Source organism: Scomber japonicus, chromosome 15, assembly GCF_027409825.1.
Source record: "Scomber japonicus isolate fScoJap1 chromosome 15, fScoJap1.pri, whole genome shotgun sequence".
NCBI classification, from domain to species: Eukaryota; Metazoa; Chordata; class Actinopteri; order Scombriformes; family Scombridae; genus Scomber; species Scomber japonicus.
Window position 1 is genome coordinate 13,593,349 of NC_070592.1, and position 109,849 is coordinate 13,703,197.

The window sequence follows — 109,849 nt, forward strand, 5'->3', positions numbered from 1 at the left end:
AGCAAATCTGTGGCTCACTGTCCAAGCAAAGACAACTTTCAAGCAACAGATCAAAAAGAAGCTGCCTGGTTTGAGGACTTTGCATTCCCCAAGTGATATGTAAAGTAGTTATTATATTCAGCCAAGGCCTGCTGGCAGAATTTATTTCAACACAATAATTAACATAAAGTCCATGAGGGTCTGTTCTGCTCCAAAGTCTAGACAATAGAAACTAAATGATCAATTTTTTAAAACTGTATTAACTGGGTTTTTTTGCCCACTTGGGGGCAGTAAAAACAACACTGACATATCAACAGTTGCTTATTTACATACGCAGCAGCTGATAGTTTCTGTCCACATATTCAGTGTCCTTTAGCTCTGCTTTTGTTCTCTATCAACTCCAGAGGGAAATATCTGGCTCTTTAGCTGCCAAATGCTCTACTGTGTTCACCAGCTACTCGGAAACTGTGTCTGTTTGGAGGTGAGCAGGTAGTGTACAGTGTATTTTTAGAGCTTAAGGTAGAAAATGACTGAATGTGAACCAAAACAGTAAAGTTGCAGCTAAACTATGACCTGAAACTCCCTGAGGGGAGCTGCAGAGTCTGTGATAATTCTCTGTTGGTTCATCTTTACGATTTTGATATTATATATTTTCATTGACATTGTTATCATAAAAATATAGATTATGGCTGCTGTAAGCTGTTAAATAACTTCAGAAAATAATTAGCTGCAGAAAAACACAGTACACAATAATTGACCATTTTTGAAGGAATAGGAGTTTGGCACTATATATATATATATTCTTCTTGGAGACAACACAAAATTCACTTCATACTGGGCTTCAACTTTTTACTTGCAATTGAGGTCATTAAGCAATAGCAAGTAGCATTTATGCATACACCCTCAGTGGTATATTGTGTGTATCTGAAATTCACAAGTCCGATAATCCGAATGAATCGCCATCTTGTTTTACATTTTTCTAGCACAAGCTGGTACATCATCTGAGATTCAACATCACACTCGGACTAAAAAGGTTTCCATGCCCCAACATCAAACATTGATTGATTGATGATTTATTAATGTCAAGGCTAAAACTTGGTGCCAGAAGACACTACTGTGCATATACTTTTTTCAGCTGATGTTTGAGTATTAATACAGATGTTACAGATGTTACATTTTACCACAGACTAGTCATGAGATACTGTGCATCTACTTTTTTCAGCTGATGTTTGAGTATTAATACAGATGTTACAGATGTTACATTTTACCACACAGACTAGTCATGATGAGCAGCTCTGATTATTACAGCAGAATCATAACCAGGACTCTGAGTTTCACTCGCTCTACTGGCTAATATTAGACCAGAGAGTTGGCAGCAGACCATCAACTCCAAGAGAGGAGTCTTTAAAAATCTCTCTCTCTCTATCTCTCTCTTTTTCTTTTTACCTGCCCATTAATGGGGTCCACCTAAGCCCTGAGGTGTATCACAAAGAATGAACAGAAGAAGCAAAGTGTGCACTCAAGACAAAAAGCTGGCTTCCTGTGTCTCCTGCAGGGCACGGGAACATTTCACATCTTAAATCCAGCAGCATCCACCCTGTAATCTCTGAATAATAGCTTTTAAATGAAAAAAAGATGCCAGAAAAAACTTTTCCATGGTTCTGGATATCATACGAACTGCAAGTCTCACACCTGGGCATTTCACATTTATGGGGGCTGATAGGGAGAAGGGGGAAGTGGTACAAACCCTTAAAGGACATATCAACCAACTATGCACTGTTAAAACACAGTGGATGCTTTAATGTTGTGCAAGAAACAAAAACAAAAACAAAAGAAAAAACACACAATAAGAAAGTTATAATTAACTAACTGCGTCAATTGCACCAAATGACGTTTTCTGAGGAGAAAATAACTACTGGCCACAATTTCAGGACCTCCACCGGGGACAGCAACTATTTTAAAGACGCTCCTTTCTTGGATCACAACATAATTTTAAATTTTATATCTAAAACAACTTTGAAGCGACCAAGAGCATATATGTTACAGACACGACTGTCTCAAAACCTACCGGATTCTTCTCAGCAGCATTTTAGCTGATGAAGGATGTACTGACTTCTTGGCTGTAAAAAGTATTCTCCGTCAGCTTGCTGCACTGCGACTGTCCGGATGGGTTGGAAAGCGGCTCTGGATGCTCTGCGCAGGTATGGGGAGCTGAAACTGGTGTCCGTCCGACCGACTGCGAGGCTCGGGAAGAAAGGAGGGAGTTGAAAGAAAGTGAAGCCAAATATGAAATCCTGAACTGCCCACTTTTTCACCCAACAATCGGGATGGAGATGGCGCATGTCTGTCAGGGGGGATAGGGAGGGATGACATCTAAAATAACCGATGCCATAGGCTATGATGGGAAGTCTGCATTCAGGAGATGCACTATATATGTTTTTTTTCCTGCAGGGGAACGACAAATGCATTGAGCGTCATTTGGATAAACCGGGCACAGTTGCGCAGCAGCAATAGCAGTTGCTGATGCTGCTGCAGGTAGATACTGATATTGCAGCACAGTCACCTACACTAGAGAAGAAGGATGAGGGAGCTGCCTTTGACAAGAGTAACTCTTATTGTGCTGTGCTGTCTCAATTTAGTGAATCTTTTTTAAGTTAAATTAGAGAGACTTTGCATGCACCATGATTGGCAGTTTGCAGCATCCTGCAGAGGAACAGTCCCTGTGTGACAGACCACAGCAGTGTCCTTCTAATTCAACTTAGAAATCAATCTGCAAACTGTGTTTGACACCAGAACTGGATTTGAGGCTAATGCATGTTATAAAGCAAGGGGCAATAATTACTGCTAATCCAGGAAGAAACACACAAAAGGAAAGATGTTTAAAGTAATATTATTCAAGGACCTTCAGCACTTCAGCACAAAATATACTTTTAAAATATAAGAAAGGTTTTCCAAGACACAAAATACTACATTTATTATCTTTTAGGGTAATCAATTGCTTTTTAAATTGCTGTAAAGAGCAATAGAACATATATTTGTGGTCCTGTCTATGACTGGATTAACCCTTTGGTGGCACTGGGGAAAAGTGAACTGTAACCCCCTATTGACCCTCACCTCTCACCTTGTTTTTCGCTGTGCATTATATATCCTGTCACCATAAAAAACAAAAAACAAACAATCAAATGATTTTAGCTATATGTAAAGGTAGATTTGACACAGGGATCCTCAACAAGCTACAGCCCCTTAAAGGTCTCCTGTGGAATTTTTGACATTTAGTAGCACTGTGGAGCAGTTTTTCATGAGTGGGTACACATGCATAACGTGATACACAGTCCTACCAATCATTGCACAGTATTCCCTTAATTACAGGTGGCTGTAATGCACCAAGAAACCCAGCAGTGCACCAACAAAGGCAGAGCACACCAGTAAACAATGCAGGATTTCAAATAGTTTTAAAAAGCAGTTTTGCAAATGTTTATGAGGAAGGAAATTGATTCAACACATCTATAGATCACAATGGTGCACACAATCAGTTTATGTGGGTAACAGAGAATGTAGACCTAACTTTTGTGTGTTTTAAAGAAAACTCGTCAGTGAACATTCGAGGCTGGGATTTGCTTGAAATCAATAGGTCTGATGTGTTGTCATACCTCGTCTATGTGTTTGTAGCTGTTTCAAATGGCCGCACTCAGCAGCAGGGCTAAAAGCCTGTCATCACAGAGGAAGGTGAGATGTCATGAAATGTAAAAATGGAGGTAACTGCAAACTTTCAGTGTTCCTCCTCAGAGGTATTCATGGTGTTGCACTCATTTGCACACATGAAAAGTGACCGTAGTTGTGCAAAGACTGAAAAAAGAAAAAGCTTGAGAGAAATGTTCAAACACAGCTTACTTTCTCACCTCTGCACACCTGAAGTGGACTTAACTGTCAGATTTCAGGTTTCAGAAAGTTGCAGAAACTGTCGGACTGACGTAGCCCAACTGAGGCGTTGCTCAATAAAATGCAGCAAATACTTCATTTGAAGCGTGCTGACACCTTTATCATTTGTCAAGTTGATCTTGACATTTAATTATGCATATTCACAAACAAATTCCCAATGATTCAAACGAGTAGAAACCAACAGACACACAATGAACCTGGAGCTTTCTGGAAGTCTGGGGCTAAATTGCTCACTTTGCCCGGGCAGTAATCCAGCTTTGGTCCTCTGATCAGTGGGAAACAGCGCGGCAATGACTTGAATCACATCTCAGTCAGTAGTGTGTTACTAGTTGCAAACTGTATATTTCCAAGAATCCTCTTGGCTCACTCCTGAGTTTTACCATCTGTTTAAAGTGTGTTTAACAGACTCAGAGAAGTTGAATAAGATCATGTTAATTGTGTAGCTGTGCCCTCTACAGACAGAGTGAATGGTGCTCTGTGGTGGTCGTCCGGCGGCTCGGCAGCAGCAGTTGATGTTGCACACCTGAGGAATCTGACACCCAGATACGAGTAAGACTGTCTGAGAAGGAAATGTTGAAGCTCAGACAGAAGACAAAGATCAGATTTATGTGTCAGTCCAACTATTTCTGACTGTAAGATGTCATCCTCTCTGCCGTCATTTGTCTTTAACAGCAGTTTCAGTGGTTTATGAGGAGGAAGACCATCGCTCAAACAGAAACCGCATTGACAGCAAGGGGAAGCTTTCTTCATCATGACATCCTAACAGGGATGCTGTTTCATAGTTGAGCCTGACGTGTGACCTCTGACCTGATTGTAGTGTTCAGAAGAAGAAAATATCTTGCTAATGAAGATCATGTCGTATGACAAAAAGCTCCAGAACAGCTATAAACTGTGGGGAGATGTTCATCCTGTTGTTTTTTCAAGAATGATTGAATCTACAGCTTTTAAAGTGGAGAAGTTCAGTAAAGAAGATAAAGTGAGTTAATTTACTGAACATAAAACCCACAAATCATAAATCAAGTCTGGATGAAGGAATTAATGTCCTAAAGGAAAACTAAGACCCTGTGCTTCCTTTTTAGCTCATAATCTTAACATATTGAGGTCACATACAGGAATCCACCAGGAGCCGGCTAAATTAGACCAAACGTAGTTAAACATGCATGCAAACCGTGCCTTAGACCTGCGTACAACGCTAACGTTAGATTTTCCAGCAGCCTTCAAACAAGCAGCCTATAATTAGACACTATCATTATATTGTAGCTGAGCTTAGATCACCGAGTGACTCAAGAGCAACACTCAAATTTAGTTTTAAAGTGTCTTCAGATGTTCTGTAGATGCTTGAGTGATCATGAATCTGTCTTTTTTTGTGAGATCTTAATGCTGCTCATCACTTTCTGAAATGTGTCTTCATGAACTTAATCTGCACAATTTGGAGCCAGTCCATCATGGGAAGAAAGAGACTATACTATACCAAGAGACAGTTAAAATACTTTTAAGGTAGGTAGATTGTGTAATCTTAGTTGTAAATTAGATAAATGATATGTGATATGAAGCATTTTGTCAGAGAACTCGACTTGGACACGTGTAACCGGTTCCACCAGGTGGGATTCATTAGTTATCGTGGCTGAGAAGCAAATATGACTCAGCTAAAACACACAGCCCAGGCTGCAGTTTATTTTTATGTATTCTTAATTCTGCTTGACTCATGTTTAGTGGTTTCATTTAACTGGGTTACCAGAATTGCTGTCAACCTACCACAAATTACAAGATGGGCATTCTCGAAACTCATTCTCCCCTGCACAAGTTAAGACCACCGTAAATCTTAGCTTTGTGTGTGTAAATGGAAAAATAAAGACAAATGAAGCAGGACTGGATGCAAAGGTTCCACTCCACCAACATTACACTTCACCTTTCTGTAATCCCAGACTGAAATCCATACAACACTCATGCAACGACCAAAAAGACAACCAGCCTTTGAATCATTTTTCCCTCCCATAAAAGAAAAACCACAAAACCCTGTTTCCGCTGACTGGCCGCTTTTATTCCCTCATGGATTCAAAGTGGCAGAGGCAAACTGGGCTGGAGGGACGAGTCTGGGAAGACTGCTGCACTCATCCGCTCATTGGCCAAACCAACAGCTTGCCATGCTTTCTGCATGATGTTATTGCCCTGACCAGAAATTAGGGTATGGAGAGCCACTGTGAAATTTTGACGCAATTATATTATCTGTGACACATCGTTTTTTTTGTGTTGCTCCCTGACAACGAGGTTAGTTGCTTCTACAGCTGGAGATCTGGCAACAAATAGACTCTGTCCTTTGGTAAATCAATCCTTATGGTTAACCAGCAAGGAAAAAGAGACTTCATACACTTCATAGTCCACCTCCCACATATATCACAGATGTACGTCGATCTAAGGATGACCATATCCCATTGACAGATATAGATAATAAGAGTTATTTAAATATGGCTGTGGCCAGCATTTTAGAAATACTGAGTCCAAATCCCTGTGAGATTTTCTTCAAGCTTTTAACCATTGAGTTATATTTTCTGTAAATTGTACCTCACTACATGAAGGTCTAAATGCTGTTTCAAACCCTTCTTCATACTCCTGTTATATTTTTGATGGAGAAACATTGTCTTTATATTTCATTTCAATATACAGTAGCAGCCAAAAGTTTGGACACACCTTCATTCCTTTCCATTCCCTTCAGTGAGAAAGTGTAAATGGCTGGTGCTGTATATCAATGCTTTTTGCCTAAAAACAGCCCAGTTTAAACATATTTATCTGTATAATTAATTATGTACACATGAAGCCCAACAATTTTATAGCTGTTATTGACACCACACACAGTAATGAACTAAAGCTCACACTAAACATATTTTAGCCAGTGACTGCATGTACATATGTATATTTATGCAGTCAATAATTTTAACTTTGATCTCCTAATGGTCTTTGGAGTTCACATCAGGTATTGGAGGGTCATCTTGGTTCGTGTTAAAGTTTTTTAGGATCCACAACTTCCCTGAATATATTTTTAGAACTTCTTAGTTGTTGGAGCACCACTTTGGAAAACTTTTCTGGATGCCAGCTCGACTCTGTCTGTCGACCTGCTGGAGAGGATGGAATAGGCTAAGAGAATAAGTAACGCTCTATTCTTTAACAGCTACCATAAAATATGCCCTTTACTACTGTAATTAACTGCTCAGTGGGATTGGGAAAACTTAGTGTCTGAAAATGCAGATCAACACATCCTAAAGCAGCTGTGTCCAAACTTTTTGGCTTCCCTTAAAATGCACAAATGGGTACTTGTGACTCGACACACTTTTATATTAACTGATGAGCTTAATGGAAGAAAATGACCAAATAAAATTGTGATTAATGAGTGAGTTATCCTGTAAGTAAACTCAAATCAAGAAATCTTCTAGAAATATCTTGCTATTAGTTCATCTTCCTCATAAAGATCAAGTTACTCGATCGCTGTCGTGTATTTAAGTGGGTCACCAATTCATAGGTGAAGCCATATTTGAAACCAGATGCACGAAACTGTCACAAATCCAAGGAATAACATGCAGTGCCATTGTATAAAGTCAAATGAGGTGAGTGAGGACTTTGTTGAAACTATCCAGTCTGTGTAGTCTCCTCCCAAACCATTTCCCTCTGCAGACTGTTTCCCAGACGCGCTGGAAAGAGAGACTCATTTGTCTAAAGGTTTTAAGTTTTGGAGAGCAGCTTGTCTGGGGCTTTTGTATAATAATATGACCATCATCAATCTTATGACTTATCCAAACAAGCTGCAACCATTTTCTGCAACCGTATTAATGCTGCCAATACCAACAATAATGTACTTCACCAATCTGGCAGACTCTAAGTACTCTACAATTAATGGCAACTAAATGCTTTTCTCTTAGACTTTACATTTCTATCTTAGCCAAAACGGCTTTCAAAGGATTCAGATACTTATAACATTTTTTCCCAAATTGTTGCGCATTGATGCTGATAAATGACTGGTGAGTGAATTGGCGTACAGCTGCCCATTTACACATGCATTACACACCAAGTAACATTTGCATTTGACTTGGAGTCATGTTTGGAAGCAGACCAGTATTCACTCTTATTTTATATTTTGGGGGCAGCTGTGGCTCAGGAGGTAGAGCGGTCGTCCTCCAATTGGATGATTGGCGATTCGATTCCTGGCTCCTCCAGTCCACATATCGATATGTCCTTGGGCAAGACACTTAAGCCCAAATTGCTCCCATTGCTGCGCCAACGGTGTATGAATGAGAATGAATGAAATTAACTTCCTCCTGATGTGTAGGTTGGAACCCTGTGTGGTAGCCCCTGCCATCAGTGTATGAATGTGTGTGAATGGGTGAATGAGATGTAATGTAAAGTGTTTTGAGTGGTCGCAAAGAGTAGGAAGGCGCTATATAAGCTATTTACCATAGCTGTGTCTCAGTCTCCATCAACTCCAGAAGGAAACATTTGGCTCTTTAGCTGCTAAATGCTTCACCAGGTTCGACAGCTAGTTGCTAGTTTGTCTGTCTGGTTTGGCGCTGAGCATGTAGGACAGAGGGTTTATAAGAGCTGAGCTATATAAAGTGTTATAAATAACACTTGTGAGAACAGTGAGAGTGAACCAAAACAGTGAAGTTTAAAGCCATAACATGGAGCTGAAAGATGCTCAAAAGACACTCTTTAATAAACTAATTTAATCTGAAGAACCAAGTGGTTTGTTAGACAGAACCACCTGATAAGTCGTCCTTGGAAACTGTTAAAGGATGCACACTTTCAAAAAATACTTGGCAGGTGACTGAATGAACTATCTGTCTATCACCATCTTACCTTGCGAGGCAGTTGGATTCAAAAGACCACAAGATCGCACGAGAATCCAGATGGGATGCCAATTGGTCGGAACCTCCGGTGGTTTGAACATAAGCGTATAACTTGAAGCCTGACATGATGGACAGTTGCGTGATCTTGCAAATCCAGGTAAATACTGATAAATACAAACACCTGTAAGACTCAGTTTATGAAGCGTTAGACCTATGAGACTGCAGTAAAAAAAAAGGTTTGAGGTCATACCTTGTGATGTACATTAGTAGTTTGTTGTTCTACTATTAAAATATTAACCAGCAGTCTAGAGCAAAGTTCAAACCATTAAAAAAATTGTTTTAAATATTTAATCACAACAATACAAGAAACAAACATGATGAACTGACAGCGCTGTAGAGAATGATTGGCCATCAGGAAACGGTCAAGTTACAGATGTGTTGTGAGCTTTGTTTTCACGTCTGTTTCACAATCTTATTATTATTTTTTTTTTACAAAGCTATCGTGTGTGTGTGTGTGTTGCTCCAGTATTTTAAAGTCCAAAAGCCTTACTCATGTCATCCTACCATAGTCTCTTTTTCGCAAGGTTCAGCTTGACTCACACCAAATCAGAGTGTGAAAACCTGACATTACAACAGGACCAGAGTGTCTCTCATTTATCTGGTTAGTACCAGTACGACCTCCGTGGCTTCCTGTTCTCCACGATGCCCATTTTCTCCATAACCTCCTCCTCCAGGGTCTTCAGAGTAGGTACATAGGTCTTTTCTAGAGTGTCTTCTGGGCTGGTATCTTTGGGACCATCTGTGAAGGGAAAAATAAAAGTCATACGCAAAAATAAACAGTAGTTGGAAGGAAAAAATGTTTCTGCTCCTCATGTTCTAGCTGAGTTTCTTCCACTGCAAAACAATTAAACTGCGACACTCAGAAATCTATTTTTAGAATTTCAAGTCTACAAAGAATGGAAAAATGGACAACAGCCTGTGTTATGAAATGACTGTGAGCTACACATGCTATAAACTGAACCAACTGAACCGATTCAGAAGAGGTCCCCTCCAACCAAAACACATGCAAACGATCTCACCTTTCCACTGCTGTGGCACGATGCCATCTCGTCGCTCCAAAACAGGCTTTGGGAGGATTCGTCCCGTCCTGAGAGACACTCTGACTTTCTCGCCCTCCTCAGTGAATCTCCACTCCACGTCAGTGGGCTTCCTAGAGGATCAAGATCAGTATATAATAGCCAGTCTGTTTTTAAAACCAGTGATCATTTATCTAAATAACACTTGACTATTTTTAACATTCAGAAAGCAGTTTGAAGCTTTATTATAGGGCATTTATCTTAATGTTAGAGTATAGGAAAAATAAGCATCAACTTCAGCACAGAAACATCGCATATGCAAAGTTCTGCCATGCAAAACCCTCAAATGTGTGTAAACTGAATATTTTATTTGTTAACTTGGTCAAAAAGGTTTAAAGAGTTCAGAAAGAGACTCTTCCAGGCAACATTTATAATAATTTGAGTAGAAGCTAATGAGCTCATGCATTTCGTGTACTTGTCTCTGGAGCCACAGTCTGATTCCTGCATTAGTGAGGCTTACTGTACCTGTCTGTGGGGTCAATGAGGGAAACATCGCGAAGCAGGATGGGAGCTTCACTGGCTATGTAGGTCCCACGGTAATCATATGTTTTTCCAATATACCTGTGATGCTGAGACAGAAAACAATAAATCACAGTTCTCCATCCTGAAAGGCAAAAACACGTCAACACAGCTGGTGGCCAAATGGCTTTTTGTGGAACGCTTAGTCAGCAGTTACATCTTGATGTCTGCTTTCTTCACTGTACACCATCTGGCTCCATCTGGTGGAGCTCAACAAGTACAGAGTGTAGGAGATGGATACAACAGTAACACTCAAGAAAAGTCTTTAACGTCACACTACATCTCTGTGCGTCATATTTATTTAAATAAACAACAACAGACGATTTTTTATCCTCTTTACGGCACCACCGATTACGTTTTAATACACTAACTATTGTTCTCTAATAAGAGTGTAGCTTGCTGGCAGCCATGTCTTAAACCAACAGAAAATTGTTTCCTCTGGCAAAAGCATGATTTCCTTACTGTGTTCAGTCCCTCCAACATAACCCAGTTTCTGTGTCTGAAGACTTGGATCACTTTTCCCTGCTTTCCTCTGTCCTTCCCCGCCAGGATCTCGACCTGAAAAACAAATCGGACAGACGGTCAACTTTATGTTGTATAAATGCTGTATATGAATTATTATGATATTAGTATAGTTTACCCAGAATGACTGTAGTTACAATATGATTGACTTCATCTTCAATGACAGGGGTGGAAAGCTCTTCAAATCATATTCTTTTGTAAAGATTGTAATTTTTGCCATTTCATACTGAGGTAATTATCCATTAAATATCTCCACTTACATAAGACCAAAAGGAACAATGGGGCAAATCAATGACCAGGACTGCTTTATGGCTATATTGGATTTTTGCATCAGTGTGATTGAGTACTTTAATGTGTCAGTTATTAAAATAAAAACTGGCAGACTTTGCCTACTTTATCCATAGACATTTGTAATTTGATGTTACATAGAAATTTACTCTGCATGATGGATATCCGTGTAATGATGTATCCATATGGCCCACTCTTGCATGACAATGTAGAAATATTCCATCAGAAATGCTGCATTTAAAATTGACAGGTATTGAAAATTAACTTCTTGTGCTTATTTATCTAAAGTGGATGTGGCTCAGGAGGTAGAGCGGGTCATCCACTAATTGAATGATCGGTGGTTCGATTCCTGGCTCCTCTAGTCCACATATTGAAGTGTCCTTGGGCAAGACACTGAACCACAATAGCTCCTGAAGGCTGCGTCAGCATCCTGCGTGGTAGCCTGCCACCATCGGTGTGTGAATGGGTGAATGTGGCTTGTAGCTTAAAAGAACTTCAAGTGGTTAGAAGATTTGAAAGGCGCTATATAAGTACAGTCCATTTACCATTTAAATGCGTGTGTGTGTGTGTGTGTAAAATGTGCCTGCTATGACATGACAAAATGTTTGCTGTAAAAAGTCTTTACATCTGATCCAGCAAGGTTCAGGTTAGCAAGATTTATCTAGAAAGCAAAACTACAAGTAGAAGCTGAAATGTGTTGACAGATAACAAAAAGGAAAGTGGTGATGCTCATCTTGCAAACTAACAAGTGAAATCCAAAATATGAGATCAATATCAATTTTACTGTTAAGTGTACTACCAAAATAGCATAAGAAACATGTTTTGTTTAGTGTCAAAACCGGCAGCTGAACTTGCATTTTTCATTTGCACAAAAATATACCATGGAGAAACCTGCAGTTCATGTTCTTGATAATGTCACTTCAATCAACTTTGACCCTGTTGTCACCAGTTTTATTATTATACAATATTGTTAGTTTTCCAGTTAATAACAATGTAATTATATTTTATCTGACAGGAATGGTTTGGGGAATGTTAATCTAAAGAACAGTTCTTTCCAGAGTTGAGGAAACTGTATTAATGTTGTGGCAAATGTCTCACAAAATATCATTTTTAATTGAAAAACAAGTTCACAATTTTCACAAGAAAGGTTAACAAAGAAAGTCTGTCCTAAAACAGCAGTCAGGTGTCTATATGAGCACTGAAAGAGGTTTTTCCTCACTGTATTCATTCCTCCTGTTCATCTTTTTAGCATCAAAGTCCAGTAACAAAAAGAGTGACTATGGCACTAAAAAGACTGCTATGTTGTAAGATATCAACCTGATTTGACTAATTTGAGAGACCGAAGCTTCATATTTGCTTCAGATGAGCTTTTAAATAAATGTTTAGGACAGAAGGAGGCTTGTGCATTATGGTGGGATCTTCAAATGGTCATTATTAACAGAAGGAGTAATTACAGGCATAAAACCGGTTTCAAAGTTCATTTGGACAGACTTTTTTTTTAAAAACTGTGAACCTGTCCTTTAAGTGCTGGTGTCTATCACAAACTGACACTGAAATGCAGTGCTTGAGAAACTCTACTTTTGACTGTAGCGCTTGTGTGTGATGTTTTGACCTCCTCAGCTCCTCAGGATTACTCACAGTGTCTCCTTTGAACACGGACCAGTCCTCTGGAGCTATCGGCTCCACAAACACCTTCCTCCTCTTCTTCCCTGGAGGATTTTGCCTCTTAGCGGCCACTGTCCACGGTCTGTTGGTGCTGAAGCGGTAATCTCTGGGTACAACAACCCGGGCTGCCATCGACAGGAGAGCCGTGAGCCTCATCGTGCTGCAGGGACAAAATTAGTCCAGCTAGTTAGCCTCAAAAGCTGCACACAGTCTCCCACTCTCCTCACACATTCACCTAATGGCACTCCTACGTATCTTTGCACCCTTTTATGAAATAGATAATTATAATTAAACTGACTCAGACAAGCAGAAACTAATAATAACTTATAATACATCCATGTATCTTACCCTCTGTTTTAGTCAATGTCACATGTAGCCGCAGTCACAACAGCAGCAGCAGTTCCCAGCAGCAGCGCCGCCTACCGGACAGGAGGGCTGGGATCCGCCTCGACGCATGCGCAGTGGCCAATCGATGCATCTTCACAGTCGGTGGACAAACAGGAATGAGAGATTGATTAGTGGGGCAGCAGCAGGATGCAGTGCAGGCCGCTGACCGCCAAATAACCTTCACTATACTCCAGCTGTGTACTTCAGTGTGTTTCACTAACAGTTTTCTAAGAGGTCTACGTATCACTGACCACTGATTCAAAATGCATTAATAGAATAGGCTAAGCATGTTTGGAAATGAAATGCACAGAGCAGAGTATTTAAAAGCTGCTTTGTGCAAAACTCTCACTGAAAAGAGCCAAACTGACTTGTTTTAATCTGATCCTCTAAACCAAGGGTGTCGAACTCCTTTTAATTCAAGGGCCACATACAACCCAATTTGATCTCAAGTGGGCTGGACCAGCAAAACCACTGCATAATAACCTACAAATAATATGCAATGTGTATTATAACTTTACTATAATAAACTATCTATATTACTATATAATAAACTAATCTATTTACTTAAGAAGAGTACAACCATATTGTCTGTTTTTTTGTCATGTTATTTTGCACAGCTGCTGATTGATACAATTTTGCACATGATTGATTTAAGTAAATGGTCACAATATGAATTAATATACATATTTTAATAATATATGTATTGTTTTTTCAGAGGATTGTATTCATAGTCAAGGTGGAGAAAAAAAACGTCTGAAGCAGCAGAAAAATTGGAATAACTTTTCTTCAATTTTCATACTTTGCAAAGTTATCCAGTGGGCCAGATTGGACCCCTTGGTGGGCAGGTTTTGGCCCTTGGGCTGTATGTTTGACACCCCTGCTCTAAACACACACTGCTGCCTTTAGACACAAAGTGCTAAACACCAACCCCATAAGTCAAGTTTCGGTGTTTATTATACATATTAAGTGTATTTAGATTCAGATTCAGATGATTTTATTTATCCCAGAGGGCACTTCAGTTTTAAAATCTACCAGACCTTATTTAACACACAAACACACACACACACACCCTCACTCAAATGAACTGACAGGTGAAGTGGGCTGTGCCAGAGACGACAGATAAGTGGAAAGATGTGCAATGCCTACACTTTGTGAGCCCCGTGTATACAAGGGTCAGGCAAATAAATTCACATTCATAGCATAAATAAGGTAAATGAATAAAAAACATTATAGAATATAAGGCACAATGTTACTTTCAATGAATGACCATACCAGCCATGTAAAGAAGTAAAAACACAATATAGACCAACTATTTTAGTTTCTCTCACAAGGTGACCCAGATGAGAGGTGTTGTAACATTATTTTACTAGCAAAGAAAATTACTTAAATGTTATTGATTTCCTTTTGATTTCTGCCAAAATGTTTCAAAGTAGTGAATGTCTGTTACAGCAGTAAAATGTGGTTTATGTACTCCAGCATTACAGCACTACTCTGGCTTACTGTATTTTAGTTGATTAAACTTACCAGTCATTGAAATATCTCAGGTGTGTTGTCTTGAATAAAAACAAACTTTGCGGACAATGCAGAGCAGAGAAAGTAAACAGGTGCAGTGATGTAAAATCGCTGATGCAAGATTTAAAGTAAAGTAAGTAAATACTAAAATATTATTATTATTATTACTATCATTTTTTTCATTTTAAAGGGAGCACTTTACTTACAACATACTATAAGTATACTAATGTTAAATATTTACCCTCAAGACTTTATATTTCTAGTTTTAAAATGATGTAATACAGCATCTACACATTTTTTTTAAATCACATTTTTGAAAACATTGATCATTTTTTCTACAATTATCATTTTTAACAATTATTGTTAAAATATCAAAATAAAATGTAAATATATTTTGATACATGTTGACGATTAAAATATACTGAGAGGTTCATTTCATGCTCATTTGCAGTTTTGGCCAAACCTTGAGTCACTCTCCAGTATGTGTATTTACTAAACTCAACACGTCAGTTCATCTGTAACACTGTGACTGGTTGACTGTTGAAACAGGCCCTTATTTCAGGTTGGGAGAACCCATGGAGGCAGATACTGAGTAGAGAAAGTGGTTATTACAAGATATGCTTTAATGCTACTGTGAGCAGGCTAGAAGATATTTATAGCAGCAGCATCCATACACACCACACAAGACAAGAGGCTAGCATTTCTGAAAACCTGCAATCAAACATGTGAGGATGCTGAAGTGGTCATTAATCTGGTAGAGCAGATGTAAAAATCTAATGTTTCAGCACTAAATAAGGGAGTTCAACTACAGCAAAACAAGATTGTCTAAATGAAAGTGAAATTATTATATTTTTTTAAAAATGTAATCAAGGGAACAAGATGTCGGTCAACTATTTGATTCAAACAGCAGCGTTCATATGTTGTGGGAAGAGGGAGAAATGAGCACAAATTTAAAACAACGTCCTCACCCAAACAATGTAACTCAAAGAACTCATACTCAACCAAACCTCATGACAAAATCAAAGCTGTCAGGACATCTTACGTAACACTGAAAAACTAGTTCAGCTATCACAGCCCAAAGCCCCAAACTGTGCCATGAGGCTCTCTTGGGAGCAAATTATTTGTGACAAGTGCACACTAACACACACACACAGAGAGAAAGGTGCCATCGCTACTTTCATTCATTTATAATGGAGTGAAAAATGAGATCTGATCTGAAAACAATTCATTTATGTTTGGTCGGTTTGAAAAGTAGTAGCGGGTTTGAAACTTTAATTGTGTGCCATCGATGATGCTACAGTTTAGATTACAAAGACTCAGATGATCTAAAAAAAAAAAAGAAAAGAAGAGAAAAACTAACTGCGGACAGCCTTGTTGGCCAAACAAAGAACAATTAGTAAGATTTAATTGGTTTCAAGAAGGGAAACTGCCATAAACAAGCACAGCTTATTGAACACAAACATGACCAGAAGAAGTTTTTTTTGTAATCAACATGTTTATTAAATGGACTGGCAACTACAATAGTAAACTAAGCAGCAGATTAAGATGAATGGCAGCTTCCGAAAGTAACAGAGAAAGCTAAACCAAGAAATTACACTTCAATACCAAATTATTCCTGTGCAATGAACTTCAGATCTGAGTGGGGCGCTGTGACCATTTAATCTTTTGGAAATCGGTGGTGCGGTGACAGGAGGGTGGGTGTTAAAAGTCGTGTGTAAACCATCTTTATCACTTTTTAAACAGCTGAGTTTTCCCTTAAGTTTGTAGTTTGGTTAAACTGTGAATTCATGTTGCCAAATACAAGAAAGAACAATAAAGCGATTAACATCAACATGATGAGCAGGCCAAGCATTTAACAAAAAAAAAAAAGAAGACTTGAACCATGGGATGAGTTTGCACCAAAAAACTACCAATAATGGAAAATAACATCATCACATATTGAACATGTCAGAACAAATTGAATAAAACACTTCTTTAAAACATCACAACTGTGCTTCACAGCCGAAATAATAAGACCACTGAAGTAAAACACACTCGTATTCCAGTTAAGAGGGTCGGAAACTAAAAAAAAAAAATCAAAGAAGTCAGAAATCAAAGTGTTACAAATGGTGCGCTCAGTAGATTCTTCTCATTTCAATTTCTTTCAGAATGTAGGCATTAACAATGTCAGTGATACATGTGAGCTGAAAAGAGAAAAACATATTTGGTACAAACAATTACTGAACGCAATGCAATCAAATGTTCTTCACAAGTACATCACCAGCATCAAGCAACGGCAGCATTAATGAGCTAAATATGAAACCATAACAGGAAATTTGAGAGTTGATGGATTTGAGTTTGCCGATAATTTCTCCAGAAAAAAAAAAAAAAAAAAAAAATGTGATGAATAACCTCTCCTCCCCTTCCCCCACACACGCTAATGCCTCAGCTCCACCTCGACTTAAAAACGAGGCCGAGCTTGAACACACAACATTCAGGAATGTCTTTCTGCTTTCAATAATGCACGTCGTAGTCTTATAGAGAGATTCTCTGGAACATACAGAGAGGGCTTTACCAAATAAAGTTTCTTTTTCAATCCTAAAATAGTTCCTCTCTAAACGGGGTTTATTCAAAAGCCAAAGTAGGCCACATTTTGGGATCCGGTAAAATTAATTACGTCATTTTTGTCACCTGCATTGAAGCACACGCACACGCACACACACACACACACACACACACACCACACTGAAGCAACAAAACCTGTGTTGCGTTAAAATGTCATACAGTGAACTAGACAATGATTAACGGGGCAGGAAAAACTCTGAAAGTGCAACTCATCATGTATCCGATGACTGAATATATGATTTAAGATGAGGCTGAGAAGCTAGGCGAAACTAATCAAAGTAAAATAGTTCATATACTGTAAGAATTAAAGCTGAGAGCATGAGTGAAAATGTATTTTTTTCCTGTACAATATCTACTTTTTAAAACCATCAAATGGGAGTATTTGTCAAATATTATTATTTTTTAAATGTTCTCCTTTTATTGATCATATATTCAGTGTTTATTCCCTCTAAACTGAAAAAAAAATGTTTTGACACCTAGCATTCAGTCTTTGTAATTATGTAATTGCACTTAGAAATAAAAAATATATACACACCAAAATCCCATTTATAAACGAGCCTCAAAGTGCTCAGTTCAATTGTTTGAAATCAGATTAGCAAACTTTTTTTTCTTTCTGGGATATATGATATCCCAAAATGGCAAATAAGGATTTGTTTGTCTCTCAATACAAACACTTAGGTTTTTCTTTTAAAATTCTCCTATTAATTAAACAGCTGAAATCTGGCATCCTGCATGTAATGTTGACGCTTCAATTCCACAGAAGCATCGAAAGGTTCTTGGTTTTCTTCTGAGTTGACGTTAAGCGCTGTCTGTCACCGGCTGTAAGAAGAGGAGAGCAATGAGAGGAATTATTATTATTCATTTTGTATTGTCCTTAAATATCTATATATTCCACATTACTGCAGAGTTTTACAAACCTTAATCAAACCATATTAAGGCATCCACTGTTTTTAGAGGTAAGAAAATGTAATAGCAACAGTTTAGAAACAAGCTTCAGATAAGTACTCCATCATTGGAATTAAACTGCAGCGTTTTTCAGGAGTTTCAATGGTGGTGCATTCAATTGCGTGTGGGAAATTCAAACGTCTAAGGGTGGAACAAGAAAATGTCAAGATTGAATTATTTTTCTGACAGCATCTGTGTTTGTAGGGAACCAACTTCACCTCTGAATTAGATTTCTCAGCAACAAGCAGATGAAAGTATATTCTTTCTGAATGAAGACTATGCCATAGTGAGATTCTTTATCATTATTTAAGTGTAAAAAAACAGGTTTTGGAAAATACTTATATTTGGACCACCACAATGATGCTTCTCTGCACCCAGTACTCAAATGTCATAGCTTCACACAAGCACGTGAATGCAACTAAAGCAAACATTTACTCTCATTGATCACTGATCTATAACGAATTTCAGGTCTCTGCAATTTGGCTTTTCATACTTTACCAGCATGAACTGAAGACAGTGACTGCTTACAAGTAAATGGTAAGCAATGTTTAGAAGTCTATGCAATCTGTAATGCACATGACACCTTATAATCTGATGTTTCCTGGGTAAAAACAACATTAATAAGTTGGGTCCTTACCTTATCTGCTGTTAGCTGCCCCCCTGCTGCAGCATTTTCCTGGGCCTCCGGTTTCGACTCGCCCTGTGTGGAGGGAGCAGTCGCCTTGGGTCCAGCCACATCATTGAGCTTTTCCTCCGCGTTAGACTTGACGCTGTCTACTTTAGAATCGCCCTCTGCCTCCGTATCCTTCGGCCGTTTGGGAGATGCCTGACAAAAGGTTTGAGGAAGTGTCAAAACCCGTCTGAAGCTCGCTAGTTGGGACTGTGTGTGAGTGACAGGCTGGAGGAGTAAAGCTCACCTCTGTGGACTCCTCCGCTTTACGTTTAGTTCCTCCCCTCTCGTTCTTCTCGTCGATGACCAGGGCTCCCTCATCCTCATCGCTGCTGCCCTCGGCATCTGCTTTCTCCGAACTAGCTGTATCTGCAGCTCCTTCTGATGCGTTGTCCTTCTTTGATGACTAAAGGCAGAGACTTAAATATTAGTAAAACACAAGGAAATAAAACCTCAGAGTCACATCTGAATCCCAAATGTTGCAGATTAACCCGCTGAGCCATATATAGCACACAGCAGTAAGTCTGAATGTTCTGTTAGGCAAAACAATGCATTTAATTACACTGCTGCAGCATTCATCATCCTCAATTCACCCACTGTAGGAGTTGTACATATTTATAAGTGGCTGGTATCAGTTTCTCAGACATGAAGATCATTGTTGGTGTAAACACTCAAAAGAGGGTACAATGAGTTTGATATCTGTTACAGAAACTAACTTTATCAAATGCAAACAGACATTTCCTTTTAGACTGTTTCCTTTTTTGACCTATGACAATTTTACGCCCTGAAAGGCATCACACCCTCAAGTTTCATCAACATCTAATAGACAAACTGAAACTAAACTGAACTGCTTTACAATTTAAAAAAACACAACTCACAGTACAGTTAAACAAACTTGGCAAAAACTATCTTACAAATACACACCTCGTAGCCTTCATGCGTGACAGTTGGGTTGTTCTCAATCTCCCAGAGTCCCTCGGCGAAGCCTTTCCTCTTGTTCGCTTTTCCAAACTTCTCCTTGCATTCGTCGTACGGGAACAAATCCTTGGCCCCTAGGAATGCCCTGTGGGGGTCAAACATCAAAGATGTCAACTTAAGTCAATGACTTTCCTAAGTGTAACTAATGTGTAGAGAGATCTGCTCAAATATGTTAATAGACCACGTAAGTTGTGTTACGCCATACTGGTGATTGAATGTGTCCATGTGGAAACAACAACAATACTATATATTTTCATTCAATTTATTACTTGATCAACAGGAATTAAATCAATTACAATGTTGACGTTTGATGTTTTTCCAAGTCAATAAAGATGAATTATTTATGGAGTAAGTTCATTTAACATGTTGAGCTCTGCTGATGGTCGTTCAGCCACGCTCAGACTAAAGATTCACAACAAAAAAGGTTCAAACTTGGAACTACCTGCAATGCTCCGTTCTATAAAACCTGCCCATCTAAACCAACGTGGCCAGATGAGACGGTGTATCATCTCCATAGCAACAACTCTCTACTTCCGTTTTCAGGCTTTTTTTTTGTAGCTGGACATAATGTTTTGCATAAAATATGAATGAGGCGATTAATAGCGAGTTACTTGCTACAGTTGCATCTCCAGTACTGATGAAACAGTGAGAACATGAAAAAAAGAAAGAAGGGAAGGTCAAGGCTATATTTTCCTCCGTCTTAAACTCTGTCATTTTAATGTGCTGACACTTAGCTGACTTGGCGGCTGAAACAGATGACGACGTGCTTACGTTCTTCAGATGGACCAGTTCACACCGCTGCAACTTTTCCCTGTGACTTTCTAAAACCGTTTCAGCTTGTTGTGAATTTTTGGTCTGAAGTGTATTCTATATCTTATGAACCAGAAGTATTTAAAAGGGACAAGCATCATGCTGCCGATTATGCTAGTGTTAGATTATTACCAGCAGTGGGGCTGGTATGTACAGCATGTAAACTTTGCGTTGGACTCTGCCATATTCTCAGTTTGTGAACAAGAAATATCAAAGGGTCACCCAAAACATTAAAATGTATAACTAGAGGGCTATGTATACTCAATGTGAGGGTTTAGGGAGAATTTAGACCCAACAGTGCTCAGGAAAGGTCACTTAAATCATTAGAGAATTGTCCTCTGGTGAACGTAAATATCAATAACAAATGTCATGACCATTTGGCCAACAGTTACTCTGAACTATAAATACCATAAATTATCATTACTAATGAATATTTCCCAACTAAGCAGAAATGAGCTCATGCATGATGTTTGTTTTCATTTTCTGAAGTGCTCAAAAACGTTCTGCCATCATCTCGGCTCCACTTGGAATAAGACTGACAGTATTAACACACATTACTTACGTCTCATGCGTCCCAAAGAAGAACACTTGGTACTTGTTAGAGGGGGACTTCACAGCTCCTTCGGGTAACTCGTCAATCTGTGAATTGAGCACACAGCTTCTTAGAAAAGGATGCTGATAAAAACTGATGTAGACCCTTAAAATATTAAAAGTGATGATGAAAAACAAAAAAATAGGTGACCGATTCTCGTGTGAAGTGAGAAACACAGAGGTCACTTGTCTTCAGCATGACTTCACTTCACTCATCCATTCCTATAAATTATTAATGTGAATGTTTTCTAAAAGTAGCAGCTCTTTGAGTCACCAAAGTCCAGGCGGTGATTCAATCTTTTCATTTCATTATTATCGATACATCTATTGAACATTGTTTGATTCATTGATTTAGTTTAAAGGGCCCATCACATGTTGTGAGAGCGCAGGTAACATAGGTAAGTGTAACAGTGAAATTGGTCAGACTCACAAAACAAAAAAATACCAAAGATATTTGATTTACAATGATAAAATAGGTGAAAAATAACAATAAAACTGCAATGATCAGTCGATTAATGGATTAATTGCAAACTATTAAATTAATCAGAAAATATTTTGATAATCAATTAAATAGGTTGAGTCATTTTTAAGAAAAAAAGTAAAACATTCATGTGCATACTTTCTGGTTTATTAATGTTTATGAACTGAATATCTTTGGACTGTGGGCATAGGAAAACATTTGAAGACATCAGCTAATAAATGAATTGAGAAAAATAAACAGATTAATCATTAATGAAAATAATCATAAGTTGCAAAACTAAATAAGTAAAAAGAAAAAGTAAAATTGATTTATATAGTGCTTTTCACAGACTTAACATAAGTCACAAAGTGCTTTACATAGGCAAGATAAAGCATAAATAGGTAATGCAACAATCCACACAATACACACACAAGAAATAGGTGTGAATAAATAAAACAAACAATCTAAGTAAAAGGAAAAAATAAAAATGAAATACTGATAACACATTTAATTTATGCCACTTTTTATTCATAGTGCTACAAACAGTGCAGTAAATCCACATTTAGGAGACTTGAACAAGCACATTTTTGGTATTTTGACTTGACTGTCAATCAAATTACATGTCCTAATAAAACTTTTTGACAGTCAGACTCTGGATACCAAATCATGCTCACGTGACTCTAAAATCAAGTTCTCGCTATTGCTAATTACTCAGCTTGGTGAGGTATTACCAGCTAATGTAAAATTCCCTCATAATTTAAACAGTTCAAACAGAGAACAGATAGGTAGCGTTTAGCTTCAATTCTCATGTTTAATATATCTGTAGTGCACCATACTGACGCTTTAACTCTGCCAATATTTATTTATGAGTTAAAAAGTGCTTAGAAAGACACTGTAAAGCACTACTGTACTGCCTACTAGCTGTACTATGTCAGTTCACCGCCAACCGACCCTCCTGACCTCCTGCCTTTTGGCGTTCCCAGATAGGGCCACAGACTGTCAAGAAAGGTGGGGCCCAGCCTGCAGCCTGCTGTCATGAGGTATGACTGATAAGACTCAGAAAAGGCGGGAAGAGGTACAGATCAATACGGGCACAAACTAGTCTACTCAGGGTGACTGATTCATAGGATCTTTATTTAGAGGCACATTCAGTTGTATGGATCATTGCCAGTGCAGTAAAATTAGGGGTCAGTGATATATTTATAATCGTGATATGAGGCCAGATATCGTCTTATATTATGGGTATCATAATATCGTGAAATGACATAAGCCACCAGTCAAATGTTGGTAAAATATGCAGGTGGCTGGTAGATTTGCTCCACTCAAAGCCAAAAAACAATAATAACACTGGTAATCAACTGAGTGGCTGGTAAGATCTGAACTTTCACTAGCCATTTGGCTGTTAAGTTAAGTTTGGCCATGGGTGCTGTCTTTTTGTGGTTTTAAAAGACGGCACCACAGTAAAGACATTTTTATAAACTTACTAAACTACTCTACGTCTTCTATTATTTGCCTTTTCCCACTTACTCATTATATCCACATTACTGATGATTATTTATCAAAAATCTCATTGTGTAAATATTTTGCAAAAGCACTATTAGTCAACCCTACAATATTGTCCATGTAGTCTAGCCCTAAGTTAAAGTACTCAACTAATTTGCTTGTTTTCCTCCTTTTTTGCACATGCATAACTAGGGCTGGGCAATATATTGATATTATGATATGAGACTAGATATCGTCTTAGATATTGTAATATCACCATAATGCATGTGTTTTAAAAGGCTGCTTTACAAATAATCTTATTTTAAACTTACTACACTGTTCTAGCTATCATACATAATAATATATCCACATTACTGATAGTTTATCAAATATCTCATTATATAAATGTGTTGTTAAAAAAACAAAGCACCAATAATCGACCCTACAACATTATTATAATATCGATATTGAGGTATTTTGGTTAAATATATTGTGATATTTGATTGTATCCATGTTGCCCAGCCCTAAGTACAGTACAAAACTAATTTGCTTGCTTTCCTCATTTCATTTTGCATATGCATATATATTCATAAAGCACTGAAGAGGAACCCTAGTTTGAATGAAGACGTTTCTCTCATGGACGGTGGATGATTAGGAAACACTTCAACGTTTAAATGTGTATTAACAGTGTAGACGTGACGTTATGTGGTCTTACACCATTTCTTTTTTTATTAGCTGTGACTATATTTAAACGTAAAAAAAATTACAAGCAAGAGAGGGCACAACTTTTCCAACAAGTGGTGCGCAGGTAGGCTTGTTTACAACTCATAGCTACACTAAGCAGCAGCAGCAGCAGACACATGTTGCCACTGTTAAAAACAAAAATGCTAATCATGGACTTGAAACTTATTTCACAGGTTAATAAAGTTAGGGCGCTGCTTTGTAGGTTGTTGCCCTCATTTAGCTCGGGTTAAGACAACATTAACGAGCTAAAAAAAAAACCCCGCTTCAAGTTAACATTAGCCTCACTGGGCCCCTGGGACCCTGAAAGCTGGGTGTTTGAGACGGAAAGCGAGGTTAGCTACTGTCCGAGGTTAGCTACTGTCCGAGAGCAGCTGGCGACAAGCTCCATATTTACTTATCTGTGAGGGTAATTAAGTGTCTGCCTACTCGATGAATCACCAGAAAGAAATGTGCGACTTGTGTGTGTCTGTGTGAGTGTGTGTGTGGATGCTGGGCTAACAGCATAGCTAGGCTAACTCATGGCAGCTAACCAGTGTTAGGCCCTGCAGGTAAACAAGCCCTGGACCATACACAAGCTGACATGAAAACACCAACATAAAAAAAAACCCTGCAGGAAAATGAGATGTTTTTAGTGTTTCACGACGGTGTTGCTTACCCTCGCTGGCCAGTGTGGATACCCCTTCATTTTAGCAAACACAAGGTCTCCGGGTTTGTATTCCCTTTGCCTGTTGGATCTGGGCATGTTTCTCTCTTGCAGAAGTGGCTAACTTATGGTGCTGTATCCGGGTTGATCAACACATGCAACAAATAAACCAAGGCATCCAATTTAACCCGGCGCCGAAAATGAAAATACTAGATTCTTGTGAAGCTTGTAGCGAAGTCAGCACACACACATACACACAGAGAGAGAGAGAGACAGAGCTACCTCCTCTCTATGGGTTAGTGTCTGATTGGGGTTGCAGTCTGCAGCTGTGTAGTTGTGTAGTTGTATCGTTTATCCCACAATCCGCTGCTGGTGTCTGTCGGTCTGTTTGGGTTTGAAATGGAAACCCGCTTCCCTCTGAGCAGCAGACGCGCCCCCAGCAGCACCTGATGCAGAGGCACAGTCAGCGCCCCCCCACGACCGACACACCACACTGACACTACATTTAATGCTTTAAAAAGGAGGAGAAAAAAAGGATATATTGGTGTTGCGAAGTTACACTAATTTTCTAGGAAGTTGAGCAACAAGTTATTTAGTTGTAACGGTTTTTTTTTTTGCAAGTGCATGTACTACGACAGACACGATTTTATGTTTTCTCATGCTATCTGAATTCTCATGTTATCTTTTTTTCTTTCTCGCATTTTCATTATCATTTTTTGGTGGGTAGCTTAAATGAATGTGGGATTTTATGTAGGATAGGCATATATAAGCATTATTATGCCTATACCTTTTCACTTATTAACATCATACATTCATTACTTTATGCTGTTATTTAGAATCTATATACTTATTGTATAGCCTACTGTTAGTACTCTGTTGTGTTGTGTTGTGACCACTGACTGTTTTGTGTGGTTGTGTGTCTACTAATATATGTTTTCTACCCTTCCTGATGTAAAATGTGCTTGTGTCTATCTACCCACCCTGCCCTACCTGTTGTACCTTATGTCTGTCTGCCCTTTCTGCCCTTTTGTAGTTCTTGGTCGAGGGCTCGAGGCAGATGGCCGCCCACTTCTGAGTCTGGTTCTGACGTTTCTTCCTGTTAAAAGGGAGTTTTTTCTCGCCACTGTTGCTCATGTGGGAATGTTGGGTCTCTTTAAAGTTAAAACCTGAAGAGTTCGGTTTAGAACCTGCTCTATGTGTAAAGTGCCTTGTGATGACTTTGTTGTGATTTGGCGCTATACAAATAAAGATTGATTGATTGATAGATGACTATCACAGGGACTGCAGATGGAAATTAGTCAATGGCTATACTCTGGTGCAATGTATCTTTTCTCTTTGAGATTAATGTCAATTGTACATGGTCCAATATTGACAGAGCCATATCTGTATCATTGTATGTATTGTCTGATGTGCGCTGATACCTTTTTAAAAAGTTATTAGGTAGCATTTTATGTATATTTGATCTTTTTTCTTAATTCAAGCTTCAAACGTAGCTTAAATATGTTTTTTGTTGTGTGTTTTTTTTTATTTATAGTTGATTATACTTGTTATTATATGTAATTGTAACACAAAAACAAATTACTTCTACAGCAATTTCAGGATCTCCCATTTATTTCTTGCCTGTCCTCTTTGTGCTACCTTTCACAATGATCTTTTCCTACAGTGATGTTTGCCTGAGACACAATCCAGAGCTATAACATTTTTTTTTTGTGTTTTATTTATTCTTATCACCTAAATTTACACTTCATTTTTAAAGATCCACTTCAGGCATGTTTTAAGATTCATATAAAATAAACCACTTAGAATGATCATTTGTGTCTGATATGGTTTTTCCAAAAAATAAGTTTAATCACATTGTTAAAATCATTAAGCCTTCACCTTAAAATTACATTTTCACTGCGCACAGAGAAGCTTTCAGAAGATGATGTAAAACCAATTTTTTTGTGTCTGCACATACATCATTCTGCACAGTCAAACATTCAAATATAAGAACGAGAAGAAAAACGTTTTCTGGTTGTTGTTTTTTTTGGTTGAGGGAGACTTTAAATTTACTTTTTATTTCTTATTTTTTTAAACCTGTATTCCTTGGGGGCAAAAAGGAGATGCTGGACCCCTTTCAGGGCCCCCTTTTCTCCTCTATGTGCCCCTTGACCCACAAAAACACAATAATTTAGGAAATAATGTAGTTCTTACATATTAGAATAAACCATTTAATGCACAGTATGTCTGTAACTTTTGAGACCTGTAGGGAAAGCTGCCACTTTAGCCAGTTAGTATTCAAGCTTTTCTTTAATGTAAAGTAATAGTTTTTAATCAAATCTGGCTTGCAACATTAATTTAAATATTGGAATGAAAGGGCCATGTGTAGTTTTGAGTCTGAGATTAATTCAAAATCTTTTAAGGGTCCTTTGGAGAAAAGTAAGAATCTGTACAATCTGGCTTGCAGGAAACACCAGCTTGCAGTCAACTTGGGGCTGACATTTCTGTAATTTTGGTCCTAATCTTCAATCATTCCAGTGACTAAAGTATACAGTCTCCCAATTAGACCTCTATGTTTAGACCTAGTTCCAAAACCATGGAAATTAACATCCTGCTATAACAGCCTTTCCATGAGACTTTGGATAGATGGGAATTCAGTTACAAGAGCATTGGTGATTTCGGGCGATTAGTATTGCAGTAAACTTGGAAAATCCTTTATGGATCCTTTTATGCACTGAGGCAGTGTCATGTTGAAACTGGAAAGGATCTTTTCCAAACTGTTGCCTTGTTTCATGTACACTATCATCAAAAACATCATCTTAATGCTTGTATAATTGGGATTTTGCTTAATAGCCAAACTTGCCTTAATAGACAAATATGTTGATTTAATGTTTTGTTTTTTTTCCATTTTAGTTTTTATTAATCAGTTAAAGAATGTACAACAAACTACTCGCTACACCGTAAACCTGAGGCTTTTGGGGCACCCAAGGGATCTGTGGCCCTACCCATTTACTTTAGACGAACCATGAAAAACTGATCAAGACCAAAAGAACATAAAAGCATCACTACAGATACTATCGTGATGTTTGTACCATACATGGATGGACAATGACAACAGTACAGAGACCTGTAATTTTAATCCTTGATACTTGAAACTGCTATTCCAGTTTCAAAGGATGAGGTGGACCACCAACATGCATCCCTCTGCAATTCCACAGCTAATGCTCTGTGGTTTCTTTTTTACCACTCACATTGGGGGTAAATGTCTGATATTTTTATTGTGTTTATCAAGCTAATTTATCAATGTAATGATTTTGTTCCACATGTAGCTCCCTGTTGTTTTTATGTTTCTTTTCTTTTCTTCTACCATATATTACTTATTTGTTTGTTTGTATGTTATTGCGTTTTGTATACAACAAGCTGATCCAAAGAAATTGACTCTATTGGATTGATAAAATTGTTTGTATTGTATTGTATTTATTATGTAGTTGTTATTTATTTGGCTTAGGAGTACCTGAATTTAAACATATTGAGTCTGAATGTGCAGGAATCAGTTCATAAAATACCAGATTAAGTGTTTTTTATGTTAGTAAAATGTAAACTCCACCCAGGACGCTAACACACAAAAACAAATAAATAATTAAATAACAAAATAAAACATGACACAAACTGACATGATCTCTGTGTCCTCTTGAACAGCTTCTTTCCCAAAGCCATCCAGACTCTCAATAAACACACACATGACTCTGCAACCCACTTTAAAAAATCCATTTATATATCTGTGCAATATGTACTAATGCAATATTTCACAGAGTCTTGCACTCACAGCACTTTTTTTTCTACTTACCTGCCTTGTCTTAATTTTACCGGCCTTTGTTTTGTTCTATTGTATAGTTTTATGATGGGTCGTGATTGATTGTGTGTATGTATGTATGTATGTATGTATGTATGTATGGATAGATGGATGAATGGATGTATGTATGGATGAATGTATGCATGCAGCAGTATGTCAAAATACCACTGTGATAGACACTAGCAATTTCATTGTATTTTAAGTATAGTGACAATAAAGGCTTATTATTTTTATCTTATCTTATCTCAATAAAACCTATGGCCCTGATAACTTAATAATAATAATAATAATAATAATAATAATAATAATTGATTGATAAAAAATAATAATTGGATGTTTCATACTCTCTATCTCCGTTAGGGGGCGGTGGTGTTCTAAACGTGTTTACTGTCGGCTAACTGATAATCCACAGAAGAAGAAGGAAAAGCTGCGCGGAAAGCTGCGCATTAGTCCTTTTTTTCAATCAACGATGGACGCGAATGTTTTGATGCAGTCGATGGACTAAACTAGCTCCTTTTATTGATGGGAGACTGCACAAAAATACCAGTTTATATGGTGTTAAAACAGCTGCTGTGCGAAGCGATGCAACATTGTGTGAAATAACCTGAGGTGGATTTAATTTGACAAAGCAGGAGGAGGGTAATAAGCTAACATCGCTTTCTGCGGCGGCCTAGCTAACGATAGCTGAAGTTGGGACAGTCCTCTCATTGAAAGAGCTCACTGCGAGGCCCTCAGAGAGACACTGTAGTTCCTGCTGGGAGGATTTTATTGTCTATGTTGCTATATTGATGATAGATTATCATAACGTTACCTTTAAAAAATATTGAAGTCAGGTCAGGTCGGAAAACCAGCGTGAGTAGGGGGCTTCTCACAACCCAACCAAGGAGGGAAGTGGTTATCCATGTCCACGAGTTACTGCAGAGGAATAATCTTTAATAGTAACATCAGCAATCATGTCTTTAGTCGCCTATGGCAGCAGTGATGAGAGTGACTCCGAAGATACCTCCTCTGCAGCACCGGCGAGCAAATCGAGCTCAGGAGGACTCTTCTCACTCCTGCCTGCACCCAAAAAGCCAAGCTCGGTAGGAGGAGACGATGCATCAAGGAAGGAGACTAAAGCAAACCGTTCAGCGAGGGACAGCATGTCAAACGATGACCCAGTTCCTCAGCTGTCCAAGGGAGGCTTATTCTCCAGCCTGCCTAAGCCGAAGAAGCGAACAGAGCCTGTTAGGATCACTGTGCCACAGATCCAGAGGCAGGACGTGAGTTAGTTCAGCTGTTTTCTTAAATATATTCTCAGTGCTGTGATGTCTGGATGTGATGTATGAATCTGTTTTGTTTAAATCCTCAGTCAGACTCGGATGATGATGAACCAGCAAGGAAGAAACTACAACCTCAGGTAAGAATATCTCCTCATTGTAGTGATTACAGTGAGTGGTTCAAAAATGCTCAGTAGGCAGAATAAACTGTTGTGTCATCTCTCTATCCTTGATCCTACAGAAATAGCTCAGCTGTCACGTCTGTCCTTCTCATAATCACATTACGGGATTGTGTGCACGTGATATAATGTTTTAATGTGACCAAAACACACAGGGGTTTAACTATAATCCTGAATGTTTGGTATGCAAACACTTGAGTTGCAGAGTCCTTGGTACCAATGCAGGCAAATTCAGCTCTGCCACATCCCTCATATTATTTTTATATTCCTACAGTAAAGCTAAAAAAAATACATGATGGGTAAGAAATACACTGCCACAAAGTATACTGTAGAATCTGATTAAAGGAATGTAACTAAACTTCCATTGCCCCTTTCCACCCTTACATCCGGTCCTTTCCAGGGTGCAGGTTCAGGTCTGTCCTCCCTTTTACCACAACCTAAAAACATGACAGTGAAGGAGACCGACAGAATCCTGATTCCTCACACACTCACAAAGCGTCAAGAGCCCAGAGTACCCAAACCTGGAGTGCCCACCCAGGGGCTCGGCTCTAGCGCGTCTCCCTCCGCTATCAAAGCTGCAGCCAAGTCAGCCGCCCTGCAGCTGGCTCGACAAATAGCCACAGACGACCAAGACAACGAGGAGGACATATCCCCGCAGAATTACTTCTCCCTAGGCGAGAGCTCCCAGCCTCTCCCCGCAGTCATCCCGAGCTTAGACCCTGAGCCAAGAGCCCCCGTCGAGCCTCTTTCTTTGGCAGCTGATGATGAGCCCGGCCAGTCAGATGCTCCTCTCGACTTTGGGGGGAGCCACGAGGGAGCTGGTGCCTGGGGAGGTCAATATCCTCAGTATCAGCAGCAAGTGACTGGCCCAGAGGCTTTCCCTCAGGTAATCATAATTTACACATTGGTTTTAGCATCAAGTAATCCCAATAATCAGAGTGTTTTGAACATGTTTCCCAGTCTGAATCATAGAAAAAAACTAATTAGTAAAGTATAACTTGAAAAAGGCCAGTCCAGTTCAAAATGACGTTTAACAGATAAATCAGTGAGAATGGAAAATTAATTTAAATGACAACCCGAACATTTTCTCCTTGGACAGGGATACTACAACGAGCCATACTACCAAGATCCTAATGCTGGATCGGCAGAGGCTGAAGAGCCTGGTCACTCTGCCATGATTGATGATGAAGCGGTAAGAAATATGTGCTGCTTCTTTGTGTAGTCCCGCTGTGCTGTTGACATATAATGTAGTTATTTTTTAAGCATGTTAATTCTTGCTATTTTTGCAGCTGTGTCATTACGTTTTTGTTTTTCTGTTCTATTTCATTGAGGGGTTGAAAAAGCTTTTTAACTCATGAGCGTTTTCTTTCCGTGCTGCAGTTTATGCGGCTGCAGGGGAAAAGGAACAGGGGCAAAGAGGAGGTGAAGTTCCTGGAGATCAAAGGGGACGATCAGCTGAGTGGAAACCAACAGTGGATGACCAAGAACATGACAGAGGAGAAGCAAGTCCGTCAGTCGTTCAGCAAGGTGACCTGCTAGATCTGTTGTTTCTTTACTTTATTCCTCTTTGAAACTGCAAACTGGTGTATGACGTCAGAGTGTTGGCTGTAAGGCAGTGCTGAGGTTTATTTGCAGGTTTTTGCTCAGCTTTTGGAAAGGTTGAGAATACTATGTGCTTTTTCTCACTATTGATTTACCGCTGGTTCAGACTGGAAACACTAAAACCCCTCCAGCCATAAAATACTTAATGTGGTTGAATCTAAAAATATTTCATTGCCTGAGTCAGGAGACGAGTCATTTTTTCTCCTAACATGAATATTCAAGAATGAGGAAATGACTCCTGAGGTTTCCACCAAATTAAAAATGCAGATGGTCTTGGACATTTACAGGCCTGTTACAAAAATGATTTCCTGCACGTCAGAAAGCATAAATGGTCAGAACAAGTTGTCCACAAGCCTTTTGCAAAGAAGCAACAACTCCTGCATTCTAACATGTGTAACTCATACTTTTTCCCCTATGCTTTCATTTCTTTAGAAAAAAGGAGAACAACCTACAGGACAACAGCGACGCAAGCACCAGATCACATATCTCATTCACCAGGTGAATACTTAAAGCTCACATTACACTTTCTGTGACTATATGTGCTCACGTGTTTGGGGGTCTATGGGGACATTTTTATGTGTATTACGACCTTTAAAGGACTACATCTGATATTAGTGTCCACCTGTTTTGAACATATTCTATCACCCAAACAATGTCTTACTTGTGTGTTATCCTGAGGTCAAAAATAAGTTGATCCACAAAAAAGCTAAAATGTCATTCACAGTCTGCATTTTCAAAAAAAAAAGAAAAAAAAAAGACTGTTATAATTTGAATGATGGAAGCGGACACAGATGATATAAATTCAGAAAAGAAAGAGAGAGTAAAGAGTTCCAGGATTCATCTCTGCACACATCCAGCTGAATGGCCACCATGTTTGTCTGTACACAGCTGAACTCAACCCTATATGCCTCTGAGCTGTACAGGAAGCTGTGAGGAAGCAAATTCAAGCAACAAATAAGCCAAATCTTAACTAGTAGTTAATTATTTAACTTTAATTGTTTTTGGCAAGTCACGTAATTATGTTGGGTGTTGTTCTATCACACAACGGGTTTTATTTTTACACACCACAGACAGTATTCAAAGTTGGGATGAGAGCACAGGGCGGGGATTTATTTGCATTGTTGAGCCGGATGGTATTCAAAGCATGTATTTGTCTGTTTACTCAGGCTTTTGTCTCGTCTAAACTAAAGTTTTCCCCTGATATCTCTGGTGGTCTAACTCTGCTTGCAGATATTTCTTTATTAGAAAATAATTGGTCTTCATACTAGTGTTTATTCATGTGACATTTCATCCTAAAAAAGAAGCTCACCAGGAATTTGATTTTATTCTCTTCTTTCCCAGGCAAAGGAACGTGAGCTGGAGCTGAAGAACAGCTGGGCAGATAACAAGCTAACCCGCCGGCAGACCCAAGCCAAATATGGTTTCTAAATGTCATATTGTGTGGACTCTTGGTGGCATGTGGAAACCCTGCGTCTGAAATTAGAGTAGAGCTTCCCAGAATTCCCTACACTCACACACAGAGAATATTGCGTTTGGGGAAGAAACCAAACTTACTCTACCTTTAATACAGATTTTTCCCTCCTGCCCTCCATCCTATATTTGTGTTGAATTGTTAATATTCAGTAGTTCTTTTGTTTGATAAGGTGTTGCTCCTCTACTGAAAATCCACAACTGTTAAACTCTCCTTAAATAGTATTTTACAGTAAATAAACTGTCATTTCACTTGTTTTCTATAGAGGCTCTATACCTTTTTTTTAAGGTACCTCTGTCCATTCAGTGGCAGAGATGATGTAATGTGACCCTGAGATGCTCGCCATGATCTTTTTCCTTTAAACATGTATGCTTCCTGATCATATGGCTAACACCAATGTGTGACTCCTCTTTGTGGTGAAGATAGAAACGAGACTGCCCTGAAACTACTCACCAAAAAAAACAGGTTTGGTTCTCCAATTATCACAAATATCAGTAAAATGTTGGCATTGCAAATGCGAATTGGGTCATTAGACAGCTGTGACACATTACATATTTATATGTTGAATCAACAATTTTGTAATAAAAAAAGTAAAGATGTTGGAACATAAACTTGTTGCAGTTTCAAAATGACTCATGAAGCTTTAAAGGGGGAAAGTTGTTCATGTGGTAATCTTTTTAAAGGTTTGCTTTTTTATGTTCATGTTAAACTCAACAGCTGTGAAAGCACATCTGCCCTCTGTCATAAATCATTTAATTAAATAACCAAACATGCATTTCAGTTTCAGCTGGTTCTTAAACTACACTGAGGGAGGAGAACCATCTGATTTTAACATGAAACTGGAAGCACATTTAACCCTTTGAAAACTCACCAAATTAACAAATCAGGTTTTTAAAGATGCAGTGTTTAAGATGTAGTAGCATCTAGCAGAACACACATGACAAATTGAATATAATATTCATAATGTATGTTTTAATTAGTTTGATGACTTGAAAAATAGAATTGTTGTTTCATGTTATCTTACAATGAGGCCTTTATATCTACATAGGGAGAGGGTCCTCCACAGAGCCTCCATGTTGCACGGACATGATTCTACTGCAGTCTTGCATTTTTTATGAGCTTTGCAGTCACCCTAGGTTCTCCTACATGCATGAACAGGAAGGAGATGGGGAGGCAATCTGCAATCTCATCACTAGATGCCACTAAATTCTACACACTGCACCTTTTAAGTGGCTAAACGTCAGCTTAACTATTTCTTCCTGATCCACTTTTTTGGGAAATTCTGTCATAATATAGTTTGTATGTGGGATATCAACAGTTCAACATAACACATCCTTGGATGTTTTGATGTAAAACCACTACGAGGTCCAACTTGCTGCCTCACACAGCTTACATTAACAGGAGGTCAACCCACTGAGCAACATAACCTTTTATTTTCCACAGTACTAAAACACTGCACATTTACAGTATTGGATTCAACCTCAGTTTTAATGTTTTCTTGTGGCTAGCTACATTATTGTATGGGCCATGTCCACTAGAAAGACACTGATCACAAAGTGACTGGACAGAGATTGTGTTCGATTGACAAAACATAATTAAAAAAACAAAGCGTTGAAATGTGTATTGTAGGTAAATACAATCTGCTGTTCTTCTTCAGACATCTTCATTTTCAGTCCTTAATCTCTCTTTGGGCTGTCACTTGGTGGTGCTGTTGCCTCTGGACTCGTCTTTGTCGTTGCTGCTGCTGCCGCTTGCTCGGCATCAGCAGCTCCTGTTGGGGCTGAAGCTTCACTAACTTGACTCACAGAGTCTTTATCAGCCTCAGCTTCTGCTGCCACCTCAGAAACTGCCTTCACAACAGCTTCGTCCTCATTAGCAGCTTCTGAAACATCTGCGGCTGCCTGCTGCCGACTTTGTGCCTTCAACAGCCGCTGATGACTTGCGGAGGGGTCTTCATATGGCACCAGTGACATGGGGACGCGAACCGTGTCCACTCCATTAACCTATAAGATAACATGGAAATTAGCCAACAACAGACAAACTTTTGACATTAATGTAAAACAGTTAAAATGAACAGGAAAAAACAAGAAGGACAATAGATTAACTTAAGTCAAATGTGACATGTAAAGGTTCTCTAGAGTTCTTTATGATTATCATCATCATGAGTTTAGTTTTCAACATACAGCAGTCATATGTAATAAGACCTAGTTGTGCTAATGGGTCAGAATCAATTTTCTTCAAACAACAACGGAAGCATCTGTGTTGTACTTGAGAGTAAAATTATATGTGATACTCTGAAAAAAAAATTATGAGTTCAAGTTATCTTACCGTAATTTCACACCAGTAGTCACCCAGGTCTGTGATAGGCTCAAATGGAAGTTTCAATGCATGAAGTGGCACAACAAGACCCCACTAAGGGAAAAAAAAAAAAAAAAATCACATTGAAGCCAATTAAACAATTACCTTAATGTTGACAATTTTCAGTGTTTTGATTTAATGATTTAATCTAATTTAGCAAATATAAGGAAGATAATAAACATAACACTGAACCAAAAGCGACCGTACCTTCTTGAGAAGCTGTCTGCAGACAACTTCTTTAGTGAGCTTGAATTCATCAGATGGCATTTTGTTGATCTTCAACTCAGAACGTTTAATGAATGCGACTGTCTGTAAAACACCAGGAAACCTTTGTTAAAAACCGCTGACAGCCGTTTTTAAGACTTAAAAAAGGTAATGCTTTCCAATATCGTCAGTGGATGAACGTGACATTCGTGTGGTGTCGGAATAATTGAAAAATTAGTTCCTGATTGGGAAAATTCACATGAACGCCCCCTCAAGTCGGAAAAACAACTCAAAGTCAGTGAAAATTGGAAAAAGTTGATAACAAACATGTAACTTTTAATGTGGTATAATGTTGTAACTATTAGTTGCTGTCCAAGTTACCTAGACTAGTTAGAAAATGTTTTAATTAGCGTCAGCCTTGATAACACGTCAATTAAAGCAATATAGTGGTTTTGGTGACTGGTGTACTGGTGCAGCAACAAGTCTGGTACAAAATACGACACTGCTTTGTAGCATCCATGTTGTTTCAACATTACGACTTAAAATCTCAAGAACAAACCAAAGTCGAAAGAATAACCCCAACTCAGGGAACGGGATGAGCAGAGGAGCACTTGAATGCAGCAGAAGACTTACCAGTTGTCCAGTGCGGGTTTGGATTCTGTCCTCTGGCCTCCCCTCACGCAAAAGCTGTGAGTAAAAAGATGACAATGATCAGTGGATCAATAACTGAGACACTACTACTGAATATGTTAAGGGAAATAAATGAAAGTGTTCAAGTGTAATACACACTCTTAACTCCTCAGCAAACATCTGTTTGTTTTCTGGTGATGGATACACAGCGAGGCCTTGAGCCAGCAGCTTATTTCTGCCAACAGCCTTTGTGACAAACACTGTATCTCCTCGCCCTCCGAGCTCTGTCAGAACAGACAAACAATCTTTTTTATAAATGTAAAGAGATTCATTGGTGTAAAGGAGAGCTTTAGATATTTTTTAACACTGTGTGACACCTCAAAAATCATGAATCTGAGGTCTAATTGATCTATCATGAGAGCTGGACACACTCACTTGGGACAGTCTGGGTTAGGATGAGCTCCATCTTCTCCTTGGAAGCATGGCTGGTGTTTTCAACCAGCTTGTAGATTCTGTGTCTGCGAGGGTGAAGCCTCGGCGGGCTGCCTACTTTAGACAAGGGGACCTGCCACCAGCGCTCCACAATAACTGTGTTCTGTGGAAACATGAGGATGTAATGAGGTAGATCAGTATGTTTGCTTAGACTGACCTCTATATATTTTCCCCCCATAGTGACCACTTACTGTTCATTTACTGATATCTTACAGCAAAGACAGGTGCAAAATAAAGTAGATTTTTAGATGCTAAGAAAGTTTTTCTCAAAGATTATTAAGAGTTGTGTTTTATTCAAAAGTTTCAGCTTGTGTGTGTGTGTATATATTAGTCTTTTATGTTTTTAATTTAGTTTTTATGACTTTTCTTTGCTTCTGCCTCACTTATTGTATTTTTTCATTGCTTTTGTTTTGTAATGTTTGTTTTTAGCATGGTGTTTTTGTATTCTGTGAAGTACTTTACAAGTTTTATTTCTGTGAAAGGTGCTATACGAAATGAATATATTATTATTATTATCTGAATGCAAATTAATCAAACATAATGAAAAAAAGGAAAGTTACAAACTAGTGCAAGTAAAAATTGCATTAACTAAATCATCTTTTTTCCAAAGTCATTTTTCTAGAGACAGAAACAGTCTGTTGATGTTGTGACAGGTGTTTAAAACGTTTAGTAGATGCTCATCCTGAACTGCAGCTATATGAAGTATTTAGCGTCAGGATACGTTTATGTTATTATTATTATTAATATGAAGTGAAAAGGCTCACTGACCTGAGCAGGAGTGACAGAGAAGCTCCTGACAGCAGGCTGGCTGAGTAGCTCCTGAAGGACACGACGGGCTGAGCTCCACATGTTGACTCCGCTCAGCGCCTCAAAACGTCCGCTTCACAAGAAAAGTCACCAGAAAGAGCTTCAAATGGCCTCTGAAACCCTCAATTTATCCCCAAAAATCACCCTGACTGCAGCATCTAAAGTCAAAGCTTACATGCTCCAGTCACGGCGGGGTCCGACGACGGCTGTGTGACGTCACTGTCTGAAATAGTAGTCCCGGACTAAAGCCTGAATGAAAATGTATAGAATTTTATATTCTATAATATAATTTATTTATAATATCATATAGCATCTATCTATCTATCTATCTATCTATCTATCTATCTATCTATCTATCTATCTATCTATCTATTTAATATTGTCTAATAAACTGTCCCTTTGATAAGTACTTCGCATCATTGTAGAGGTAATTCATCAAAGTTTATTAAGGTCGTTGTTACAATAAAAGACAACTTCATTATCTTCTGCTTCTGTTTTGCTTTTGGTCAATTCATTTTATTTTTTGTTAATTATAAGAATACGCGTGAGCTAATGCTGCAGCAGTCCTTCGGGGTTCAAGATTAAAACTGACAAAAATATAAAATATAGCCTATGTAAATGTTGCTGCATACACTAGACTAAACATAATAAGAAATGTATTATTTATCATCTCAACATTAAACACTTAACAAGATGGTGCTACAGCAGGTGTAACAAATGTGTGTCCTATACGAATGTTAAATGAATCATACAATGAGCATTTATTCAAGTCCTTATATCAAGCCAAAATCATGTTTATCTCATTGTCAGTCAGCACTGGCAACACAACAATTAATTGAAAACATTAAACTAACAGAATATATAGTTTCCCTATACATAATCAAATTATGCAAGCAATTATCAACATTTATGTTCAAGCAACAATGCACAATTCATTTTTTAGTGCAACATCTTAAATAAAGCAAACATTCAACATTATTCCTCGACAATACAACAGCAGACACACACAACAGAGTAGAATATATCAGCAGGGGGTGGCAGGGAGAGATCCCTGCCATTGCTCCACCACCAGGAGATGTACTGGGGTTAAAGGAGCGAAACATCCATGACTGGTGGTCCCCAGCTGATGACCCACTTAGGCCCTCAAAGGTGTTGAGCTGCATAAAAGGCACCGGAGGAGGTGCGTCAGGCAGCAATGCCCAGCAGGTAGACCATCAACCTGTATCATCATTACGAGTGTAAACTGTAGCAATTTACAATGTATCCTACATCTCAGTTCTGAGTCAATATTGATTGCATCTAAATTATCTTCAACACCTTATCTTCATTTGGCTTGACTGTTAACTGATTGGTTTTGGTGTCAACATTCAGGAAGTGTGAGATGTGCAGTCCTATTGAGTAAAAGTGTTGTAAATTGTACTACACTGGTCTACCCTCAGTTACAATTGGTAAACTAAGCCAAGAGGTGCTACCACAAGATGTCACTTCAAGTGTTGTAACAAAAAAGAAACTTGTAAAAAAAAGTGAAGCTCTCCTCAAGCATTTGCATTGAGATTGTAGAGAAAGAACTGCTGTTTAGATCCTTTTCCTGCAACTGCTTTAAGCTTTTACACCTAGGCTACTTTAAAACAAAAAAAAAAAACAAACCCAAAAACTAATCTTCAGCAGGAGGAGCAGATTAGAATCAGTATAATCCCTTTTAAAACATTTCACTCTTGTCAAAACCTTTCACACATCACCAGCAGCACCTCCTTGAGCCCCATCTGTCGCACCATACAAAGTATTGTGGTTGGGTGACAACCTGTGTCTTGCACTCAAAGTGCCGCAGCAGCAGGCAAATACAATGTAGCACCCACCACAGCAGAATGACAGAGCCATAATGACCCACACTAGCGTGGTGAGAACAAACGCAAACTGAAAGGTCGTCTTCTGGCAGTACCGAGTTCCAGGTGTGTAGTTGGGAGGATATACAGTGTAAACCCAGTAAGAGCCTAAAGAGGACAGACAGAGACAAAGCAGTAAATTAGAGCTGGAACTTCACAATGAAATAAATGTAAAGATCCTGTGAACATGTTTTTTTATCAACAAGCTTTTTACTATAAATCCTGCATGAACAAACAATTGGAGCAGTTTCTGTAATGTATCATGAGACATTTCTGCATTCATGTTTTTCTCACGTGGTTTGAAGTGTTAAAATGCATGATGATATCACATGCTTCTCCGCACCAATCATGATTTCGCAACATTTTAATCTGATGACAGTAGGTGGTTGTTAGGTTACTATCAATATAATCTGACCATAACACCCCCACAAAGTCGAAGACACTATACACTAAAAATGTATCTAAGTATAAATAGCTAGACTAAGTATTATTAACAAAATTTACTTGAAGTCTCAAAAGAAATAGCACTCACATTTGCCCCCTGTGAGTGTTATATCATTTTCATGTTATTTATCACTGATGCATCAATGTCTAAGTAGCATTTTAGTGTTGTAATTGGTTGAGGAGAACTAATTTTGACTACTTAACATACTTTTGGTGAGTTTAGCTCTTATATATAACATCTTAATCTGTAAAATAGGTTGTAGATAAAACTGCCAATGCAATATTATTGTCTAAATTGTATTAGAGTAGAGGTACAAAGTAGCATGAGACGTAAATAACGTACAAGGATCTGAAATTGGCCTTAATGTAGAGTCTAAATGGATTTATCTTGGCCCTTCTCCCACCTGCAATAATCCAGCAGAAGGTGAAGATGTGCAGGAAGCTCATGCAGGTTGAGATCAGGATGTAGATGATGCCGCTCTCACTCATTCTCTGGGAGTAGGTCAGAGTCAGAGAGATGATGCTGGCCGCTCCAAGCACTGACAGGTAGATGGGGACGAAGGGCTGCACAGGACAGGCATTGATATGTGCGGCCCCTACAATGCAAAACAACACCATGAATGTAATGCACCTTCATGATAAAAAATTATGAAATCTACAAAATATTACATGATTGATGTTATCTGTAGTACTTAAACAAAAAAGTTAACCTACCCACACCAATGGCTGCAATCATAACCATCCACCATATAATATTCACCACAACTACAAGAAAGGAAGAGGCAGAAAGTTGAGGTTTAGTATAAAAGTAAGATACATAAAATGCAGAAAGGCAGAAATTAGGCATGAATGTGTTGGAGAAAGGACATCTAACCAAGTGATGAAGTTGCTGTGGCACCTTGAACCCTGCCCTCCATCTTTGGAGATGTGTTATCTACAGCAAAGAAAGAAAGAGTTAACATAATAAAGCATGAGTAAGAAGAGGAGCTACAGTGGGAGTGTTATACTGTACCTGTCCGGCTCTGAATGGAGACACCTTACTGCCTTATTTGTCTTCTAGGATCCACTGGTCAATGTTGAACCTTGTTGTGACTCTGCCTTAATCAGGCGTCAGTTTTTATTAACATCCTGGTTTTGACAGGATGTTGTGTTATTTCCGGTTGAAGCATTTCAACAACTGTGTCACAATCAAGGCTATCTATAAGCAAGAGGAAGGAATGATATAATGACATTAATGAGTGTCTTTAAATGTTTTCTGTTGAAGTCAGAGAAGCAGTTACGTGAAATGTGAAGAAAATGCAGTCTGGCTCCACATGCACCAGATGCCCTCTGACATTTCCCCTGTTTGTTGAACTGGGCTGAGTGGCAGCAGGCCCTTTGGAGTTGATACTGAAGTTTGCTTTTACACTAGTTAGTTTGATGCACCAAGTTATACATCAGGCAGCTCATTCAATACATCGTTTGTATTTGCATTCAGGTGTTTCAATGGCTGGACTATCTATTACTCATCTTCAACACATTATGAGGAACAGTTTGTTCAGCATTTGTTTCTGTAGATTTGAGTGATTTGTGTTTGCAGCCCCTATGCACCATCAATATCAGATTGTAGATAAGAGTTTGCAAGTTGTGGCGTGTCAGTGTGTTTAAGCTGTACTACTTGTATTCTTGGCCTGTTTTATGTATATGAATTTATTATGATGAGAATTGTGTTGTCTGCTGCTCTGGGTTTTCCTCCTGTGTGTCTGTTCTGCATTTCCTTTCATCACCTGCACTGCATTATCCTCGTTATCCCTACTCTGCTCCCTGTGTCTTCACCAGCCAATCAGCTTCCTGCCTGCTCTTGAATCTTGCCACCTGTTCCTTGTTGTTGCATTAGTTCAGTTTTTTATTTAAGTCCTGGTTTTCAGTTCATCCTTATTGGATTCTTTGTTCTGCTCTGCTCAGTCTAGTTCTGTTTTGCTGCACTTGAATTTTTATTAAAGAGACATTTTTCAGTTTGTAGTGATGTTGAAGAATCATTGATTTATATTTGAAGTTTAGTAGATAAAAATGATTTTTGAACTGATATGGTAACCCTGATGGCCCATTCACTGCTTGCTTCAAAGAGTTTCAGTTTGAAGCAGTGTTTATGAAAACTGTCTGATGGCATAATACTGCAACAAAGTGGTGACCTCTTTTAGCAATTCAGTATTACACTTCCATAAAGTTTGGGGCCTTGCAAAAGAAATAATAAAGGAGCAGTCAAAATCAATGCAACAAACCCATATTTAGTGAGTTTCAGTCCCTAGTGTGTGTCAAGCTCCTATAACACTGGGAACTTCACTTCCAAAATTGCAGCTTGATAGCATCTTAACAGAGCCTTCCTGCATTGCAAACATCCACTTCTTTCAAACTCCTCCATCCAAGTTAGTAACACACATTTTCTGTTAAGTGTTGAGCCCAAGCTGAGAAAACCCAGATGATGTAACCAGGATCCCCCCCCCCCCCCCCCCCCCCAGACACAATCACAGAATATACATGATGAGTAAACTGATCTTAATGTGCCTCTTTAAAAATCATACAAGTGATGAAAAAGTGAGCTAAAATAAATTAAAATATTTTTAAAAGCAACAGGAAACCATGCAAAGTAGAAAAAAAGATCTTAATGTGGCTGTTTTCTGCTAATCTCAGTGAAACAGTAGCGTGATAGTTGTAGTAGTATTATGATGCAAAGGTTTACACACTCACACATGCCATCACCTCACACCCCAAAAGGCCACTGTAGGATTTTAATGCCAACACAACCTCATGCCCTGCGGTACTGCCACCACGTAACAATGAATCGTGACTGTTCACATGTAACTCCTTATGGACACGCAAAGAGATACAGAACCACAAAACGTGTCTGGAGCTCTCTGACAGGTGTTGGACTGATGTTCATTTTCCTGGGTGGAAAGTTAATTGTTGTTATTTATTTGGCGGCTTATCCTGTCTTTATTTTCACAGGACAGGTGATGTCCAGTATATATGTAAAATGTGTAAAAAAAAAATAAAATAAATAAAAATCACAAAACTCCAAATTTTGCCATACTGAATTTTTGTGACATTTATTTGGTTCCCAGTGTTTTTTATTGAATTACACATTGAGAAATTTTATATGAGGTGTAATTTAAATTATGTTTGTTGACTATTGAACCTAAGCAGAAGCTGTATTTAGTGTTCACAGCGATGTCTCATTGATTGTACTGTCATTGATCAATCTACTCTTCACTCACATCAAGAACACATGCTTGATTTTGGCTCAGGCATTAACAGTAAGATTTTTCATCATCTTCCTTCTCAGTAAAGAAATCGTATGTTTCAAAGTTGCCTTGCGAGGAACCCGTTCTCTCTTTGTCTCGTCTTTTAGCTGGAAGTCAATAATCATTTGAATGATAGGGGCAGAGGGGAAGTCCATGCATATGATTCCAAAACGCTGGTTCAGGTCTGTTTTGGCCTTCAGGTAGTTGTACAGTTGTGTGTTGATGCGCTGAGCCACGGCTCTGGGGTACGCGAACACACCGGCTCCACTGCTGTAGGTGAGAAAGATCTGGTCCTTGTTTCCGGTTGGTGCGGCCTCCAGGTGGTCATACACACTCTGCCATTTCTGCTCCAGGTGCAGAAGCGTGGGAACCTACAGGGAGTGGCAAAAAACATTTCAGGTCAAGTTATCCTACAGATTACATCAGAAAAGACAATGGCAGACTGATATAAGACTACATGCAGATGATAATAAACAGTATGAGCATTAATTATAGGAAAGCCTCATTGTTCTTAACCGTACTTGCTTGACTGAATTTAAAATATCATACAGGGTGCGTTATCATTTTGTAGTTCAGATATTGGAAATTGCTCTGGAAATGAAAATTTTGATATATAAAAGATGAAGTCACCACCTTGAATGGATATGATTTGGAGTTATTGCTCCTTCAGATATAGCCTAATAATGGCAGTGGCAAGTATATGGCAAAAAATAACTGTAATGAAAGAAAGACTGTCCTCAAATTTACGAAGGTGTTAAGAATAGGCTACCACTTTTGATAAAATCAACTCATATCCTACAATATCAACAGATTTATCAATATGTGCAAATCAGTGATGGATGTAGTGGATCTTCCTTTGGCTTTATTAACTTGATTGTCATGATGTGACTGTGGCAGTGTTTTTCTTGTGTTTTTGTCAATGTTATTAAAATGAAAAATGTGTGGTTCTGTATGTATTTCAGAGTAGATGGATTGATATTGTTTTTGAGAGATTAGAGATTAGAGTTTAGAGATTAGAGTCATAACTTCTTGTCATACCCTCCAGTCGTCAGCTATGTCCAGGGAGCCATAGCGCATCCCCAAGTCTGGCCCAGAAAACTCTTGCATGATGATGAGTTTCCCTCGGGCCTCTCCCATAGTGGGCACCAGTCGACTGTGCCACAGCAGGTCCCAATTGGCGTAGCGGTGGATGTAGTCTACCACGGCACCGTAGATGTCATAGGTCTCACTGAACTCCTCCCTGAGACGCATCAGCACAGTCTCCGTTGGATACTCGCGCAGGAAGTTCACCACCCCCTCCAGGACTTGGCCAAAGTGAGCCCTCTGGTAGGACACCCCATGGTGGATGGTGAGGTTCCCCTTGACGTGACGCACACGGATGTCCAGGAAGCGGACACCGGAACGGAGCTGGGACGACAGGCTCCAGGACTGGCACTCAGCATAGATGCCACCGTACAGGGCCATGGTGTTGTGGGTCCCGGGCATGGTGACCTCAGACAGCGGCTGATCATCAGGGATTTTAGCCATCCAGGAGGGGTTGAGGAACTCCGGTGTAGATGTGTCATCATAGTCAGGTCTCTGAGTGGCACCATAACTTAAACCAGTGGCTCTAAAACATAAGACAGATCTGTCAGTCAGGAATGTTATACATCTATCATGTCAGTGTTTAAACAACAGCTGCCTACCAGGTACCAGTATTTTATAGTTCATAATACTGGATGCCTTAAAGCCCCATAACACTGTAACTTTAAAAAATGATGATAAAAACCTGGTATGGAACTATATTTTGTATTTGCCAAAGTTAAAATTAAACTAAAGTCATATTTAGTCATCTCTCTTTGCAGTCAAAAATATCAATAATAAAAAGTAATTTTTAAGTCAAGCACTCACATTTTAAATTAACTGTTGAGTTAATTATATCTCTAATACAATATAAAAAAATATGATGATATAAATATGTGATTTTCAAACTATACTCAGCCTATAATTGATGATGTGTTATCAGTCATGTTTTTAATACTCACCCCACAAGCACCATTAACTGCATTAACATGCTCTTCATTTTCACTGGCCCTTGTCCGATGTCTCTTATTATATCTGAAGTAAAGATGAGAAAAATACAAACTGAGGTCAACAGTTATTTACATGTAATCAAAGTGGATAACAAACAGGTCAGGATGATGATCATGCGATTAGCCAGAGCAACAACGAATCAATAGATCTATTAATACATTTTCAATAAAGTTACTCAACAGAGCAGAGCGAGCAATCCATCCTCACTTGTTAATGATGAAAAAGCAAATTGAGGATAAAAACTCATTTATTTAGAATTGCATACACCATTTAACTTGAACCTCACTTTACTCTGTTTTGTCTGTTCTACACTCTCTTTTATCTGTTTTGTTTCTTATTGTTTTGTTACTTATTTACTGTTTTGTTTATTAATTGTACAGTGTCCTCTAGTGCCCACAGAGGCGCCTTCAAGTAAAATGTATTACTATTATTATTATTATTCATGTATTTTAATCAGGATATAAATGGTAAATCTCACTTACTTGTTGCTGGTAGAGATAATAAAAATGGAACTTTTCTAAATTTTAGTCACTCTAGGGATACATGCAGTAAATATTGTTCAGTCATCTTAGTTCAACTCTACTTTATTTCATCAGCAAGCTAACATGCACTTAAAAAATTAAACAAAAAACAGACCCCCCTCCTAAATTCACGTCAGCAAATGAAGCAAAAACAACCAGTGGAAACAATTTGATCCTGGTCCAGGCCAAGGTCAACCCCAGCTCACCCCTCCAGGCCATTTCAATGGCAGGCTTAACCTTTATAATCCTAAAACTGAACCAAACCATCCAGTGCTGCACTGTGAAACCTGCTGATGTGTTGATGTGCTGCTCTCACTCCCAGCTCCAGTTCATACCTGAAACCAGCAGGTGTTCGTCCTCTGTCCGGTCTGGTTGCCTGGGGACGACTGACAGAAAGAGGGACAGAAAGAGCGGAGTGGATGGTCAGAGTCGAAATGACAGAGTCAGTGTGTGGACCCGGGATTTTATTGTGGGAAACAGCAAAGAGCAGCAGCTGAGCTCTACGCTGGAGCACTGGGGTGGGACTGGAGGTGTGTGTGTGTGTGTGTGTGTGTGTGTGTGTGTGTGTGTGTGTGTGTGTGCGTGCGTGTGCGTGTGTGTGTTAGGGTATGTGAATTGTATTCATCTGATCACATTCATCACTAAGTGTGGTTCAGAAACACATGGAAAAATCAAGTCAAGACATTTAAAATGCAGAGATCTGGTCAGTAGATTGACTATTGACTATTTGAAATACTTTCTTGTTGTAAAAATAGCTTTGGGGAGTTTTTCTATGTGCAACAGCAGCTGAGTGTTTTCCCAAAGTGTTTCTTATCAGTGGAAAAAAAGCCAAAGATAGCACAGCAGTAACAGAGTAAACTTACTTCTTTTTTTTAAAGAAACAATAACAATTTGGTGTTTGTGACATAAGAAGTCAATATAATACCTATACCTATATGATATAGTCTGTTGTATGCAAAATATTTCTGTTTTAATCAAATCACAGTAGATATAAAAAATAACAGAAACACCCAGGACAGAGGACATCAAGTATCCAAAAGGTGGGTTTGATTTTTTACTTCTCTGTAATGATGTAAGTAAGTCCTAAAGTGTCCAGAAAGGTCAAATCATGTTTATATCTGGTGCCTGAATAGGCCAGATATATGTTTATATGTGGTGCCCCCCCAGGCACTCACTCCCAAATATCATTTGACCCATTTTATCCAGTTTCTTGTAGTGACAAAGGTACTGTGGAGTTTTTCCATGTAGTACATAAACCGCAGCTGAGTGTTTCCCCACAATGTATCTTATCAGTGAGTAAAAGCCAAAGATAGCACAGTGTTAATAGGTTAAATATAAAGAAAACAAACAATAAAGAGAACTTGCACAGTAGTGACATAAGAAGTCAATATAATATGGTTTTTAAGAATATTTCTAACAGACTATTTTGAGAAAAAATTACTTTCAAGTATAATAAAAGGCAGAAAATGTGACTTGAGAAGGCCCACAGTTCTAATTAAATTACTGCTGGTGGACAAAATAACAATAACACCCAGCAATGAAAATATCAAGTAAGCCTATCCAACAGGAAGGTTTGACTATATGGAAACATGCACCCTATTACCTATTTAACACATTTTTCCCATCCTAACACCTCAAACATGGGGATGTTAGGATGGGTTCTTCATGTTTCGATGGGCACTTGGAAGAACAATACGTTTAAAGGAAGACAGAATATATAAGTTTAAGAACTGCACACCAAATTAAAGTGGTCTAGTTAAGAGGAGCTGTAAATTGTTTTGGGCTTTGCTGGTGCTGGAAGAGAAGGACAACTTTTTGTCTGTAAAAGTATAAAACTAGAAGAGAGTACTCAGCCAACTGCAGATCTCCATCAAGTGTGTACAGTCCAGATGGTGGTGAAGATAACAGAAACAGGGATTTATTCATCTTGTATCATGCCTAACTTTAGTAGATCATAACATTTGAGGATATGGAATTAATCAGCAGATGAGACCAAAACTTTCTATGGATATCAGTTTTTGAGCCACAGCAAAGCCCAGAAAGTGTTCTGCAACAGACTAGGCAAGTTTTGTTGTTAGCAAAGCTGATTGCATATGCCTTTTCCTTTGTCATAAAGCTTATGTTGCTGGAAGAGAAGGCCAACTTTGGAGGGGAAGGGAGTGCAGGGTTGGGACATAGGAGGGAGGAGGGAGGAGGGGTTGTTGCTGTTCAAGTTTTTTCAAAGTGCTGTGTGAAATGCAAGAAAAGTAAGAGTAAAAGTAAAAAGAAAACCTATTTTTTTTTTTTAAATATATATTTTTTAGGTAGGATTTACTTTTCATTTCTGACAAAAGGTCAGAATTCTGACTTTAATCTCAGAATTCTGAGAAAAACGTCAATGAAAAAAAAAAATCCTTTTTTTTTTTAGATTTTGGAAATTCCTTTTTTTCAGTGGCCCTAATACTTTTCCGTATCAATTAGACGTGTAACTGTAAAAAAACAAAAAAACAAAATGTTTTTAAATCGCTTTATTGTGTGACGCGTTGTTATTTGACCCTCGCGAGCCACCGTTGGCAGCAGCACACACGTGATCCAGTCATTTGACAAGACAAAACACGGCAGTCTATCAAACATCAGGCGACATGGACCATCACCGGATCGACAGGGTGGGCCTCCTGTCCCCCCTGGAGGAGTCCAGCGCTGAGATCAGCAGAGACAGCGGCATCGTGTCGCAGAGTGCCAGCAGTCTGTCCATGGTCAGCGACATCCTGAGCAGTGGCTCCGTGTCGCAGAGCCCCAGCTTTGGCGCAGCGGCTAATGTCATCCCACAAAGCCCCAGCCAAAGCCCTAGCCTCCACCAAGCAGCAGAACCCGGGACAGCAGAGCAGCACGACCCGGAGCAGGATGATGAGGTGCTGAGACACACCGCCCTCAGCTACTCCGCCTACATCAGGGCGACAGCTGGAGAAGAGGTTTGTGTTGTTGTGAGATTTATCAACGAGGTAGCTCACATTTATATTACTGCGATAAGCTCAGAGTGCGATACAGATCAGATGTAGTATTATTATTATTATTGTTATTAGCTAACAAGAGTTTCAGTAAAAAAAACTGCGGTTCTTGACATTGACTGCACATTATTTAAGTTTACTGTTTAAATGTCAGTAAAGTCAAGTTTAAAAGTCCAAAATAAGATGTAGCCAAAATCACCCCCCCCCCCCCCCCCCAGTGCCTCCCACTCCACTCACTAATGATAATAATAATAACAATTTTAATGCACCTTTCAAAAGCAAAATTACAAAGTGCTTTACAATAAAAATTTGAAACGCAAGTAAAAGATCCAAAGTAAAAATATAGACAATATACATCGAGTAAATAACACAATAAATACCAACAGTTAAGAAAAGCCATACCATACAAATGATACCGTTCAGGGTCAAAGTTTACCCATTTTTAACATTTGAGAGCTGGTAAAAACACCATATACACATTTCTTCTAGGTGAACTTTTTCATAACGTGACCCCGATTATACAAAAATGTAAATAAAGAGCATAATTGTTTTTGTACACATTTTTTATATGCAAATGTCCAAATTTGACCTGTATTCATAATTAGATTTTAAAATGAGCATTCAAACATGTTGTATTATTCATATTCTATAAAATGTTCTCCTGGACCATAAAATAATGATTATTTAATGATTATTTTATAAATAAATACATTTATGAATGTGAATTGGTGTAGCGAATATTTGTCAGTCAGAGTATGAACAGTATGTAAGGGTTAAGAAGAAATTTAAAAGATGACACTGGGTTTGCCTGCCGTAGATCTCCAGGCACAGCTAGTAACATGTTGAGATGTAGGAACCATCAGTGGGGCCCCGCAGCGCTGGAAGATCTCAATCAGCGGTCAGGCTCATAAAGAATTAGCAAATCACAAACATAGGAAGGAGACTGACCATTAAATGCTTTGAAAACTCTGCAGTAAAATCTTAAAATCAATTCTAAAACCAACAGGTAACCAGTGAAGGGCAGCAAGGATATGTGTGATGTGGTCACTTCTCTTAATACCTGAGAAATGACCGCATTACTAGGATTAGGATTAAGACTCAAACCATACAACACTCACTGTATGCATGAGTGTATCATCTTACTATGTAAACCCCAGGAACATTGCACATGTATATATCTCAGATTGTTTTAATCTGCATTTTGTATATAATCTCAGGAATTTCTGCATATTGCACATTTATATATTGCAGATTTATTTCCACAATTCTACTTGTAGTACACTTTCACCCTTACGCTGCTACTTATTTCCACTGTACTGCTGTGACAATTTGAATTCCTCCCAAGGGGATCAATAAAGATGTATCTTATCTTATGTTATCATGGGTCATTTCAAATCTCGATAACGATACATATCACAATATAGCACATTTTCTATAAATTCAATTAATTCATAGGTTCTGGTCTGTGTCCTGTCCCCATATTGATATTGTGCTGTGCTTTCACTCATTTACACAATGAGATTTTTGATAAATAATCATCAGTAATGTGCATATAATAACTAAATGGGTGAAGGCTAATAATAAAACAGCAAGAACAGTTTGGTAAGTTCAGATCCGTTCAATCCACTGTAATTCAGCCGTTAAAACCAGGAAAAGACAACGCGTATGCCATATTATGATATCCACAATCTAAGACGATATCTAGTCATAAGCAGTGCTTTTATTCAGTCTTCTGTTGCCCTGTCGTCAGACTTATCTCCGCTTGAACTTGTGGCTCTCAAACAGACAGCACTAGCCCCCATTATAAATCTGAGGTGCTGAATAAAACCCATTAGATGCAATATCATAAACATAAATGGTCTGAGCCCACAGAGACCCTCAAAACAGCTCTGGTGTGTGTTTGTAGGTATTGATTTTCACTTGTGATAGACTGACTGACTGACATTAACTGGATGTGCGTGATACCAGGCGATTTATGAAGAAGCTGAGTGAGCTAGTTGACTCTCTAGGAGGACAAAGGCCCCTCTGTTTGGGTCCTGTGGTTCTTACTGACACAATTTAAAGGCATATGATTCAATTTCATCTGGAGCTGGTGTGTGGGACTAACTCTGAAGTGCATGGTGGAAGTTTTAGGTTGGCTCATTTGATTTGTTGAAGCCCTTTGAGGCAAATCTGTAATATTGTGCTATTAAAAATGGCTTGACTGGTCAGTAGCTTTACTTTGTGTGTGTGTGTTTCTGTTTCTGTGTATAACATTTTGCGACCTTTTCTTCTAGATCCTGTGCTTAGAAAAAAGCTTGGAAGAAATGCTGACGAGAGTAGACGAGTTTGTTGGGATGCTGGATATGGTAAGTTAGGTCACGCTATGAAACCGTAACAAATTATGAATGTATGGTATGAGAGCTGCAACAATTAGTCGATTAGTCAAGTAGTTGCAACTATAGCAAATTATTTTGATAGTCGATGAATCATTTTGAGTCATTTTTAAAAAGAAAATTATGAGATTCTTTGATTTCACCTTTTCAAATGTGAATATTTACTGGTTTCTTTAGTTCTCTGTTATAGTAAACTGAATATCTTTAGATTGTGAACTGTTGGTCAGGACACAAAACGACATTTTAAGTTGCATCTTGGGCTTTGGGATTTTCTAACATTGTATGGACCAAACAGCTAATCAATTAATCGAGAAAATAATCGACTGATAAATTGATAATGAAAATAATCAGTAGTTGCAGCTCTGTACAGATTCTCATGTTTATTGAATTACATGCATATTTCTCTCTTACATCCCTTTGTGTTTCGTCTCCAGATTCGTAATGATACCTCCCAGATAGTGAATGAAAACCTACCTCAAATCCAACAGAAGTCGGATGAAATGAGACAAATATACAGAAGAATTGATAAGTTAGAGGTAAGTGATGGATGAAGGGATTTTGATTTGGTTTTATATCAAATATTTATGTCATCAGTCAGTTTGAATGCACATGCATGCCAGTGAGTAACATCCTGTGATCAAAGCAGATCGAAAAATACATTGAGGATTCTGAAATCATTATATAACATAGATAGATAGATAGATAGATAGATAGATAGAGCACTGACAGACTATTTCCTTTTTTCTGTGTGTGTTAAAGGAAATAAACATTGTTTTTAGGGTGTAGCATGTTCCTGTTTTCAGATCCTAATAATATTTCACACACTGATGAACTGATGGTTGGTGAAAACTGTTACTTTCACATAGAGTTGTTTTTTTTCATTTTCATTCTTCATCTAAGAGGGCATGTGTTGTTTACATTGACAAATATTTGCCACCAAAATTTTCCAGTGATGTAATTTTTCTCTATTTACTCTTTTGTTACAGAAGACTAAGAGAAACTGACCTTGTTATAATAAATGTAGTCGATCGGTACATGCCTTCTCACTTTTTCTTTTCTACCATTAAAAACTCAAACTAGAAGAGTGTACTCAGTCAACTGCAGATGTATGCCAGGTGTGAACAGTCAACATGGTTGTGACGATAACAGAAACAGGGATTTATTCATCTTGTATCGTGCCAAACTTTAGTGGATCATAACATTATCAGGTATGGAATTAATCGGAAGAAGGTCCAGTTCAAGATCAGACCAAACCTTTCTATGGATATCAGTTTTTGAGTCACAGCAGGGACCAAAAACAACAGATTAAGTAAACCTTGTTGTAACTGAGCTGATTGCCATGAATGCTTTTTGCTTTGTCATAAATCATATCATAAAATGGCGACGACTACTGAAAAGATGAAAGTCTAAGCTTTATGATAGTAAGTTGCGATAGTCGTGTTGCAAAATAGGCTTTTTAGAAATTGTGAATCACCATAACTACGGGAGGTTGTTAAGCCCATAGTTATGAGTCCAGTACTATCTGAGATTAGCTGCAGACACACCCACACAACCAAACACATGTTCCCCTCTTACGCCTGGTGGAAATAATAAAACCTTCAGAGATTGCATTAGGCACAGTCTTGGCAATGAATAAATGCCTGGTTGGTCTTATTAAATCTTTTAGTTTTATATTTGTGTGAAGTTTTATTGGTTGATCTGTGGATTGAAGGTGTCATATTCTGCACAGGTTGAAGAGGAAAATGTGTTGCTTCATGCTTTATAAATTTAACTTGACTGGACTTGTGCTTGCAGGATTTTGTAAAGATGGTGGGAGCCAATGTCAGTGCCATGGAGGAGCAGGTCACGCAGGCAGAGGGAGAACTAGGAACACTACCGGGTGCTTTCAAGAAGATGCTCCGCACAATGAGTGTCCCAGGCTTCTTAAATGTGAGAGCTCCTTCATATGCGTGTCATTTTTTTTGGTGCATTAATTTCATGTGTTCTCATTTTAACAACCATGGCCAGTGAATTAAGGGTTTAATTGTTTTTTCACTTCTGTCCTTAACCCTCGTATCGTCCTCCCGGGTCAAATTGACCCTTCCTTCCTTCTGTCCTTCCTTCCCTTTCACTCCTTCTTTCCTTCCCTCCCTCCTTCCTTCCTCCCTCCTTTCCTTCCTTCCTTCTTTCCTTCATTCCTCCATTCCCTCCTCCTTTCCTTCCTTCCTTCTTCCTCCCTTCCTTCCTTCCCCCTTTCTTTCCTTCCTTCCTTCTTCCTCCTTTGCTTCCTCCTTTCCTTCCTTCTTCCTTCCTTCCCCCATTCTTGCCTTCCTTTCCTTCCTTCTTCCTTCCTCCCTCCTTTCCTTCCTTCTTCCTCCCTTCCTTCCTTGACTCTAGGACAACAGGAGGGTTAAACCCCTTCACTATAATTAATCCTTACTCTGATAATATATCAATCTCTACTATTTTTTCACACCCAGTAAATATATAGGAATTACATTAATACATTAAATGCCTCAACAGGCACTTGAGGTAAGTATTATTTTGTTTTCAGGTAATCGGAAAATTAAAGTTGCAGTTCAAGACATTCAGCCATTAGATTTCCCACTATAGCACCAACATCTCAGGGGTGTGTAGTTTATTCAGTCTCTTTACAAAGGAAATAATTGTTTGCTGACATCCAGTGAAGCTGAATGTCATTTTTTTTTTTTTTAAATTTATGTTTTTTCACTCATAGAAACCAGCCAGCCCAAGAAGACCAACACCACATCAGCGTCAAGAGATCCCCAGCGTATTCCGGACAGATGATTATTTCACATCGCAGCCCGAGCAGTGACAAACATACGACAACATGTAACAGATAACTTGGTTCTAACCTCAGAGGCCTGTTGGGTGAAACTGTGGAGACAACTTTTACTGCCATCCATTACAAAGAGGATCTATCGGTGCAGTGGCCTCAACAAAGCAATAGTAGCCTTTCTGAACAAGTCACTGGAAGTCAAGTGCGTGAAGACGTTTTTTGAGTGTCGTACTTCTGGCAGCAACAAGCACTGAACTGTAGCAAAATGATATTTCATTTTTTTTAAAGTGCCTAAATGGTTATTTCTGTCCATCTTGTTTTCACTAATTGTGAAGAAAACATTGTAAAGATGTTAGATTTGTAACGAGTCAGAAGGACAAAATCATCCCACCTGCCAATAGGACACTGAGAAGAAGGTACAACAGGAGGAGTAGTAAAGATCTTCAGATGTATTACATGACGATCAACCCAGCTTTTTTTTTTTTTTTTTTTTTATAAATTACATTCCTGTTACTGGTGTTTGTAAAAAACCTGCACGCTGTTATGGATTAATCTGTATTTCTAATGTCTAATCAGTCACCCCAAGCAATATTGGTCTTATCCAATTAAGCATTTCAAGTCTTCCATTTCCAAATATTCAATTTCTAGCCTGATGTTACTGGCTACATATTTGAAGGCACCTTCTTTTAAAAACAAAACAAAAAAAGCACAGTTTAGAGGAGTTGTGTTAGTTTCACAAGTCAGACTGTTCGAAGTTTGGTGAAGCTGTGATTTGAGTTTTTAACAATGCTCGGAGGAACCTGGGAGAGAACTGGACCTTAGATATGTAATGTAGCCTTTGTCCTTCAGACCAACTTAAATCAGTAATGGTCACAGCTATGATTCATTATTCGATTCATTATTTGCCAAAAAAATAGTTAGAAAGAAATATGTTTCAGCTACAGGTTAATTTTGGTCACGTTTTTAAAATAATAAAGATTTATGATTTAAGTGTTTTGTTGAATGTCCAATTATTAGTGCCCCCCCCCCCCCACACACACACACACTTTCTTTACAGTTTTTTTCTGATTGCTTAGACACTATCTTTGAAACTATAAACTATTTTGCAAAACTCTACACACTAACCACCAAACCTTACACCAAACCTTTTTCTTTTTCTGTGTGCAGGGCAGCAGTTTGTCCATACATGTAGTAAACACACATACACACAGCTTTCCTTATGTGTAAAGTATGGATATGTATTCTGAACATTAAAAAAACTATCAGTACAAATAAGCGCTTTTAACAGGACTCAAAGACGCTTTACAGAATCAAAGACAACTCAAAACAATAAAGCCATACAGAATAAATGAAAACACAATCCATAAAAGCAATGCAGAGAAAAAAAAAGAAAACATCAAAGCAACCAAACATTAAAAGCGGATTTAAAAAGGTGAGTCTTTGATTAGGTCAGTACAGTGACGGAGAGATTTGAGGAGTGAGTCCCAGAGAGTTGGGGCGGGAACAGCAGTTTATATTGGATGTGGTGAGGGTTGGGGAGCCAGTGCCCAAGCTCTGATTTGTAAGTGAATTGGTTTTCAAAGTGTGTTCACAGGTGTCAAAAGTAGAAATGCAATTGGCAAAACAGTGCATTGGCCACAAGTGTTAATCGTTCCAAAGATAGAGCTGCAAGAATCACTGTTAGTGTTTAACCCTCACATACTGTTCATATTCTGACTCATGATTAGTCTTTATGCTAATTCACATTCATAATCAGCCATTAATAAATGTTTGATTAATATTATAGAGAAAAAATACATTCACAATCACTATTTTATGGTCCAGGAGAACATTTTATGAATATGATGATTACAACAACATGTTTGAATGCGGAAACCAGATCATATATGTATATATATGTGTATATATATATGTGATATATATGTGTATGTATGTATATATATATATATATATATATGTGTGTGTGTGTGTGTGTATGTATATGTATATTATAATTGCATTTTAGGGTCGTTTTATTTAGTTTTTATTTTTATTGTTGTATACATTTGTTTTTTTTCTATATCACTATTTTTTGAGCTTCTGTAGCAATGAATTTTCCCCACTGTGGGATCAGTAAATGTATCCTTATCCTTATAAAATTGTGTATCAGCTGCACACAAATGAAAAAAAGAAAGATTTGTTTTATTTCCATGTTTGTGTACTGTGGGTCACATTAACTAACCTCCCTTCCACCTCTCTCATGACCAAGCACTGGACCTTGGAGGGGGGGGGGCAACTCACTTCCCAAATCCCTCCGTGACTGCACTGACCTGATCAAATCCCTTCTAAAGACTCAACTTTTTAATCTGCTATTAATGTTTGATTGTTTTCTTTTTATTTGTTTTGTTTTGTTTTTCTTCCCTTACATTGCTTTTATGGATTGTGTTTTCATGTATTCTGTATGGGTTTTATTGTTTTTAATTTGTCTTTGATTCTGTAAAGTGTCTTTCGGTTTTGTTAAAAGCGCTCTATAAAATAAATGTGTTAATTTATTATCATTAGGAAAAATCTGGTTAAAAGAAATGTGTATAGTATGTTTTTACAGCTCTTAAATGTAAAAATAGGTCAAATAAATGTTATTAGAGTTTTATACCTGAGTTCAGTCTTTCAGGTAGCCTTCTAGCCTGCTTACAAATCCCGCCGGAAGAGCTCCTGACAGCCTGAACTCAGGGTACAAATTAAAACAATCTCTAAGCCTTCATTGGTCAGCTTCCAGGTTACGTCACGCTGTCGTCATAGCTCGGAGGAAGCGGGAACGCTCATCAGCTTCGAGGATTTGACTCCACGTTGACTATAAAAGTAAGCTAAAACTCACACGGTAAAATACTCTTTTTGCGCTGACTGTCCCCTCAAAGATAACGACTTGGGCAGCTGTATAAACGCGGCTTGTTTTGGGCATTATATAACAAAGATAAATTAGCAGACAAAGCGTCGTTAAACGGTTCCGGTAAATCAGCGTGCTAATGGTAACTTAGCCATAAGTTTCTGGATGACTTGTGGCTCCCGGTGCTGTCCAGAGGAAAGAGTCTAGGGCTTGGTTTCAGGCTTTCTGTTGCAGCCTCTTTTTTTGATCTCTAAATGCAGCTCACACCTACACAAACCTTCTCAAGCTATGATGGTATTAAATCAGAGTTAATTACAACCCCTAGCCTCCGGGTCACGTTAAAAACCCATGATGTGAAAGCACTCTTAAGGTTGCACATGGAGCGAATTAAATTAGTACAAATTCAGCGATACAACGTTGAACCTTTCTTCATGTAACAGGTTAAATGTTATGTTTTCGCAACCCATGGAGAACTTAAAAATGAACATGTAGTAAATGGAGGTTTTGTCCTAACTATACTGTACGTATGCAAAAAAGAGTGCTACTTTGTAAAATGAAATGTCATTGTGGCCTGATATGCATACATAGATGGATACTTTGTTGGTCCTTCACAGGAAATTGCGAATACAGACACACCTAACATCACATAGAAACACATCTCTAACTATAAAAGCTAAAAATACCCCAAAGTTGTACTAATAAAACAAATGTATGTAATAATAATAAAATACGTGTGGAAAAAGTAGCAGTAATCTTCACTGTAGACCTTTGATCTAATAACATGTCTTAATGTATCCCATACTTAAACTTATTAGTGTCGACCAGGTTTTTGTATTTTTCACTCAATATATTCAAGTATTCAGTGACAGAGAGGCTTTCCAAAATTATATAAATTATATGGCACTTACTGCATATTATAATTTCAAAATCAACACGTCAGCCTCTCCCTTGTGTATTCATTAACTTTGATAGAGGGCTAAACATGGGGTCAAAACAGACAACATGAGGACTGGTGAATGCTCATCAACCAAACATGCAGATGAATAGACTTTTGAGTGGCTTGAAATTAATTCATTTTGTGGCTTCATTTGATGATGATGATGATGATGATGATGATAATTTGTGACAATTTTTGTAGCATTCCCAACTGATGTCCCTGGTTAGGAAGACAACAAATTAATGGCCTCAGCATCTACAGGCACTTAACTGTAATAATAATAATAATGATAACCTTATTTGCATAGTACTTTTATACAAAAGCTGCAGCTCACAGTGCTTTACAATAACAAAAATGTACTTCACGTAAGAGTGCTTCACGTAAAAAAATATAAAATTGACATAAAATCATGTAAATGTGCATGTGATGGAAAATAAAATGCTATAATATTAATAAACATAACATAAAATAAAGTGAAAGTACTATACTTACAATGGGTACTTTAGTGATGGTAATTTGAGCTTAATAAGTCAATAAAGGAGGGGGGGGGGGGTATTTTGCCATTTGTACACAAGCTATAAATGGGCTCCTGAATCCATAAGCATAACAGATCCCCTTTTCCAACAGACAGACTCACCAACACAAATGAATGTATTTTTTATCTGTGATATCAGAATGAATCATGAAAATGGTGTAACTCGTTCCTTTTTTAGTAGATAATAAAACATGCTGCCCTCCTAGATGAAAGTGGTCTCCTTCCATTCATCCACATACAGTTCTTCTTATTATACGTGATCAGTCATGGGCTGCTTTATTCAGACTGACGTAACATCTGTGACCAGCCCGCATTCTGCTCTGACTTTGACTGCCATGTAATGAGACTTTTTTCTCTCCTCTTTTTACAGATCCACAGCTGCACACATGGCTTGTGAAAAAGAAATATGGCAAAAGATCGGAGAAGGCTTTGTACAGGAGTATTACAACCAGTTTGACAATACCAACAGGGTGGCACTGGGTAACCTATATGTAAGTCTGTTTAGTGACCATTCAGTTATCATCCAATTTAAATATAACATGATATCAACACTTACATTTGCTGTAAACCAAATCTCATCTCACTTGACCTGAAGTTACTTTTGTAAATGCAAAATAAATCAAGTAAATGCATGATAGAATAACTTGTGTGAATGTATGTGATGAAAATATATATGTAAATCTATATTCCTATATTTTTTTTCTTAGTCTGCTGATGCCTGTTTGACGTGGGAAGGATCACCCTTTCAAGGGAGGGAAGCCATTTCTGGCAAACTAGCAGTAAGTATTGATCTGAATGGAGCTATTTACTGGCAGCTTCCAGTCCGTGCCATTTTTGTATTCTTTGTACCTTATATACTCAGCATATTTAAGTTTCTCACTCTGCTGAATTGAACCACTTGTCTTTTATATGAGAATATACTGAATATGCAGACAAAACAAGAAACTTTGGGCTCTAATAAATTTATAGCAGCATTTTCTTACATTTTATAGACAAAACTATGAATCCACAATATAATCTGCATAGTAGTCAATCATGAAAATCATTGTTTGTTGCACCGTAACAGGATATTAATAGTGATTCATTGGTAGTTTTGCTGTACGTTCCAATGATAATATTGTTTCCAATCTACAGAACTTGCCTTTCAAGCGCATTAAGCACATTATCACAGAACAAGACTTCCAGCCTACAATAGACAGCTGTATTCTCATCATGGTGTTTGGACAGTTACAGGTAAGCTGGTACTTCTTTTTATTAATAACCTGAAAATTATAAATAACATTTTTTTCCTTCTGCTCAACGGCATGTTTGTCAGTTGGCCTGCACACCCGCACTGCCTGACTCCACAGTTGCATTTTCTCATAGCATTTTTGTTGCATGAATGTTAAATTTGCACAAGATTTCTTGTGTCCCTAAACAGTCTGACTCTTTGTTTTATCATGAGTGTCGCATAGGGCTGTATGACAGAGTATTAGGGCCAGGCAAAAAAAAAAGAAAAAAGTCTGGCACAAGAAAAAAAAAAAAAAAGAGAATGAATAGGCTTTATTTTATTGATATGATACATTTATCAGTTACGAATACAGTTGCAACACTTCAGAAAATCACCTTCACAAAAGACGTTCACACTCCAGCTGCTGGCAAAGTCAGTCGCTCTGCTAACTTGGCTTGATCCTGCGGTACTGTGGTCAAGCCTCTGCAGTAAGTTGATTTCATTCTCTTTTTTTTTTTTTTACCTGTCGTAGGCTGGGTATCGGTACCTGATACCATTTTAAGGTATCGACCGAAATGAATTGATACCAAGTAGTATCGAAACATCTCCCATCAAATGATACCTCCAGTCAATCCTTTTTGCACCCACAGCTAGAAAATATGACCATCTGTATAGACCAATCAACACAAGCTTTCTTTGATTTAATATGACGTGATTGGCTCACTTTGAAGACTTTAAAAAATAATTCAGATGTGGAGGAGTGGTGGCATGAATTGGGGTGAACCAGCTTCTATTCACACGATGGGTATCGAATGAAGTACTCAATTGGTACTGGTTTCACATTAAGCATGCTTGGATTGGTACTGGTATTGTACTTTTTTAACGATACCCAGCCGTAGTGTAGGGTGCAAAAATAAAACCCTATGCAATGTATGCATGGTAAATGTTTTGCTCTAGTTAACCTTGCCATTTGTGTTTCATCATCAATTCCCTTACAAATATTTCCCCATGTATTTATTTATTTTTTTTGCAATAGGTTGATGATGATCCACCAATGGCCTTTCATCAAGTGTTCATGCTTAAGAACCAAAACTGCGCCTGGGCTTGCACAAACGACGTGTTTCGGTTGGGAATACACAACATACCGGTGTAGTCTGGGTCTGGATTTCTTGGTTCACACATATTGATATCCAACTCTGCATGAGTGCAACAGTAACGGTGTGTTTTGCAGACAACACAAGGAATCGTGTGCGATGTTCCTGTGTGTTTACAGTACACGTATCCTCTGCTGTTTACATGGCAGATGTTATGTGTTACATTACATTCCTGTTTAAATAAAAGAATTTATCAGAAAGCTGTACTTGAGTACTTTTTCAGCTCTGTAGAGACTTCAAACAATAACGGAGTCGCTGAGGGACTGAGGTTGGGCCTGATTGTCTGACGCACCTGACAAAATAATACATTAAAACCTTGAAGATATGTTTAACTTTTTATGAACAAAAAAGATGATCGACTCATAACATGCACAAACTCATAATCGCACTTATCACAGTAATCAAAGAAAATAGCGGACAACAAAAAATGTGGCAACCTAGTAATGTAATTACTATTATTTATGAAAATGTTGATTACAAAGGGGGTTACAATCTAAAGTCAGACCTTTAAGATTTTGCTCAGGAGGGTTTTCCCCATTTTTAATATTTAACATTTTACTGAATACATATATTGCTGTTTTAATTATTTGAGATCATTTTTTTTTTTCATATTTTGTAAATAAATCATGACCTTATCTGGAGCACACACAAGCTTAAATGGTGTCACAGTACCAATTAAGCCCATGCCTGACTCTTTACTTTTTAAAATAAAATATTTATGAAGTAATGGATTCATTTTCAAATGAGAGATACATCTTGCTTTTTAAGAAATTACCTTCCTTACATACATCCATACATCATGTCAGCATCCATGAAAAACAGCTGAACTTAGATTTTGGTGCTTAATGGGTAAGTTACATTACTTATGACATATGTAACCTATTACATAGTGGTATTAAAAGTAACCTTCCCAAACCTGCTTATGACCACATAATAAATAATATAACCAAAACAACACTTAAAATACCAACCATTTCACACTTTCACCTTATTACAACTGGAAGAATATACTTATGTTAATTCACTAATGACACCTACAGGCTCATTGTTTCCCCACACATAACTATAGTGTGATGTGTAATATTATAAGTGAGTAGGTTGTAGTGGAAAGAGTGAAATGTGAGTCATTTTCAGCATGTGTGTAGTTTTATAATGATGTAACTTTGTGAATGGCCACTAGAGGAGTAGAGCCTTTAACAGTGTGTGAGTTTAAAGGGTTTAACCATCAGAGCCGTAGCTCCTCAAGAGGTTACTGACTCTATATAAGAGCCAAATGCTGCTCTGACTGACACCGACTTCTGGAAAAACTGTCTCTGGAAATGGATGTGATGAATGTAAATCACCAGTCTGACATTCACAGAGAGTCGGTGAGTATTTTCTTCTCAGCTGTAGTGTGGACATCTTACATCGGGGGGGATGTTACGTAAAAAATAACCATTACGTTCATTATTGTAAGTGTTAACATCACTCCACAGACATTTGGATACATGGGTTTTTTGTATAAGTCGTGTCTTAGCAATATGACTGAGGGTTATTACATATTTTCTAACTAAAACTGACCTGTCCTCGTCTGTTCATGTGAGCTAATTGTTAGCAGCGATGCGGGAGTTTCATCGGATAAAACGTGACACGAGCTCCGATAAAAATTGAGATAAATGTGCAAAACTGTGTATATAGACTGATATTATTTTAGCAATGATTACAACTTATTTAAATAACTAAAAAACCCAATATTGTACATGTTTGTGCGAAATGCCCTTTGTTTTGGATGATGCGGGTTAACGCGCAAGCGCCGTGACCTCGTTTTGTAATTAAAGGAATAGTCCGTAAAATAATCAATATTTAAAAAATTAAAAAATAGAAATGTATATCTGTGCGTAAACACGTAACAAGAGGAAACTGTGGTGGGGACACTACTGATAATTCAAATTAAAAATGTATTGTGCCCCAGCTTTACAGTAGGATGACGTTTAATTTCTCTCATAACACCTACACACAGACATTTGTATTGAGAATAAACACCACACATCAATATAACAAGTTATGACAACAGAAAAAAAACGCATCAAATAGGATAAGAGCTGTCAATTATGGATAATAATGCAGCAATTAGAAATAAGATAAGATATTCCATTACTAGTCCCACAGTGGAGAAAGCAAAAATAGATGAGCATCAATAAATAATAAGTAACTACATAAGCGAAAAAAATACAATAGTAGTAAAAAATATATTTAGTTACATTATGTACAAGATTGATGGTGGTGAATGCAAATATACCTGAGTTATATATTGTTATTGTATGGATTTTAAAGGGTGAAAATAGAAATATAATAATATAGAAATATACATATGTATTGCACGGTTGAACTGAGTAATGTTGTACCAAAAATACTCATATTGTGGGGTTTATTGGGAGCAGTGCTGATTGTATTTTTATTTTTATTTTTTTAAAGAATGGCTGTAAAGATAAAGATTCAGACTGCAGGAATGGTTCAGAGACAGAAGATGAACCTTTGCTCCGAGAAAACCCCAGACGGTTTGTCATCTTTCCCATCCAGTACCCTGACATCTGGAAGATGTACAAGCAGGCACAGGCCTCTTTCTGGACGGTAGAGGAGGTGAGTGTGAACATTTTTAGAATTGCATTGACTAATTAAGAAAATTCCTGCACATACTTAATCACATCTTCATTGAATTATTAAAAAGTGTCAACTTTCTCAAGATACCGGTCCTTGTAACTGAAATGTTTAGGTGCAGACGTGATAAGAGTGTGCAGGAATTGACTTGTTTTCTTTGGAATTGGATCTTCGGGGGAATTGACCCACTGCACCACAGGTGAGACTAAGCCAGTGGTGTGCGCATTGCCATCTACTCTGGTTACAGGGAAGACCCAGAATCATCTAAAGATGTGTATCAAGTTATTTTGCAGAGAATACAAACTTTTCAGTCTCCGTCGAGTAAAGGTGGCTGAAGTACTCCATAAGAAATTAAATATGTTTTTCACCCTTCTACAAATACATTTTCAAGACTATTTAGGGAAGCACAGCTTGTGATGACTGGAAAAGTGATCTTCATTTGGCTTGTTGTTGTGTCTTTCAGGTTGATCTATCTAAAGACTTGGTACACTGGGACCGTTTGAAACCTGAGGAGAAACACTTCATCTCCCATGTCTTAGCCTTCTTTGCTGCCAGTGATGGTATCGTGAACGAGAACCTGGTGAGACGGGGTTAGATGCATGTCATTCAGTCACAACAGGTGTTATGAACCTTGTGTGCCTCTGCAGAGAGCATGAGATGTGTAACCTGCCAGTACCCTACCACAGTAGCAAACAGATTTAGTGCAACTTATCTTAATGTGTTTGAAGCCAAATTACACAGAACTCTGTGAGCACAGGTGGCTCATTCACAAGCGCTTGTAAAATTGGCAAAGTTTCTAGCCACTGCCAGAATGGATTGCCTTGCAAATAACTGTTTTAGCATTCCACAACCTCACTGAAACTTTAGTTTTGACAACATGATTGCTGAAGATTGTATTTTTAAATAAAATATTCACCAGTGCTAAGTTGTTTTTTTAATTTGTTTTTGCCCCATCTAACAGGTGCAGAGGTTCTGCCAGGAGGTACAGATCCCTGAAGCTCGCTCCTTCTACAGCTTCCAGATCCTTATAGAGACTGTTCACTCAGAGATGTACAGCATGCTCATCAACACCTACGTTCAGGATCTGAAGGAAAGGTCAGTTACCCCTTGGTCTGCTTAAACCTCTCCTCCCCTGGCTCAGTGACTCTAACTTTTAAAAATTAGCAGATTTCTGTGGAGATTTTTTAAAAATTCATTGCAATTTTTTGGCCTAATGTACAACAGCAGATAATTAAATGTGTACTCAAAACAGTTCCAACAAAAACACAACACAATAGTTGCTCTCTACAAAGTCAGTATTCATGATTGCAACATATTGTAATTGCTGGATGGTAAATGTGTCTGAGCTTCAGTGGCTTCAGTGGCTTCAGAGCAAGTACATAATGATACAAAGTCTAATTCTTCCATTATAACACAACTTCTCAAACTGTAAAACCTGCACCTGTTCATAACAGGATAAGTCTTCACCACTTTGTGGCAATTTCTGTTGCATTCCCAGCTGTAGCAGCTTTTGATATCCTCGGTTAGGAAGACAACAATTTCATGGTCTCAGCATCTACAAACAACAACAGACAACCGGTCTCGATTAACCAAATAAAACCTCAGAACGTCCTCCCACGTGTTCAACGTCACTGTGGGACAGGTGCAACCTTAAACGGCCCCCAAAAAAACACAGTTTGTGGTCCTGTGGGTGTTAAAAACATACACCACAATCTTTTTGCTACCAACCACTGACCTCAGCAACCATGTAACATGAGATGGGGATAATAATACTAATAATAAAATATAATGAAAGCATGTATAAAACCCTCTGACATAAAATAGAGTACATGTTGAATAGTAGTAATAGTAAAATAAACGTAGTTAAGGCATAGATTAAATAGAGTGCATAAAATTAGTAAAATAGTAAAAATAAGTACAATTCAACGTATTACAGAAGTGCATAGTGTGAAGCAGACTTAGACAAAAGCTGTACATTGCTTATAAAAGTATTTGGACTTATATTTTATTGTTTTACTCTACTAGTTTAATCATTGACTTTAACAAGCCTTACCTCACCTGTCAATCAATTATTTTATTTAGATATAACCCTCATTACATCCAATGCAACTTTTGTAAATCACTATAACATGAAAAAGTGTGAGACAGCAAAAACCTTGTATAAGTTAATTCATTTTGAGGTTCTATATTTAATCAGTACACATAGTTATATGTGCCAGAAGTTACTAACTTATCCTGTACTGTGTGTGTATTTCAGGGACTACTTATTCAATGCCACACAGACCATGCCTTGTGTGAGACGAAAAGCTGACTGGGCCCTCCAGTGGATAGATGACAAGCAATCCACATTTGGTAAGGAAGACATGACTTTCAAAACATCAAGAGGAACTTCCTTTTCATCTGGAGTCAGTAGAAGTTTTGACACAGACTTTTTGCCCTTCAGGGGAGCGACTTGTGGCTTTTGCAGCAGTGGAGGGCATCTTCTTCTCAGGGTCATTCGCTGCCATCTATTGGCTAAAAAAGAGAGGCCTAATGCCTGGCCTCACTTACTCCAACGAGCTGATTAGCCGGGATGAGGTGAGATACATGCACAGACTGACAGACATGTTGTCTAATTTGTTGAAGAGAGTGCAGCCGGCACAAAATATAATGTACACAAAAGAGGAAGATGACTTATGATTGATCAAAGCCTAAATATAAAGTTATCATACACTAACTAATACAGTATTACTCCATATGCAGGTAAGATGTTAAAGTCAATTATGCTTTATGTGCATCAAGGTTTGGCTGAGCAAGTTTTTCCTGTAGTTATAAATCACTCAGCCAACTCTTAGATCACAGTGTTGTATAACTATCTAAATACCACTGATGTAATGTGTTTGCCATTTTGTTCAGCACTTCCAGCCACACTTTGCAGTTTAAAAACCATCAGAGAAACTGTAATCTGAGTGCTGTTCAGTCAGTTTGGGAAGGATATATGTTCACAGTGTGCATATGGACACAATTAATGGCTGATCAAACTTATCTATTCTTTTTATATCAATATTTTTCTGACATGTTTAGTAATGTGTCTCCTAGGGTCTGCACTGTAACTTTGCCTGCCTGCTGTACAGCTACCTGGTGAAGAAACCATCAGAGGACCGGGTGAAGGACATCATCACCAAAGCTGTCAGCATTGAGCAGGTCAGCTATAGTTTTGATTTGTCTCCAATAGCAGCTTGACTGTCTATTCTTTTGTTTCACTCATTCATATTTTTAAAAAGATTACAATCTCAATAGGCAAGACCTATTCTGTAAATAAATAAACATTTCCTGTTTTGTGTTGCAGGAGTTTTTGACAGAGGCCTTGCCAGTGGATCTCATCGGAATCAACTCTGGTCTGATGAAGCAGTACATCGAGTTTGTGGCCGACCGGCTTCTCGCTGACCTCAGACTCGCCAAGGTGATACTTTTTAAATTAACGCAAAGAAAAGAGAGCCAATCAAGACCAAATATTAATTTCTCATTAAATCCTGAGCTGTCATGTTTAAGCAGTGGACTCTAAGATTGAGAAAAGCCACAGACCTTTCAAACATAACCATAAAGACATATGCTTTTCATATTATTTGATAAAAAATGAGTAAATTACATTAAAATATGTCAGTAGATGCTGTTAAATAACCTATTTTCCTTTGTTATTCAAGGTTTACAATGCTGAGAATCCATTCGATTTCATGGAGTCCATTTCACTAGAGGGGAAAACCAACTTCTTTGAGAAACGAGTAGCTGAGTACCAGAGATTAGGAGTCATGTCAAGCATGATGGACTGCCAGTTCACTCTTGACGCGGACTTCTGAAATCAAGATGAAACTGTTACATATTTGTTACATTTAGACATATATTTATTTATATTGTGAATGGGGTTTGTTACCAAAAACCAAAAAACACAGCAGTCTTTATTATAATGTTGGTACACTATTGTCAGTGCTGAATATAAATGATGGTTCACAGGTTACGACTTTATTGTTTCAGTTACTTTTTGGATTGAAAGTTGCAAGTTTAGTTTCTGTTATAAGCTACAGTCTATGGTTATAAGCAGTAAACATGGGAGAAGAAAGAGACAATTGAAGCCTAGATCACTAGATTATGGCTATTTACGACCTCATGACCTCAGTTTTTTCTTAAACATTAATAATGTTATAGGGCAACTATTTTGTACCTATAATATAACCCTGTAGATTTGATTGAGTCTGCAGTTCTGGCTGCTGACATCTGTGGGGCATTGTTTTTTTTAAAAAGTGTCATTTTTAATGCAAAATAAAAAATGCTTTTGTAAAAATAAAAATGGTCTCTATGGTAATTGAATAGCATTAGTGATGAAGTGTATTGTTTACAGCACAAAGCCAGCCACATTAATTTCAAATGTGTGTGATATAATTTAGAATATAACATGATTTAACTGTATGATTATAGTCAATATAGATCATTTTCTGACCTCTACACAGGGGCCATTCTCAGATCAGACCTTTAGGGGGGCTCAGCTTCTAATGAGAATTGGACATACAATGCCCCCCTACACAATTACTCATTTCACTGGATGACATGATATTAATATATAGTAGAGTGGTCTACTATAGAGTGTTTAATAATAATGGTCCAGAATAAACAATCACAGATTTCTACAGAGAGGACCCTCAGATAGTTAATGAACTCTGAGGAAAAGACAATATTAATGACAGAACTATCCAAAGAAACATTCAACCTGTTAAAATACAATAATTTGAACCTGTAGCATAAGTGTGTGTCCCATTTTTACTAAACAGGCTCACAAAATAATTAAAGTTGTATAATATATATTTATATATTAAAACAATAATTATTTATTTATTTTTAGGGGTGCTGAGATCAAATTTAGGGTATAAAAAAGGGTCTAAAGTCGCCCCTGCCTCTACAGCTGTGGCCTTTTCTTAAAAACTGCGGGTTATAGTGTTACTCAGATTAAATTAGCCACTCCTCCGTGTTAGCTTTGAGAGCTAACAGCTAGCTAGTTTGTTTCCTAGCTGTTTGCAAACATGGCTGGAGACCTGCGAGGCTTTGCGCTGGAGAAAGCCGAGCTGCTTTCCAGTCGTCTGAAAGAGCTCCTGTCCTCTGGAGAAGAGTATGTCCGGGCTCAGTTTGGGGTGGATTTGGGTCTGAAGCCGGAGCTGTACCCGACCTGGGTCATCCTGCTGAGCACGGCCGTGGTGGGGCTGCTGCTGGCGGCCATCTGCGGAGCTCTGCTGGCCGGGAAGAAGCGCGGAGGCTCCGGCAGCAGAGGAGGCAGTGAGCACGAAAAGGCCCATGCAACCAAAACTGCCAAACCAGAAGAACAAAAGAAGAGGAGCAGAAAGAAAACCCAGGAAAAGGTAAGTCATTGTTCATGGTTACACTTCATGCTAAACGAAACTGTTCCTGTGCTAGCTTCCTTGCACATAAAAACTGTGTTATTATATCTATCATTATCATTATTCCTACAGCCCACAATGTTTATACAACATACATTAAGATATCTAGGGACTTATTTCTATGACCCACTTACAAAATTACAAAATAAACCTGTTCGCTAAAAGATAAAACATAAAACCTGGTCATTACTTTTAAAGATAACATTTAAAAGCATTGGCTGATAAAAGGGTTGAAGATTTGAGTGTATCTAATTGTGATTTGTTTCTGTCAGATATTGGGATTTGATTTGTGATAAAGTAAAGCTTCAGTACAATATTTAATGTGTGACAGATTTAAAACGTGCTGAAATAACATACAAATATCATCTGCTCTTTAATTTAATGCATGGATGAAAATTTATAGATATGAATTACTGGATTTTTTTGGAGCTGATCGCGATATTCAAGTATAAAAATCAGATATATTGGCTTATAATCTTACATAATACATAAACACACACATTTTGCAATGATCCCTCAAATGTGGTTATCAGACACTTGTGACAAAGATATGTAATAGAGAGATATTTTACAGTATACTTTACCAATATTTTTACAGTATACTTTACCAATAACTTTAAATTAAATGAACATGAACAAAAAACATACATATATCACACTTGAATTAAGATAAAGGATCAAATATACACAAATTGCTGCCTGTATAATCTTAAAAAATAAGAAATATCAATCAGCCTGTATTTATATAGTGCCAAATGACAACTAAAATCATCTAAAGGCACTTTTTACATTGAGCAGCATTCCTACATGAGCAAGCACTTGGTGACAGTGGTGAGGAAAAACTCCCCTTTAACGGGAAGAAACCTGAGGCAGAACCGGGCTCTAGGTGGGCGGCTATCTGCCTCGACCTGTTGGGGCTGATTGAGAGTGAGAATAAAACAACATTTAAAAAAATAGGAGTGGAGATAGGAATATATATATATATATACATATACATATACATATACATATACATATATGCTGATACCGGTATATCTGGAATAGGGTCAGAGTCAGCCGATAATATCAGCTGACCGATATGTCCATCTGGCTTTAAAATGAATTGCTTCCAACAGGTGTTTATCACAACTGCCACAGAGCACAGTACAACACACCTGTGACTGTGTTAAGTTAAATAAATTATTATTTTTAAAACACACAAACAACAAAAGGAAATAATAATAGGACCTTTCAGTAAATGGTCCCTGGTGTTGAAATCAGTTGATCATTCACTGATGTGGCTCAGGAGCAGAGTGTAAATATTGCACAATCTGTGCAATCACAACAGGACATTATTCACTGATGTGGAGCACTTATCTTGTAAATGGACAAATCACAGAATAATGATCACTAAATATAATAACAGAAATGGGAATATAAATGTTACACAATATATCTAAATATTGCACATTCAAATAAAACATCTATTTGCTGATAATCTGCTATTTTTCTAAACGTTTCTTTTTTCACAAATGGTGCCGCTATAAAACCTTAAAATTACTAACAATAACAGAAACCTTATATGATACATAATACATGCTTCCCTGACATCTCAACACTCAGTGTGGCCTTCACAGTTGTTGTTTTTTTAAGGAGATCAGCATGCCAGCCGTTGTTGGTTTCATACATGAACTCTTTCATACATGACCGGTCACCCAGCACCAAACACTCTAATGCTTGTGGCTCGTATGTAGAGGAATTTCCGAGACTTTTTTGTCAGCTTTGGGAAATCAACACTGTGTACTTTCCAGGAGGCCAGGTGGTCTACATCGATGGTGGAAGTCATCAGGAAGCTGTTCAGCTCAGCTTCCATGAAGTCCTCCAGCTGCACAGTAGATGAAACACGGGGCCACAGCTCTTAAAGACTCTGCCCAATGACTTCTCTTCCTTCATCATAGTGGATGGCTCTGCCTCCGCTGCACAGCGTCTGTGGTGCTGACATGAGCCCCCTTCACCTGCAACACAGAGACAAGACCTGTTAAATTGTGCAGTGTGATGTAATTTTGAGCAATTGGGCTTGTTATGTAAAACAATTGCCAGTCAACGTAATCATCGCTATATATCTTGCATGTAGCCACAGGCTCTTGACTTTATGCCTTAGAAAGGTTTGTGTCCTTGTCATTTCCAGCCAGAGTTGATGCTCTCAGGAGAATCAGGACTGGCTTCAGGTAGGGCACGCTTACGTACGCTTCACCAGAGAGGGAAACTCCTGGAGAGGACATAGGTTGTTGTTGAGTGACTCGAGGACCTCAGTGTCCTGCTAAGTGGACCTGAGACAAGTTCTTGCCCTGCTCCACCACACTCCCGATCATCTTCTGCCTTGAGCCTCATCTTGTGGGACACTCTGTAATCACCAAGTGCTGAAAGGTTTAACTCTTACTGTGCTTCACTCAGCACTTACTTCTTTTTACTGTGGAGGACGGAAGAGTTTACAGAATCCTGTTGCCTGATTTAGTCTTGGGTCATCAGTCGCCTTGGGCCACTTCTGATTAGTGAGCATGACTAATGTCACACAAGGAGAGACCATTGACACAGAGAAACCCTCGGTCAGACGCGCTGCATAACGTATATCCAAAATCACAGCCTTTGCGATTTTTGCTAATCACATTATTTCAATCTGCGTTTTCATTTTGAAATCGATTATTCATTCAGCCGTAATAGTTAGCTGCTAAATGTGTTCCTAACGTGAAAATGGCGTTATTTTTTCAGACGTGTTAACCTGGGTAGCTGTCATGAAGCTTGTTATTCACACAGCATTGTTAATATTTCAGAAAGGAGTCCAGGACCAGTCGATACAGCCAAAACCACATATGATCACATGTTACCAGTAATGTAAAGAATCCCAAACACCAAATGAAGTTTGGATATAATAGATTATAGTTTTTATAAATGAAAAAGTATGTACCCTTTATAAACAAAAAATATCTGTTAACTATATATATTAAAGATTCATGTTGAATTTTAAGGTTAAAAGGTGAATGGAGTTTATTAATTTGTTGTTTTCTCTTTTCCTGGATTTCTGACGTCTGCCAGAAGACTCAATCCAATGGACAACCAGTGACCGTGGCTCAAGAGGAAGTTAAAGTCACTGAGGTGGTTTCCAAATTGTCCCCCCAGATCAAAACTGAGAAGGTAAGTTTGAGAAGCTCCTGTCAAAATGAAGTGCACAAAAATGAAGTGGGGGGAAGAGCGATGGGGAGCTTAAACTATACTACCATACCTCAGAGTAATTTATTTGTGTTTGTCCACAGGTGCGCGAGGTACAGTCACCGGTGCAGGTGAAAAAGAACAAGAAGAAAACCAAGACAGATTTGAAACCGGCCCAGAGTGTGTCTACCAACAATGGGAAGGAACCTGATGATGGTAAGCAACAACTGTTCAGTTGCTGCAGGGAAAATTTCACAATTACTTCTCGTTTTCAAAATAACCGCTACTAGCCCCAGGTGGTTTCAGTGTAACCAACTTGAACTCCTCCATTTGTGGTTGGCTTTACACATATTATTTAGCATTTCCTGTTGTAGGGAGCCTAGTGGTTAAATAATCACACAAACTGTATCCATCATCAACCATCCAAAATTCTTCTTTTTCATTGCTCTGCACGCTTTGAGTCACCTAATCATTTGATGTTGTTTTTTTGTGTTCCCCAGGTGCATGGGAGACTAAAGTCAGTAACCGGGAGAGGAAGCAGCAGCGCAGGAAGGACAAGGGCCCTGAGGACTCCGGTAGCCCAGGAAGTGTGGAGACCCCCAAGACCCGTGGGGAGTCACCTGCAGCCACAGTGCCCACCAATACTAAGAAGAACAGAGGAAGCCATGGTATAATTTGTTAACCAAAAATCTGAAAAGTCTTGTGACATCTCGCTCTCGCAGTCAAATATTTTGCACATACAGTACATCACAGAGGTATCTAAATCTATCAAAAAGAGATTGCCTCCGGAGCAAGTAGTCACTGGACTTAATGCATCTTGTTATCCGGGTGCTGACAGTGTATAGAAAAGCTACAGACTGGATGCTTTATAACAAGTCTGTGTACGAGTCACAGGGGGGAGCAACTATTAAAAAACAAAAATGAATGAATACAAATAAAAGCTATTAAATACAACATCATTATCACAACCTTGATGTTATCTAGTACTGTTTCTCCACTCTTTGTTTCAGAGTCCCTGCATTCAAGATCAGCTGGTAAAGTGGACTCCCAGCCCCCCAGCAGGAGAGAGGAGCCTTCAGTCAACGGTGGACGGTGGACCGACATTTCCTTGAAGATACCCGGTCAGATGGGGACTATGGAGGGGACTAAGTGGAGTGCCATCCACACAAATACACATTACAGGACCCAACCTGAACCCCAGTCCTGGGGACAGGAGACTCAAGGTAAAACCTAGACGTGGGTAGACCTTTTTACACAACAAAAATATAGATAGAGGCACGTAACACAGAAGAATATTAAGGTCGTGAGGCTTTCATGTTTGTGCTCTACTCCACACATTGGATTTGATATGGAACAATAACGATGAGGTTAAAGTGCTGACTTTCAGCTCTAAAGATGTTCATGTTCATATCAGGGGTAAAGTCAAGGCAGGCTATGGTAACAACACCAAAACATGAAAACACTGTCATTTTAAAAGCTAAAAAGAAAGAATAAAAAGAAAAATTCAATTAGATTATTCCTTGAGGTTAATTTGACTGTGGTCATATTCATTTTAAAGACTAAGTTTAACTGTGCTCTATATTTGGCAGAAGTGAAAGTAAAATAAAATTGAGCGGGAGGTTTATTGATGCATTGTGAAAACTAGGGGTGTGACGATACACTCAGCTCACCATACAAGACGAGACACGATATTGGGTTCACAAGATCGAGACGAGACAAGATTTTAACTCTATTTTTAAGAAAACTTCAATGAGGAAATAAATGACTGTTCTTTTATTTGAAATTCACAAAATTATAACATATTGCTAATAAATAAACACAAATAAAAGTAAATTGCACAAATCCTGTATCACATAAATACACAAGTAGAACAAAACATAAATTGTGTTATAATTTGTTAGTGTGACTCATTTTACTTTTGGCATCATTAGGCTTCCATAGCTGCGCTAGATTCCCTGCTCCTCCTACTTCAGGCTCTCAGTGTAGAGACCTGAAGTTAACCTGCTCCTCTCCTCATATAAAAAGAAGACAAGGCGTGCGAATGAGCGATAGAAAACGATCATCTTTTTTTTTTCTTTTTTTTTTTGGTGCGCCCCTTAATTATAGCTTCGCGAGACAAAATTCACTACGACAAGAAATATCGTTGCGTTTCTGTCTCATCACACCCCTAGTGAAAACTGAACATATCTGTAAAGTGGTTCTGTCCAAGTCCAAATTTAAACTAACTCTGGCCACAGCAAAGACATCCTCAATAAAATCAAAAGAGGGGTTATTTTCCTTGTCTTTGCTGATATGATTGACTGTAAAACACAATGCAGCTCTGACATCTGGCACAATGAAATAAGTACTGAAAAAGCAAATTAAAGCTTTGTGATTGCTTTTCTCTTTTCTTTTCTTTTTTTTTGAAAACCTCTCTGTTGATGTCAAATCTGAGCTACTCCATTTGTTTGCCAGAGCAGCATTCCAACACAATAATCTTTCTCTTTCTCTCTCTATCATCACTTCAGCAGCATGGAGTGGCATCAATGGCAGAAGTAAGACTGAAATCAACCCTGCGTCGTTCTCCATGCTGGGACTAAACACCACAGGTTGGAGCTGTGATTAACTGTCAGCTTTATCACCCAGTCATACACCAGACTTACTTCTCATATCTCTAATCCAAATAATATATTTCTTATCTAGTTTTTCACTTCAATTTAACAGCTACCATTATTTTTATAGTTATAAATTGATCACCGATTTCACTTTCCTCCTTCTCTTATTCACCTTCTGTTTCTCTTAGATTCAGTATCAAATTCAGTTGGGCTTCAGTGGACGAGACACCCAGAAGTTGATGATGAATGGTCTGGATTCAGTGAGTGTTTCAGCAAACTCCTTCCACATACCAATAAAGTGCTTCTCCTTCTCCCTCTTCTCTTTCTCATTCTTCTTCTTCTGCTCCTTCTTCTTCCTCTTCCTCTTCTTCCCTCTCTGCAACTACTTCTTCTTCTTAAAGCTAAATACATACTTTATTATATCAAAAAAGTACCCACTCAGAGAGATACGTATCAACTTTTTTTTTTTTGTATTTAATTAAAATCCTTTTGATGTTAATTGTTAAGATGGGGTTTCAGCAGTGGACCCCAGCTCCGACTGGAATGCCCCATCGGAGCACTGGGGAAACTATGAAGAGCCTCCCATGTTGGCGACACCAGCCCCTGCCCTGAAGGAGCAGCCCGCCCCCAGCAAGGTCTGACTGACGCTCACAGGGCCAAGTTACTTTATCTTCAAAGTCCCCACATGGCTGTTTAAATCTGCTTTCTGAAAATTATCCTTATTGTTAGGCAAGGCCTGAAAATCTTGCTAAATGATAAAAATCTGCAACAGAATGCTTTTAACCCTCCTGCCATGAAATTCACTGTTACCAGAATTTAGTCTTCCTAATTCTCAACCAGTCTGAACCTCTGTTTTTGTTATCGCAGGTATCAGAGGATGAGAAGGACACAGAGGATCCTGCCGGGGGGGCAGCCAAATCCAAGAAGAGGAGAAGAAAGAAAAAGAAAACAGAAGAAGAGGCTGCATCTGAGGCTCTGGTAAGAAAAAAAAACATCAAGCTGTCACATTTGTATTTATTTGTACATTGTCACATCAAAAGAAAGTATCTGCTTTCTTTCTTCTGGTAATGTTATTGCATTTGTTTGATTTTTAGACGGCGAGCACCGTGCCCCAAGAGCTTCCTGCACCAGCCTCCAAAAAGCAGAATCCCAGCATATCCTCCTCTCAGAGTAGGTTAAACTGTCCTGACTCTGGATCTGTGTTCACTCATGGCGAAGCAAAAATGTCTTAAATGTCTTATTAACTAGCTACTAATAACTGTTTAATCTCTCTCCTTATGCATGCATTCCTTTAAAGCACATACTGTAATTTATGTCTATCTTATTTTCTATTATTCTTCTTTCATCAACTTTCAGAGAAGTCTGAGCAGGTTGTGGAGCCTCCGAAGCCGTCCCAAAAGAAAAAGGTCCGAAGGGAAACATGAAGTCACATCACAGGTCTACACAAAACTTATGCAAATGATTGTTAAAAGTGTCACATGCAATAATTACCAGGTACAGTTTAGTTCTGAGATACGTTAACAGTTTATCAGTTACCGGAAGAAAAAAGAAAAAGAAAACAAGCAGCGGATATCAACCTGCTTGACTAAATAAAACAATGAAATGTGGTCCTATGGACTTAAATCTTACCTAATTTGCACTATTTGCTACACTGCAAACAAGAGTGGAGTTTCAGGAGAGCAGTGGAGGTACATGTTTATGTTCATATTTTAAATGGCATCAAAAGGGTTTTTTTCCCTCCAAGAGTTGTTTTTTTCATCAATTTTAACCCAAAAAAAGAAAACGGGTTTTATTCATTTTTATTTTTTGCTATAAGAAAATTTTAATTTCCAAGAAAAATGCATATTTTTGCTGCCCCAGAATGTTGCACTTTGTTTTGTTTACAATGCTGCCGGCCGTCCTGATATGAATTACTGAAATGTGTAAGAGCACGCTGCATATGAGTGCTGGTCTCAGATCAGTTCACACAACACTCACATACCATATGTACACTCAAGGCTGTGAAATGATGGTCATAGAGCAACTGTAATGTAAAAAATGAGGGGAAAAATCTAAAATCCTGGTTTTGTGCAAAAATGTACTCTGAAGTCTTTTTTCTTCCCTCTTTGTGTTTCCCCGCTGAGCTGTGGCGGAAGAATACATCCCAATAGTCACATGTAGATTTGTTGCTGGGACAAAACATCTGCGATAACCTACATGTGACTGTCAAGACAAATATGTCAGACTTCCGAGGCCTCGTTTCAGTTTCAGTTGAACTTCAAAATCCGTTTTTGCTTGACACAGTGACTTTATATCTTTTTATATTTGTGCCACATTTCTTCCGGTGTAGTCGCTCTGTGAAGATATCATCGCACAGCCTCGATGGACAAACTGTTCTTATGACATATGAGTGTAAAATAGACTCAAACTTAACAGTACAAACACTCAACATCAAACATTTACTTCCTGTTGGCCCCTTTATGAGGAATGACAGCTGTGGTTAGACTGAAGTACGTGTCAATAACAGTGATGACAAGGTTCCACCACAGAGAACAAGGTGTCCTCCTTACAACCTTTACTGCTGTGAAATCCACCTTCCTGCTTTCTATCTATACGATCACATGCTCCAAACATTCATAGTTTTGCCAACATATTGATCCTCTTGAGTTTCAGAGCTTATTTAGCCATATTTTGTTGAAACTGTGACAATAGAAACTTTGGGTTTACAGATGAACAGCAGAAAAGTTTATTTTGGATGAGATGAATTTTTTTTCACAGCTACATTTGGATTTTAGACATAAAAAATCCTGATCCTGGACTCACACTGGGGGCTGTTGATATGTTACGTAGGGAGCGCAGTAACAGAGTTGGACCACCAGGAGGTGCTGTAATGTGAAGTTAAGCAGCAGTGGGAATGCAGTAGCACATTTTAAGTATTGCCCCCTTGACTTTTATCTGTCTGAGTATGTTTCTTCTTGTCAGACTAGACTGTGCATTGATTTTTCTAGAGACATTTATGGTTCCTTCTGCACTCTACATGATTTAAAAAAAAAACCTTTTCTCTCTTTTTTTCTTGTGCTAGAAAAAGCCATGCCATTATGTACAGATTGTAAGGGCTTTTTTCCAGTTCTGTGATTGCACTGTGCAAAAGGCTGTATTGAGTTCCTTTTTTTTGATGTAGATGAATTGTTTTTTCTACCTTTTTGCTGAATGTTAAACGTGTACCTTTTGGTTTGTGACTGACTTCCAGGATTTATGATGGAGGAAAAAAAAGTTGTTTTGGACATAAATTGAGATTGAAGACATACATAGAGACAGATATTTGAGCAGCTTTAAATTCCACGTCCGTTGGTTTTTGAACAACACATACACACACACACACACACACATAGTATAATACAACAGGAATTTAATTGACTCAAAGTTTTTACAATTAATTCCATTGCCTTAACCTGTAGTTGTATAGACAGTGCATTTGCGAACCTTTTTTATAGTTTTCATCTAATTGCAAGTTTTGATGTCAGAATTAATTTCATCTTGCATGACTTTGATAATAGTACTTTGTGTACATGAAATTAAAACGAGCGATCTCTTGCTTTAACTGTTAGTACTTGGTCCTGGAGTACCACTCAATGTATATATACTGTGATCGGAGACATATTGCAGTTTTTCTGTGGGGCAGCCGATTGAGTGGAGACAAATAGGACTGTTGTTGGTCGGCTAATGAGCCTTATTAATGCATCACGGTGTTGATCAGCTGGTGATGGTACATAGTTGTTGGTAGACCTGATAGATCATAAAGAACAAAAATGAAATGTTGCTGTTGCAGCAGACGCCTTTTTTTTCCTCATTTGATTTTTACTGATGATTTAAGATGATTTCAATCAATGTATTTATATACTGTGTCACTAGGAAATGGTTTTGTGAATGATTTTCTTTATTGGGGAGATTCAAATGATATTTCTATGTTGAAAATGAAAAATAAATAAGAAATGCTTGATATCACTTTGTACTATTCTGTTTTTGTCTCTCTGGGGAAACTGAAACTATTGATTTTTTTTCTTCTTAGAGATGAAAGCCTATTCTTTAATTTTGACTTTAAACTGGGGTTTTCAAAGTGGGAGGCAAGTCTTCCCAGGGGGTCTCCAAACAGTTTCAGGGGAGATTTAATGAATGAGAATGGAAAATATTGCGTAAGTTATCCAAAGGAGACCACATAGAAAAGCCTAGATGTGGGTGATTTTGTTAAAGAGGAAGTTCAGAGATGAGTAGCTTTGGGGAATGTTAGTTTTTCCCACTTTTCCAGAGTCAGAAACAAATAAATACCATCAGACATATCTTTTTATGTATGTGGTGTAGTCTTAAGTTATGTTGAACAGTAATTTCAGGCTATTTTGGTTCAATTGTTGAGTGTCTATGGGATCAAATAACCTAATAACAATCCCACAGGCATCCAGGAATTGAGCGAAACAAAGCAAGTAAACAAAAGGGGGGTGGCTGGGCGCCTTTTTCTAAGCTTTGTATGAGGGGAGGCCCACAGTCTCAGACTTTGAAAACCCCTGCTTTGAAAGACAACTGTAGAGCCATTCCACCAATGGCTTTAGAAAATTGTTAAAAAGATGTGACAGCACACAGAGTGATGGTGCAATAAGGTGTTGGGTGGTGATACATGTTTTTAAACTAAACAAGTGGAATAGTTTAAGAGGGTGAAAAAACTGACTACCATCTTGAGCTCCTCAAGTAAGTCATAGATACTACATAAGGTTGTTATTATGAAGAAATACTGATAATTTAACCACTTCAAATCATTTCTTATTTAATTATTTTTCATATCAAAATAACCATAAAATATGAGTAGGAGGAGTTTCCATTCAGCTGATTTTACACACAAGCAATAACACTGATACTAAATGATAAAAAATGTGGCTTTTGCTGTGTCCACTGCTATGTTGTGTTGGTTTTCACAGTAAAAAAAATAATCCCAAATCTGTGACTAATACAATGTGGATTCACTATATGGTTTACGGTGAAAAACTGTGTCAGCAACAAGGGCTGTGATAGGCCCCCCGGTCGCAGTGACCCTCCTGAGGCCAAACCGCTGCCCCAGTCAATGTGGTGAGTCGGTCGCGTGGCACGTTTACAGAGCCTGACCTCCTTCGCCTCATCTCTCTACATCCCTTATCTCTCAGTTCATTTAGGATTTACCCGTTTTTAATCTCTCGCAATCTCTAGCTCGCAGTCCATTCACCTTCCCTTCAGAGAAATATCATGAGGTTTATTCTTTTTTAATATTATTCTCTGCCAGAGGATTGTTTGTTTGTGTGTATGAAAGGCAGATATATTAATAGTGAAGGTCACTCTCTAATGGTTGGTACTACAGTTGCTCAAAGCCCTGCTCTGAATCCCGCAGGCGATTGTATGTGTGCTACATTGAGATATAAAATAGTAGAGTGTCCAAACGTTATAAAGCCACTAATAAATCTGTTCTCACAATCACTGACACTGGGATTTATTGCAGGTCTGAGGAAAAAAGGATTAGGCTTTGTATTTCCGGTCATTATGTCAGTGACCTCTCCGCACTTACGCAGATATATCAGTTTAATTATACAAATATCATCACTGTGACTGTTATACGGAATAATTGGAAGGCTACGCAACACTAGCTGAAAAAGAAATAAACGTTCATATTGATGTTTTTCCTCTTTTATATTGCACTCCAGCATCTAAAGAAGTGGCAGTCTGGTCAGTGTTAAGTCATGGCAGGAGTGGAAAATCCCCTAATGTTTTCCACCCACCAGAGCTTAGAGATGTGGTCACTGGCCCATCTGTCAGGCTTGGTTTAGGTTTGTCCAGAGAAAAACAGAGAGAGAGAGAGAAAATGAAGGTTTCTTGTTGCAAAATCGCGTCAATTTAAGTGGTTTAATTTAGTTTTGAGACTTTGGCTTTTTTCAATTTAAGAGAAAGATGTACAATCGTGGTGACGTCATCTCCTTCTAAATGTGGAGCATCTGCTGGTGTCAAGAATAAGACAAGCTGTATAATCTTGATAGCATTAAGATAAACTGCCTCATTTTAGGAGGTTTTTACTTTTTGTATGAAAGTGTTGGTATGAAAGCTGCATTGAGGCACAGCCAGACTGACCTGCTACGTGCTATAAGGGCCCAAAATTACCTAATTAACACCCCGTTTCTCTTCTCCACTATACTGCAATGGCCCCAGAGTTCCTCTGTGGGAATAAGCATCATGTAAGCACAATATAAACTCAATTTATGAAGGTCATTAAGATTTTGATGTAGGGCCCCTCTTCAAGACAGGGGCCTCAGGATCAAATTAAAGCAGCACTGACTTAAAGGCATAAGACTTATTCTCATGTTCCAAAACAAAATTACAATTAAGGAAGTTACCCCAAAGCAGTTTCCCATTTTCCAATTTGGTAATCCATTTCACCTGGAGACAGGTGAAATGATTGACAAAGTTTTAAGTTCAGATTAAGATCCATAATGCTGTCAGGTCACGTTCAAGACTGCATTACATTTTTCAGGTGTGTCTGAAAACAACAGTCAGGTGCCCATATGAAAGAGGTTCTCATTTCTCCTGTTCACACTCAGTATTTAAATATCCCCTTCAAATATGTTTTCAATGTAAGTGATGTGGGCCAAAATGTGTCATTTAGTGCAACAATCTATTTAAAATGTTATGACATAAACTTATATGAGGCCTCAGCAGTCTGACTTAGTCATATGAAGTGGATATCTGTCACATTTGCAGTCTTTTTAGCATCAAAGTTCCTTTTTCTGTTTCTCTGCTGAGCTGTGGTGGAGGTATAGTAGCAAAAAGAGGGACTTTGGCATTTGTAGCATTGCAAGATATCTGATTGATTTGACCCATTTGGATAGCTTTAGATAAACTGTAAACACATTGTTGCACAGAAGGGGGATTGTGTATTTTGGCGCCCATCACTTACATAGTAACATAATGGAGGCCTCTTCACATCAGTATTTGAACAGGAGGAATTATTATGGCAAGAAAAAACTATTTGGGCTCCTGACTATTGTTTTAAGACAAACTTTTTAATCTCTTTTTGTACAAACAGGTTATTTTAAATCAAGTTTATTTTAGTTTATTTTAGTCTAAATAGAGTGGAAAATGAGATGTGAAAATGATTCTTTTTATTTACTTTGATGTTACTAGTTATCTCATTTGCACCTAAGTACACATATCATATCATTTTAAAAATATTTTGTATATTTTAGATTTCATGAGTTGTATCTCCACCAGGATATGTTGGCCCTATTAAGATATAAAACATGTATATCTCATGGTGCACGTTGCCTATTTAAGGGTTAATGGGTTAACTGGGTTGTTTGTCAAACTAGTGAAACATTCCAGTTTCTCCTAATAAAAAACAGTCAGTAAAAGGGAAGGAAAAAATAAATGTTTTTTTTTTATATTGCACTGTTTAAAAGCACCAGATTGAGTTTACTGGAATATTCTGCGTGATTATGAAGCATTGGTCAAAATCCTCCTGCGGGTCATGTGACTCCTGGATGAGCCAGATTAACTCTCTCTCTCTCTCTCTCTCTCTCTCTCTCTCTCTCTCTCTCTCTCTCTCTCTCTCTCTCGTCCTTTCTTTCTCTGTGATTCAACCACCACCGACTCACAGAGAGAAACAGGCGAGCACAGAGAGAGCAAACATACGCTGGATGTAGATATAGATGTGGTGGTTCTCCTAAAAAAAAAAAAGCACCTAGGAGACTCTAACATCTCCTCTTCTCTCCTTTTTTTGGTGTGTTTTTTTGTTCATTTGTGAATCTTGACTTAAACATTATTTCCGGCAGCATTCATGAAATAGCTCGACATCTACACAGCAGGATAAACAATGATTTCACCGTGGGACCGGTGGTACTCGACGAGCTGCTGCCTCTGCTGCCATGTACGGACGGGCACCATCATCCTGGGAATATGGTACATGGTAAGTCTTCATGGTCTTAACCCGAATATGTACAAATAAACATGGCTTAATGTGTCTAATGTGCGATGAAGTGTGAGTTTTTGGAGCTTTGGCTTGCTACGTTGTAGCTTCTCACTGCTGTTTGTCATTTGTTTTCTCTCCCATTTCTTTCTTAAAGGATGCCATCGGTTTATAGATGAATTTAACGCATTTAAAACAACATTATGTGCTCATTTATCACCAGCGTTTCAATTTGGGGCTTTCTATTTAGGCTATTTTGATGTAATTGCTTGTATAAAATAACGCTTTATCAGGATTAGATTCAGATTTGTTCGCCAAGTAGCAAATGCAATGAATTCAGTTTTGTCCAGATGGCAACAAAGAAGCAATAAACATGAACACTAACATAGTTCAGTGTTAGAGAGAATCAGCGGTTAACATTTCTGTGTATTGGCGTGGACTATGTACATACATGTAGACATGATTTTTTTTTTCTTAAATCTGAATTTAGATTAGAAGTATTAAGACTACATGCATGCACATTGGTATGATAAAAAAACAACAACAATGTGAGTGCAAAAAAACAAAATATCTGGAAGTATGATGGCTTTGTGCATACATACTGACATGATAACTGAAAAGGCTGGATGTAGATAGAAGTATGAAGACTATATGTATCCATACTGACATGATAAAAACAATGTTTGTGCAAAAGAACTGGAAGAAATATAGAAGTATAAAGCCTATGTGCATGCATGTTGACACAATTAAAAACCTGTGTGAAAAAGCTGAATGTATATAGAAGTATTAGGACTATGTGCATGTAGACTGGCATGATAAAAAAGCATTGTGTGTGCCAAGAAGTGTAATGGCAATGGAGACTATTTAACAGAAATATGAATACCATTGTAGATATAAATCTAAATTTGAGAGTAAGTTAGCTAAGTGTGTGTATTAACTGGATATATATCTACAGGGCAGACAAAGATGCATTATACACTATGAATTACAATGAGATATGGAGGTGAAGTGTTGTTGGTTGAAGTGTTGTTGCAGACTATAATCATATAAGATATGGATTTCTGCATAGTTCACCTTTACACTTTTTGAAGTGCTGAATTGATAATCTCACTAACCTTTTCCATTTGATTTGTCCTACATTTGTACCAGAGTCCAAAGTTAAATATAGGAGTCGCTTCTGTTTTTACTGTAGCTATGGGATAACCTTAAGTTTTAAACATAGTGCAGTAAGCCCGGTAAATCCCTGACCTTTACTAAGTGTTTGTCCCAGTCTGTGTTTGAGCCTACTACTCATCAAGTGTCTCTGTCATCAAATCAAGACAAGCAGACCAGAAATAAAGCAACAAATAGCTCACATAGATGAAAACAGTCCAGCAGTTTTTCATATATCACATATATGAACATTAGAGTTAAAACAATTAGTCCATTAATGGATTGTAATCAACAGAAGATGTGTTTAAAAACAGTTTTGATACATTTTGAAGTAATTTGTTGAGGAAATATTGCAAATATTTGCTGTTTTCGATCATCTCAAGTGTAATTATTTTCAGTTTTTTAAATATATTTTAACAAAACAAACTATTTTACGACGTAACCTTGGACTCTGTGAATTTGTGAATGGTATTTTTCACTATTGAATTAGTTTTATAGACTAAAAGATGAATCAGCAATATAATCCATAGACTAAATCCATAATATGTAAATTTATAGTTAAATATTTTTTTCTATTTGCATTACTGTCATATCACACCTAAAAATAGTCTACTTTTTGGTTGTGTGAACATCTTTATACCACTGCTAAAAGGGAAAGGATGATCCAACACTCAATTAATGAGCGACTTTGACATTTAATATTATTTTTTTTATTCTCCTACAGCTCATCAATGCGGTGGTCTTACTCATCTTGTTGTCGGCTCTCAATGACCCAATTCAGTACCGCTACCACCTTACCAGCTCCGAGCTGGGGACCGACATCGACGTCATGGACGATGCAAGTGAGTGCGACTAATCCCCTCATTGTTACACGTCATGACTCGTTATCAACTGTACAATAGATAATGTGAAACGTCCTTAATGAAGCAGCGTGTTCTCTAATGAGCAGTTCCAGATGTCCACGGTCATTCAACACACACATTTAAGATGTATCTGTATTAAGTGGCAGTCTAAGTTCATTTTGGTTGTGGACAGACAATTTTTCTAATGACAAATTTCCCTCTTAGACATAAATGACTCACAGGCAATAATACATTTAGAATAATTCTTATGTTAGTGCATTCATCTCTTCCCAGAAAGGATTACACTCACACATCAAAGGGCACAATATTTTTGTCTCAGTGCCTCCAGTGTTAGTGTTTCATGTGTGATCAAAGGTCATTTCACTCATATTTAATTTAATGTGGATTTTAAGTTAAACTGGCAGCAAGTTTCGTGCCTCAGTGACAGTATTATTTAGATGTATCTCCCTGCTCTGCCAGAGAGTGCTCTCTCAAACCATCAGTCCATATTGCCCCATGTGTTTCTGCAGCTGAAAACCCTCCTCTCCTTTTTGCCCATCACCACTTTTCCCAAAGTGCTGCTCTCAGCACAGACATAGCTGAGTCGGCCAAGCTACATAGAGAATAAATCAGAGTGCATGTGTATTTTCAGTGCTTCCCCTCCAGCGGCTATCATCGTCACCGTCGCCTCTGGACCGCCACAGACGCTGTCACTGGCCGCTCTGATTAAAAATGACTGCTCTAATTCTTCGTCGGATTAAAACGGCCATCTTGACTGACTCCCCCCCCGCTCAGTCTTTGCTTGTAGAGCATCAGTCAAAGGTCGAAAGTGGGAAAAGAAAGGATGATGTGATTTTGTGATAGTCAGGTGTTAATTGTACAAAGACTCACATGCTTGGAAATAATGAAATTAAAACTCAGATCATATGTATGGATGAAATTTGAAGGATGAGGGTTAGGGTTAGTGGCCACTTCATTAGGTACATCTGTGCAATCTGATACAGTCTAATACACCAGCTCTGCTATAAATTCAACATTTAAAAAGTTTATACATTTTCAGTTTGTGTTGACATGATCAGAAAGGTGATAATTCTACTTTATGTTTATTATTGAGCTCATAGTGGGTGATAGTGGTGTACTGGACTGCATTATATTGAAAAATGTCCCTAATATTTTGCCCCCCTGATGTTTGTTAATGGAGTGGACAAAATATTAACGACACCATTCAATATAATGCACTCCAGTACACCACCACCACCCAAAAGGTAACAGCACAGAGCAGAATTATCACCTTTCTGACAATATCAACAAAAACTGAAATTGTATAAGCTTCATAAATGTAGATTTAAAGCAGAGCTGTTATATTGAGTTGTATTACATTGTACAGATGTTCCTAATGAATTGGCCAGGGACTTTATATTGTGTTCAAGCTGCAGTGTAACACTTTTGTCTTCCCCCTCTGGCAGTGACAGTAATTATACAAACACTGTCGTCACATTCTTATGTCAGAGGCTTTGTCGTAGCCTACTCCGTCACTGCGGATAATACAGTGGATAAATTGTTTCAAGTGTCACACAATCCCTACAAAGTGACTGATTTCATTATCAGAATTTGATTCACTTGATCCAATAACATTTGAAAAGTATAGAAGCCACACGATTAAATTATTTTGTCCCCGTTCAAGTTAGCAGAGAGCTAACCGCAAGATAGACTGAGCTGCTGGCAGAAGTCTCTCATGCTCAGTATCCATTCATCTGACCAGCGAACAGGAACATCAAACACGACACCTGATTAAAATCTCCATATGTTGAGGGAATTATTTGGCAGTGATAGGCCTAATCAGTATCGTGTGAACTTGTTTTGCAAGTGCTCAAATGTAACGGGACATTCATTTATATGTGAGTTCCACCCTGCAGGTTTAACATGTGTGTGTGTGTGCGCCAAGGGATTAAAAGATGGAAGGGTATCATCATTTCCTGGGTCTTAACACAGTATCAGTGCCGTCATAATCACTGCTGCTGAGTGTAAGGGCACACCAGCAGCAGTCGTAATGATGAATTTTCACTCAGTTTGTTCTGAGCTTTTATTTTATAAAATCAAAAAAGAGTAAAAAAAAAACCTCCTGAACCACAAACACTGCTGGTAAAAATCTAACAGGGAGGGATTCATTGATTCATTTGTTTCACAGCCAGCACTGAGTCCAAATACCAAGCTCAGTAACTGTCAATACCACATAGTGATCTTTTACCAGCACATGTCCGGTCTGAGCCAGACGTCAGACGATCCCTGTGAGTGGAGTCATCACAGTGACACTGACGAGTGTCTCATCAGTCAGTTTTTATAGCTGTAATGTGAATGTGAGGGAGGGGTGCGTTACATTTTGTTAAATTTAGCACCTCTTGCATAACAATCACCCACGTGCTGATCATGTTTTGTGCGATACAGACTGCGTGCTAAAAATAGCAAGGCTACTCAAGGTACTTTGTTTTGTAAAATCCTCGTCCCTGTAAAGACTTTTGGATTACGTCAGTGGATTGTAGGGTTGCTCGGAAATGACATGTTTGTTGTTGTTCTTTACCGGTAAACTAGATTAACTATTCTCACGTTGTTCTGTTTTTCCCCTTTTTCAGATATCTGCATAGCTACTGCAATATCCCTGCTCATGATTCTTATATGTGGCATGGCAACATACGGTGCTTACAAGGTAAATAAACCAAAAATGAGAAAGATTTATGTTTTAAAAAATCATCCATTCAGAGATCTGAACTTTGTGTTTCTTTATCTCTTTTCAATCTCTCCTGAATAGCAACACGCTGCTTGGATCATTCCATTCTTCTGCTACCAAATCTTCGACTTTGCCCTTAACACACTGGTAGCCATTAGTGTGGTGGTTTACCCCAACACGGTGCAGGACTACCTCCAGCAGCTGGTGAGGACTGTTTCCTTACATCTGAATCACCTCTTCTCACCCCAAACAAGCTTTTTTTGTTCTTAACGGAAAAACTAAATGTTGCACTTTGAATACAAACCATTTCAGATCAAGGAGTAGCTCATGAAGCTTGTAATAATTGCTCACATATAAGACTTATTTGGGGGGTTAGTTCTTCTCCGGAGCATCTATTGAGTAACACTTCTAAACAAGAGGCATTCAGTGACAAAAAAAAACAAAAAAAACAGGCCACTCAGGCATGAACACTGGTCTTAGTTATGTAGATTAGGTGTCCATTTTGGACTCCTTGGATGTTAAGAGCTCAAAGGTCAAGCTTTGTAAGAGTCTTATTTTAAAGAAGAGGCTACTAACTTTCTATTTCACATTTCTCTCCACTGCATTTATTTATTTTCAAGTGCCTCTTTCTCTTTCTCTTTTTCCCTCTCTTTCCAGCCGGGGACATTCCCTTACAAAGAGGACATCATGTCCACCAACAATATGTGCCTAGTTTTTGCAGTTCTTCTCTTCATTGGCTGCATCCTCTCCTTCAAGGTAACCAACAGTCTCTCTCAGCAGCTTTTTTTAGATTGTTAGCTATGATATTTAAACTTAAAACTTAAATCTACCAAATGATTTAAGTTACTATGAAACTAAAATATAACAGCGTACACTGTACATGCAACACATTGTCTCAGATTCTACACAGTGGATGAGCATTGCTCACTCACAATTGTGCAGAAGTTGTTCATCATACTGCCATGTGATTAAGCCAATTAAGTCTCACACTGTGCTCATCTCTTAGCATTATAAACCATATGGCATGTGTAATGAATCTGCCAGTGTGAACATTTCCATTATCGATGCCCTACATGAGATTATCACACAGTCAGAGAGCAGCGGGTCGGAGGGACAACAGGAAACCAACTACTGTCAAGCTAATTCCCCCTTAATGCATGGATGATTCTCCAGGCGCAGCTTTGCTCTGGGGCTCTGGGACAAGATGGGACATGAAGTTGCAGTCATCTGTACAATCAAATCAAGTTGTTTCTCCGCTAAGCTCAGATTGGAAATGTTCTCGGCAGATATCCAGAGACAGAGCTGGGGTTTTATGATCAGGGGCAGCCACTGGAAGACACACAGCGGGACTCAGACAGAAGTTATAAATGTCATCTCTCAGACAGAGAGTTAGGCCAAATATTTTGGTAGTTAAACTGCTAATAGCTTTAAAAGTCCACACTTAAGATCTGTTTGCTTTAAAACATTAATCTGAAATATGACTTTAGCAAAATGAGCCGCAGATCCTCTTTTTCAGTGATGGGTTGCACTTAAAGTGTATTGCCCACTGTTCTGATTTAGCGGTGATATAGTTGATTCAGTCCTCTGGACTGGGCCAGACCGGAAATCTGATGGATGCATGGAGCTCTCAGCACAGCTGCAGCTGCAACACCTGCTGAAGTTCCTGCTCAGGCCAACATCCTCCTGTCGAGTGCACTTGGCATAAATGACAGAGACAGATGGGAAAAGGGGGAGCTGGAGAGAGGAGGGGAAGGGATGCAGTGGATACGGAGATGTAGATGAATACATGGTTGGATGAAATAAACTTTATTTCTATAGGCACCTTTCCAATCTGAAGTGCTTCACATAATACAATATATACCAATTAAGTAAAATAAAACACAATATCATACACAAAAACACAATAAAAAAAAGCAATAATCAAGCATATAGATGACACATTTTTTTAAAAAAGTTGGTCAATCTCAGAATCTGTAGCAAAACGTAATGCCAGCCCAGTATATTCTGATTAAAAAACAGTTTAACCCAAAATAAAAAGATTATTTAGAAGTCAGAATAAATATTTGGCTTTTCTCAAAGTATATTAATAGAATTAATGTGTTATCAACATCTCTAATATGTTGTTATACAAGTGCAAATGTGTGCAGTATGGTGCATACTGGTTGACCTCAGATTAGAGTTTGTATCACAGTGAGACTCAGCAGATGGTATAGTGATCGGTTAGCAGGCCGACTGGCTTGCAGGTCGGTGGGTTGCTCTTACTGCTGCCTGCTGGCAAAGGTATCGACTCAGCACGCTACTCACAGACACTCACAATGAACCTCCTGTTCCCCTGCCAAGTCAGACAAACCTAAACCTCAAAGCTTTGCTGAGGCAAGAGATGCCTGAGAAGTTGCCTCGGCTAAAATGCCGGATGAAGAACCAGAAGGGCAACACTGCATTCAAATGTTATTTTTTACAGTCAGATTTATCAAGTTGTGATATGATGAATCTCTGCTGTCAGCACATCTAACCTTGATGAATGGATGACATCATAGCCAGCACCATCAGTAATAATGAAAAGTGGCGACAGCGCTAAAGGTCACCGTGTGTTCTTTGTTTTCACCTCCCGGGGGACAGGCCTACCTGATTGGCTGTGTGTGGAACTGCTACAGATACGTGAGCGGGAGGGGCACCACAGAGGTCCTGGTTTATGTCACCACCAACGACACCACGGTGAGTGAGTCCACCACATCCAGCGTCCAGCTCCTCACCTCAAGGACACACTGACAACCCCTCCACTCTGTGATAATAATATAATTGCTTTTGCACAACATTGATTTTTTTTTTTTTTTTGGCTTGCAAGCTCTCTATTCATTTTTTCAGCTAAAGTAATTCCGATAAAGGCTTTGAAAACTCGTTTTCATCCACCTGCTTGGTACATGAAAACAGATGCTTAACTCAACAAAAGTGAAGTTTTATTCAGCAATACTAAATCATAGACTATATGTACTTTTGCATGTTATTGCAGTTCAGTGAGTCGGTACCGCTATATATACAAGGTAAGGATTTAGGCATTACTCGTACATCCATTTGTGTTTAGAGCAGCACTTTAGAGTCAACAGAAAGTTAAGTTTTAAAATTAGTACATGATAAATAGTGAAAAACCTCATTAACCTCAACCTCAGACCTGAGAAGTTAAATGAATCCACATCACACAGGAGGACAAGAATCATTTGAAATTCAGTGAGATTAATCATTTCCACAATAAAAAAAAATTAAGTAAAATTCATAGTTTAAAAGAAAAAAAACACATACCAATAAGACAAAAGTATTTCTCATTTTTATTGACTATTTTAAGAAGAAAATTTATGAGCAGACATATATCTTGGAAGTAGTCAGGTTATTTCAGAATCATATTTTATGAAGCTTTAGAAGCTTTTTCATCATGTGTGTTGTGGTCATTTCAAATAACTATCAGATAACTTTTCAGAAAGGGGTTCAGGTTAGTGTGGTTCTGCTTTAAAGTCACTATAACAGGAATAATCTACCATGTCACAGTTCCTACTTTCATGTATGGGTAAGTGTAGGATGTTAAACATTCATGAATTATTGCCAGATTAATTAGATTGTATTAAGGTAAACCAGCAATTGTGAAGTGATAGCACCCCTTAAATCTTCACCTGAATAGTTGGTATTGTAGATATTAAGTAGAATAGCCTGCTCAGTTCAGTGAACATGCTCCGGGATCAAAATTCGGTATTTGAGCAGTTTAAATGGCCGTGTTGTTTGTCTCAGTTTTCTGACGGTCAGTGAAGTGACATCGGTGCTGTGGGTAGCAGTACAGAAGGTGCTGTAGGTCATTCTGAGGTGTGATCGGCCGGCTGGGCGTCCTCGATCCCTGCTTGTCCCCTTCAAGCGTTGACTCATGGGGTTTCTGAGAGGCTTTAGCGTAGTCACTGTTTCCATTTGTCTGCTTGCTGTAATCCTCCACACTCATACATAAGACATTAATCTGCCTCACACCCGCTGCCGTCTCAATACATCGCTCTTCATCTGTCCGTCATTTTGTCCTTGTAGTGACGCGGTCCTCCCTGCTTCACACTGCTGATACTTTTCACCTTATGAAACAGATCCTACAGACAGGAACAGATTTAGCAGTGTATCATCATATCGTTCAGCAAAAATGAGATATGTGACAGTCAGATTTGTCCACTGCAGACATGGTGGAGGCATTTCTTGCTCTTTTGTCCTCAATCAAATGTCAAAGAAACACTTGAAAACATTTGGTTTAGAAATACCTGGTTTATACACAGTACATTTTTTTTCACATATTACATTCTCTATTTTAATTACTTATAGAAGTTTGCACAAATTAACTTATTGAGATAAAGCAGAAAACAGAAAGAAAGTCAATGAATTACAGTCATGTTATTCCTTAACATAACATAACAGTTTCATTTCATAGGCCTAAGCAACTATATATAGTATGATGGGACTATTTGTTACATGTAAACTGAGTCTAACGGTAATTTCATTTCCTGTACTTCATCTGTGCTTGTTCTCTTGTGGAAAAATCCTCACTAAGCCAGTCAAGCATTTCCGTACCACAAGCAAAACAACATTCAGCAGGTATCAATGTCTGCAGTCAGGGATCACTCTCTGTGTCGCTGTCTTGGGATTTTATTGCAAAGAAACCTTCAAAACTTTATGAAATGAAAGAAGTGATTTTGTAAAGCATTTGCAGCTTGAATTTATTCAGTTATTGTGTTTTATTAAACTTTTTTTTCTGTGAAAATTAAAAACAGCATCATCTCTGGTGAAAATGCCAAGCTGGTTAACAAACACAGCATCATGAGACAGAAGATGTTTCTTTAATTTAGGAAATATACAAAATGGCCCTTTAATGAACAAATAATACAAATTAACAAAATTTTGACTGTGGATCATTAAGTAAATGGAAACAAGAAGTGAGTGTGTCTATGTATGAATAAATGGATACCAGAAAATCAAATATTTATTCAAATGGATTGAGGAAACTAAATGAAGCAAACAACAGCTGAGGCAACTAGGTCAAAATGAAAGCTACAAGCATCATGAATTTTAATTAGAAATGTATCAGGGGACGGTTTTTATTTAAATGCAACAAATATTAATAGCACGCGGTTCATAACATCATAACAGGCTGAACAGCTCTTGTATTGGAATGAACAGTGACCACACACACAAACACACACACACACACACACACACACACACATGTTGTAGAGCTGAATGAATCGAGTGCTACATCTATTTTTACTATTAGAAAGCCGGCAGTGTGTCTAAATGGCTTTTTACAGCCTCGAACATCAAGTACCCAGCTGCTTATCTGTGTGCTTTTATATAAATGCCATTAAAATGCACAGGGGTCGGGCCTCTTTCTCTCACTCTTTTTTTTGTCCTTTCCACCTCCTCCTCCGTCCCTCCCTCCCTTCCTCCCTCTTCCTCTCTATATATCTCTGTCCGTCCTCCTCTCTTCTTCTGGACATGTTACATAATTGTCTGCTTGTCCGCTTCATTTCAAATCCCTGCTGTGATGTGTTCGCTGGGCCTCCCTGGCTGCTTCACAATTCCATCCCCTCAGAGCATATTCTCTCTCTCCCTCCCTCTCTCTGTCCCTCTCTCGCTCTCTCTCGCTCTCTCTCGCTCTCTGCCCCTGAATTAGCAGCAGAGCTGGTTTTATAACACCATTTACAGTGAAAGACCTCTGATAGAGGATTGTGTGGAGATGTTATCCTTGCAGATTGTCGTGCCTTCTGTATGGATGGAATAAAGGGCATGAAAGATGGAGAGGAAACCTGCAGGAGTGGCCAAAACTGTGGCTAAAATCACTCTCTATTTGCTAAATAGTGCACTAAATTTACTGTCTGCATTAGATGTAGCAGAAAGCTTCAAAAAGCTAGTAAGTAGAGCTTTTCTTAGATAAGGGATGCACTGATCTGTGCTCACATTTCCCCAAATAGTAAATCTGTGTCTTTAGAATAATTTTGATAACATGAGGTGAGGAATTCCTTTAGCACCTAATACTGAGTGGATGGTCCACCTTGAGTGTGAATGGGTGTATGAAAGTAACTGATACCGAAAACATGTTATGAAGATGATGACAAAGAAGCTGTATTTAATGTGGAGCGGTTATATGTAGAAGCACAAAAATCTGATGGGTATGTTATGACAAGATACCAATAAGTCGTTAACATGGCCACTAAATGTTTTCTTCCTGTTTTCTAAATCTGCTGTCGATCGAGTCCAAGAGTTGGACAGATTTAGGCAAACATTCCCAATTCACAAGGACATGATTTACAATTTAAAGCTGTCAAACTGAACCACGATTGCTTATCGGCATGACTGAACAGCACTCTGCTTTTCTGCTACGTTGCAGGTCCTGCTGCCACCGTACGAGGAAGCCATCGCCATCCCACCGAAGGAGCCCCCGCCTCAGTATATGGAGGCATGAGAGGCGTCCTCTACGGATCCCAAACACCCCAATACCTATCTCCCCAACACTTCCCACTATTGCTGGAACACCCCGAAAAACAAGACACATCAACGTGTTAGAGGCTGGTTTCAGCTCGGATTCGTGACTCTGCCAACATTAGATTAGGTTAGGGCGACCTGGAGCCAGTATTTCTATCAACTCCTCCCCACCTCCACCACCTCTCATTGTTGTGACGTATTGTCCACCCCTCTCGTCTCCTCTGTCCTCCTCCAAGGACATTATCGCAGCAACTTCAACTGCTCCCCCTCCTCACCACCACCTCCAACCCTCCCTCTTGGCAGCTGCTGTCCCCTGGCAGCGTCTAAACTCTTGCACGCCCTGAACACTCTGTCCCAACTTCATTTGCACTTTTCTTTGAGTGAATCGTGCAGCGGTCTGGCCACCAACTGTTAACCCCCTAATACTGTGAATCTCCCTCGTGGTCTTTGTCTAGAAACAAACTACCTGAGACGAGAGATAGCGACAGAGAGAGTGAGAAGGAAAGCGACATACATGATCAGTTATGCAAGAGCACTTTTTTTCAGAAATTGACAAAATTCCTTCTTTGAATGTAATGTCGGGGTATTTTTGTATTTTTTGTATAACAGTAAAAAAATTGAGAGAAAAATGAAGCAATTAGGAAAAAGGGTGACCTGTTGTGATAAAATATCATCTGTTGTATTGATGTAGCTTGTCCTGCAGGAAATCATATTGAAAAAGGGTTCCTTGACCAATAACAAGTACGTCTTCCTTTTGTATCAATGTTACACTCAGTCTGTAAACCTGTTACCCACCGACTGCCAGTGAAAACCGTGTTCACCCTCTTTGATTTTAATCACAATCTATTCCAGTTTGCCTTCCTGTTCCAAGATTTCAAAAAGTTAAGAACGTGTAAATCATCCAGAGAAGCACTTGTCACTAATTGTTTTACACATTTGCACACTTACAGATTCACAATCAGACATACTCGAGGCAATACGTGAAAATCTAAAAATGTGTGAACATTAGTGTGTGAAAATGTTTCAGCTGAGACGTCTGTCCTGTGTTCCCGTTGAGTTGCAGCTGCAATAGCATCGACTGTGTCTTTATGAGGTTTTTTTCTACAAGGATCATGGTGGTTTAATGTGATCTTTTTAGCTGAGCTTACTTAGCTGGACTGAGGGCATTTTCCTATAAAGACGGCGTGACATGCTGCTGTATGTGCAGACACTGTGTGTGAGTGTGTGTGTCTGTGTATGTGTGTGTGTGTGTTTGTTTGCGTGCTTGCCTGCGCGCTATGTGTGACATTACGCCATAACTCCCTTTATATGTAGTAACATTTCTTTTGCACATGCAGTGATATCATGTCGAGATATTTCCTGTGCTGGTGACCTTTTTTCAGATTAACGATGGATGGGATCTAAAGCATTGATTTAGTTTAGCATCGTAGCACAAAATCAATATTCAGTATATGAAGGTAGTTAACCAGATGCTTGTGTTTTGTCTCTTTAGGCAATCAGTTGAGCATGATGAGGAATAATAATGGAATAAATAATATTAGAAATGCTTAATCCCATTCTTTCCAACATTTCCCAAGTAGTATTTGCTACCAACAAAAAAAAAATGGTTCAGACTATGCAAGACTGCATTTAACGACTCGTTAGACCTGGAAAATACCATGACGTAGTTCTCTATTTGATACTAATACTGTAGTTGACATTGTAGCCATTTGTTGGCCCCTTCATCGTTGTCCCTGTGTGAATTATGACCGCTGCTTTTGCAAATCCAACAAAACCGGAAAATGAAATTGCACTTTAAGGTCAGTGTGAGCTCTGACGTGTTTGTGTTTTATTCATCTGTGACATGGTCAAATCATCAGCTGCTCTTTGTGTGCATGACGCAAGCTACATTTTTAAAAAGGCAGAAGTAAATGTCTCAGTGCTTGTGTTTGTGTGATGTGACTGGAAAGCTGCAGAGCTGTTAGAGACGCTCGTCTGGTTAAAGGAGGAAAATCTTTGTATGTGAACCCGGGGTGGCTGATGACCCATTTTATTCAAATTACTCAAGACTGTTGTTCATCGCTTTCCATAAACACACATTTTCTTGTTGGATCTGCATGAGCTCATGTCTTCAATTCTGAATTAAAAAAAACCTACAAAATCAACTAGCGTCTGCTCTATTTATTCACTGACTCACTGGGTTGTTTGTTTTTGCATTGTCTAGAGTGAAATATATATTTTGAATAATATAAGCTCAAAAATAAAATTTTATAAATGCAGAAATATACACACATAACATACATACATAAATATATATAGTACAAAAAGATCAGACAACACCACCAGGTCACTTCTTTCCATATTACATTAAGCCATTTCTGGTACGTGTGTTCATTTTCCATGATAAAAATATTTCTTCCATCTTTTATCTTATTGCAATTTCCATTCTACATTTAATTTGCTCCATGGTTTAACATTTTAAAGAGACCTTCAACATTTTAAGCAAATATGTATTCATACATATTTTCTGTCACTCACACTGAAAGTACATTATCGACGAGGTGATTTAGTTAAAGGAGTTATCTACACCACAAAAAAAACGTAAATTAGATAGCAGCTGGCTGAGGAGAGATCAACAAGGAGACAGAAGTTTTTGGTTAAGTTACCATTGGCTATATTTTATGTCATTTCCAGCGAAGAAACATCTAAATATCACAATATAAAACGTGTGTTTTCTGTCTCCTCATCCTCTGAGCTGGACTCATTGATGCAGCATCTCAAACTTGAGAAATTGAGATTCACAATATGTGGCTCCTCTGATACATTTGTAAGAATTTGGCAACTATTTATAGACTATACTACATCTAAGCTTTTAACCCTCTCCCACCTTTCTGAATATAACTCCATATGAAATAAAGAGCACTTACTTACTGTCCTGTATCTAGCTCAATGTTTTTATCCATCCCAAAGGACTAAGACTTTGAACTTTGTGTAACTGCCTGTTTTCTTCACTGTTTTTCTTTTTGTATTGTTGTGTGGCTATATTATATGTTCGAAAAGTCAATAAGAAACATCGAATAGCAAGTAATCACCCATCTTTAACTTGAGTGGTTATGTCTTTAGTCTGATGTTGAGTGCACATGACGTAACAGAAGTGCATATTTAACGGATTCAGTGTGGACAGATGTTACAAAATGTGACGTGATAGCGGACTCACTCACTGTTAGGACACCATGACGTAATGTCTTCAGCATCGACTTTATTCAGACATTTATACTATATTCAAGTGCCCTGAAGTAGCTAAATAGACTTCAGCCATCCTATGTTTCATTATTTACTGAAAAGTACAGAAATAACTACTTTTTCTACTGTGACATGTCAAAAGGTCTTGCATGAGACTTATTTGGAGGCTTGGACAGAAGAAAATCTGACATTTGGTGTTTAGTGTGAATGTGCTGAAATGGTAAACCTGAACTGGGTTATACAGTCTGTCTCATATGGAGGTATGTGGAGTTTTTAGAGCTGGTTGAAGCCAACATCATGCTCATCATATTCAGATTACAGTTTAATGTGTCATGTGATAGCACAGTTGGCATCTTGGGGAAGCATCAGTCAACAAAACTTGAATGCATAATAGGCAGAAACTGAGCGCAGTGGCCCTCTAAGGGCTGAGTGGACTGATTCAGTGCCAGGCCAATACTGTATATAACCTTAAATATTTACAAATTCAGCAAATTGCAGCTCTAAACTTCGTTATATAACCACTCTTGGATTATATTATCGTATAGGCTGATTACAAAAGTTAAAAGTTGTATGGGAGTCAGCCTGATCTGCACGTGTCCTGCCACCCCCAGAGGTTCAGCCCCTTCACCCAGTGGAGACGAACAAGCTGCCAGATCAGCAAGGATTTAGTCGCCTGTCTCAAAATGGAGGCTGGCATTACCTTGGGTCTGGCAGTAGGCAACCAGACAGACACACTCACCTACTTTCTCCCACTGGGACAGGCCGTGGTGAAAAAAAAAGAAACAAGTGGGTCACATTCTGTCTCTTTTCTTGCTGAATTGTTGTTGCATGCGGAAAGAGGGTTGTACAATAACATCCGCCGCAGAAAAAAGGAGAGATGTTATATGAAAGAGGACAAGTCATTTTGCAAAATCAGCGGACTGTGTGTGACCTAGATAGAATTCAAATTCTCCTTTTAGTTTTTGCATTACAAACATTTTACCCCGATAACTCACTGCATACTAATACCTAAAACTAAAAAAATAAGGATTTGAGAGGCTTTAACATTCCCTTAGAGCAATGGTCCTTGAAGTGGGGTCCATAAGTAAGGCAAGGCAAATTTATTTATATAGCACATTTCAGTGAGACCTGGGTTTGTTTGACTCATCCAGTGACAGAGAATAATGTTTGAAGAAGTACATAAAGTCAGCCAGTGCAGCTCTAAATCTGAGTTTGAGCCTTGGATGTCTTAAGGAAGAGAATGAATTGGCACTTTGGCATTGGCACATTGATTAAGAAGACATTTGGATACAGTGTTGACACAGTGAGATGGTACCAAGAGTCTGAAGATGTGAGCATTTGTTTAGCAGACAGCCTTGAGTCATGACATCTTTTACTTAAGCGCAGGTTCCCATGAGAAACGACCGTGAAGAGAAGTCCGCCTGACCGCTGTCTGTATGGAAAATTCCTCCACACAGCACAGCAGAGTCCAATTTCATTTAATGTCTGTTACGACATTGTCCAGAGACACTGAGAGAAGTGTGTGATCAATAACGTCATGTGTTGTAATATACAGAGCAGCGCACAGCAGCCACTGAGTCGTAACTGATGAACACATACGATTCAGTTTGTTTGTGCAGGGTGAAAAAGGTTCAATATTAAATTTCCAACTGTCCAACATGATAAAACTATGTGCTGCCTTGTGTTTAGTTTTATTAAAAGTACTTTGTCCTACATACACACACACACACACACACACACACACACACACACACACACACACACACACACACACATATATATATATTCATTTATTTTTTTACAAATGTACTTAATTTCAACCATTTAAAAAGCCACAAAAAAGACAAACAGCTGAAGAGTCTTTTTTTCTTGTATGTTTTATATTGTTATTATTATGGTATTTCAAATGTGTGCATGGTTGTATATAAGTTTGTATTTGTAAATGCATCTATGCGTAAGAATATATGGGTGTATGTGTGTATGTATATACAGTAGATATTTATCATTTTATATTTTTATCACGTGCAATCAGATTTTTATTCATGTAAATCTGGCTTCCATTTTGTTGTTAACTGTGAGAATTAATAGCCTGAAAATAACCTCAAACTCAATCAGACACAAGAAAACAAAAACAAAAGTGTACCCCAGAAATATAAATGGATGGGAAATGCTCCTCGTTCTACTTGGTGCAGATTGTTCACACTTGTAGTTCAAATCTTGCTCCGCAGCCTCCTCTGATTTTGTCCTCATTCTGTACGGGGGCATCTGCTGCACGTGAGCAGATCATCTGGGATGATTTCACTCAATTTAATTGGGAATCAAGAAAACGGCTTAGGGATGCAATGACTGGAAAAAGTGGGCCAAACCCCTCGCTGTGGATGATGGGACGGTTTATGTCTGCCTCTGGTTGGATGCATCCGCCCCTGCAGGGCAGCAAACTGACGCCAAACACTGACATCTGATCCTGACATCATAGGATTAATTTATAATATCCTATTTTGCCAGTTTGTGATTCTTACCTTTCAGTGAATGAAGTTGACATCTGCCTGCTGTTGGTATGCAGTTCTTCCCTTTGCTAAATCTAATTTGTACTGAAAAAGAGCAGGTGGATTATAATGCCATAAATTCATTTGAGTGATGTATTTAACATTGTTTTCCAACAAATATTATCACATGAATATCTCTTTAAGTATTTAGAAACATGAGCCTACAGCAGATAAACCAAATAAATGTAGTCTGACAGGTTTGAGATGGATATTAATGGTTCATGTACTGATCATATACAATATATAAATCACATATATTACAGATTATATTAAAATCATGCCACAAAGTAAAAACTGTTGCAAATAACTGCACACAGGTCCAACTAACTAAAAATGTGTATAAATATGTATATAGGCCTATCTACAAGCATAAACCTAAACTCATTTATAACATAACCTCATACAATTAGCACTTTTTATTTACTGATTTTTTTTAACTTTTTCTACCTACTTGCCTGTATATAATAGCTACAGACAGGGAAAATTAATGGAAAAAACTGAATAAAAGAGTGAAGAAACATATCAAATGCACCAGGGCTCACTGAATGGTTTGATGAGTGTGAAAATAGTGAGAATAAGATGCAAAAGGCTTTAACAGTCACAAGCGTAACCAAGACAACACTCTGCAGCACCATCACATTAAGACCAAATGATATAATATAAACTTTCATCTTCAAATCTACTTAGTGATATCTATGATTGTCTCTGATGCTGTATGTCCCTTTTGTTAGGTTTGTTTTTCTCTCTATCTGCTGTATTTAGGTCTCTGCATTGAGATTACCTGATTAATTAAAGGTTGTATATGTAAATGAAGGGAAAGCTAATGATTTTTCACTCCTCCATTTAAGCTCTTTTGTGTTCTGGTGCATTTGTATGTGGGCACATTGAGAGCCACTAGAAACTGGACTCAAATCCCTAATCACTATGTGGCCCTAAGGTTTTGTCTTTCTTTCAGAGACTTAATGACATCTTATCCATGTTGGCTTAAATTTTGAGTGTAATACATTCAAGAGCCTTAAAATCAAGAGTAAGTTGACCTTGAGTGGACATTACTTTGTATTCAGTTGTTTTTGTGGAGCATCAACAGTGTTCACCTGCTTTACATATATTTATATTTTCATTTCGCTCAATGTGACTGCTGCTGCTGCTGCTGCTGCTGCTTAGAGAGCCAAAACACACAGAGCCAGCCCCGACTGGACATCCATCAGCAGCTACAGATGAAAGGCTTACTCTACTTTATCTCCACCTACACCACCAAGCTGCCCTTCAGCAAGGCACTCAGCCCCCACCAGCACCCACACAGCAGATTTGTGGCTTCACTGTGACCTCTTTCGCAACCAAAGCTGCGTGAGTACAACACCACCGCCTCAAGGGTGAATTAATCTTTCTATTTATCAACCCCCCCCCCCCCCCCTCTGAAGTTATATTTATAAGAATGGTCACTTGGAGGCAGCTCCCGTCATGCTTTTCAATTCACACGTAGGCTCACAAGCATGTCAGAGCCAGCGAATGACCAGCATGTTATTCGTTTTACACACGAGTGCCGCTGTAGTGGTTGTAACATTCTTATCATTGATGCAGAGTTGGAGGGGAAAGTCTTCACCTTTGTTATAGATGGAGATATTTTGCTTTCTAGTTAATTAAGATTAATCTTACAGTATGCAAATCTTGTGTTATCTTAAAGAAATGTGTACAGATTGGTAGCAGTATTCTCAACTCATGTATATTATTACTCAATCAAATCAATATTACTTATTTACTTTTGTACAGTGTTACTATTATTTACTTTATTTTTACCACTATTTTTTTTATTACTTGTGTACATATTTATGGTTCTTTACTCTTTTTGACTTTTTTTTTATTGTCCACTTTGGGGTTGCAATGTTGTAAGTTTCCCATCGTGGGACTAATAAAGGAATATCTTATCTTTAAATAGTTCGACCCAATAACGTAACATGATTCCTCTTTAAATTGATTCCAGCTATTTGAAAGCACCAAATTGGACTCTTAAATGTTGAAATCATAATATATATTTTACATTAACTTTATATATCAATAAGTTAATGTAAATTCAACAACATACAGTAGTGTGCAGAGAACTTTTTGCTGCTTTCATTACTTTGATTTCCACTTTTTAAACTTTAGCTTCCCCAAATTAAACTGCAGGATGTTTAAATGAAGAATGTTGATCTGCATGTTGTGTTGTTTTCCACTGTGAACAAAACCTCTCATTGAATTGTTTCTAAGGCCAGCAGCTCAAAATAACCACTAATCACTTCATTCTTGGCTTCTTCTATGAGTCGCAGCACATCAACAGTATGTGCGACAGTGATGGCCATCGCCCTGTAAAGCCTTTAATGCCTCTGAAAGCAGCACGTCCATACTCGATTACACCGTCACCAGGCTGCAGCTAATACAGTAGACGGTCATCCCCAAGGTTTATGTAAGTGAGAGGAAAAAAAACAATCTCAAAAGATCAGCAGTTGCATAATTTTGACATCAAGAGGGTTATAGGCAGTCAGTTGAGTGGATCATGACGGTTTACTCAGAAACTGATCACCCTGTTGTCTCAATGTATTACGCAAGTCTGAAGAAATAGGCCTACACGTTTAAAATTTAGTCTCTAAATTTGTTTCTTTAAGTGTAATTATGCTGAGTGTAAACAATTCATCATAGAGACAGGAGGAAATCCCTCACCACAGAGCAGGAAGATATTCTTACTGATGAAGTGAGTGGTGGTGAACTCATCTGAGAGGACAGTCAACTAAAGAGGACAGTGCTGCTCTCTTGTGGACACTTTGCAGGACTAACACCATGTCATGACAGGAAGGTTGTACAAAAAAAAAGAAAAGAAAGAAAGACGGGCCAGCAGCATTTATTGTTAACACCGACTTTATTTATAACAACGGGGTGGGGGACAGCTCTACTGAGGTGGCTGCTGCTGATCTGGCATGCTCCTGATGATGTCAGAATCGCCTGAAGAGAAAAGATAAACAAAGAGTCAGTCGACCAAAATACAAAGTGCCACATACTCAGTACCAAGACATCAAATCCTATCCTCAAGCTCAGGGCAGCTACATCTTAAAATATCCCTTGGAAATGTGTAAAAGCTGCACATTCATGAACTGATCAGACAGGAGTCACAGTTCAGTTTTATCAAGTGAACCACTAGTCTTACATTTGACCATGTTAGTGAGCAAAAAGCACAAAAAAAGTGATCAAAAGTGGCATTAAAAAAAAGCTCAATTTCAGCACAGCTCCCTCATCTAGTCCTAAATGTTAAAATGAACACTAATTCAGAGATGTTTGGAGTCATTCGTTAGCTGAATTTAACCTTGATGAGTTGATTTTGCCTGTACATGATGTTTTGATGTAAGGTCGAGCTGCTCTCCCATGGTGACTCTGACGCACAAATATAAGCTCGGGTTACATCACATCAAACTAAAACATCTGATGCTACAGCACATTTAACAAATACTTGATACCCAGAGCTCTAAAAAGACAGTCAAGCATCTAAAAACACACATGTTTTATTCCATCATGGACTCTCCCCTCAGGCTAATGTCACAGTCAGATACCTCCCATTAGTCCATTAAATATTCTTGTGTGAACTCACTGAGCCAAAAGAACAAATTCAATGTGTTGCATTAATGGGAAAAATTTGGAAATCAAATGTACAGTGGAGGGTGCAGATACTCACCAGGGTCAATGATCGCCAGTGTGCACACCCTGTAGTATTTACCGCAGGCAGTGCCAAGCTCAATGTTGTTTCCACTGTAGTGGTGGACACCAGTCTTGGCCAGCATGGCGTAGTACTCAATCTCAGACTTCCTGCAAAGGGAATACAGAAACAATGTTAGTCTAAGTAGCGAGTATTATGTAAAAACATGGTCAATTTGACAAAAGACACAGCAGGAGGCAGGAAAATGCTTTAAAAAAAAAGAAGGTGTGGACAAGTCATGCTGCCCTTGAAGCTCTAATAGCTGATGTCTAATTGTACAGAAACTCGATTCACTTTTCAAGTATTCAACAACCCCAATGATCAGTGTGTAAAACAAGGGGTTTTACAATCCTGAGAACATGATTGAAATGTCTGCTTGTGTCCTCCTGCACTGGAAAACTGAGAAGCATTATTCCTCCTGTTCATACTAATTAAAGATCCTCTTAAAATGTGCTTTCAATGTAAGTGATGGCCAAAAATGCATTTAAAAGTTGAAGCTTATGAGGCTTCAGCAGTCTGAGTTAGTCATATCAAGAGCATATCTGCAACATTTACAGTCTTTTAGCATCAAAATCCCTATTGTGGGAGTATAGTAATGAAAAGAGGGACTTTGGCATGAGGAGACTACCACTGAAAAATATTTAATTGATTTAACATTTGAGTTTGGACACCTGGCTGCTGATTCGAGATAGATTGAATCCATCCTTTTAACACCTGCATAAAGTATTCTCTTGAATGTTCAGCATCAATCCTTTTAAAAAGCCCTGATGTTGAAGACAAGTGATCGACAAATGACATTTATTGCATTGATTTGAATATAAAGTAACGGCAGCTTCATGCATCAAACCTCAGTTATACCTGAGAGCAGGGCAGTTGTTGGCCAGGATGACCAGCTTAGCTTTTCCCTGACGGATCATCTTCTGGGACTGCTTGTAGCCCAGGACGTATTTTCCACTCTTCATCACCAGCTGGAGCCGGGAGTTGATGGACTCCATCGACTTTTTCTAAAAAACACAGATAAGAGCCAAGTCAGCGACAGCAAAGAAACGACACTGCCGATAAGTATTTACACCTTCAGCCCTGATAATGAACGTTACACTCAAAATTAAGTAAGTGGGGACATAAAGTCTGTTGTTTACATACATTGTCAGAAGTTTCCAAGTTACAGTTTAATGTCAAGGGAAAGTTAAGGGGAGCATAAATCATGATATTTAGCAGCTGATTCTCCATTTTTACACCATTTACACTTGTGAAAGTAAAGACATCATAGCAAAAAGCCTCAATACCATTTAACACATTTTGATCCTTTAAAACGGACAAATCAGCTTTTTGACAAGGTCCAGATCAAGGACTACTACATTAAAACGTGTCATATCTAAACAGACTAACAAGGAGACTACAGAGACTCAATTAAACCCATTTTCAGATGTGTGTATATAACCTTTCTTTAGCTCATGAAAGCAGAAAAAAGGGCGATGTCACTGCTTTTCCACCTCATCCAGTACACATGAGACCAGGTCCAGATCAGAAACCACTACGTTTAGATTTATGAAGTCTTAATTATCTTATCTAGATTTGACAAGTTTTAATAATAGTAGTTTTTGATGTGAATCTGCTGTAATGTGATCAGGGCGTAAACAGTTTTAATGAGCAAAATAAAACGTTTCACCCATCTGATAGTGGGTTTAAACAGCGTTTACGTTTTTTTAATACAATTTCTAACACTCTTTAATAAGTATACATGTTTAAAAAACGAAGAATTAGCTGTTGATAATCATCGTTCAACTTTTCCCTTTAACCCGACACGCTGACTTCAGCGTCGTCGGACACATTAAAACACATCAGTCACATCTAACAACTAAACCTAAAACCACACTTTATATTAAAACACACACAGAGTAATAGATAGATATATATCTATGTATATGAGGAGCTGATGAGGCCCAGCAGAGCCACGCTTCCCCACGTGAAGCCCCGCAGCAGCAGCGTGCGTGCATCGGGGCCCGAGCCGCGCGCACTCACCGTTTTCTTTGCGGCCACCATTTCTGCGGTTTTAGTCCGGACCGGCAAACCTGCGAGCAACGGGAGGGAAGAAGAGACGGTCGTTAAGCTCTATGTGGAGACAAAATGCTGAACATTATCAAATCCAGGTGAATTTAAATTAAAAAAGCTCGGAGCTCGTCTTACTGTGAGTTTACTCCAATATGGCCACGGAGAGAAAGGAAGTACCAGCGTGCATTGCGCCGCTATCAGGAGCCTTCTTTGTAATTTTTATAAGCGGCTGTAAATCAGAGTGTGAGGTGCATTACCCCCTCCTGCTGGTGAGGAGTGTAAACCTCCCATTACACTACATAACCGTGTTTCTTGGTAGTAAGTATGTGCAGGGTTGGGAATGTTACTTTGGAAATGTAATAGGTTACCGATTATTAGTTACCCTATTTAAAATATAATAAGTAATGTTACTATTTTTAATTACTTAATCAAAGTAATGTAACTTGTAGATTAAAATGTAGATTACTTTTCTACTTTTCTAACTAATGTTTCAGCTGTTAGGATAAGTGTACCCATTAAGCACCAAAATGTAAGTTCAGGTGTTTTTCATGGATACTGACATGATGTATAAGGGAGATCATTTCTTATAAAGCAAGATTTATCTCTCATTTGAAAATGTATCCATTACTTTATGTAGATTTTGGAATATAAAATAAAGATATTTTATTAAAAAAAGTCAAAAGTCTGGCATGGGCTTAATTGGTACTGTGATAGCATTTAAACCGATGACATGATTTATTTACAAAATATTTAAAAAATATATTTATTTAAAAAATAGTTAAAAACAGTAATATATGTATTCAGTAACATTGAATATTAAAAAATGAGGAAAAGGCTCTCCTCTGAGCAAAATCTTAAAGGTCTGACTTCAGATGTAACCCCCATTGTAATCATCAACATCTTCATAAGTAACTGTAATTTAATTACATTAATTATTTTTCTCAGAAACTGTAACAGATTACAGTTACATTGATTTTGTAATTAAATTACTTAACGCCATTACATGTAACTAGTTACTCCCCAACACTGGTTATCTCCAACATAAACTCACATAGGCAGAACTTATTTTTCCAGTTATAGTAAAAGTAAAAACAACAGATCTATAAGAGCTCTGTTCCAAAGAGATATTACTACATTACCATATGTGATCACATATTGGAAGAATTTGTGGATGACATGGTCAAGAAGAAGGCCTGGTGTCTACCAAATCCATACTAATCACCAATAAAGTTAAATAAATGTCTTTAAACTCATTAATAAAGTATTATTATAATTAATTTACCTTTACTTAAATATGTCAGTACCTCTCCTTCTGATCAGGTGATTCACCCAATTAAATATGTGCCAGCAAACTAATTTGCTGGCACATAGTAATAGTATCTGAGCCATACAATATCAGCAGCCTGTTATTACTGAAGCAATTAACTCATGTCTTTTAAAGAGAGGTGGTAAGAGTTAAATATGGAGGTGAGAGAGGCAGCCAGAGGAGGTGCATCTTTATCAGCAGTGTTGAGCTGAACTTGTGCAGGTGAGGATGTCAGTCAGAGGCTTACAGTAGTTGGGCTGGTTAACATGTGAGGAGAACTTACTGATATGCTGACTTCATTTCTATGCCTGTATCATTAATTAACATGTAGCAGTAATCATGAGTTTATTTTTAATACATACATTTTAATTTAACAGTGCAGCAAAAGTAGTCATTCCAGGCTTATATTTATTTAACTATTTGCAACAATCACCTTTCTTTTATGAATTTGAGCCCCCTGCAGGTGAATGATAGTTTGCTTCATATTTTGTTCACTTTAGCCAGACATTGTTCTGCTTCAGTAACAACTCAGTGTTAAGACGTGTGTGTTAAACCGGCGCTAGGTCGTCCTTACAACTGATTCACTTTCCCCGCCCCAATAGGTGGCCTCTGCACACTGACTGAATAATGTATTTTTGTCCCTGCGCCAGCCTCCTGGATACAGCCTAAGTTACAGTACACAAGAAAAGCCAACATTTCACCTGTGAAGAAACTTGAAGCCACAACACAATAACCTGCGCGCACTTTTTTGGAGACAACGATGCGCAATTACGCACGAGACTAGCGGAATTTGTCGACCAGTACGTCTTTTCTTTTTGTTTCACTCCTTGAGGGATTTCGTTCCCCAACGAGTTTTGGGTCCTCTTCATTTATAGAGACGATACATATATATGCACGACGTCATCAGTGCAGCCGCAGCCTCTCCTCACCTCTTCACTCTGAAGATAAGCACCCAGTCCACTTTGCGCTCAGGGCAGGATGGGATGCTCCAGCAGTACCCAAACTTCAGCGATAGATACGACTAGACCCAGTGTTAAACCTGAGGAGAGCAACGGAGCCAGCAATACAGGTGAACTTAAAACAAACAAAAAAAACTTATAAAACATGATATCACAATATGGTTGAATGTTTATGAGATATGTGGAATATACAAATAAGCTGTGTGCTGCATCTGCAGAGAGGTGGCATTACCTGCATGCATTGTATTTTATATATAATTTATTATATATGAATTAGAAACTGAAAATAACACTGTTTAAATAATGCTGCGTTTCAAAAGTACATTGGAAAGACTGCTGCCTTATTCAAAAATTACTTTGACATGCTGTCGATAAATTTGCATGTAAAATACTTTTTTATAGCTTTTGCATAGAGTGAGAGCTGTCTGTCTAATCTTTCAAGCTGTAAGTTACTGACCTTCAACAGCTTCACATTAAGGATGTTAATGTCTGTTAAACACATGTAAGTATCAATTAACTATATTAAAACTCCCTAGACTGTTACTTGATACTATAAATAGCCTCTTAACATGTTGGTGGGAATGGTGTCATCTTGAAGGTTAACTACAGTCTTAATACAGAGTTGCATCATCCATTTAAGTTTATATGAGTGAGTAATGTTGTGATAAGGTTGGCACAATCTACACTCAAATTACCATTATTTCTCTTGGTATTTTGTGTCTTTATATTTAGTAAGCCAGAGCTGCAGAGTGCAGCATGGGAAAGTTTATCATCATTATTTAACAGTGGTTCCTGGCTCTGTCATCCCTGAGTGAGACAGTGGCATGAAAGCAGATTTGGTAACAGTCTACGGTTTCAGTAGGAAATGGAGAAGCCACTTTGGACACTCCTTTGTTGTAGTGGGTCAGAGATGCCAGGACTATAGTGCAAACTATAACAAGTTTCGTAAAACACCAACACTGAATCTTGTGTTTGCATGTTTCGGCGTTGAGAGCAGGAACTCTCATTTGTTTAACAGGACACCTCTTGGAGGAAATAACTCTCTTCTCTCATCACCTTTTAAATTGGTTTGCAGTACAGTGCTGTCAGCCTAAGTATTTATTTGACACAACTCAAAGAAGGTGGAAAAACTGGTGAAAGATTCACTTACTGGGACCACCTCTGAGCAAGTTTGGTCTAATTCTCTTTTTGCAATCATTAAAGGGATTTACAAACCGAACAACATCATGAAAATATGGGTATATACATGCAGGAAACGCTCACATAACAACACATAAACACATCAACTGAGCTGAAATGTGCCTAATTGTTTTGATGAAGTGGGCTCAGAAAATGTCTTGTGTCTCTAAGCTCATTTCTTGTAGCTGACCCTGACCTCTGACCTCTGACCTTTCTGTAGAAGGGACACGCATTTGCTTCCAACCCTCAATTAAGTATCACATCACTGGTGACAACTGATGATAGAAGAGCTTCAGACTTGTCTTAAAAGTCTCTGTATCAGCTGAGGTTCACTGAGCAGTGAGCTGTTCCTGTTATCATCATCTCAGAGGTCAGATGGAAATTTGGCTTCTTATTTTTGCATGTGGCTTAAGTCTTTCACCGGATGCTACGTGTCACTCTCAGGAAAGAAAGATAACTTTATATAACCCGAAAGTTGTTCACTTAAAGACATGTCAGTTTAATGCAATTAGTCTGTAGTCAGCACCCTTTATCTCTCTTTATTGATTAAGACCTAAAATCACAAGTATTTAACACAGTGCTTTTAAACTTATTGAGAGTCTTACAAGACAAATTTACCATGAACATTTATAGACGACAATAAAAAATGGTGACAAATTTCATGCAGTTTCCCCTTTTCATAAAAGATCTGAGGTTCCTTAAAGGCATAATCTCTGTTTTAAACAACATTTTATTGTTTATTAGCTGCAGTTCAAGGAACTTCAAGAACACAGGTAGGCAATAGTTAAGATTTCTATAGTTCATGCAAATACTTGTGACGCAAATCTTCAGATAGAAAAATCTACAAGGAAGTGATACAAAATATCACTAAACACACCATCCTGATTGTAGAGCAGTGAACTGTTAACAACCCACATAATCATTAACTTTTTGTGGTTTAAATAACATATTTACAGCAGTCTGTTATGTTTCACTTCCCACCTCCACATGATCTGTATCAAGTGTTTTGTATTCTTTTCATAGTTGGAGTAACAGTGGATCCAATATATTTCTGTTGTCAGGTAGTTGCACATGTTCCTGATGCTTTTCTCCATTTGTCACTGCATGGTCCCGTGATCAGAGAGTGAAGTTTAATCTGTGTGTGTTGGAAGTCATTTTACCTGTATAAGACTTTCCACACTAGTTCCATTCTCAAAAGATGAAACATTTCCTCATTCAAGGGAATGGGAAGGTGTGTCTAAACCTTTAGCTGGTACAAGTATTTGCATTATTTT

General features: G+C 38.3%; 12 protein-coding genes across 15 annotated transcripts; 6 read left to right on the top strand and 6 right to left on the bottom strand.

The window, feature by feature from the left end:
- Window positions 1–9,136: 9,136 nt before the first annotated feature.
- mrpl24 (mitochondrial ribosomal protein L24) lies at window positions 9,137–13,274 on the bottom strand. Its single transcript, XM_053334908.1, has 6 exons — window positions 13,232–13,274; window positions 12,857–13,043; window positions 10,871–10,966; window positions 10,355–10,458; window positions 9,833–9,963; window positions 9,137–9,552 (listed from the first exon to the last, which is right to left on the bottom strand). The coding sequence occupies exons 2-6, from the start codon at window positions 13,037–13,039 to the stop codon at window positions 9,416–9,418; spliced, it is 651 nt and encodes a 216-aa protein (XP_053190883.1). The 5' UTR covers window positions 13,040–13,043; window positions 13,232–13,274; the 3' UTR covers window positions 9,137–9,415.
- Window positions 13,275–16,247: 2,973 nt separating this feature from the next.
- On the bottom strand, window positions 16,248–25,118 carry LOC128374663 (hepatoma-derived growth factor-like). The gene is made up of 6 exons (XM_053334907.1): window positions 24,722–25,118; window positions 21,352–21,428; window positions 19,926–20,064; window positions 19,249–19,407; window positions 18,969–19,157; window positions 16,248–18,205 (listed from the first exon to the last, which is right to left on the bottom strand). The coding sequence occupies exons 1-6, from the start codon at window positions 24,806–24,808 to the stop codon at window positions 18,185–18,187; spliced, it is 672 nt and encodes a 223-aa protein (XP_053190882.1). The 5' UTR covers window positions 24,809–25,118; the 3' UTR covers window positions 16,248–18,184.
- Window positions 25,119–29,011: 3,893 nt separating this feature from the next.
- Window positions 29,012–33,702, top strand: prcc (proline rich mitotic checkpoint control factor). The gene is made up of 7 exons (XM_053334903.1): window positions 29,012–29,803; window positions 29,893–29,940; window positions 30,380–30,865; window positions 31,079–31,171; window positions 31,360–31,506; window positions 32,014–32,079; window positions 32,923–33,702. The coding sequence occupies exons 1-7, from the start codon at window positions 29,495–29,497 to the stop codon at window positions 33,007–33,009; spliced, it is 1,236 nt and encodes a 411-aa protein (XP_053190878.1). The 5' UTR covers window positions 29,012–29,494; the 3' UTR covers window positions 33,010–33,702.
- Window positions 33,703–34,262: 560 nt separating this feature from the next.
- Window positions 34,263–37,728, bottom strand: mrpl9 (mitochondrial ribosomal protein L9). The gene is made up of 7 exons (XM_053334905.1): window positions 37,505–37,728; window positions 36,680–36,839; window positions 36,404–36,528; window positions 36,248–36,301; window positions 35,618–35,719; window positions 35,381–35,464; window positions 34,263–35,055 (listed from the first exon to the last, which is right to left on the bottom strand). Exons 1-7 carry the CDS (start codon window positions 37,583–37,585, stop codon window positions 34,729–34,731), a joined length of 933 nt encoding a protein of 310 aa, XP_053190880.1. The 5' UTR covers window positions 37,586–37,728; the 3' UTR covers window positions 34,263–34,728.
- Window positions 37,729–38,811: 1,083 nt separating this feature from the next.
- Window positions 38,812–40,932, bottom strand: LOC128374665 (transmembrane protein 272-like). Its single transcript, XM_053334909.1, has 4 exons — window positions 40,745–40,932; window positions 40,585–40,635; window positions 40,275–40,466; window positions 38,812–39,534 (listed from the first exon to the last, which is right to left on the bottom strand). The coding sequence occupies exons 1-4, from the start codon at window positions 40,830–40,832 to the stop codon at window positions 39,272–39,274; spliced, it is 594 nt and encodes a 197-aa protein (XP_053190884.1). The 5' UTR covers window positions 40,833–40,932; the 3' UTR covers window positions 38,812–39,271.
- Window positions 40,933–43,150: 2,218 nt separating this feature from the next.
- Window positions 43,151–45,213, bottom strand: si:dkey-266f7.9 (uncharacterized protein LOC100006223 homolog). Its single transcript, XM_053334083.1, has 3 exons — window positions 45,176–45,213; window positions 44,190–44,760; window positions 43,151–43,522 (listed from the first exon to the last, which is right to left on the bottom strand). Exons 1-3 carry the CDS (start codon window positions 45,211–45,213, stop codon window positions 43,151–43,153), a joined length of 981 nt encoding a protein of 326 aa, XP_053190058.1.
- Window positions 45,214–48,366: 3,153 nt separating this feature from the next.
- Window positions 48,367–54,835, top strand: bloc1s4 (biogenesis of lysosomal organelles complex-1, subunit 4, cappuccino). Its single transcript, XM_053334906.1, has 5 exons — window positions 48,367–48,696; window positions 51,009–51,080; window positions 51,542–51,643; window positions 52,902–53,036; window positions 53,824–54,835. Exons 1-5 carry the CDS (start codon window positions 48,367–48,369, stop codon window positions 53,920–53,922), a joined length of 738 nt encoding a protein of 245 aa, XP_053190881.1. The 3' UTR covers window positions 53,923–54,835.
- Window positions 54,836–56,663: 1,828 nt separating this feature from the next.
- Window positions 56,664–60,785, top strand: LOC128374666 (nuclear transport factor 2-like). The gene is made up of 5 exons (XM_053334911.1): window positions 56,664–56,724; window positions 58,592–58,712; window positions 58,929–59,000; window positions 59,356–59,454; window positions 60,468–60,785. Exons 2-5 carry the CDS (start codon window positions 58,608–58,610, stop codon window positions 60,582–60,584), a joined length of 393 nt encoding a protein of 130 aa, XP_053190886.1. The 5' UTR covers window positions 56,664–56,724; window positions 58,592–58,607; the 3' UTR covers window positions 60,585–60,785.
- A 1,009-nt stretch (window positions 60,786–61,794) lies between these two features.
- On the top strand, window positions 61,795–67,835 carry rrm2b (ribonucleotide reductase M2 b). Its single transcript, XM_053334904.1, has 9 exons — window positions 61,795–61,952; window positions 63,040–63,204; window positions 63,686–63,802; window positions 64,184–64,317; window positions 65,480–65,574; window positions 65,666–65,799; window positions 66,301–66,405; window positions 66,551–66,664; window positions 66,906–67,835. The coding sequence occupies exons 1-9, from the start codon at window positions 61,905–61,907 to the stop codon at window positions 67,056–67,058; spliced, it is 1,065 nt and encodes a 354-aa protein (XP_053190879.1). The 5' UTR covers window positions 61,795–61,904; the 3' UTR covers window positions 67,059–67,835.
- Window positions 67,836–68,240: 405 nt separating this feature from the next.
- On the top strand, window positions 68,241–78,409 carry mtdha (metadherin a). Of its 4 annotated transcripts, none has more exons than XM_053334899.1 (11): window positions 68,241–68,606; window positions 71,718–71,816; window positions 71,936–72,047; window positions 72,332–72,499; window positions 72,842–73,054; window positions 74,339–74,419; window positions 74,614–74,685; window positions 74,933–75,060; window positions 75,293–75,403; window positions 75,520–75,595; window positions 75,782–78,409. In XM_053334899.1, exons 1-11 carry the CDS (start codon window positions 68,274–68,276, stop codon window positions 75,847–75,849), a joined length of 1,461 nt encoding a protein of 486 aa, XP_053190874.1. In that variant the 5' UTR covers window positions 68,241–68,273; the 3' UTR covers window positions 75,850–78,409. The 4 variants fall into 4 exon arrangements, with proteins under 4 accessions (XP_053190874.1, XP_053190877.1, XP_053190876.1 ...); XM_053334902.1 differs by having other exon boundaries at window positions 74,945–75,060; XM_053334901.1 differs by having other exon boundaries at window positions 74,342–74,419.
- A 3,874-nt stretch (window positions 78,410–82,283) lies between these two features.
- laptm4b (lysosomal protein transmembrane 4 beta) lies at window positions 82,284–93,648 on the top strand. The gene is made up of 7 exons (XM_053334535.1): window positions 82,284–82,376; window positions 84,253–84,370; window positions 87,001–87,074; window positions 87,177–87,299; window positions 87,753–87,851; window positions 89,715–89,810; window positions 93,496–93,648. The coding sequence occupies exons 1-7, from the start codon at window positions 82,284–82,286 to the stop codon at window positions 93,568–93,570; spliced, it is 678 nt and encodes a 225-aa protein (XP_053190510.1). The 3' UTR covers window positions 93,571–93,648.
- Window positions 93,649–102,232: 8,584 nt separating this feature from the next.
- On the bottom strand, window positions 102,233–105,338 carry rpl30 (ribosomal protein L30). The gene is made up of 5 exons (XM_053334224.1): window positions 105,267–105,338; window positions 105,102–105,151; window positions 103,938–104,083; window positions 103,059–103,189; window positions 102,233–102,334 (listed from the first exon to the last, which is right to left on the bottom strand). Exons 2-5 carry the CDS (start codon window positions 105,120–105,122, stop codon window positions 102,282–102,284), a joined length of 351 nt encoding a protein of 116 aa, XP_053190199.1. The 5' UTR covers window positions 105,123–105,151; window positions 105,267–105,338; the 3' UTR covers window positions 102,233–102,281.
- Window positions 105,339–109,849: the final 4,511 nt, after the last annotated feature.

Coding starts and splice junctions, on each gene's coding strand:
- LOC128374663 (XM_053334907.1), bottom strand. CDS start 24,808: ATGCCCAGATCCAACAGGCAAAGGGAATACAAACCCGGAGACCTTGTG. Junction 21,429..24,721: donor ATCCACACTGGCCAGCGAGG/GTAAGCAACACC, acceptor CTCAATTCACAG/ATTGACGAGTTACCCGAAGG. Junction 18,206..18,968: donor GGCAGCTAACAGCAGATAAG/GTAAGGACCCAA, acceptor CTCTTCTTACAG/CCGGTGACAGACAGCGCTTA.
- prcc (XM_053334903.1), top strand. CDS start 29,495: ATGTCTTTAGTCGCCTATGGCAGCAGTGATGAGAGTGACTCCGAAGAT. Junction 29,941..30,379: donor GGAAGAAACTACAACCTCAG/GTAAGAATATCT, acceptor GGTCCTTTCCAG/GGTGCAGGTTCAGGTCTGTC. Junction 30,866..31,078: donor GCCCAGAGGCTTTCCCTCAG/GTAATCATAATT, acceptor CTCCTTGGACAG/GGATACTACAACGAGCCATA.
- bloc1s4 (XM_053334906.1), top strand. CDS start 48,367: ATGGACCATCACCGGATCGACAGGGTGGGCCTCCTGTCCCCCCTGGAG. Junction 51,644..52,901: donor GAAGAATTGATAAGTTAGAG/GTAAGTGATGGA, acceptor TTGTGCTTGCAG/GATTTTGTAAAGATGGTGGG. Junction 53,037..53,823: donor GTGTCCCAGGCTTCTTAAAT/GTGAGAGCTCCT, acceptor TTTCACTCATAG/AAACCAGCCAGCCCAAGAAG.
- mtdha (XM_053334899.1), top strand. CDS start 68,274: ATGGCTGGAGACCTGCGAGGCTTTGCGCTGGAGAAAGCCGAGCTGCTT. Junction 68,607..71,717: donor GAAAGAAAACCCAGGAAAAG/GTAAGTCATTGT, acceptor GACGTCTGCCAG/AAGACTCAATCCAATGGACA. Junction 74,420..74,613: donor GCTGGGACTAAACACCACAG/GTTGGAGCTGTG, acceptor TGTTTCTCTTAG/ATTCAGTATCAAATTCAGTT.
- mrpl9 (XM_053334905.1), bottom strand. CDS start 37,585: ATGTGGAGCTCAGCCCGTCGTGTCCTTCAGGAGCTACTCAGCCAGCCT. Junction 35,465..35,617: donor GCAGACAGCTTCTCAAGAAG/GTACGGTCGCTT, acceptor TTTTTCCCTTAG/TGGGGTCTTGTTGTGCCACT. Junction 35,056..35,380: donor ACTACTGGTGTGAAATTACG/GTAAGATAACTT, acceptor GTTATCTTATAG/GTTAATGGAGTGGACACGGT.
- mrpl24 (XM_053334908.1), bottom strand. CDS start 13,039: ATGAGGCTCACGGCTCTCCTGTCGATGGCAGCCCGGGTTGTTGTACCC. Junction 10,967..12,856: donor CCGTGTTCAAAGGAGACACT/GTGAGTAATCCT, acceptor TTTGTTTTTCAG/GTCGAGATCCTGGCGGGGAA. Junction 9,964..10,354: donor CTCATTGACCCCACAGACAG/GTACAGTAAGCC, acceptor TTGATCCTCTAG/GAAGCCCACTGACGTGGAGT.
- laptm4b (XM_053334535.1), top strand. CDS start 82,284: ATGATTTCACCGTGGGACCGGTGGTACTCGACGAGCTGCTGCCTCTGC. Junction 84,371..87,000: donor CGACGTCATGGACGATGCAA/GTGAGTGCGACT, acceptor CCCCTTTTTCAG/ATATCTGCATAGCTACTGCA. Junction 87,852..89,714: donor GCTGCATCCTCTCCTTCAAG/GTAACCAACAGT, acceptor CCCGGGGGACAG/GCCTACCTGATTGGCTGTGT.
- rrm2b (XM_053334904.1), top strand. CDS start 61,905: ATGGATGTGATGAATGTAAATCACCAGTCTGACATTCACAGAGAGTCG. Junction 64,318..65,479: donor GTTCAGGATCTGAAGGAAAG/GTCAGTTACCCC, acceptor TGTGTATTTCAG/GGACTACTTATTCAATGCCA. Junction 65,800..66,300: donor AGCTGATTAGCCGGGATGAG/GTGAGATACATG, acceptor TGTGTCTCCTAG/GGTCTGCACTGTAACTTTGC.
- LOC128374665 (XM_053334909.1), bottom strand. CDS start 40,832: ATGTTAACTCTTTCTTTCTTTGCTGTAGATAACACATCTCCAAAGATG. Junction 40,467..40,584: donor GATTGCAGCCATTGGTGTGG/GTAGGTTAACTT, acceptor TTTGCATTGTAG/GGGCCGCACATATCAATGCC. Junction 39,535..40,274: donor CTTCTGCTGGATTATTGCAG/GTGGGAGAAGGG, acceptor TGTCCTCTTTAG/GCTCTTACTGGGTTTACACT.
- LOC128374666 (XM_053334911.1), top strand. CDS start 58,608: ATGGCTTGTGAAAAAGAAATATGGCAAAAGATCGGAGAAGGCTTTGTA. Junction 58,713..58,928: donor TGGCACTGGGTAACCTATAT/GTAAGTCTGTTT, acceptor TTTTTTTCTTAG/TCTGCTGATGCCTGTTTGAC. Junction 59,001..59,355: donor CCATTTCTGGCAAACTAGCA/GTAAGTATTGAT, acceptor TCCAATCTACAG/AACTTGCCTTTCAAGCGCAT.
- rpl30 (XM_053334224.1), bottom strand. CDS start 105,122: ATGGTGGCCGCAAAGAAAACG. Junction 104,084..105,101: donor TGGTGGCCGCAAAGAAAACG/GTGAGTGCGCGC, acceptor TGTGTTTTTTAG/AAAAAGTCGATGGAGTCCAT. Junction 103,190..103,937: donor AACAACTGCCCTGCTCTCAG/GTATAACTGAGG, acceptor TTCCCTTTGCAG/GAAGTCTGAGATTGAGTACT.
- si:dkey-266f7.9 (XM_053334083.1), bottom strand. CDS start 45,213: ATGAAGAGCATGTTAATGCAGTTAATGGTGCTTGTGGG. Junction 44,761..45,175: donor CAGTTAATGGTGCTTGTGGG/GTGAGTATTAAA, acceptor CTTATGTTTTAG/AGCCACTGGTTTAAGTTATG. Junction 43,523..44,189: donor ACATAGCTGACGACTGGAGG/GTATGACAAGAA, acceptor CACTCCCTGTAG/GTTCCCACGCTTCTGCACCT.